The sequence below is a fragment of the Aristolochia californica genome, unplaced genomic scaffold (genome assembly GCF_029961685.1).
Source record: "Aristolochia californica isolate CCGP_79_NKW_82.1479 unplaced genomic scaffold, dmAriCali1.0.hap1 SCAF_1, whole genome shotgun sequence".
NCBI classification, from domain to species: Eukaryota; Viridiplantae; Streptophyta; class Magnoliopsida; order Piperales; family Aristolochiaceae; genus Aristolochia; species Aristolochia californica.
The window spans coordinates 8,687,778-8,831,235 of record NW_027181770.1 but is presented as its reverse complement, the minus strand read 5'-3'; the positions used below and the strand labels follow the sequence as shown (position 1 = coordinate 8,831,235).

Sequence of the window (143,458 nt, the reverse complement as noted above, 5' to 3'; positions counted from 1 at the left end):
GGTGATTACCAATAGATAACATCGAGAACAAAAAATATTTTCTCTCTCATCGTGCATGCTTTTATTATTTGTTTATTTTAATTTTTGAATTTGTAACTTAGAATCTCAATCTGCCAACCCTCCCCTAAAGTGGGATAAATTATGGATATTAAAAGGTGTGAATTGTTATCACACTTACTCTACATTTTTATTTTAAAAATATTTATCCAGAAAAATATATTCCCACATTTATAGAGATATATTCCAAACATGCCATTAACCCCTCTAAATGTTAGGAAGTCTGCGAATAGTGCCTCGGATCAAAGAGGCCGACTGTCCTGTGTTTCTCGCTGTCTTCGTCTTGGTAAAGCCGTTAACAGTTCTTGTTTCTCATCATAGTCTCAGATCTCTTACTTGATCCAGCTCAGAAGGATAAGCTTCGACGATCTTGCTCTTTCCTCGCTTTCATTTCTCCAAGTTTTTTGTTTACTTTTTTTTTCTTCAAAATTTTGCTATTAGGATGAACTCTAGTCTGTCTTATCTGTAGGATTTGTGAATTTTTTTTCCCGTGCGATCTGCCTATGACCATTTTTTTAGAGATTGTTAAACGTTATTTGATAAATGAAAATTTGTTCTCTTCATGAGTAGCTGAGCCCTCTAATCATCCGAGAAGAATATTCTGGTGCCGGCTGTTACAATTTGCACTATTTTGAAGTAACAAGGGCGCACAAAATTCCTTTCTTTTAGAAAATGTAATTCATGTCGCGTGGAATTTTTTTTATTAGTGATTATGAACTGTTTCCGTTGATCTATAATAATTTTTATCTGATCCTTTTTCTCAAAGCAGAGCAACAAATGAGTATGTATGTGTTGGTTTTTCCTTCTTAAAAAATAGTGTTGCCGCAGTTTGTCTTGATTATCTTACAGATTGTTATTAGACTTTTTATCTCATTTTTGCATTCTCTTTAATAAATAATCAGTTTGACTCGTTATTTTGATAAAGAGGTTGTCATTATCATCATAATTTTTTCAGAACTAGGTTGATGTCTGCTTTTGTTTTTTAAAAACCATCTCATCTCATTTATTTACAGGACAAAACGACACCATACCATCTTCTACCATAAGGAGGTTTAGAGAAGAAACAGTGAAGGAAAATGTTACTTGCGGTTCTCTTCTCCAATTCCGAGGGCAATATACTCATTGAACGGTATATGATGTTCATAGTTTGCATGCCTTATATATTTGTTTTCTCTAAAGAGAGATCTCAGCCTGAACAGCAACTACGTATTTCTGCCAATACCTCATCTTGTTATCTCTCAGGCTCACTTAGAATTAGGGGTTTACCTTTGAAAGTGGGACTAAGTTTGGTATTATAAAATCAAATTTTAAACTTTCAATTGAATCAGCACCCATGATCTTTCTGATTTATCTTTATTTTTGCAACTCAAACTCAGAGGTTAGTTTGATGCCTGATCTAGCGGTATAATTCGAGGAACTCGTCTATTGTAAGTAGAACCTAGCTGATTGATTTTGGTTCTGCTCAGATATTTATCTGAATCATATTTATATCTTTTGTTCGATGGATTAATGTGCTGCGATAACAGTTGCAAGTTATAGGCTATCTTGTTTTATAGTTTTATTGTGCCAGTACAAAACTAGATTGGAGATACTTTAAAATAAATATCAGGGCCACATACACTAAAAGGTAATCAGGGGATGTGCTAAAAATGTTGTCTTACAAATGATAACATCACATTGGCACATTCTTGGAAGGTTGAAGTGCCTTTTCATCAATGTCATTAAGCAGGTAGATTCATTTTTTTTTCAAGAGTTGAAAATGTAGAACGTTGCTTGACTGTGAGGTAATATAGAAACTTTAACTATTCTGACTTAAAAAGTTAGAATTGTAACATATGCATATAGGAAGTTATGAACTATATATGTGAGTTCTGGAGCATTTGTTTGACTGATAGCCTGATGTGTATCAAATGAAGCTCTTAAGTTTAAAAAACAATGTGAATCTCTAATAACAGTGCAATTTAATTTTTTTTATTTTTAATAATATTTATTGTGAATTATAACGTTTTCTTAAAGAGAGAAAGATTAATAAGGATGTTAAGTTTAAATAAATAACAATAAGTGATAGCATTTGTTAACTAATTAATGGTGATTTTTTTTTAACTCATGTGAAGTCTTTTAAGGGAATGTTCCAATGGTCTGGCGAACTTAAATTTTTTGTAACTGGCAATGGTTGATCTGAACCTTAGGTTCTTTGACCAACTCTGATCACTTGGACTGTTGTCTTTTTTTCTTTTTCCTTTTAAACCTGCTTTTATTTTGCAGAAATCTCTAATTTGTATGAGAGTCGTCACATCTTTGGTGTGTTAGGCAGATTCTTCGTGGATCTTCCTGTGAGTAACCAATTTGAGTTATTTGGATGTACTTAATTCCAGTAATTGTATTATCTTTGTTTGTTTGCAGCTTTCATGGTGTACCAGCTGAGGAGCGATTGCATTGGAGATCTTTCCTGGTGAAGCTTGGAGCTGATAATCTCAAAGGTGCCAAAAATGAAGAGCTATTCGTCGCTTCACACAAGTATATAAAAGCTTCTACATTTGACCAATTATGCTTTTTATTATTGTGTATATATTTCCTGTTTTGCACTAGGACTTTGTAGTATCAGGGATTCATGATTTTGCCAGTTAGGCATCACATTCACTATGACTGCATCGAAATATGGCCTCAGCTTATACATAACAGTCCTTAGCTAGTAAGACAGCCTTTTCTATTAAATATTTATGAGCATCTATTTCAGGTCGGTCTATATTGTTTACACCATGCTAGGAGATGTTTGCATCTATCTTGTTGGCAAGGATGAGTATGATGAGCTGGCCTGTAAGTCCCCACTGCGACTTACTGTCCCTTTTCTTTTCTTGCCTTTTTGTCCTCCATTTATCCTAACTAATGGTATTCCAGTGGCAGAAGTGATGTTTGTGATAACATCATCAGTAAAAGATGCATGTGGTAAACCACCAACCGAGCGGCTTTTCTTGGACAAGTATGGAAAGATCTGCTTGTGTCTGGATGAAATTGTTTGGAAGGTAAAATCAGAGTCTGACTTTCAAATGAGATTATAGACTGCACTTTTGCCCCAAATATGTTGTCATTTACTTCCTTGTCTTGATGCACGCAAATGATTTCTCCATGTTGATCAGCTTCTCGAACATAGCTAGAAGTTTGCTCAGTTATTTCAATTTTTTTATTCTTTGTCTTATATAAAAATATTGAAAGAAAATTCTTTTTAGGATTTTCTTTTTTATACGAGTGTTATTTCCATAGTTGCTTTCACTCCCTTTTTTTTTCCCTCTTGCTTACTGGTCTCAAATACCTCTTCATCCCATACTGTGTCATTCGTTTTCTTGTTGCCTAATGAAGGGTATGCTGGAGAACACTGACAAAGACAGAATCAGAAGACTGATACGGTTAAAACCTCCCACTGATGTCTGAACCAGAAGCCTTCCTGTTATGGCAGATCTATTCCAGGTCCATGAATTTGTTTGCAGCTTATTATCTACACTCCATTTGGTCATATTTGTATTATGAAGTTGGTATTCTCGGTAACCCTTTAAACTGTCACTGAGAGGTTCAGGATGTTTTAGTTTTCTTTTTTATAAATCTTTTGAGACTAGAATGTCTTAAATAACATAAATAATAGATGCGTTATTCTTATGGATTAAATAACATATGTTATAAACATTTATAATTGATATAAATTAAATTCATTGTGTTGTTTAATAAAATAAATATTTTATCTATGAATTAATGAATAGACGAGACAAGAAATAAATGTAAAATAAGAAAAAAAATCATATTTCAATCAAATTTGATGGATAAATTAAAATTCTGGTTCATCTAGTTTGGATAGACTTAGGACTATAGTCTTTTTTGTTTTTATTTATACAAATAAGTTAAAAATGATAGAAGTAGTTAGACAATCAAAACGAGGAGGGGCCCCTTTGCTTTGTAGGAGTCAGAAAGAGGGAGGGAAAAATTTGCCATTCCAGTAGAGAAATTCAGCATTTCCTTCCCATGGAGAAAGGGAGGATGGATATTACTTTCTATCTATTTCGTTAGAGGGGAACAAATTGTCATAGGAGAAGAAAAGCCGCAGGACCAGCGTTGCTTCCCATCTCGCAAAGGGGGGAATAGAAGCCCCTGGCTTCCCTCCTGCCTCCTTTTTGTCTCCCTTCAAATGAGATGGAGAAAGGCTTCGCGGCTGAGCTTGCATTGGATAAAAAGCAAGTAGAGATGGTAGCAGCATTAGATTTGAAGAGATGAATGAACGATAAAAAAACAATCAAGAGTTCAACCCAAAATCTCCCTATCAAATTGCTTTTCAGCATTGAACCGTACTATGATCACATCCAATGTGAGTCAGAAAACTCTAATTTCCAATTAGGGAAAAAGGTTGACTGGGCTCACTGGGCTGCTTTCTAATAGATACAGATAAATGGGCTTATATTCCTCATAGGGCCTATTTTCAATACGATAAAATGCTACAAAAGCCATTCAGAAACGTGTTGGGTGGGCCAGGGTCTTATCAGACTGAGATAGCCAGATCGGGGGCGAGATACTGGTTGTAAATGGTCGGAACTCGGAACGGCGAAACCCCTGCGGCTATCCCTTAGGTGCAATTGTGCAAAGAAAGCCATACGATCTTGACTTCTTCGCATTGAATTAAGTTAAAAGAGTACAGCTAGTTTCGGTTCAATTTCCGGTCGTCTTCTTTTTCCGTCTCGCAAGTCAAAAGTGGGGCTGCTCTGGAAATGGCACTCGAAGCCCCTATCCGTGGGTTGAGCTTAGCAGCTTCGCCGTCGTCGTCTGTCCACCAGGCTCCTACTAATAGGATTGGTTTCGCTCCAAAGCTCCTCACCACGTCTTTCTTAAATGGTGGAGGTACGCTGTCAAAATCTTATCCTGGTTATTTGCTGCTTTAGTTTGCTAAGAACTAGAATTACAAATTTGTTATCGTCCTGTTTGTTTTTTTGCTTCCTTGTTCTGAGGAGTTGCTTCCGTCCGGCAATTGACACTATTCCTTTATGCGAGCTATTGTAGTGACCTTTGAGATAGATCATTTTCATAATTTATTTGGAAAATAGGCTTTGATGATTACCTGATTGCATTTTGTCGATGATATAAGGATTCCGGCAACTATTGGCTTTAGTAATTAAAGACCAGATTTTCGTGAATGAAAACGAGTACGAACGGGCATTGTTGGACTATGCATCCTACTCTCACCTTCCTGTGTTGTGTGTTCAATGAATATGTGGGACTTTCTAATTTGGTCTCATATACTTTTTCTGAAGTGGGAGCTCTAAAAGCCACGGGAATACAAAAGGCTATTGCCTACAAACCGAAGTCTGGGAAACATGGCGGGGGCGCTCTTGGTGCCCAAATGAACCTCTTTGATCGGTTCGCTAGAGTTATTAAGGTTAGAACTCCAAAATGTTTTTGGATTGCTCAAATACGGTGGTTTCTGGCCTCTCTATTAGTTTCTTGTTCTAACGTCATGATTTAGTGTTGCTTTCCCAAGTGTAGTCATATGCAGGTGCACTTCTGAGTTCTGTAGAAGATCCTGAAAAGATATTGGAGCAAACGGTACTTGAAATGAATGATGACTTGATCAAGATGCGTCAAGCCACAGCACAGGTTCATCTTTTTTACCTTTCTTCACTCTGCTCTAAAACATCAGTATTTCTCCTTTGCCATTTAGTGTGCTTGTGCATTATTTTCTGTATTTTCTTTTATGGTTAGGTTTTAGCATCTCAGAAGCAATTGGGAAACAAATATAAAGCAGCACAACTAGCTTCTGATGATTGGTAATGTCTCTGCTGTAAGAGTTTCTCTGAACTATTTGAAGTAACAGAGGTGCAAACTGACCCTAGGCTTTGCTTTACCACAAGTATAGGTACAAAAGGGCGCAACTTGCTCTTACAAAGGGTGAGGAGGATCTTGCTCGTGAAGCATTGAAGCGGCGTAAATCCTATTCTGTAAGTATGTCTGATGAGGAAGACAGAGCCATTGTTGTCTAAATTTATTCCTTGATGTGTGTGAATAAGATAAGAGTCTTGACTTGGGGTGGTGATGACAAATACATGGCCTCACTTTGGGTTCTCATACAGATTTAACTTATTTCTGGGATATCTTTCTAGAACTAGACATAGTTTGCCATAACAGAAAATAATTATCCCTGTGCCAAGAGATATGCTAAGATATGGCCAGTACAAGCAGTTTGAATCTTTATTTTTAACTAATGATATGCTATGCCAGTCTGTGCACAGCACTTCCTGTCTGGTTATAGTGGTCCAAGTTCAGTTTTGGGAGGAGCACTTAGACAAACCTCAATACAGGAAACTGTGGTTTCAGATGCGTGATTGATGCATAGATATACCGTCAAACAATAATATAAAGCCATGCCATTGCATTCAGATAAGGTAATGAACCAAGGGCAGTATTTCTCTGAGTGGTACAGTTTATGCATTTTAATCTGTTCAGTCTATAAGATCACATGGTACATTGAGGAACCCACCATTTAATAGTGATGCCACTTCAACTAGCAGGTTACCTTGCTTAGAAGCAATTGTGCAACTCCTAAAGGCATTTATCTCCTTTGCTCACAACTCACATCATTATCTTTGTCTGTGTGAAATCTAAACCAGAGAGAGAGAAGAAGAATGGTTTCAGATTGTTGACAACAATGAAAGAAATCATCTTTAAGGAAATGAAATTCACTACAGACAGTCAGGCTAATGCCTATAAAGTGTACTTCATCACCTCTGAGTCTAACTTAAATAGAAGACAATTTCCTCTTTTAATTTTTTAAAACAATTTGTAAATGTAGGTTGGAAAAGAAACATCCGGTTCTCAAATGTGTTACTGGAAAGGAATATGAACTAATTTTATCAAGTATCAGCAGAAATTTTGTTTGACTTAGCTGGTCTATCCCTCTCTTATTCTTTCAAAAATAAAACAGGTGAATAATTTTAGTTAAAAAAGGTTCTTCTGAGCTCACATCCAGGGGACGATTTCTTAGTGAGGCTTATTTTCTTTTTGGAGAAGAAAAATGGCAACATTGCTGAAGCATGTTACAATTTCTGATGTTTTCTGGGGTTATGGTTTATGATTTTATAATGTTTCATCATTTTTAATGTCTTAAATTTGATGATATTTTGTAACCACACCTACATTATCAGATTCACTAATATTAATACAACACAAATAACAAGGTGGGGGCATTTCATAGTTGTGTATATTCTCAATTAGAGGAATTTTTTGTTTCCCCCTCTTGGTCAAACATGAGTGTTTTGGGTTCGTGTTGCTGTATAATTATCACACGACCTTTTTCCCCTTTCTGTAGAAGTAAAGAAACTGCAGTACCTGTAGATTGCTTGGATGGAATCTCGGTTATTGTCCTGTATATCTGCTTTTTCTGGGTTCTAATCACTTCCATTTTTCTTCTTTCTCCGTGGCAGGATAATGCAAATGCCCTCAAAGCACAACTTGATCAGCAGAAAAGTATTGTTGATAACCTTGTGTCTAATACACGGGTGAGGTCTTCAGAATCATGTTCCACTAGCTGCAGTAGTTACATATTTATTTTTTGAGATATATGGTATATATATTCTTCTTATTGGAGTGAATGCCCGTAACAAAGTCTGTTGTCAATTTACTTAGTTGAGTATGTTGTCAGATGGGGAGGCACAGATTTCCCTATATAATTTCTTTGTAGATTCAAACTCCACTCACATTAAAACAACTATTAACGTCTCACTAGGCTTTGGAGGCAAGTCGTTTAATGGACTTTGTTGCTTTGTTTAAAATCCGTCCTCTGGAGGCTGACAAGCTCATTTGGTGGCCGGATAAAAAGGGTTCTTTCACGGTCTCATCCGCATACGGCTTCTGAAACGGCAGTAATTCGGCTTGGAGGGAGAATGAGATCAATTTTGTATGACGTTTATGTGCCCCTCCAAAGGTAAAATTCTTCATGTGGGGTGCCTGTCAAGGCAAAATTCTCTCGGCAGCCGTATTGAGAAGAAGAGGACACCCCTCCATTGATCCCTTGTGTCCATTCTGCAACTCTGACACTGAAACTACTAGCCACATTCTACTCCCTTGCAGTTTCTCTTGGAAGGTGTGGATCAGTATTCTTGGAAAGTTTGGGCTACATTTTTGCATGGTGGTTGATCTACTCTTGTTCAGTAAAACCCTCATGGATACCCCTATGCCGAGCCTTGGAAAGATGATGCTCTCTGCCTGTGCTAGTTTCATTCCGTGGGGGCTTTGGAATGAGTGCAATAGAAGACGATTTGATGCAAAAAGCGAATCTTCAGACCGGGTTAAGGACTGAGTGGTAGGACATATATCAACTTGACTTTTAACAAAGAAAGCATTCTTCTCCTATCTGGGCTCCTCCATTCGTGAAAACTAGAGAAACTTGACTTTGATGCACATTGGTAAAAAGCATCCGGTCATGCAAGAATGGACGCATCCTAATCCTGATTATCTCAAGTTAAATTTTGATGGCTCGTCTCTTGGTAACCCTGGGATTTCTGGTTTCGGAGGAGTTATTTCATATCATTCCAGAAATCAGCTCTTCACTTATGCCGGCCCCTTTGGTATATCTGACTCATGGTCTCCTCTCCGGTCTTCTCGTCTTCAAAGATAAATGCAGGGGACCCCTTCATATTGAAGGTGACTCAAAAGTGGTGATAGGCTGGTGTGAGAACACATCCTCTCCTCTGTGGAGGCATTGAGATACTTTTAGGGAAATTTTAGAAATTATCTCAATTGCTTCTTGTACTTGGACTCAGATTCCGAGATCCGCAAATTTGGCGGCAGATGTGCTTGCCAGGCAGGGAGCTATTCTACAATTGCTGGTTGTAAGGGACATGCTCCCCCAATTTTTGTTATTTCTCCTGTTTTATTAATACATCTTTTTCTTCTTCTTTTTCTTCTTCTTCTTCTTCTTCAAAAAAAAAAAAAAAAAAGAAATCTCACTGTATACTTGATTTCTTGTTATTTGTTTTACTGATATTTCCAATCTCTCTCTCTCTCCCTCTCTCTTTCTCTTTCTCTCTCTTTTCTTCTAGTTGTGTGACTTGTCTTCTATCTTCTACTTACGGTTTTCCTCTCTTACTATTTGTTTATTTAGTTGAGCACCTAACTTACTTTACTTTTTTGTTCATTTTGTGATCCTCTTATATCATGCATCATTAGGTCTCCAGAGTTACCTTACAGTGTACTCTCAAAGGTGCCATTTTGGATTGTGAGTTCCATGTAGAAATAAGCCAAAGTGGTGTATCCATCCTAAGCATGGGAAATGCCATACATTCATGATTAAATAGATGAGACGCAACAAACAATGGAGCTTGCTCTACTTACCTTATGCTGTAAGCATAATAGGGCATATGAGCTGGTCTATTTACCTGAGAATTGTTTGGAAGGATCCTGGATTGAGATAGAAATTATGAAATAATAAGATGAAAAGCTGATATAATTGACTGGAGAAACACACTGAATGTAAAAAGTTGACCATTTCATTGCATCTCTTAAACAACAATCATGAGGATTTACTGGAGTTCTTCCAGTGATTTACTTAGTCTAAATTTACAGGAATAAAATTCCATTTAAAGGAGACGAGTATGTGCTGAGCTGCCTTTCAGATTTTGGTACTTGAAATTTAAATCTGTTCATGAGATCGAATAAAATGTATAAAGGATTTTGACATCTGGAGATTGGAATCTGGGAAAGCTAAAATAAGAAGATTGAACTTGCCTTTACTTTTTTTGGATCTAAGGATATTATTCTCCGAAATATGTAAGGCCATTTCTATTTTTAAATCTCTTATTGATTATATAGCAATCTCTATTTGGTGCTTTGGAGGACTCCAATGTATTAATGGCTCAGACCTAAATTTAATTGAATTTTTTCTAATGGTTGTAGCTTTTGGAGAGCAAGATACAGGAGGCCAAGTCAAAGAAAGATACACTCAAGGCCCGTGCCCAGTCTGCAAAGTTTGTTCCCATTTCTTTTATTATTATTTTTTTGTCATTATTGAATTTTTGGATCGTTGGCATCTGGTCAGCTGTGATACTGATGTTTTGCTTGTGGCTTTAAAAGAACTAAATTTAGTTGCTGAAACGTTGATGGTGCTATTGTTTTATTAGGACTGCAACAAAAGTGAATGAGATGTTGGGTAATGTCAATACAAGCAGTGCTCTCTCTGCTTTTGAGAAAATGGAGGAAAAAGGTTAGAACATATTTGAAGCTCCATTCTTTAATGTCAGGCTAATGATTGAATGATGTTTGCATCAACAGAACCATCTCCTAAGATCACTGATTATCACTTTTAAAAAAACAACAACTTATGCTGTAGATTTAAACAAAAACTTAAAACTATTCATTTTAGCTGAGCAGCAACTTAAGCAGGTCTATGAGCAGTGGAATTATAGTTCAGTGTGTGGAGACCAACAGCTCCTACTTGTTAACTGGTAATTAGATGTAATGTCCTGAGAGATGCTACACGCATAGCTGAGCATGGCCTCTATTAAGGCAGTCACCTCTGGGTGTTGGCATCTGGAATTTTCACCCAGAAACTAAAGTTTGCTAAATTGTGCTCTTCAGACTAAGGATAAGGGTGTGAACCCTTGTTCAAGAACTGAGCTCATTTCTTTAATGTGCTGTTAGCTTAGCACATTCGTTTTAGTCATTGAAGTAATTTTCGAATTTGGATCTTTGCGTTGTCTCACACACTTAATTTGGGGGGTGGGGTACTGGGAACTAATTTTGGGTGAGCCCGTGAGGTTCACTTGTATTGTGTAATGAAGTGGGATGCTTCAATATGTTTGTTGCACAGGCCGTTAGTTTTATTGATAGAGATGTGGTGTAGGCTGCATCTGTCGGATAATACATGTACATGTAAGACTATTATCAGAATCCAAATGCCTGTATGAACACTATTTGGCTTGTACAGTTTTGACTATGGAGTCTCAAGCAGAAGCCCTCAATCAGTTAACATCTGACGATCTTGAAGGAAAGGTGGTTCATCCCGCATTACTTCTCATTAGCTTGTCCTTGTCTTCTGGTATAAAAACTAATCCCGAACTTCTCTGTGGCTATTGTGCAGTTTGCTTTGCTTGAGACTTCTTCAGTAGACGATGATCTTGCACAATTGAAGAAGGAAATATCAGGGAGTGCACCGGTATTCTCTTCATCTAGCAGATAAATTTTCGATCAAGTTACTGATTCTCATACTTCCCGCTGAATATATGGCTGAAATTGCTTGTGTTCAACAGAAGGGTGAACTTCCTGCAGGAAGAAGTAAGGTTAGTAGTTCCAGCACTCCATTTCCATACCAAGATTCGGAAATTGAGAGGGAGCTGAATGAACTAAGACGAAAGGCAAAAGACTGAGGAGCCCCGGAATTGTTTCATCTGGTTGGTAACTTCGTGCTAAAGAGGTGAGGGGGTGGATTAGACAGAATGTATATATGCTTAACGCTGTATACTTTTTCCATTAATTCAATTATGAGACAATCAAATTAGTGTACATGTATTATGTATAACGTCTTTCTGTAGAAAGTAACCATTTTTTAATGCTGGTCCGGATTAGGGTTTTTCTTGGGCAACAAAGCCAAAGTGGACCTACCATAGAGATCCTTGAGCTAATAGCCTCTACACCTAATATTATACATTAATTTTACTATTAATTACTTAATTTTTCATAAATATAATAGGGTTTAATTCTAAGGTAGTTGCCACATTTAGCATAAATATTAATTTATTTCTGCAATTTCAATGTCAAAGATCGTTGCGTGGCTCGATTCCAGGTTTTAAAATTAAACGTGGCTGCTTTCTCCTTCCTGGAAAATTTCCCACACCGTTTTATTGGACTGACGACCGTAATACGAAATATGTGAAGTGAGACTAAAACGTGCTCCAACTGAAGCCCTTGTTTGATTTCTGAAACAATGTGGGACTACTCGCTGCTCTTTCGTCCAACTGGGAGTGCTGCCTGAGCCGCGGGTAAACCCCGGGTCACTCCTTCGATCAATTAGTTGATACTTGTCTTAATTATCGTTGTTCATGGCAGAAAAATAAACTAAATCATTCCTTTTTGTGTTTTTCCCGATTTGGACTGAACTAAACGCAATACTTTAATATGGAAAGCCGTGTTTTTCGTGAGTTTTGCTCTTCTCTCTCTTCACCGTTGGTTTTTTTGTTCTTATTTCTGTCTTTTCGTCGAGACAATTCCTGTATGCTGGTGCACGGTCGTAGAAATCTAAGCATTTGGACATGAATTTAATGACCGAGTCAGAAAATCTTTTAATTTAGCCACTTAGGAAGTAATGAAGGAAGGTCTGGTTTGTTAATTCGTTTGACGAATTCAGTCGGTAAAATCGTTGAAAGAGCAGCCACAGTAGTTCTCGCGATCCAATGCAGACAGACTTTTACTGTTCTCAGTCACAGTTGCAGTCATTATGGGAATGGTGCCAAGAAGCCACACCTGCTGCCATTGGTCAAAGGGTGATTTCGTCATCCCCTGCGTTTCAATTCCCGCCATCTCGGTTGTTTCGGCAACTCCTCTCTCTCTCTCTCTCTCTCCGATTAGATTTCAGTCCATGCGGAAGACCAGGCGCCTTCTTGGTCAATTCAAAGTTTTAAACATTGGACTCGGCTACTCCGGTTATCGCCTTCGTTAATTCTAATCTGGTTCGTTGCTTGTTTCCCTGTTAAATGTCCATAATGCGGTTCGCTTCTCATCGACTTTCTCTATTTTCTGTTCACGTTGGCTATTCTATATTGGTAATTGAAGCCATGACAGTGTATTCGTGGGTGCATATTCAAACCACGAGATTCGTTAATTCTGAAAATAAAAAACCATTCCATGTTCGTGATTCAACCTGCATGACCCTTTCAAAAGCTGCATCCATGGCCGTGGTCAACAAGAAACGCACGAATCCTCCAAACACCCTCATTTACAACGCAAGCAGACAAGTAGATATGGAGGGAGTTAAAGCGCATCGGCACCCTATAAATACCCTCGAGTGTACACATACCAACCACTCACCTCAACCCGGCGACAGATATTCCTTGCAAGAAGTCGTGGACCCAGAAAAGCTTTGGCACAGAGAAGGTTGCGAGAGGAATCAGGTTTGCGGAGATGAATTACAGGCGGGTGTGCGCTGTTGTGATGGTTTTGTTCGTCTGCTTTGCGATCATGGAGAGGGAAAGGGCGGAGGCGGCCAGGGTGTTGTGTAATGACTTCGCGAAAGAGAATCATCTCGCTGCGTATCCTCTTGTTTACGAGAAGGCGAAATCGTTCGTCGATGCTTGGATCGGTCGACTGGCTGCGGGACCGAGCCCTAAGGGCCCCGGCCATTGAATTTTCTTCGGGGACGATCCAAAGTACTGGAGACTGAAGGAATTACGTAAAGAAATCCCCCCTAGGGATGTTCACACAGGAAGCGTATATTCAAGAAGCTGTACATGAAAAAATAAAATTCTTTCTTTTGTTTGATCACATTTTTTACTTTTATATACAAGGAGATGACATGATTTTTACTTCCCAACGCCACTGGAGAAAGCAAATCCATGCTTCTACGATCGCCATGATGAAGATGACAATACTTAGAAACGCCTACTGATCTATTGGAAAGAAATTTAAGTTAAACCCTAGCTGCTTAATTGAAAGAAAAGATGGCACGTAAAATATGTTAGATATCAATGAAATATGTGAATGCCCACTATTATGTTTCCTGATAGGGCTCCTGTCTGGTTTGGAACTAGAATTCTAGATTTAACCCTTGTAGAATTCTAGAGTTAAAAAAGACACATAATCTATTACAACCATGGTTTAACAATGCCATGCAATCTGCATACGTGCTACAAACTACTAATCAAATTCCACTAGAAAATTGAAGTCCAAAAGAGCTGCTTCTTATGTTCAAAAGTATGTTTGACTAGCTTCCTCTTCTAAAGAGCTTATTTTCCGAAAAGGAGAAAACCCACCACTTTTGTAAACTACAAAACCAAGATCTCCAAAGAGGAGACTTGTTTTCATAAATATAGCATAATAATATTACACAATTTCATAGATATACTTCATATAAATGGGGTTGTCATAATGAAAACTCACTTCAATTAACATGAGTCATACACTCTTACGTGGGACCTACTAACATATCCTATACAAAATAACTAATATATATCGGGCTAGATATGTGACATGGACCCACCAATACTACAAATTTGAGGGGCCACCTTGAAATTGGTTATTTTCTTTACTTTATGATTTTTATTATGAAGCTTAAGATACAAGAAGAGAATTGAGTCAGCCATGGGTGGGTTGTTACCCACCTCCTCCTTGACAATTATATGTTGGGAGTTTTGACTTTTGTTAGTCTGAAAGTGCTTCAACGAGTCATTGTGAGGTGACCAGCCAAGACCCATGAGTTTTGTGATATGAAATTGAATTTTAATTCTTAACAAAAGAAAATTCAAATTCAAATTCAAATTCTTAAGAAATCAAAGTATTCATTTAACGAGTGTATAGTGGAATTGGGTAAGAGAACGCATGGACTGAGCAACTATGTTAACAAAGTAAGCTATATCAGGACGAGTTAAGGTAAGGTATTGACGAGCCTGTACAAGGAGGTATGTTTGACTTAGGGTATGCAATTTAGTTTTAGGGGTCAATGGTGTAACAACCGGGGTACATGATTCCATTCTAGATTGATGGAGAATATTAGCTGGATATTTGCGTTGATGAAGAAAAAGACCATTGGGTGTTCGTAAAACCTGAACTCCAAGAAAGAGGTCGACAAGTCCTCGACACTAAATGTCTCATGTAGAGCTTGTTCAAAATGATTGAGTAATGAAACATTATTTCCAGTGAGAATAATGTTATCGACATATAATAGTAAATAAAGTCAATCATGACCAAAGAAGTAACCAAAAAGTGATAAAAATAAATAAATTAAAAAAGTACAAAAGCGAGAAAACCAAGCTCGTGGAGCTTGTTTGAGACCATATAGAGCTTTATGAATCCAACAAAATGGTGGAGGTAGAAGCAACCTTCAAACCTGGGTGACATATAAACTTCTTCTTGTAGGAAACCATGAAAAAATATGTTGTTAATATCAAATTGATGTAATTAAGAACCAATTGTTGTACAAAACAATGGTAATTAGAAGAGCTTTATATTTATTTATATTTCCATTAGGGACAAGTTCCCACGTTTGATTTTTAGTAAGGGCATCTTTCCAATGAGGAATGGAGAGTGCAACTTTGTAAGAATATGGTGCACAGGCATGTGTGACTAAATGAACAGGAGTAGGAGCAAGAGCCTTACTCTTCGCTTGAGTTATCACAACATGGTTATTGGTATAAAGAAGAGAAAGGGAAGTTGGATAAAAAGGTAGAACTATCTGTAGACATCCTTCTTGAGAAAGTGGAGAAGTTGTTGGAGAAGGGGAGGAAGACAAGAGGGAGAAGGGAAAGTAGATGAGTTAGGTTAGGAGACTGCTTTCAAATAAGGAGGTGGATTGGGCACCAGAATTGGAGGAGGACAAGAGGAAAGTTTTTCTAAAGAAGGGAGTGATGGATTTGGCGAAGAAGAAGAAATTTGGTGAAAACTGATTGTAATATAGTTGGTGGATTTGGCGAAGAAGAAGAAATTTGGTGAAAACTGATTGTAATATAGTCGGTGGATTTGGTGAAGAAGAAGAAATTAAAGTAGGGCCCTTTAAAATCACTAGGCATAATTTCTAAAGTTTGCTTTGCTTTATCGGTACTAAGTGTTAGACTTGATGTCTAATAATAATAAAATAAACATCATAGAAATAAATATTAAATCCTCCATAATTTTTCTTATCATGAGAGCCATACATATATCACAGAATTAAAATAATAAGAATAAAGAGAACGTACCTTTCATCTTGAAGAATATAAATAGAACTTGAAGTGCACAAGATAATCTTTGATAATTCGTTTACAAGTGATAAGCTTGCTCCCGTTCAGCCAGACTGGTGTGCAAATAGCCTTAGCCTCACTTGTAAGACCATGGAGGAATTTATAGATTTTCAAAGGGTATGACACTAATGACTATTCATAAGGACACATCCTCTTAGAAGATATACATCCTCTCAGGAGAGATATATCCCCTCAAGAGAGACACATTTCCTTATTCGCAAGGGATGTGTCCACTAAGTCAATGCACCCATTTAATCTACCTCTACAGGGGGATGTGCTGGCCATTATTCCCTGTACTGAACATCTAATGACAAAGCATCTAGAAGTGGGCTCCACGCCATATGAATCATGGTAATTTTATTTTATAAATAATATATTTGAAACCATAATTCCAACAAACTCCCACTTGGTTTCAAATCCATTTCAAATTCCGATTTTCAAAAAAACATAAAAAATCAATCTTGACACATAAAATTATACCATGACCATATGCATTACCTTAAACACTTTAATATACATGTGTAGTTAACCCGGGCCAACACAATATATATCTTAGATATCCAAGGCTGGGGAATAAACCAAATCCATACTTGTCAAATTTGCCAATTCAGCGGTCTCCATTCATAGCATACTCAGACCTGAACTTAGGGTAAAGCTCTATACCAGTTCGAGTATTAGCCACTAAGGTAACTGTGCCTAATCAGTACCATACGCCTGAATAATTTAGACATTCAACCCAACCTTCCTATTGTGACCCTTCCGTATATATATACAAGTATATACCTAATAAAAAAGTTGGACATCAAAGCATCTCACCGTCCATAGCATACTCAATACTTGAGGAGCTCAGGGTAAAGCTCTATACCAGCATGAGTATTAGCCGTAAAGGAAATTGTGCCTATGCAGTCCCATTGGCCTGGACAATTTAGAGACTCAACCGTCATTCCCTATTGAGACCCTCACATATACACGTACAAGTGCATACCTAATAGGGAAGCTGAATCTCAAGGTATACACTGAGTACTCATATTATCTCACAAAAGCATATGCATTCTTTCAAAATCATTCCATGGAATATAAATTACAATGTCATGACATACATAGTATTACAAATCATTGAGACCACAATGCATACAAAACAATGTTCTCCCGCTTGGTCTCATCAATTATAAACAAATCAAACCCATGTTCCCCACATGGAAAGTGAAACTGGTCACGGGAAGACACTTGGTTAGTGGATCAGCTAAGTTATCCGGAGAAGATATCTTATAAAGAACAACTTCCTCCTTCCTCAGCATGTCTCGTATGTAGTGGTATTTCCTTTCGATATGTTTAGCCTTGGAGTGAAACTGGTCGCGACACAGTCTTGCTTCTTGCTTTTCCAAGAAATGGCACCTCCTCCAAACATAAAGATAAAACCAGAAGTAGATTTTCGGGTATCAACACATCCTTGATAATCTGAGTCGGAATAACCAACCAATTCCAACTTGTCCGCTTGATAAGTCAAAGCATATGACTTTGTTCTTTTTAGATAGCGCATTACCCATTTTACCCCTTCCCAGTGAGTGAAACCTGGATTAGCCTGAAACCGGGTAAGAATCCCAACAACATAAGCAAGATCAGGTATTGTACATATAAGAGCATACATAAAACTCCCCACAGCAGAAGCGTATGGATACTTAGATTCGTCCAACTTATCTTTGAGGCGAGAAGGACAATCCACATGGCTTATCTTTTTAGTGCTATCATAAGGTATTTTACCTTGTATACAGTTAGACATGTGAAACCGATCCAGAAGAGTGTCAATATACTTCTCTTGAGACAAACTCAATTTTCGCAAAGATCTATCCCATAGAATTTTAATGCCAAGAATATAAGAAGCTTCCCCAAGGTCTTTCATATCAAATGTCTGAAACAACCATGTCTTTATACCTTGGAGTAACTGAATATCATTCCCGGATAATGAAATATCATCTACGTATAAAGTAAGAAAAGCAATGCGATCTCCCACTGTTTTTATATAAACACAGTGATCTTCTGGATTCTGAGTAAAACCAGACGCTGTAATTGCTTTATTGAACTTGATATTCCATAATCTTGAGGCTTGTTTTAAACCGTAAATAGACTTGTCCAACTTACACACTTTTGCTTTAGTTCCATATTTAACAAATCCACGTGGTTGTTCCATATAAATCTTCTCATCCAAATTTCCATTTAGAAAAACGGTTTTAACATCCATTTGGAACAACTCATAGTCATAATATGCTACCAATACCAGGAGAGCTCGAATAGACTGTATTCTTACAACAGGAGAGAATGTTTCATCATAACCAATCCCGTATTGTTGAGTAAAACCCTTGGCAACAAGACGAGCTTTGAATCTTTCAACTTTACCTTCAACATTTCTCTTCCTTGTAAAAATCCACTTGCACTTAATGGGCTTAACCGATGTAGGAGGATCAACAAGTCTCCAAACTTCATTTTTATACATAGAGTCCATCTCTTCTTCCATTGCAGACTTCCACTTGTCGGAATCCACATCAAGGAGTGCTTCCTCGTAAGTGTCAGGATTAGTAACATCTTCATTCAACCTTGTTCTTTCATAAGTTTCTCCAGCATAGGTATAAAAATATGAAGATGATAAGAGTTGACTAGGTTTTCTTTCTCTAGTCCCTCTTCGAATATCCATTTGGGTGAAATTCTCTATATTAGAAGGAGATTCAGAAGAAGACATTTCAACACATTCTTCCAAGTGAGACTTCATACCTACTTGATGTCTAATAATATTAAAATAAACATCATAGAAATAAATATTAAATCCTCCATAATTTTTCTTATCATGAGAGCCATACATATATCATAGAATTAAAATAATAAGAATAAAGAGAGCGCACCTTTCATCTTGAAGAATATAAATAGAACTTGAAGTGCACAAGATAATCTTTGATAATTCGTTTACAAGTGATAAGCTTGCTCCCGTTCAGCCAGACTGGGTGTGAAAATAGCCTTAGCCTCACTTGTAAGACCATGGAGGAATTTATAGATTTTCAAAGGGTATGGCATTAATGACTATTCATAAGGACACATCCTCTTAGAAGAGATACATCCTCTCAGGAGAGATACATCCCCTCAAGAGAGACACATCTCCTTATTCGCAAGGGATGTGTCCACTAAGTCAATGCACCCATTTAATCTACCTCTACAGGGGGATGTGCTGGCCATTATTCCCTGTACTGAACATCCAATGACAAAGCATCTAGAAGTGGGCCCTAGGACATTTGAATCATGGTAATTTTATTTTATAAACAATATATTTGAAACCATAATTCCAACACTAAGAACAAAAAGATGTTTTGCTTGTTTAGCCATATGACAAGACACACAAGCTTTAGACATTTTAATCGAAAATGTAGGAAGAAGATTCTTGGCAATTAAACGGGAGATGGAACTGGTGGATGAATGACAAAGGCACTCATGCCAAAGAGAAGACAGGATATCTATGGTAGTAACAATGACATACTTGTCTTTTAGAAACAAATACAATTCTTTATGCATTCTCCTACTGGTTTTGATATGCCCATTCTGTGGATTCTTCACTTGAAAGCAATTGGTGTGAAATTCTACAACACAATAGTTACCTTTTGTGAACTCAGAAACAAATAAAAGATTTTTGATGATTTGTGGAACTCAAAGTTTATTCTTGAGAGTAAAGTTATCTATAGGGTACGGCAATCTTATCTATCCTTTAGCAGTAATTGGGAGAAGACTACCATCCCCTACACAGACATTTTTTGAACCTTCATAAGGTGATAAAAGAAGAAAACATACTTGGATCTACAGTCATGTGGGTAGTAGTACCAGTGTCAAGAAACCAATGTTCCTCCTTAGGTTTTTAGGGAGTGTAGTAGGAATTTGTTCAGAGTGATAATAAAGGTTGAACCTATGCCAACAAATATCAACAAAAAGATTTAGTTTATGAACATATCTGATAGTCTCATTGGTAATTATCGAAGATTGAGAGAAGCCGCCAATGAATCCTTGAAAGCGTTGAGAACGGAGAACTGAAATCGTTGGCTATTCCACAACACGAAGTTATTGGAGTATAATATTACATAGATGAGAGTAGTTATATTACTTACATCGGTTGTGTGGAATTTGGAAAAAAAAGTTAGAGCTATTCATTGCCATTTGGATGAAGAAGATGAGAGAGGTAGGTAGGCTGAAGGTTCTGTAAGGAGTAGGAGAGAAAGAGAAACGAGGTTTGGAATAATGAGAGATTTTCTCTTATTCTTCAAGAGTGTAGGAGATGAGTCTCGAATTTTTAGGAATAATTGAACTTTAAAACTGACTTGAATCGTGCCATAAGCTTTGATACCATGAGAGAAAATTGAATTCAAAATTTTGACAAAAGAAACTGAAATTCAAATTCCTTGACGAGATCGAATCTCTTAATTGATTGAATCTTTCTTAGAGTTACATACATGTGACTCAACGTTAGGATGTTTTACATGGAAAAGTTTGACTCACGCGGATTTAGTTTTGGCAATGTTTTGAATTCCCTTCCTTTCATTCTCCTTTATTCTAGGCAAAAAATGAGAGTCCTTTCTTGGTTGAGGAGATATTTTCTCAATGGGTCCTGGATTCTCTCCTTGAATCACTTCTTTCTGTGCTAGCTATACGTTGCCTTATTGAAAGGAATTCTTGTCGACATTGTTATTTTGTTGAGGCAGTTCTTGAACGTCCGGAAGAGAGAGTTGTCGCACCAGATGACTGGTCTTGATGATGAGGAAATCTTGAGTTCTCTTTGATTGAGAATAATGTGCTTGTTACGGAGGAGGTGAGAGAGCAAACACGTAATGCTAGAATGGATGCTAAGAGGATAATGGAGAAGCTTTGATAGAAGATATAGATATTTGGATGGAAGAATGAGATATAGCAATGACAGAAGAGTGCAATGATAGAGCGCGTGGGAGCTCCACTACTTGTTGAAGCACTGACTCCTATCATAGAAGAGTTAGAGATTGATGATTTAGTCTATGAAGAGTCCCTTGGCTCCTCTTTGCTCCTACATTCTAGTAGACTTCATTCCTTCCATGTTTTTGGATGGGAAAGACCTATTTTTTGTTGTTGTCTTCCCATTTTTTATACCCATCTCGTGTTGTTATCTTTTCATAGTGACTTTTTGAGTCATTAGCTTGGGTCCAAGGCCCATTCCAAAGTGACTAACCAAGTTAGAGAGCTTCTTCCCTAATTAATAGACTCATGATCTTTGTACTCACTAATCTATGTGAGACTATTATTTAACGTTCCCCTTCACGTGTAGACCCTTTTTTGTGGTTCCCACGTAGACAATTTGGGTGGAGGCTCGTGAACGACCATCTGCTCTAATACCATGTAAAGTTGGGTCCAAGGCCCACACATATAACCACCTGCTCTAATACCACGTGAAGTTGGGTCCAAAACCTATCCTAAAATGCCAAAGCCAAGTTTGAAGCTTCTTTCTTAGTTAATAAACCCAAGATTTTTTTACTCACTAATCTATGTGAGACTATTCTTTTAACATGATGTTCATATGAATTTTTGACTACATATGGAAGTACTCCTTATAAACACATATTTTAAATTGAAATGAACCCATTTGTGCATTTTTATGCTTCTTTCTATTTTGAAGATACCTAAAGGGGGAGAAGTAGGCATGAAATTCAATTTAAAAGTGTGAATAAATTAGGGGTAGTGAAACTTCAAAACTCTTAGGATTTTGAAATTAAATTTATACATCTAAGCTTGGGGGGAGGTTATAAGGTGCTCTTTTAAAATCAAAACTATTCATTACGCCACACTTCACCATTCGTTGTTCCTTAAGATTTAATGTTCTAAATATGTTTGTCATCATAAATATGGGGGAGTGTTAGATATGCTTGTCATCACGCATTCAGTGAATTCCCATGGATTAGGTCTCTTCTTATTGAATTGGGATTCTATAAAGGAGGTTCTATGGGTCTATATTGTGATCAAACAGTTATTCATATAACTTTGAATCCAGTCTTCCATGAAAGGGCAAAACATATTGAGGTGGACTACCATTTTATACAAGAGAAATTTTAAGCTGGTGTAATATCTCTCAAACAAGGTTCCTCACAAGAGCAAGTAGCATATATTCTTACAAAACTAGTTACATGTAAAATCCTATCTTTTATATGTGTCAAATTGGGTATTTATGATGTTTTCTCACCTTTAGCTTGAGGGGGAGTATTAAAAGATGGGATCAAGTCCACATGTCCAAGGAAGAAAACCCACATGTCCAAGAGGTGGCATATTGATAAATAAGAAGACTTCTAGTAAAGATGATATGAAACTGTAATTAGTTGAAGAGATACATGTCTATTTATGTCTTTTTCTTTTTAAAGCTTGTGGCCCTAAAGGCATTATAGTCCTTGTAACACACTCTCTAAAACTATAAATAGAAGCCCTTGGCTAAGTGGAAAAGCATCAAGTTCTCCCATCTCAAAATCGTCCAAGCTCTCTCTTTCTCTCTCTCTTTGGTAGCCAAGCTCTCCTCTCTCTTCCCTTCTCCTTTTTCTTCCTCTTCTTTTCTTCTTCTTCTTACTTGGTCGAGGTTCTTATCATGGGATCCTACATTTTACATGTATTATAAAAAAAACGAGCATATGAATGCCGTGTATGAGCTATAGAAGAGAAAACTCAATGGCTGAAGATGAAACTTCACTTTAGTGCTCCTTTGATGTCCACAAAAATTTTGGGATTTGAATTGGGGTTTAAACAGTTGGAATCAAACTACTTATTCAGCCAATAGCTTCAAACCCTAATTTAGGATTTACCAACTTAAAGAAGATGAAACTCCTTCAAATTTTACCACTTGTGATTAAAAATAGAGGAATTTTTGACATTTAAAAGGTGAATTTCTTGGCATCATTAACACTAATTTTTTAAGCCGAATAACCATAAAAAAACTCACTTACAACCCTCTTATATGTATCAAAAAATGATTTTTTTTTAGGAATTTCAACACTTGACTTGGAAGATCAACAAGAGGACTTAAATTGATGACTTTGAGAATAACAAAACACATAAAAAGGAGTAACTTAACAACTTGGGTTAATAACAAGGTTTTGCTAAAAATATTTCAGCATACGGCTGCTTCAAACATTGATGGAGAATGTCCTCCTTTCGTGCTCAGTCACAGTTGCAGTCATTATGCGAATGGTGCCAAGAAGCCATACCTGCTGGCATTGGTCAAAGGGTGATTTCGTCATCCCCTGCGTTTCAATTCCCGCCATCTCGGTTGTTTCGGCAACTCCTCTCTCTCTCTCTCTCCGATTAGATTTCAGTCCATGCGGAAGACCAGGCATGAGCGCCTTCTTGGTCAATTCAAAGTTTCAAACTTTGGACTCGGCTACTCCGGTTATCGCCTTCGTTAATTCTAATCTGGTTCGTTGCTTGTTTCCCTGTTAAATGTCCATAATGCGCTTCGCTTCTCATCGACTTCCTCTATTTTCTGTTCATGTTAGCTATTCTATATTGGTAATTGAAGCCATGACAGTGTATTCGTGGGTGCATATTCAAACCACGAGATTCGTTAATTCTGAAAATAAAAAACCATTCCATGTTCGTGATTCAACCTGCATGACCCTTTCAAAAGCTGCATCAATGGCCGTGGTCAACAAGAAACGCACGAATCCTCCAAACACCCTCATTTACTACGCAAGCAGACAAGTTGATATGGAGGGAGTTAAAGCGCATCGGCACCCTATAAATACCCTCGAGTGTACACATACCAACCACTCACCACAACCCGGCGACAGATATTCCTTGCAAGAAGTTGCGGACCCAGAAAAGCTTTGGCACAGAGAAGGTTGCGAGAGGAATCAGGTTTGCGGAGATGAATTACAGGCGGGTGTGCGCTGTTGTGATGGTTTTGTTCGTCTGCTTTGCGATCATGGAGAGGGAAAGGGCGGAGGCGGCCAGGGTGTTGTGTAATGACTTCGCGAAAGAGAATCATCTCGCTGCGTATCCTCTTGTTTACGAGAAGGCGAAGTCGTTCGTCGATGCTTGGATCGGTCGACTGGCTGCGGGACCGAGCCCTAAGGGCCCCGGCCATTGAATTTTCTTCGGGGACGATCCAAAGTACTGGAGACTAAAGGAATTACGTAAAGAAATCCCCTCTAGGGATGTTCACACAGGAAGCGTATATTCAAGAAGCTGTACATGAAAAAATAAAATTCTTTCTTTTGTTTGATCACATTTTTTACTTTTATATACAAGGAGATGACATGATTTTTACTTCCCAACGCCACTGGAGAAAGCAAATCCATGCTTCTACGATCGCCATGATGAAGATGAAAATAGTTAGAAACGCCTACTGATCTATAGGAAACAAATTTAAGTTAACCCTAGCTGCTTAATTGAAAGAAAAGATGGGACGTAAAATATGTTAGATATCAATGAAATATGTGAATGCCCACTATTATGTTTCCTGATAGGGCTCCTGTCTGGTTTGGAACTAGAATTCTAGAGTTAACCCTTGTGGAACAACTATGGTTTTTTATTGGTATAAAACACCCCAAGGTTCCTCTAATATCAAATATATAATCTATTACAACCATGGTTTAACAATGCCATGCAATCTGCATACGTGCTACAAACTACTAATCAAATTCCACTAGAAAATTGAAGTCCAAAAGTGCTGCTTCTTATGTTCAAAAGTATGTTTGACTATAGCTTCCTCTTCTAAAGAGCTTATTTTCCAAAAAGGAGAAAACCCACCACTTTTGTAAACTACAAAACGAAGATCTCCAAAGAGGAGACTTGTTTTCAGAATTGAGTCAGCCATTGACAATGATATGTTGGGAGAAACGAGGTTTGGAATGATGAGAGATTTTCTCTTATTCTTCAAGAGTGTAGGAGATGAGTCTCGAATTTTTAGGAATAATTGAACTTTAAAACTGACTTGAATCGTGCCATAAGGTTTGATACCGTGATAGAAAATTGAATTCAAATTCTTGACAAAAAAAACTGAAATTCAAAATCCTAGACGAGATCGAATCTCTTAAATGATTGAATCTTTCTTAGAGTTACATATATGTGACTCAACGTTAGGATGTTTTACATGGAAAAGCTTGACTCACGCAGATTTAGTTTTGGCAATGTTTTGAATTCCCTTCCCTTCATTCTCCTTTATTCTAGGCAAAAAATGAGAGTCCTTTCTTGGTTGAGGAGATATTTTCTCAATGGGTCCTGGATTCTCTTCTTGAATCACTTCTTTCTGTGCTAGCTATACGTTGCCTTATTGAAAGGAATTCTTGTCGACATTGTTTATTTGTTGAGGCAGTTCTTGAACGTCCGGAAGAGAGAGTTGTCGCACCAGATGACTTGTCTTGATGATGAGGAAATCTTGAGTTCTCTTTGATTGAGAATAATGTGCATGTTGATGTGAAATTTTTATTACTTTGGTTTTTATACCTCGCAAGCGTACGAATCGTTCATGTAATCTAGCGGTAAGCGAGGGTCATATCCACAGGGAGGAATGAATTTTGTGTATTCTTAAGTCAACTAGCCTAACCAAATATGATGAATTAATCTGAACTAAACACTAATTATATCCTAAATTATCAATCAATAATCTAATTAACTACTTGCACAATAGGAAACGTCAACTCTGGATTTTACCGTGATTCGTGCCTCTATCTTGCGCCACGTAATCACGAATCCGGTTACCCAATCCTTGCGTCTAGCCCCTCTCAGGCGCCTAGAGTTAATGACAGAAATCAGATTAAAATACCAAAATCCAACCTAAATTACAATCCTACCCTAACTAGCTAATTTAATCAAATATTCGGAAAACAAATATTCGATAAACATTAATTCTCAAATTAAATTTAATAAAAATTCAAAACCTAAGTTCAAATTATAGGAAAATTAAATTATAAAATGACGGATTACTCCCCTTCTCCTTCCTCTCGCTCGGTCAGCAAAGGCTCGTTCTCACGGGTGCTGCAATTTCCAGAAATTGATGGCTATGGGTTGCAAGACAAGTGGCCGGAGGTAGAGACGACGCCGGCGAAGAAGGATAGAAACCCACAGATGGAGGTGGTGCGGCGGACGATGGAATGGAGCCGAAGTCCTCTGACCGGCTCTCTCAAGTCTCGGTCGGAGTCAGAATAGCTCCGAAAATAGTCGAAAATGCGGAATCGGCGCCAGAGGAGCCCTCTTGGGCCACCTCTCGGCCTGACGAGCAGAAAATGGCAGCGTCAAATTCGCCGCGACGGAGACTCTCTCAAGCTCTCCTCGGGTCTATTCTCGGTTGCCGGATGGTGGTGGGCGACGGTGACGAACGGCGTTCGGAGACTGGAGGGAGACTCTCTTGAGCTCACCTCTCCTTTTGGTCGGTGGCTCCTGCCCCCCTCTGTCGAGCTGTCCTCCTCCCTTTTCAATAGGATTTTGCCCTAAAAATCACATCCCCCACTAATGGCATTTCTGTAAATATCTTCCTCCACACAAAATTCTTCTGAAATTCCATAATAATATCCATAAAAATCATTTCAGGAAGAAATAAACCCTAAAAGCAATGAAATATCATTCAAGAGAGAAAAATATGCAATATAATTAGTGATTAATGCCAAATTCAATAAATACACGTTTCATGTGAAAACCGATAAATAACCACCTATAACACAATTATAAGGGTTATTCAATTATAATTAACTTAGTTCTCATGTTAGAATCTGACATCTATCACACCCCCAAACTTAACTCTTTGCTAGTCCCTAGCAAAACAACAACATAACCAAAATTAAGCCTAGGAAAACAAAATGCCACTTTCGTAGGGAACATGTTTGCATTTAGCACATGCAACAAGCCGTTAAACCCCTACTTTACAGTAGTGGACGAGTTGTGTCTCGTGAGGGTTTGCTTGGAATTTACCCACAAAATTCATCTAAATCAACAATATAAAAAGAAAACTGAAGAAAATTTACTCCTCAGTAGCATATGACTAACACTTAGTATTGTAAAATATATGAAAATCATTTGAAACCCTGATCAATTTGAAAACCTGTGTAAAATATAGCACATTATCAATCCAAATACACTCATTGTTACTTCACCCGAACCAATGTGACCCATAAGCAATTACTTCAACAGAACAAAGAGGCAACAAATAACAATAAAATCTTGGTCACATCACAATTAAGAGAAAATAGTAGAGTAAGCCTGTTGTCTGACAATCTCACAAAAGAAGTATACAAATTTCAATTTTGACCTGCAACTTCTTTCAACTTACAATTCATCATCAAAGTTAAGGAAACTCATTGCTTCTAGATTTAAACCCATTTTTCGCTATTACCAGCGCATTTTTGCCATTACCAGCGTAATTTTTGTTTCACTGAATACTTTTGGTATTACCACCATTTTGTATTCGTCTTCACTGCATATGCACTTATGTTTAAGTAACCGACTGTTCCGGTGCATGTCCCTGGGTTTGCCCAGGCTGTTTCTGAGGGTATCTGTCTTTTGCAAGCAAGAGCATTTCCATTTGCATTCATACATTACAACAAGGAATTTCACTGAGATATAAAAAAGAATGAATTCAAATTGGCATACAAGACTATTCAGACTAATATAGATTAACACTAGATTTACATGTTCTCTTTTGCAACTAAGTTTCAAGTCTAATGCAATAGTAAGTTATCCCACTGAATTATCATGGATCACAACAAATGATATCAGATTTCTAATAGGCAATCTACACAATTTTACAAAAAAATTTGAAACACATTTGAGCAACTTATTTTAACTCTACTAAAGTTAACCACATACTAAGAGGAGTAATTTGAAAACCACGAACAAAAATCAAAAGAAAATCATTGCTAAGACATAAAAGAGTCGTTCCCTCCCCCCCCCCGCCCCCAAAACCTAAGCCTGACATTATCCTCAATGGGGAAAAGTTAAAACACCAGAACGACTAAAAAAAGGAATAACAGCTAAAGTATATAAAACTCATGGAAACCACATGCTCCATTGGCACACAAGAAGTAAAGCAAAGCCAAAATAGTGCAAGGAAAAGAGATATCAGCAAACACCCCCAAACCTAGAGCATGACACATCATCAAACAAACCAACTAACAATCACTAAAATATCTGATTTACTAGACGATTTATTGCTGGCCTTAACGTCGGTTCGGGTGCCAGTCTTCTCGTCTAGTAGCTACTACTCTAGTTGACTCACAGCTTAGCTAGTTATACTCCAGCAGAGTAAAGGTTAAGCTCCCTTAGGGCTCCTAAATCCATAGGTGGGACCATATGTGTTTGGTCATCAACAATAATACCAAAGAGTCAATAAAGAACCCCAGGAATGATACATAGTCTCCCTCGAAGAAGGTTTACTCATATCAGTCGTACCCGTAGGTAATCATCTGTAGATAAAACCGCTATCCCACATCACACTTTGAAGAAATCTCCATGTGACTGGCCACTGAAGGCAGTAGGAATCACGCGCTGAACACAAGTCCTTGAGTTACTCACCATAAGGTTTTCATTCAATACTTCAAGTTTGAACTGGTCAATCCCAGGACGGTTGTTTGAGTACAGACCTCTCAAACTAGGGACCAAATGTCTGGTCATTGACTACCGGAACCATTTACGCTCTCAACCGGCAAGAGAGTACCGCAAGTCCATGACGGGGCCAGCATCGCCAGGGGACCTCCAATCAATCAAGACCAGAGTACACTAAAGGTTATCCCAATGAATAATTGAAGAGTATCCTCAAGTGAAGGTTTTTGTGGAATAAATGGTTGTTGAGTGAAGTATGGGCACGGAGATTGGGGTTGAGTAAACCCTGGAGGACCCCCAACCTGTGGGCCCTTGGACCATGAGAATTTTGGGTGCCTAACACAACCCGGATTATATGTTTCCGAAAAAGGATCGTTCCAGTTTGGTCTATGAAAATTCTGGACTGCATTCAAGTCCTCAATGAGCTCCGGGTAGGATGAACTAGATGGACACATTTGTGTGGGATGAGATGAACTAGAACATATGGCACAGACAGTAAATGGGTTAGGAGTAGGTGAACTCTTGGACACCATAAGGGCTTTCTAGTCAACCCCTCAATCTTGGCCATGAGCATGGGTGTTTCACTAACCTCGTAAAGACCCCTTCTTTTGGCTTTGTGGGATCTCCTATCAACATTAAATGACGAACCCCATTGATGAGATTGATCACTCAACGTTTCAAAGAAGTCCCACGCCTCATTAGCACTCTTACCCATCAAACTCCCACCACTCATTGCATCTACCACGGATCTAACCTGGGGTATAAGACCTTGATAAAAGTACTGCACTAAATGCCATTTCTCAAACTCATGATGCGGACACCTATGGATCAAATCCTTCCATTTCTCCCATGCCTCATAAAAATGTTCACCCTCCTGCTGCATAAAGTTGGAGATTCTCTCCTAAGGGTTGTAGTTCTCTAAATGGGAAAGTACTTGGACAAAACTTTTGTGACTAATGTGTCCCATGAAGTAATGCTGCCCACCTTCAAGGAATTAAACCACGACTTGGCCTTATCCTTAAGTGAAAATGGAAAAGGTCTTAACCGGATAGAGTCATCTGAGAAATTCTGGAATTTGAAAGTCGCACAGATATCTAAGAATTCCATGATGTAGAAATAAGGGTCCTCCTTCTCCAACCCATAGAATGTAGGGAGGAGTTGGATCATACCTGATTTCAACTCATAACTGGCGGCAGTAGTGGGTGGCAATATAATGCAAGAAGGTGATGTGAAGTGGGATGGGATAGAATAATCCCTCAGGGCTCTACGGTCACCTGTTGCAGGTAATTGTAATGGTTCACCTAGGGAGTGGCGCCCGTGCATAAAAACACAAAAAGAAACAAAACTAACTATCAAATTATGCTAACAAATTGACTACTAAAAATATGAACTAACTAGAAGAAATAAAAATAACTCCATATAAAATCATCAAGATAAAACAAAAACATAAAATTATGAAAGCAGAAAAATAAATCTAACCTAAGACCATGGAGAACAAAGAAATACACTTAATACGTGCCTCCCCGGCAACAGCGCAAAAAACATGATGTGAAATTTTTATTACATCGACTTTTATACCTCGCAAGCGTATGAATCATTCATGTAATCTAGCGGTAAGCGAGGGTCATATCCACAAGGAGGACTGAATTTTGTGTATTCTTTAGTCAACTAGCCTAACCAAATATGATAAATTAATATGAACTAAACACTAATTATATCCTAAATTATCAAGCAATAATCTAATTAACTACTTGCACAACAGGAAATGTCAACTCTGGATTTTACCGTGATTCTCGAGCGCCACGTAATCACGAATCCGCATCTATCACTTGTTATGGAGGAGGTGAGAGAGCAGACACATAATGCTAGTATGGATGTTAAGAGGATAATAGAGAAGCTTTGATAGAAGATATAGATGTTTGGATGGAAGAATGAGATATAGCAATGACAGAAGAGTGCAATGATAGAGCGCGTGGGAGCTCCACTACTTGTTGAAGCGCTGACTCCTATCATAGAAGAGTCAGAGATTGATGATGTAGTCTATGAAGAGTCCCTTGGCTCCTCTTTGCTCCTACATTCTAGTATACTTCATTCCTTCCATGTTTTTGGATGGGAAAGACCTATTTTTTGTTGTTGTCTTCCCATTTTTTATACCCATCTGGTGTTGTTATCTTTTCATAATGACTTTTTGAGTCATGAGGTTGTGTCCAAGGCCCATTCCAAAGTGACTAACCAAGTTAGAGAGCTTCTTCCCTAATTAATAAACTCATGATCTTTGTACTCACTAATCTATGTGAGACTATTCTTTAACGCTCCCCTTCACATGTAGACCCTTTTTTGTGGTTCCCACTTAGACAATTTGGGTGGAGGCTCGTGAACGACCATCTGCTCTAATACCATGTAAATTTGGGTCCAAGGCCCACACATATAACCACCTGCTCTAATACCACATGAAGTTGGGTCCAAAACCTATCCTAAAATGCCAAAGCTAAGTTAGAAGCTTCTTTCTTAGTTAATAAACCCAAGATTTTTTTACTCACTAATCGATGTGAGACTATTCTTTTAACATGATGTTCATATGAATTTTTGACTACATATGGATGTACTCCTTATAAACACATATTTTAAATTGAAATAAACCCATTTGTGCATTTTTATGCTTCTTTCAAGATACCTAAAGGGGGAGAAATAGGCATGAAATTCAATTTAAAAGTGTGAATAAATTAGGGGTAGTGAAACTTCAAAACTCTTAGGATTTTGAAATTAAATTTATACATCTAAGCTTGGGGGGAGGTTATAAGGTGCTCTTTTAAAATCAAAACTATTCATTACGCCACACTTCACCATTCGTTGTTCCTTAAGATTTAATGTTCTAAATATGTTTGTCATCATAAAAATGGGGGAGTGTTAGATATGCTTGTCATCATGCATTCAGTGAATTCCTATGGATTAGGTCTCTTCTTATTGAATTGGGATTCTATAAAGGAGGTTCTATGTTGTGATCAAACAGTTATTCATATAACTTTGAATCCAGTCTTCCATGAAAGGGCAAAACATATTGAGGTGGACTACCATTTTATACAAGAGAAATTTTAAGCTGGTGTAATATCTCTCAAACAAGGTTTCCTCACAAGAGCAAGTAGCATATATTCTTACAAAACTAGTTACATGTAAAATCCTATCTTTTATATGTGTCAAATTGGGTATTTATGATGTTTTCTCACCTTTAGCTTGAGGGGGAGTATTAAAAGATGGGATCAAGTCCACATGTCCAAGGAAGAAAGCCCTCATGTCCAAGAGGTGGCATATTGATAAATAAGAAGACTTCTAGTAAATATGATATGAAATTGTAATTAGTTGAAGAGATACATGTCTATTTATGTCTTTTTCTTTGTAAAGCTTGTGGCCCTAAAGACATTATAGTCCTTGTAACACACTCTCTAAAACTATAAATAGAAGCCCTTGGCTAAGAGGAAAAACATCAAGTTCTCCCATCTCAAAATCGTCCAAGCTCTCTCTTTCTCTCTCTCTTTGGTAGCCAAGCTCTCCTCTCTCTTCCCTTCTCCTTTTACTTCCTCTTCTTTTCTTCTTCTTCTTACTTGGTCGAGGTTCTTATCATGGGATCCTACATTTTACATATATTATAAAAAAAACGAGCATATGAATGCCGTATATGAGCTATAGAAGAGAAAACTCAATGGCTGAAGATGAAACTTCACTTTAGTGCTCCTTTGATGTCCACAAAAATTTTGGGATTTGAATTGGGGTTTAAACAGTTGGAATCAAACTACTTATTCAGCCAATAGCTTCAAACCCTAATTTAGGATTTACCAACTTAAAGAAGATGAAACTCCTCCAAATTCTACCACTTGTGATTAAAAATAGAGGAATTTTTGACATTTAAAAGGTGAATTTCTTGGCATCATTAACACTAATTTTTTAAGCCGAATAACCACAAAAAAACTCCCTTACAACCCTCTTATATGTATCAAAAAAATTTTTTTTTTTTTAGGAATTTCAACACTTGACTTGGAAGATCAACAAGAGGACTTCAATTGATGATTTTGAGAATAACAAAACACATAAAAAGGAGTAACTTAACAACTTGGGTTAATAACAAGGTTTTGCTAAAAATATTTCAGCATATGGCTGCTTCAAACATTGATGGAGAATGTCCTCCTTTCATGCTCAGTCACAGTTGCAGTCATTATGGGAATGGTGCCAAGAAGCCATACCTGCTGCCATTGGTCAAAGGGTGATTTCGTCATCCCCTGCGTTTCGCCACCTCTGTTGTTTCGGCAACTCGTCTCTCTCTCTCTCTCTCTCTCTCTCCGATTAGATTTCAGTCCATGCGGAAGACCAGGCATGAGCGCCTTCTTGGTCAATTCAAAGTTTCAAACATTGGACTCGGCTACTCCGGTTATCGCCTTCGTTAATTCTAATCTGGTTCGTTGCTTGTTTCCCTGTTAAATGTCCATAATGCGCTTCGCTTCTCATCCACTTCCTTTATTTTCTGTTCATATTGGCTATTCTATATTGGTATTTGAAGCCATGACAGTGTATTCATGGGTGCATATTCAAACCACGAGATTCGTTAATTCTGAAAATAAAAAACCATTCCATGTTCGTGATTCAACCTGCATGACCCTTTCAAAATCTGCATCAATGGCCGTGGTCAACAAGAAACGCACGAATCCTCCAGACAAGTTGATATGGAGGGAGTTAAAGCGCATCGGCACCCTATAAATACCCTCGAGTGTACACATACCAACCACTCACCTCAACCCGGCGACAGATATTCCTTGCAAGAAGTCGCGGACCCAGAAAAGTTTTGGCACAGAGAAGGTTGCGAGAGGAATCAGGTTTGCGGAGATGAATTACAGGCGGGTGTGCGCTGTTGTGATGGTTTTGTTCGTCTGCTTTGCGATCATGGAGAGGGAAAGGGCGGAGGCGGCCAGGGTGTTGTGTAATGACTTCGCGAAAGAGAATCATCTCGCTGCGTATCCTCTTGTTTACGAGAAGGCGAAGTCGTTCGTCGATGCTTGGATCGGTCGACTGGCTGCGGGACCGAGCCCTAAGGGCCCCGGCCATTGAATTTTCTTCGGGGACGATCCAAAGTACTGGAGACTAAAGGAATTACGTAAAGAAATCCCCTCTAGGGATGTTCACACAGGAAGCGTATATTCAAGAAGCTGTACATGAAAAAATAAAATTCTTTCTTTTGTTTGATCACATTTTTTACTTTTATATACAAGGAGATGACATGATTTTTACTTCCCAACGCCACTGGAGAAAGCAAATCCATGCTTCTACGATCGCCATGATGAAGATGAAAATAGTTAGAAACGCCTACTGATCTATAGGAAACAAATTTAAGTTAACCCTAGCTGCTTAATTGAAAGAAAAGATGGGACGTAAAATATGTTAGATATCAATGAAATATGTGAATGCCCACTATTATGTTTCCTGATAGGGCTCCTGTCTGGTTTGGAACTAGAATTCTAGAGTTAACCCTTGTGGAACAACTATGGTTTTTTATTGGTATAAAACACCCCAAGGTTCCTCTAATATCAAATATATAGTCTATTACAACCATGGTTGAACAATGCCATGCAATCTGCATACGTGCTACAAACTACTAATGAAATTCCACTAGTAGCAATAGAAAATTGAAGTCCAAAGAGCTGCTTCTTATGTTCAAAAGAATGCATGGTAAGGAGTAGGGGGTAAAAAATTATTTTTATTGCAATCACGCAAACATGGAAAGCATAATGTCCCAAAGATACATATATGTGAATAAAATGGTGGAGAATCAAACAAAAGTGAATAGGGAATATTACCTTGAAGAGAGTTAGTGGACAAACGATTTATAACATATTGCCGTAGCAAAAGCTTCAACCCAAAACTCAATAGGTACTTTGCTTTGAATATGGCGGCTTGAATGGTGCTTTCATTCAGCCACCCGATTTTGTTGAGGGGTGTGTGGACAAGAAACACTTCGAACATTACCATGTTGCTGTAAATAGGAAAAATAGTCACCTCCTCCATCTTATTTGAGGATCTTAATCTTGTGAGAGAACTAATTTTCAGCCATAGTTTTTAATCTAACAAATGTACTAAAAGCTTCATTTTTATATTGTAGAGGATAAAACCATATAAAATCACTAAAATCATCTAAAACAACATATAATATTTAAAACTCAAATTTAGATGTCATTCAAGTAGGGCCCTTTAAATCACTATGCATGATTTCTAAAGTTTGCTTTGCTTTATCAGTACTAAGAAAAAAAAGATGTTTTGCTTGTTTAGCCATATGACAAGACACACAAGCTTTAGACATTTTAATCGAAAATGTAGGAAGAAGATTCTTGGCAATTAAATGGGAGATGGAACTGTTGGATGAATGACAAAGGCACTCATGCCAAAGAGAAGACAGGGTATCTATGGTAGTAACAATGACATACTTGTCTTTTAGAAACAAATATAATTCTTTATGCATTCTCCTGCTGGTTTTGATTTGCCCATTCTGTGGATCCTTCACTTGAAAGCAATTGGTGTGAAATTCTACAACACAATTGTTATCTGTTGTGAACTCAAAAACATATTAGAAATTTTTGGTGATTTGTGGAACTCAAAGTTTATTCTTGAGAGTAAAGTTATCTATAGGGTAAGGCAATCTTATCTATCCTTTAGCAGTAATTGGGAGAAGACTACCATCCCCTACACAGACATTTTTTGAACCTTCATAAGGTGATAAAAGAAGAAAACATACTTGGATCTACAGTCATGTGGGTAGTAGTACCAGTGTCAAGAAACCAATGTTCCTCCTTAGGTTTTTAGGGAGTGTAGTGGGAACTTGTTCAGAGTGATAATTATGGTTGAACCTATGCCAACAGATATCAACAAAAAGATTTGGTTTATGAACATGTCTGGCGACACACCTAGTCTCATTGGTTTCTTTGGTAATTATCGAAGACTGAGAGAATCCACCAATGAATCCTTGGAAACGTTGAGAACGGAGAACTGAAATCGTTGGCTTTGCCACAACACGAAGTTATTGAAGGATAATATTACATAGACGAGAGTAGTTATATTACTTATGTCGGTTGTGTGGAATTTGGAAAAAAAGTTAGAGCTATTCATTGCCATTTGGATGAAGAAGATGAGAGAGGTAGGTAGGCTGGCTGAAGGTTTTGTAAGAAAGGAGTTGGAGAGAAGGAGAAACGAGGTTTGGAATGATGAGAGATTTTCTCTTATTCTTCAAGAGTGTAGGAGATGAGTCTCGAATTTTTAGGAATAATTGAACTTTAAAACTGACTTGAATCGTGCCATAAGGTTTGATACCGTGAGAGAAAATTGAATTCAAATTCTTGACAAAAGAAACTGAAATTCAAAATCCTAGATGAGATCGAATCTCTTAAATGATTGAATCTTTCTTGAGTTACATATATGTGACTCAACGTTAGGATGTTTTACATGGAAAAGCTTGACTCACGCGGATTTAGTTTTGGCAATGTTTTGAATTCCCTTCCCTTCATTCTCCTTTATTCTAGGCAAAAAATGAGAGTCCTTTCTTGGTTGAGGAGATATTTTCTCAATGGGTCCTGGATTCTCTCCTTGAATCACTTCTTTCTGTGCTAGCTATACGTTGCCTTATTGAAAGGAATTCTTGTCGACATTGTTCATTTGTTGAGGCAGTTCTTGAACGTCCGGAAGAGAGAGTTGTCGCACCAGATGACTTGTCTTGATGATGAGGAAATCTTGAGTTCTCTTTGATTGAGAATAATGTGCTCGTTACAGAGTGATAGAAGAAAAGAAGAATGATAGAATACCAAAATCAATTGTGGATAGTTTTTCCCTCCTTGTTGAATCTGTTTACATGATGAGATATTTATACATTGCAGAGTGTATTCTAGACCCTTCTGGAATACATGGCAGAGAATATAGTATTCTAGACTTTTCTAGGAATACATTACCCATTGACACCTTCTGGATTCTTCTGGAGGTGCTGCTGAGGTGTGGAAGTCTCTTTACTACTGATACCCCCCGGCGAGCCCAGCAGGCCTGGCAGGACTGTGAGGCTCGATCTAAGTGTGCAAAACCTGGTGATGGATAGGGGCTTGGTGAAGACATCGGCGATCTGATCTTTACTGGAAAGGAAGGAAACTTGAAGAGTCTTGTTATGGACACGATCGCGAACAAAATGATAATCAATGTCGACATGTTTGGTTCGAGAATGCATCACAGGATTCACAGATAAGTAAGTGGCCCCCAGATTATCACAATAGAGAATGGGTGGCTGAGATAAGTAGATTCCCAATTCAGACAATAAGGATTGGACCCAAACTAGCTCACACGTAGCATGAGCCAAGGCCTTGTATTCAGCCTCCGTGCTGGACCGAGCGATAGTAGTTTGTTTTTTTGAACTCCAGCAGATGAGATTTGTGTCATAGAATAAACAATAGCCACTGGTAGATTTTTGGTCGTCGGGGCATCCTGCCCAGTCGGCATCAGAGAAGGCAGCCAGAACAAGGGCCGGAGAAGAAGTGAGAGTCAGACCATAATCCAGAGTCTGTTTCAAATACCGTAAGATCCGTTTCACAGATTGCCAATGAGAAAGACAAGGAACATGCATAAATTGACAGACACGATTGATTGAGAAGGCTAAATCAGGTCGAGTGAAGAGAAGATATAGGAGGCTGCCCACCACACTCCTGTACAGAGAAGGATCTTCCATAGATGTAGAATCAAAAGCAGAAAGTTTAGTGGAGGGAGACATAGGAGTGCCAACAGGATTACAATTAGTCATATTGGTCTCGTGCAGTAAATCAAGGATATATTTTCGTTGGGACAGAAAAATCCCATTCGGAGTTCTATGACACTCAATACCCAGGAAATAATGAAGATCACCAAGATCTTTGACGGGAAAATCAACACTGAGCAATTGAACAAGTTGAGTAATGGTAAAGCTATCGGAGCCAATAAGGAGAATGTCATCAACATAAACTAAAAGATACAAGACAATAGACTGATGGCGGTAGATGAATAAAGAAGTGTCAGATTTGGAGATGACAAAGCCAAATTCAAGGATTTTGCTGCTCAGACGAGCATACCACGCACGAGGGGCCTGTTTAAGGCCGTAGAGAGCACGATTGAGCTTGCAGACATAAGTGGGAAATTGAGGGTGAACAAAGCCACTTGGCTGAGACATAAAGACCGTTTCATCCAACGTGCCATGAAGAAAAGCATTTTGAATATCTAATTGATGAATCGACCAACTGTTAGAGAGGGCAATGGAAAGAACTAACCTGATGGTTGTCGGTTTGACAACTGGACTGAAAGTCTCGGAATAGTCCAAACCCTCGAGCTGACTGTATCCCTTGGCAACAAGTCGCGCTTTCCGCCGCTCGACCGAGCCATTTGAGAGGTATTTTTTTTTAAGATCCAGCGGCAGCCCACAACATACTGAGAGGGGGAGGGAGGAACTAAGGTCCAGGTATTGTTGGAGAGAAGGGCTTCAAATTCGAGTTGCATCGCACGACGCCATTCTGGGTATTTTGAGGCTTCAGTGACAGAGCAGGGTTCGTCGAGAGTGACACGGGATGTGAGGAGGGCTTGAGGGGGTGGCCAGGCAACGGTACCGTCGGTCCGGATTTTTGGAAAATGGAGGTTGGATTTGGATCGGGTTTGCATAGGATGAGGACGGGAAATGGGGGAAGAGGAGATGACGGAAGACTCGGGAAGTACAGGCTCATGAGGGGGAGATGAGGGCAATGGTAATAGTGGGGAAGAGGGTCTAGTGGGTGGGGTCAAAGGCGGAGGGGAAGGTGCAGTGGAGCCAGGGGAGGAAGGAGGAGTAATGGGACTGGGGATGGTAGTGGTAGAGGGTTGTAGAGGGAGAGACGAGGAGGGCAGAGGAGTAGTTAATGGAGAAGAGGGGAGGGATGGGGAGGATTGAAAGGGAAAAACAGTTTCATCAAACAGAACATCACGGGAGACATACATACGAGAGGTAGGGATATGATAGCATAAGTAGCCATGATGATTAGGGCTGTAACCAAGGAAGACACAAGGAAGAGACCGATAATCCATTTTATGCCGATTATAAGGACGAAGATTAGGCCAACAGAGACAACCAAAAGTTTTCAAGAAATTGTAATCGGGCTGACGGTTCCACAAATTTTCAAACAGAGATTTGTGGTCAAACACCAAAGTGGGTAAGCGATTAATTAGGTAGGCAGCAGTAAGGAAGGCATCAGACCAACATTTCTGAGGGGCGAAGGAATGGGCAAGAAGAGCAAGACCGGTTTCGACAATGTGTCGATGCTTCCTCTCAATAGAACCATTTTGAGAGTGGGCATAAGGACAAACCAAGTGATGAGAAATTCCAAGAGACTGTAGCACAATATGAAGGGAACGAAATTCGCCACCCCAATCAGATTGGAGAGCACGTATTTTGGTATGAAATGAATTTTTGACTTGAGACTTGAAGGACAAAAATACATTAACAACATCAGATTTACACGACTGGTAGGAATGATCAAACCGGTGGTAGCATTGAAGGGCCATATGGCCGGAACGGTGACAAATTTGACAAGGAGGGCGATTTGGGGAAAAAGGGGAAGAAGGGGCTCGACCGCCGAAGCGACCACGCCCACGACTACGGGTGCCCCCTCTGCCGCGATACCCTTGCCTATCGAAACCCTTGCCTCTGGTGTTGGGGTTCGATGGGAGAGAGGCAGTGGAGTTTGCCGAAAATTCGGGGGAGGCCGGGAGGAGGGTTTGGTGATGGAGGAGTCGGAATTCGTGGCTGAGGAGGTGGTTGTAGACCTGGGAGGGCGAAAGAGGAGCTATACAGGTGGTGAGGGAGGTCACGACCGAATCGAAATCGGTTCCGAGACCAGCGAGCAGGTAGGCGATGAAATCCGAGGAAGAGAGGACCTTGCCTGCCGTCGCGAGCGTATCGCGAAGGATTTTAGCTTTTTGATAATAGTCGGTGATGGAATCTGACCCTTTTTTCAGGGTCGTGAGTTGGTATTGCAGCTGCATCACGCGAGCTTGGGATTTGGAGGCAAAAAGGCTTTCGAGGATGAGCCAGATTTCTCTGGAGGTCGAGGCTTCAACGACATGGGCGATGAGAGGCTCGGTGAGGGAAGAAATGAGGACGGACATGAGGGCTTGATCGTGTTGTTTCCAGATGGAATAGGGGGAAAGGTGATCGGTGGGGGTGTCGGCGAGAGGTTTGGGGGCAACGATGGAACCGTCGTTGTAACCGAAAGCATTCTGACTGTGGAGGTAAGGCAAGAGTTGAGCCTTCCACAGCAGATAGTTTTCGTGATTGAGTCTGACAGTGAGGAAATGGGAGGGAGATGGGAGGGAGAATGTGGGGAGGTTTGAGGATTCAGCCATTGGTGAAGATGGACGTGAGTCCTTACACGGCTCTGGATACCATGATAGAAGAAAAGAAGAATGATAGAATACCAAAATCAATTGTGGATAGTTTTTCCCTCCTTGTTGAATCTGTTTACATGATGAGGTATTTATACATTGCAGAGTGTATTCTAGACCCTTCTGGAATACATGGCAGAGAATACAGTATTCTAGACTTTTCTAGGAATACATTACCCATTGACACCTTCAGGATTCTTCTGGAGGTGCTGCTGAGGTGTGGAAGTCTCTTTACTGCTGATACGGAGGAGGTGAGAGAGAAGACACATAATGCTAGAATGGATGCTAAGAGGATAATAGAGAAGCTTTGATAGAAGATATAGATGTTTGGATGGAAGAATGAGATATAGCAATGACAGAAGAGTGCAATGATAGAGCGCGTGGGAGCTCCACTACTTGTTGAAGCACTGACTCCTATCATAGAAGAGTCAGAGATTGATGATGTAGTCTATGAAGAGTCCCTTGGCTCCTCTTTGCTCTTACATTCTAGTAGACTTCATTCCTTCCATGTTTTTGGATGGGAAAGACCTATATTTTGTTGTTGTCTTCCCATTTTTTATACCCATCTTCTGTTGTTATCTTTTCATAATGACTTTTTGAGTCATGAGGTTGGGTCCAAGGCCCATTCCAAAGTGACTAACCAAGTTAGAGAGCTTCTTCCCTAATTAATAAATTCATGATCTTTGTACTCACTAATCTATGTGAGACTATTCTTTTACGTTCCCCTTCTCGGGTAGATCCTTTTTTGTGGTTCCCACATAGACAATTTGGGTGGAGGCTCGTGAATGACCATCTGCTCTAATACCATGTAAAGTTGGGTCTAAGGCCCACACATATAACCACCTGCTCTAATACCACGTGAAGTTGGGTCCAAAACCTATCCTAAAATGCCAAAGCCAAGTTAGAAGCTTCTTTCTTAGTTAATCAACCCAAGATTTTTTTACTCACTAATCTATGTGAGACTATTCTTTTAACATGATGTTCATATGAATTTTTGACTACATATGGATGTACTTCTTATAAACACATATTTTAAATTGAAATGAACCCATTTGTGCATTTTTATGCTTCTTTCTATTTTGAAGATACCTAAAGGGGGAGAAATAGGCATGAAATTCAATTTAAAAGTGTGAATAAATTAGGGGTAGTGAAACTTCAAAACTCTTAGGATTTTGAAATTAAATTTATACATCTAAGCTTGGGGGGAGGTTATAAGGTGCTCTTTTAAAATCAAAACTATTCATTACACCACACTTCACCATGCGTTGTTCCTTAAGATTTAATGTTCTAAATATGTTTGTCATCATAAATATGGGGGAGTGTTAGATATGCTTGTCATCACGCATTCAGTGAATTCCTATGGATCAGGTCTCTTCTTATTGAATTGGGATTCTATAAAGGAGGTTCTATTGATCTATATTGTGATCAAGCAGCTATTCATATAACTTCGAATCCAGTCTTCCATGAAAGGGCAAAACATATTGAGGTGGACTGCCATTTTATACGAGAGAAATTTTAAGCTGGTGTAATATCTCTCAAACACGTTTCATCACAAGAGCAAGTAGCATATATATTCTTACAAAACTAGTTACATGTAAAATCCTATCTTTTATATGTGACAAATTGGGTATTGATGATGCTTTCTCACCTCTAGCTTGAGGGGGAGTATTAAAAGATGGGATCAAGCCCACATGTCCAAGAGGTGGCATCTTGATAAATAAGAAGACTTCTAGTAAAGATGATATGAAACTGTAATTAGTTGAAGAGATACATGTCTATTTATGTCTTTTTCTTTGTAAAGCTTGTGGCCCTAAAGGCATTATAGTCCTTGTAACACACTTTCTAAAACTGTAAATAGAAGCTCTTGGCTAAGAGGAAAAACATCAAGTTCTCCCATCTCAAAATCGTCCAAGCTCTCTCTCTTTCTCTCTCTCTTTGGTAGCCAAACTCTCCTCTCTCTTCCCTTCTCCTTTTTCTTCCTCTTCTTTTCTTCTTCTTCTTACTTGGTTGAGGTTCTTATCATGGGATCCTACATTTTACATGTATTATAAAAAAAAACTTCCATATATGAGCTATAGAAGAGAAAATTCAATGGCTGAAGATGAAACTTCACTTTAGTGCTCCTTTGATGTCCACAAAAATTTTGGGATTTGAATTGGGGTTTAAACAGTTGGAATCAAACTACTTATTCAGCCAATAGCTTCAAACCCTAATTTAGGATTTACCAACTTAAAGAAAATGAAACTCCTTCAAATTCTACCACTTGTGATTAAAAATAGAGGAATTTTTTAGATTTAAAAGGTGAATTTCTTGGCATCAATAACACTAATTTTTTAAGCCGAATAACCACAAAAAAACTCACTTACAACCCTCTTATATGTATCAAAAAAAGATTTTTTTTTAGGAATTTCAACACTTGACTTGGAAGATCAACAAGAGGACTTAAATTGATGACTTTGAGAATAACAAAACAAATAAAAAGAAGTAACTTAACAACTTGGTTGAATAACAAGGTTTTGCTAAAAATATTTCAGCATATGGCTGCTTCAAACATTGATGGCGAATGTCCTCCTTTCATACTCTTTTGTATAACTTTAGAGGAGATTAACAAAACTCTAGAATCCCTACTATGATACCATGTTAGATTCTAGGGTTTTATACTTGCGGGGGGGGGGGGGGGGGGGGGGGGGGGTAGTCGACTATGAACTAGAAATGAAGTTAAGATTTTAATTCATCTTAAATGAATTTATTCAATTTCAACTCATCTTTGGGTTTTAGTGTAGACGAGTTCAAGTGTACTAGAAAATAAATTCTAGTGTTAGTTCCCCAAAATGAAAAATATGATATAAACAAGAGAATGAGTAACTTTTTATATTATACTTAAATAGAATGTATACCTAAACAAATAGTTAACCAAAATAAACATGGTTACTACACTTATAAATGATTTAATGTGTAATATTAAAATATATTAATAAACTAATTAATGAAAGACTATATTATATTACTTAATGATTATAGTTTATTATAAATTAATATAATAATTATGTGTGACTAGAATAAACTATAAAAAAAAATAAAAATAAAAAGTTAAAAATAATAGAAGAAAATATAGTAAATTAATTAATTAATTTTTAATAATATAAGATATATTTTAACAATAAAATCACTAATTTAATAGAGTAATAAATATATATATATATATATATATATATATATATATATTTATTTATTTATTTATTAATAACATGATATATATTTTTTCATATTATTAATTAATAATATATTGCTACAAAATTTAAGACCATTGGTTTAAGTAATTATAACAATGGGATAATTAAACCAAAATAATTATGTTATAAATAATAAAATATGGATAATGAAGTTATGATGTGGTTTAATTTTTCTGAACTTAGGAAAAATTAAACCAGCGTCGTCTTCATCACGGGGCCGACAACGGCGGGCCTAGCAATGGCGACGGAGGCGAAGCTCTGATGGTACACCGAGAGGAAGAAGAGAGGGAGACCGAGAGGCTCTGCGATGGAGCGGCGGCACGGCTTTGCGATGGCAGCTCTACAACAGAGGCCAAGAGAAAGAAGAGAGGGAGAAGATAGAGGGAAAAAATTCAAGGGAGGAAGGCCGAGAAGGGAGCGAAGACAAGAGGAAGATGAGAGGGGGCGAAAAAATTTTTTGGGAGAGCAAGGCCGAGGGAGAGGGAGAACAGAGGCAAATGAGGGAATTTTTTTTCCTTTAGGGGGAGGGAGAAACGCATTCTACGCATGATTCATGTGGATGATTCACAAAATAGGTATGAAAATGAAAGTGAAAAAGAACTTGAAACACTTAGTAATTATAATGTATGCCACTTTATCCTTTAATACAAGATGTGTCATTGGAGCTTCTTCAACATCACTATGTATAACCAAACAACACCTACAAATTAAAATCACATAGGTCTAATTACAAGACTTATGGTCAGCAAAATCTGAGTACAATACTTAGAACAACACTTGCCCACATAGGAACTTACAATAACACCTGTCAACACAGGGACTTATGGCAACAATAACACCTACCCGCATAGGAACTTACAGTAGACCGAGGAATAGCAACACAAGAAATAGAGGCAAGAGACTGACAACAAGATGGTAATAACCAATGAGTAGATAAAAAATGAGCAATGCGGTGAGAGGTAGAAGATCGATTGCAGGCCGTAGGTTCTCTCCAAAGATCAATTGGTTGGGTATCAAAATGGAGGACCAAAAATAGGAGGTGGAGAAGGAGAACTTACCTTAAAGGAATTTGGAGATTCCACAAGTGTAGTGTCAACCAATGCTTCAAAGGGCGGAGTAGGTACATCAATACGACCATGAGTGGCTGAGTCATCAATTGGCATAATAGGTTTAGGAAACTCATTGGCTATAGAAAAACCAGGTGGGGCACCAGTGGATGGATAAAAGGGCTGGTCCTTCAAGAATTTAACATCACTAGAAATAGATAGTTTCCGGAGAAATGAATTGTAACATACGTATCCTTTCTGAGTACGAGAGTACCCCAAAAATATGCATTTAGTTGCCCTGGGATCCAATTTAGTAGTATGGGAGAAAATATTATGAACAAAATAGGTATACCCAAAAACTCTCAAAGGAAGAGAGAACAACTTATCACCAGGAAAAAAATGAGAATATGGTGTCTGGTTCCCAAGCACTAAAGAAGGTAACCTTTTGGTAACATAACAGGTCATGAAGATGGCATGAGGCCAAAAGAAATGAAACACATGCATATGATGGAGGAAAGCACAAGCAACCTCAAGAAGGTGTCTATTTTTTCTTTTGTTGAAAGACATAAATAAGCTAGAATGGTATTAATGTAATATTCTTAGGGTGAATGACATACTTGTAATTTGTGTATCTTTTACATCTATAAATAAGGGTTGAGGGGGAGGGTTGAGGTAGCTTCCGCAACCCTTATTCTTCCCTCTCTTTTCTCCTCTACGTATTCATCTCTCTATATCTCTCTCATCCGACCTCACTTCTCTTTTCCTTCTTCTCTTCTCTCTTACACTCTCGTTGAAGATCTTAATAGTATGGAATCTTGAAATCAACATGGTATCAGAGGAGTGATTTTAGGATTCCAATTTTTGTTTTGGTACTCGAATAATGATTCATGAAGGAACTATTCGGCATGGTAGATATGCATGACAAAGATAAGTTTTTATCTTATTCTTGGATCTGAAGCAATTGATATTTCATGCTTCCCTTCAATACTATTTATTGCAACTAATTTGCGTCTTTTAATGATGATTTGTTACTGCTAATCTATTCGAATGCTATGCTCGGTATACTTGTTGGTATACTGCTGGAATGTTATGCTTGGAGAAGTCATTTTTTCCTCTTGAGTTGCTAGATGAAACCGACCTCTCTGCAATACCTTGGAGAAATTGATTCGTCGGTTTTTCTTATACATTGATACAAGGAAAACAATTTCCATCCAAGAAAGGAAAATTGATGCAAGAAATGAAAATGAAGATTGGTATATTGATTCCCTGTTCATCAATGTGAACGTAAACTCACAACACTGTCAATGGTATATTCGGATTGGTGAATATTGTTGGTTCACAGCACTGTAAATAAGCTAATGAGACTTTTGATTGACGTTGAGGTAAGCATCTATTGATTCTTACTCTATTGTTGTCGTCTAATGAGCTCCCGAGCACAGAATTACTGCTACAGATAATCATCATAGCAAGGCATAAACAATACTTTGCAGAGATTACACAACTCACAAATTCAATCCGCTTTATGTGAAAGTAGAAATTCCAACAAAAAGTAAGTCAAATCGACTAATATGCACCGGACCAGGGGCTCTTCTCCCATTCGGGCACTTCAGACTTCCTCAAATAGGACTCAGGAGCTCCCTTCGCGTCCATCATGGTGATCAGAGGAAAAGGATTCTTGAGAAAAATCTTTTTGTTGCAGACCGATTGACAAACTCGACAAAGCCATAGCCTCCTAGTGGTATTATGCTGATTCAGGTGGTATTTTGTTGGAAATTTTTGATAGGCATATCTCATGCTACATATTATCCGGTCGATTGGCATATACAACTATCGATTCCATACAACAAGGATTTTTTTCAGCTATTTATACCATGGATTGCATTAATTGGCTCGTCTCCACCCCACTATTTTCCGTTGATTGAAAGATAGCCTTCTGAACCGATTTTTTCTTTTCGTTTATGTTTCTGGCGTGAGAAATCAGCTGGCATATTCCCATAATTGATTGTTGCTGTTAAACCATGTTGTTGGCATAGATTGCTGGAAGATTGAACCGACTGCCTGCTCGACGATCTTATTTTGGATTGATATAGAATCGTCTGTAGGAATACTTTAAATAGAATTTGGAAACCATATATGAAATTCATAAACCAAAATTGTACCTCCTGACATGGCATCAACTTCTCGCGAACAGACCTTCTCGGCTAGTGTCTCCGGCGAACAGACCTTCTCGGCTAGTGTCTCTGGCGAACAGAACGTCTTGTCTATCACAGAGGTTTATCGATGGCAACGTTCAGGCATACCTCTGCTAGACCAGACCCTCTTTTATAGGCTCCTCTCCATCAAATGAGACCACTAAACGACCGGAAACCAAAAGGTCATAACCGCCGACCACCATCAGTGGAAAATCGTCTGACGAATGGGTCACTTAAGTGACGGTTCGTGAACCGTCTAGGTGACGGTTCGTGAACCGTCTTGCATCGTTGACATTGGGCTATCCACGAGATTGGCCTCGACAACAGAACCCAACCTCCGATTTATTTCTACATGGTTTATTTACGGAAGATTAGCTTAAAACACCTTGGAAAGCAGCTGGGTTGGTATCTATTACTCGATGTTTAGCTTGGAAAGTTTAGTTGGGATTCCTCTAGCTTGTCGTTCCACTGGCATCTATCCTCTCCGGCTTATTTCACTCTCAATACATCAAGATGACTCTGCCATGGGATTCATTTTTTGGAAGTTGCTGAGCTACGTGATTATCATTGACATAGATTTCTTGAAGAATTGCCACGCTATATGCTTGACATGTATCAAGATAGAGAAATAGAATTTTATTCCTCTACTGTTTTCAGAGTATCTCTCTGATATCTGAGATGCACAACCAGGGCATAACTTGGGTTGAGTTCAGTCGACATAACTCAAAGGTCTGCTTCAGGCCCGATCAACTTGATCAACTTGATCAACTCAGACTCACGAGTCAACTCAGTCACTTGGCTTCTTTACTCAGGCTTGATTGGTACCCTGAGATATTTTAGTTTTCATTAAAATGAAGCTCATTTCTACCAAAGAATTTGAACTATTTCAGATGATAAAGCATTTGATAAACAGACAGACCATTGTCAACAAGAATTCTCCTATTGTTGCTACTACTATACAAGGTATGGTCCCAACTACTTCTTGATTCTGGATTATTGATTTTGGTGCTTTTGAGCACTTGACAGGTAATGGTACTTCCCTAAATTCTATATCTCCTTGTTTACCTGAAATATTTGTTTCTATAGCTGATGGATACATGAGGTGGGGTCCATATTTGCTACACATACTCTTCATTTCAAGATGCCTTCTTTGTACTTGAGTTTCCCTTATATCTCTTATCTATTAGTCAACTTGCAAAAAAGGTTTAATTATTTCATTTCTCCTACGTCCTGTGTGCTTCAGATTTGAAGACAAAGCAGGTTATTGGTGGAGGCCATGAAAAAGGGGGGTTATACTTTATTGATTCACCAGCATTAATAACTACCACCAGTGCTCAACATACAACTCTTTGGTGGCACAATAGGCTAGGACGTCCATCTCTTTAGTCTCTCAAACAGATTATTTCTACCTTACAGTCTGTTTCAAGTCTCAATTGTGAAGACTGTCAAATGAGTAAACACTTGTGAAGTACTTATTCTCCTCATAGTGAAACCAAAAGTTTTGCCCCATTTTCTTTAGTTCACACTGATATATGGGGCCCTATGAACATTTCCAATGTTTCCCAGTCAAAGTACTTTGTTACATTTGTGGATGACTTATCTCGAGCAATGTAGTTGTTCCTCTTAAAAGATAGATCAGAAGTCTTACCTCTTTTTAAGTCCTTTTGTGCCATGGTGTCTACTCAATTCAATACTGCCCTAAAGATTATTTATTATGATAATGCCAAAGAACATCTGTCTATAGACTTCTAATCTTTTTTTAAAAAAAATGCATAATTCAACAAACCTCATGTGTCTATTCACCATAACAAAATGGTATTGCTGAAAGAAAAGGTAGACACCTTCTTGAGGTTACCCAAGCCTTACTTCATCATATGCATGTGCCTCACTTCTATTGGCCTCATGCCATCTTCACTGCCTGTTACCTTATTAACAGGTTACCCTCTTCTGTGTTGGGTAACAAGACTCCATATTCCCAGGGCAATTAAATGTATTTTTTTTGGGTACTCTCGGTCTTCAAAAGGTTATGTATGTTATAATCCATTTCTTAAAAAAATGTTCATTTCTAGTGATGTCACATTCTTTGAGGACCAACCTTTTTATCCCTCCACTGGTGCCCCACCTAGTTTTTTGCAGTTAATGATTTCCAAAAACCTATTGTGCCCATTGATGACTCTACACTTGATGGTTGTCTTGACACCCCCCCCTGATGCACTGGCCAACACTATACCTATGGAGTTTCCAATTCTTATGAGGTAAACTCTCTTTCTCCACCTCCTATATTTGGTCCTTCATTTGATAACCAACCCATTGCCTTTCAGAAAGAACCTCGGGCTTGCACCCAAGCTTCTACCTCTCACCCCATTGCTCAATTTTTATCTACCCATCGGTTGTCCCCATCTTGCTGTCAGTTTCTTGCCTCCATTTCTTCTGTTGCTATTCTTCACTCTTATTAGGAGGCCCTTTAGAATCTATGATGGAAATTAGCCATGGATGAAGAAATGATAACTCTTTACGAGAATCAAACATGGCCTTTTGTTTTGTTACCAACTAGAAAGAAGCTAGTAGGCTGTAAATAAGTCTTCAGTGTCAAACAAAATTTGGATGACACACTGGCCCACCTTAAAACCCGACTTGTGGCTAAAGGTTATACCTTGTGTTATAGGATTGATTATGAGGAAACTTTTTTCCCTATGGCCAAGCTCAACTCAATGCGTCTCTTATTATCTCTAGTTGCTAATTCTCGATGGTCTGTATTTCAGCTAGATATAAAAAATGTCTTCCTCAATGCTAATATTAGATAGGAAATTTATATGCAACAACCACCTGGATATGTGGTTAAAGGGGAGTTGGTGTGTCGTCTTACAAAATAATTATATGGTCTGAAACAATCTCCACAAGCCTGGTTTGACCAGTTTAGTCAAGATATGATTCATTTTGGATTCACAAGATGCTTTGTGGTCCATTATGTGTTTGTCAAGCATACTGACAAAGGAGTTGTGCTACTAACTGTATATGTGGAGGATATTAATTTAACAGGTTGTGACTTTGATAGCATCTATCAAGTAAAAAACATGATATGGAATGAGTTGAAGACGAAAGATTTGGAACTTCTGAAGTATTTTCTTGGTATTGAGGTTCTTCAGTCCAAATATGGTATTGTATTATCCCAACGATAATATATCCTTGCCTTGCTTGAAGAAACGGGAATGATAAGATGTCGTCCTACGATCACTCCCATGGAGACAAATACAGACTATGTGCTGGCTCGAGAGAAGAAGTTGATATTAGCAAGTACAAGAGGCTACTTGGCAAACTTATCTATCTCACTGTCACTAGACCAGATATTTCTTTGCTATTAGTATGGTTAGTCAATATATGCATAAACATTAGATGTCTAATTGGCAGGCATCAGACTGGATTCTTAGGTACATAAAAAAGGCACCAGGACAAAGGCTATTATATAAGTATCATGGCTATTTCAAAATTGAAAGCTTTGCCAATGCAGATTGGGCTAGATCACCAGATGATAAAAAATCTACTTCAAGATAGTATACTCTAGTTGGAGGCAACCTTGTTACATGGTGGAGTAAAAAATAAAATATGGTTGCAAGGTATAGTACAAAACCAGAATACAGAGCCATGACACATACAATAAGTGAGTTTCTACAGATTAAATCCCTTCTAGCCGAAGTAGGATTCCACAAAGAATGCCCTATAGAACTCTATTGTGATAATCAAGAAGTAATCCACTTTGCCACCAACCCAATGTTTCATGAGAGAACTAAGCATATCGAGTTGGACTGTCACTTTATGAAAGAAAAGCAAAAAGCATGAATAATAAGCCTCAAACATGGATCAACTCGTGGACAACTTGCTGATATGTTCACAAAGTCAATCAATTCCAGAATTCTCTCCACTACATGTACCAAGCTAGGATTATATGATGTTTTCTCAACACCAACTTGAGGGTGATTGTTGAAAGACATAAACAAGTTTGAGTGTCATTATTGCAATATTCTTAGGGTGAAGGGCATACTTATAATTTATGTATTTTTTTCATCTATAAATAAAAGTTAAGGGGGAGGGTTAAGGTAACTTCCACAACCCTTATTTTTCCTTCTCTTTTCTCCTCTACGTATTCATCTCTCTTTCTCTCTCATCTGACCTTACTTCTCTTTTCATTTTCTCTTATCTCCTACACTCTTGTTGAAGAACTTAACAGTATGCAATCCTGAAATCAATATTTTTTCAGCCACAAGATGTTTGGTGAATGATGCCTTTGTCCTAGAAAAAAGATTGAAAGTTTATAGACAGATATTTCTTGACATTATTGGAGTGAAGAATCTTTAAGGTAGTATTGAACTGGGTAGACAACATGTCAAAAAAAGACTTAAAAAGATGTAAGACTTTTGATTTCTCTTTTAATAAAAATAACCATGTAGACCAAGAGAAATCATTTACAAATATAATGAAATATTTTGACTGAGAAATATTTGAGATGTTCATAAGGTCCCATATATTAGTATGAACTAAAGAAAATGGGACAACACTTTTGGGTTCACTACGAGGAGAGTAGTACTCTGCTGGTATTTACTCACTTAATAATCTTCACAGTTGAGACTGGAAATGGAATGTAATGTGACAATAATCTATTTGAGAGACTAAAGAGATGAATGTCCTAATCTATTGTGCCATTGAAGAGTCGTATGTTGAACACTAGTGGTGGTTGTTAGTGCTGTTGAATCAAGATAGTAGAGCCCCCCCTCTATCATGGCCTCCACCAATAACTTACTTGGTCTCCAGATCCTGAATAACACAAGAAGTGGAAGAAAATGTGATGGAATAGTTAAATATTTTTGTGAGTTGACTAACCGATAAAAAGTTTAATGGAAACTCAAGAACAAGTAGGACATCTTTTAAATTAAGAGTAAGTGTAGCAAATGTGGACTTCACCACGTACCTTGGTTTGGGATCCATCCTCTATAGAAACAAATTTGTCAGGTAAACAAAGAGATATAGAAGTTAGGAGGATACCATTACCTACCAAGTGCTCAGAGGACCCAAAGTCAATGATCCAGGATGGAGAAGTAGTTGAAACCATACCAGTTATAGGAGTAGGAATAGGAGAAATCTTGTTGGCCAAGTTTTTTTGTATAAGCCATTCGACACTTTATCTTCTGAAGTAGTGCAAATTCATCTGTAGAGACAGTCTTCTAGCCTCTGGTGTTCTTAAGAGCTATCGTTGTGCAAACTGACAACAGTCAATGAGTAATAATTCAGGATAATCAATTTGAGGAATTTTGTCTTCAACACAAATGTCTCGATTAAAGAGACCCAATATGCAGCAACAAGGGTATGAGACACAATTACAACTTCGATAAGGAGTGAGTCAAGCCAAGTTAAGATCCCAAGTTAGCCTAGTCGAGGGACCGAGTTGAGAATGAGTCAGCCCAAGCTAAAAGACTTGAGTCACACGAGTTAAGCCAAAAATCTTGTAATTGGCAAACCAGGCAGATATGGAATTATTTTGACAAGCCAGTACCGTCAAGACAGACTGCTAAAATGTCTACTACTAAAAAAAAGATACTGAGATACCCAGACAGTAAGCCACTGGCAATGAAGGCAACTTACAGAAAATTATCAAAATGTTGTCAAGATTACAGCAGATTACAAAAAATACGAAACAAAGGCAACTTACAACAGATTATCAAAATGTTGTCAAGATTACAACAGGTATCACACCCCCTGCCGAGAGTGAAGAAGAAACAAAAACATAAGATATTTACAATAATGCCACTTAAACATGTCTATGTCTTTCAACATAGATCATGGGGTTGAGTCCTTTACTCTGGGGTCAAATGCCTTTACTCCAACAACTCTTTTCAGGCTCGATTTCACCTTTTGTTTCACTATAGGGGTCAATTACTGTGTGTCCCTATGCCTTGGTTCCTCCTGTAAGAGTTGACTCCTTAATTAAATCCAAACTTCTTGTAAATCGGATTCGACTCCTTGTAGCTTGCACTTTAGTGTATGGATTTTGGCTCCTATTGGAAGATGGGCCCAAACCCACATGACCAAGGAAGACCCACACATCCAAGTATGTTAGAAGATGGGTTCAAGCCCATAAGACCAAGGAAGGCCCACACATCCAATGGATGTGGAAGATGGGCTCAAAGCCCACATATCAAGGAGAAGGTCCATAGGCCCACCTAGTGGCATGATGGTAAATAAAGAGTCATCTCATAGAGATGACATTGATGTAATTAGTTTAAGTTCCATGGGTATTATTATAATATTATAATATTATAATTTTATCAATCTATAAATTGAGTTTCAGGGGGAGGGTTAGGACACAAGTCTATAACTTCTTCTTCCTCCTGTTTTCTCCCAATGGGTGTTTTTTTTTCTCCATGAGCTAAATCCATGGAGTCTTGAAAATCAACAACTCCTTCTAATGTGTAACTTGAGACATTCTTTGGAGATTCAAATACCCTGAGCTTGTGTATTTGGCTACTTGTGTATGTGCTTGACTCTATATGGGTGTGTACGACTCCATATGACTATGTACTCCACTCCTCTTCTTTTCAGTTGTTGCTTGTAGAGACCTTTTGAGCTTCCTTTTCAATAGTTGCTAACTATATTTAGCTCCAAAGACATGTGATCGAGTCCATTCATTATGTGCTTGACTCCATCAACTTTTTAGTTGTTGCTTGTAATGACTTTTAAACATCTTTTTGAATAGTTTCTTACTGAGGGATATGTGTTCGACTCTATTCATCATGTACTTAACTCCATCAACTTTTCAACCATACTTGTAACAAAATTTTGATCTTCTTTTTATCAATTGCTAACTGTGTTTAGCTCCAGGGACATGTGCTCAACTCCATCAACTTTTGATCGAGTTAGACAATGCAATTTTAAATGTTGTGACATTGTAAAGCTTACTCCATACGAATATGTTCTTGACTCCTCTTCTTTTTAGTTGTTGCTTGTAGTGACCTTTTGAACTTCTTTTTCAATAGCTGCTAACTGTATGTACCTCCAAGGACATGTGATCAAGTGCTTGACTCCATCAACTTTATAGTTGTTGCTTGTAACAACTTTTGAACTTCTTTTTCAACAATTGCTTACTATATTCAGCTCCAAGGACATGTGTTTGACTATGTTCATCATGTGTTCAACTCCATTAACTTTTCAACCATACATGTAACAATATTTTGAACTTCTTGTTATTAGTTGTTGACTTTGTTCAACTCCAGGGACATGTGCTCGACTCCATCAAATTTTAATCGAGTTAGACAATGTAATTTTGAATGTTGTGACATTCTAAAGTTTCATGTACTTGACTACTTTCTTGTGGAGTTGACTCCTTTTGAGGAATTCAAACTTTGTGCATACTTAGAACTAAAAACATTAATAGCTTATGTTTGTTATCATCAAAATATTGGTTTATGGAGAAGGCTTTGAGACTCTTATGATGTATTTCAGGTCATGTATTCTACAAAGCATGGAGACAATCTAAATGACTATTTTGCTCGGTTCAGGGGATTCTTGCAAGCATGGAAGTTAGTTCAGATACTCTAGTCATGAGAGATAGAGAGTGGAGATGGTTGGGCTATATTCCCTAGTCAATTTACATCCATACCTCAATGTAGCTAAGACATAAATCTTGAATATAGATGGGCTTCATACCCCTCTTTCTCATTATTGAAAGAACCAATGTACATGGACTAACAAATTTGAAAGAAAACAACATATAAGGAGGTGATTCAATTAAAATAAGTACTTTTTTTTCTTCTAGTTATTGAGTAATGTTGATCAGTAGTTCAAACTTCCCACGTGAGTCGGCATTAAGTCCAAATAGTGAGGACCTCCGAATAGAGAGAGGAAAATCACCTTTGTAGGTGATATTTTCATGCTCCCCCCTCTTGTACAAAGGTTCAAAGTGTACGGACCTGAACCGACTCGAGTCTAAATCACATCCAAATAACTTGATGGCCAAGGCTCGTGACTCTTTATACATTTATAAGAGGCCTGCGTGTTAACACAACCATGTATCAATTCTTCCCTTCTTCCCCGTCAAGAGTTTAAGATCTGAAGCAAATTTTTCGACTGAGCTCCCTCTCCAAGTGCACGACTAATTAGAAGTGCTGCTTCTCATTGAAGGCGCCCATATGTCTGCGCCATTGTTGTGACCTAATTTCACCATCCCTTCGACAGGCACCAAGCACAAGCCTCTGCTCCTCAAGCTGTAGCAGACCGCTTCCTGCAAAAATGCAATGACAGTTTAAGAATTTGTTAGCCCAAACAGAGGTGAGGTCAGGATTTGTTGTCACCTGCAACTTCCCGGTCGTCCTGCTTTGCTGCAGATAAGGAGCACTCAGTGCCTAACACGGTGAGAAGGTCAGATTCAATCGGTTCATGAGGGAAATGGAGGAAGCTTCGAAGTTGACAGTAAAGTAAAAAGCGACAGCAGTGCGATATTGGAAATTGGGAGATTCTGACCTGAACTTGATCTTGAAGGAATTTGATGTATCCTGCTGCTTCCTGAAGAACGGAGGCTGTGTCTGTCTGCAATAGATCTCTTCGTTTCAGAGGAGAATGAAATTTGAAAAAATAAAATAAAATGCGATATTGACGTTGAATCTAAAGACCGGTGCTGCTAACTACCTTTCCAAATGGTGAAACAAGCTGTTGGAGTGCTGCGACTTTTTCGCCAATCTTCTCCTTCCTCTCCTGCATCAGTTAGAACTCAGAACGGAACAAGACGTGCGGATTTTCAGTTCATCTTGCTAATGAAAAAAAAAAAAAAAAAAAGATAAAAGTAAATTGAGGCCCTCCATGGTGATCATGGCTTCATACGAGATTAGACGAAACTTTAAGCGTTTGAGAGAGTTGAAAAAGTGAGCAAAAGGTGCGGCATACTGGATGGGACGAATCGTTGGGCGTTCGAGTGAAAGAGAGTTGAAAAGTGAGACTCACCCTGGCGGAGATGGAACCGTCGGCCTTGTGTCTCTTCACAGAAGCTGCGCAAAAGGGAGTGCCCAGATCGATGGTTCCGAGTCTTCTCTTCAATTCCGTCATCTCCCACCTACCGCTCTTCCCTGCGTTCACAGACCAGAGCAACTAAAGTTCCGTTGCAACATTTGCAGAAAACAGATACGGATTGGCCCACATCCAGAACGATAAATGCATGCCCCTGGATCGCCTACTTCCTACACCAAAAGAATCCTAAGAAATCTTGACAGCGGACCCATTTGGGCCTTTCGTCGTATAGCAAACGTAATGAGAATTGACTGCTGCGAATTCTCTCAGAAGATTTGTCACCAAAAACAGCTACAGTATGTACTTCTGCAATTCCGTGAGTAATTCACATTTTTCACAGTAACTTGTCCCAAATCCCAAGACCGAACAGTTTTCACTTTGAACGAATCTGAAACTACCCCGAGTAACTAGTAGTCATTCAAATAAAGCCTTCCATTCATGATCACGGACGCTCCGTTTCATTTTCGCGTCCAATCATCTGAAAATTCCATGTACTGGAATAGAACAAGACAAACAATTGGCAGAACGATTGGACGAGGTGAAGCTTCTACGCAAGTTCATGATTCATCATCCGGCAAGCAATCCAAAGTCCAAAGTAGCTCCAATCCGACATAACAAAAATACTCTAACTGAAAAACATGAAATTTTCAAAGCAATAACGATTTATTCGATTCTACACTCACCGGAAAACTCCCCTCCGCATTGCACGACAATTACTCCCTGTACGGGAACTGCCGCCGCAGTACTACGACTCTGCAACAACGAATACAACTCAGTGGAAGCTGCGATAACTGAGCTCAAATTTCTGGAACTGAAAAAATGACATTCAGGACAGTTTCTGCATTAAAAGAGTCCTCCGCTGCAGTCCAACCGCGATCAACGGGAAATCTGTCTGAAAGATTAGGAAAACACAGGACCAGCTTGAGAAAGAGAGAGGTCGAGCGGTTTTTTTAAAAGACTCTCTTGACAGCTCATGTCCAGCCGTGACCTAACTTTTGTTAAACTAACCTAACCGCGGTTACCCACGTCACTCCCCTTCGCCCCGGCTTGGATCGGCTAATGACACAATTACCATATCACCCTCGTACGACTATTTTGTTCACATCGAAGATAACAAAACTACGGCGGCGGCTTCCCGTGCCACGTGTACGACCGCGTGGCTGATTAGGCGAGACATCGCTGTCGAGTAGTTTGGGCGTTCAGGTAAGCAGCTTCTGAAAGTGGGCCCAACCTTGTCTGCAACTGGCCCCCACATAGTATAGTCTCGTAGGACCCACTTCTGTGCCAAAGTCCACGAGAGAGCTATGTGGACCCCACGCGCTTCTTGTTGTCAGCACCTAGCGTCGTACTTACTCCCTAATACCAAATCACCCATGAACATACTATAAAAGGACATCTAAGTCCCCCATTCTAAGATTGAGACTTTTCTGTAGTCTCATCGATGTCAAAATGGATCACGGAGTGATTGGGTGGAGGCTAATTGCGAATAGACTTGGACGCGGCGGACATCACGGCGGGGAAAACGGGCGGGTGTCTCGACCTCAACGAGAAGACTAAGTTCCGCAAATCTCGTGACTTGCGGACCAAACCCATCCGTGGGCCAATAAATAACTCGCGACATCCGGCGTCGATCATGGTCCACCCAATGTTCGACATTCTTCACGCGATTAATTTCTAAAAAAAAAAAAAAAATTCTTGTGCCGTGACAATGACAAGATTCATGTATGTTGTTTCGTTAGTGTGAAGCTTCTTATGAAATTGAAAATATAGCTTGATTAAATATGAAAATGATCATGATTCATGACACGAATCTTCCTACCTTGTCTTTTAGGAACTGCGTTACGTTAATGCAGCCAAGATGGTATAGCTTGCTTTATTCATTAGTTTTTTCAGTTTGAGACAACTTAATGTTCCCACTTATTATAACCTGCTTTTCTTTCCTCCCTTTCTTCTTGAGTTTTTTAACATATTTATAAAACTAAAATAGCTATTCATTACTTCTTTGCTTGTAGTTTTACAAATAATTTACACATAATGCATGCTTCTTCTATATTTAATTGAAGTGTGACCACTTGTAGTAGGTCCCAACCCCCACTAGAGTCCTACTTGGATCCTAATCTGGAAAGGAGTCCCAATATGGGAAAGAGTTCTAATTAGGAAGGAGTTCTATTCTTGGAAGAGTAATAAATTGGGGGAAGTCTTCTAATTGGGTATCCCCCGCTAAATATAACTCTTTAGGCTATTTAATGCCCTTGGCCATTTTATCATCACTTATTCATCCTGTAATCACCTTAGTGATAGTGAAACTGGTGTGATCCCTTGGCGGTTCAATCCCCAATAATTGGTATTAGAGCGGGGTTCTGCGTTGTAGAAGTGATCGTACGTGACAGGAGAGAAGCCAAGAGGTGTGTCACTGGGTTCTACGCATGTTGTCGAAACTGTAGGAGTACACAAGATTTTGTCACCAAAAAATGGAACGACACCAGAATTCGTTGTAGAAGACATTTCAGACGACGAAAGATTCAAAGTTCAAAAGTTTATGGGCTAGAATTGTGGATTTTGGTGAATGCAAATTGAAGATTGTTTTTATTAGAAGGATTTGCATCTTCCTATTTTTGGTGAGCAACCAAATGAGATGTCAACGGAATAGTATAACTTGCACTATACTATTCAACCCCCAATAATTGGTATCAAAGCGGGGTTCTGCACCGTGGAAGTGATCGTACATGACAAGAGAGGAGCCAAGAGGTGTGTCACTAGGCTCTACGCATGTCGTCGAAACTATAGGAGTACACAAGATTTTGTTACCGAAAATTGGAACGACACCAGAATTCGTTGTCAAAGACATTTCAGATGACAAAAGATTCAAAGTTCAGAAGTTTATGGGCTAGAATTGTGGATTTTAGTGAATGCAAATTGAATATTGTTTGTACTAGAAGGATTTGCATCTTCTTATTTTTGGTGAGCAACCAAATGAGATGTCAACGGAATTGTGGAACTTGCACTATACAATCCAATTCCCAACAATTAGTATCAGAGCGGGGTTCTGCACCGTGGAAGTGATGGTATGTGACAAGAGATGAGCCAAGAGGTGTGTCACTGGGTTCTGCGCATGTCGCTGAAACTGTAGGAGTTCACAAGATTCCGTCACCAAAAATTGGAACGACGCCAAAATTCATAGTCGAAGACATTTCAGACGACGAAAAATTCAAAGTTCAGAAGTTTATGGGCTAGAATTGTGGATTTTGGTGAATGCAGATTGAAGATTGTTTGTACTAGAAGGATTTCCATCTTCTTATTTTTGGTGAGCAACCAAATGAAATGTCAGGTGCAAACTTGATGCTTCTAGATCAAAAGGCATTATGGGTAGTTTAACTTTCTATCTCCTCATCAATTACTTCAAATTGTACAAAAGCAAAGACTACAATGGAATGCTTTGATCTACTAGAATCGATGCATGCAAACCCCTCTTCTACAAATAAGGTACATCTCGTCACTCAATTGTTTGATTTAAAGGTGGCAAAAGGTAGTAGTGTTTCTAACCACATGAATTCCTTCCATGATTTATTAAATCAATTAGAGGTTGTTGACGTTAAATTCGATGAGGATATTCAATCAATTGCCTCATTGGGGAAGTTTTCAAGATAACGGTACATAGCTCACACTCGATAGGGCAGTTTGTATTGAATGAGGTATGTGGTTTGTTGTTGCCTAAGGAAACTCATCATAAAAATAGAGCATCCTCATCAAGTTCATCTCTAACTTTGGATGCTAGGGGTCGAGGGTCACTTTGGGGTAAATGTGGAAATAGAGGGCAGTCCCAAAAGGGATGTTCCAAGTCTAAGGGAAGGAAGAAAAATATTACATATTATAATTGTGGATAGAAGGGTCACATCAAATGTAATTGTAAAAATCGGGGTGATAAAAAGAATATTGACATTGTTAATGTTGTCGATAGTGAGGAATTCATGATTTTGTCATTAGAAAATAAATGTGATTCTTGGATTGTAGATAGTGGTGCCTCTTTTCATGCTACAACTAGAGAGGATCTATTTGAAAACTATGTTTTCAGGGATTTGGGTAGAGTTTATTTAGGGAATGACATGGCATGTGAATTTATTAGCAAAGGTGATATTAGACTACTGTAGGAGAATGGTTAAGTGTTCTTGTTAAAAGATGTTAGACTTGTACCTCGTCTAACTAAGAACATTATATCCGTTGGCCAATTGGCTATGGGCAGTATAGCCACACAATTTTTGAGTGATAGCTAGAAAATGAGCAAAGAAGCTATGGTTGTCGCTAAGGGGAAAAGATTGGTACTTTGTACGTGTTGGCTGGTAGAGTTAGAAGTTTTATCACATTGGCATCAAAAGGAGTAGACCTACAAATGTGGCATAAACACCTTGGTCATATGTCAAAGAAGGGTATGAAGGTGTTACAAACAAAGAGAAAGGTACCGGACTTGAAGAGTGAAGATTTAGAGTTCGGTGAAGACTGTCTTCGAAAAACAAAAAAAAGGCGACATTTTCAAAGATGACCCCAACGAGAAAATCTGAAGGCCTTGAATTGGTTCATACTGATGTTTGCAGACCCACCGAAATTCCTTCTCTAGGAATTTGTTTGTAAAAATAAATCTGTTGTATTTTCTTTGTTTATCAAATGGAAAACTCTTGTTGTTAATGAGACATGACTGAAATTAAGTACCTGAAATTTGATAATGGTGGTGAGTATTGTGGAAAAGAATTTCAATCCTACTGTGACAAACATGGAATCAGAAGATTACTTACTACTCCTAGATAGCCAAGGCAAAATGGAGTTGTTGAGCGGATAAATAGAACTATACATGAGTAAGCGAGGAGCATGAGACTCCATTGTGGTCTACCATGATCATTCTGGACCTATGTTGTGGACACAACCGTTTATCTGGTCAATCGATTTCTTTCTTATGCCCTAGAAGGTAGGCCACCTGAGGAGGGATGGACTCAAAAAGAGGTACGCTTTGATCACTTGCACGTGTTTGGTTCAGTAGGATATGTACATGTTGAGTAAAAAATTGGGAAGTTAAGATTCTAAATCCAACAAGTGTTATTTCATTGGATGTGGGGGTGACAATTTTGGGTATATACTGTGTGACCCAGTGCTCAAGAAGACGACTAGAAGTTTAGATGTAGTATTCCATGAGACGGAATCCTACAAGCACTGCAAAGTTCTCCAAAAGGGGAAGGAAATGTAGATCCTGAATTTATAGAACTTGATATTGAAGACACTTCAAGCTAAAAATCACAGATAGATGTGCACAGATAAATAAGCAATAGCTAGATCTAGTCATGATATTTCTGAAAGTGTGCAAGAAGATGTATCGGCGGTTCCCCTAGAAACACCGCTTGGGTGGACAACTACTAGACAAAGAAAACCAACGAACATTTATGATTCCTCTGAGACCAACAAGAAAACAGATTTTTATCCCAGCTTGAATTATTTGTTGTTGACTAATGATGGTGAACTTGAAAGCTATGAAGAGGCACGCAAAATAGATACTTCAATTGAGTGGGCATGGATGATGAGATGGACTCGTTGGCGTCCAACCACACTTGGGAGTTAGTGGAACTACCCAAAGGTAAAAAGGTCTTTCATAACAAGTGGGTCTATTGATTGAAATAAGAATCCGATGGAAGCAAGAGGTTTAAAGCAAAACTAGTTGTCAAGGGCTTTGAACAGAAGTATGAAATTGATTACACAAGGATTTTTGCTTCAATAGTCAGAATTGCAACCATCAGGATGGTGTTGTCCCTTGTAGCAGTGGAAGATCTTTATCTAGGGCAACTAGATGTGAAGACAACATTCCTACGTGGTGATTTGGATGACGAGATCTATATACACCTACCCCAAGGTTATGATGACAAAGGCAAAAAGAACTTGGTGTGTAGAATGTCAAAAGGTTTGGATGGCATGAAGCAAGCTCCAAGACAGTGGTATCGTAAGTTCGACAATTTTATGTTGGAAATTGGCTTCTACAAGTGTCATTAAGACCATTGTTGTTATTTCAAAAGGTTTGCATCTTCTTACAGTTTTTTTGTTGTTTTATGTTGATGACATGTTTATATTCAAAATCTCAAGAAACGGTTGTCTTAGAAATTTGTTATGAAGGATCTTGGCCCATCCAAGCAAATCCTTGGCATGAAAATTTCTAGGGACAGCAAGGCGAGAGTGTTGAAGTTGTCATAGGCAGACTATGCCGAGAAGGTGTTAATGAAGTTCAACATGTTTGGCACAAAACCTGTTGCTACACCTTTGGCATCTCACTCCAAACTTTCTTAGGAGCAGTCTCCTAAGACTTTAGAGGAGAAGGCACAGATGGACAAAGTTTCATATGCTTCAACAATGGGAACCTTGATGTATGTTGCCACCAATACACGGTCAAATATCTCGTATGTAATCAATCAGGTGGCTAGATTTATTGCAAACCCAGGATGGACTCATTGGAAGTGGTGAAGTAGATATTCAAGTACTTGAAGGGTTCCTCAAGTATGTCTCTCACCGTGGTGGAAACTTTGACATCAGGTTGGTTGTATATGTGGATTCAGACTATGGTGGTACCTTAGACAACTGGTGGAGTACTATTGGATTTGTGTTTACAATTGGTAGTGTAGCAGTGGCTTGGCAGTCTTAGTTACAAAAATTAGTGAAAATTTCTTCTTCGGAGGTCGAATACGTTGCAATGGCCGAAACTTATAACATGATTTTGTGGTTGAAAGCTTTCTTAAAGAAATTGGATGTGACACATGAAAATTGTAATATTGTACAGTGACAATAGAAGTGCTATTGAAATGTCAAAGCATAGTGTGTTCCATGCAAGGACGATGGACATCAACATCAAATATCACATTGTTCGAGAACCTGTAGAGGAGAAGAAATAGTTATTGCAAAAGATCCACACAAGTGATAATCCAATGAACATGTTCACCTAGACAGTGATAGTTGAAAAGTTGAACCTTTGATCAAATTCTATTGGCTTTCTATAGTAGGACGCTTATGAAGATCACACAACTCACGGTATTACTCAACTAGTAGCACTTGTAGACAAAAGTTTCAAATGGGAGAGTTACACGTTGAAGAATAGAGTTCGAAGTAGTCTTCAAGTGGGAGATTATTGAAGTGAAGACCACTTATAGTAGGTCCCACCCTACTAGAGTCCTATGAGGACAGAGATCCTAATTTGGAAAGGAGTTCCAATCTTAGAAAGAGTTCTAATTAGGAAGGAGTTTTATTTTGAGAAGAGTCCTAAACTTGGAAGTCTTCTAATTGGGTATCCCATACTGAATGTAATTCTTAGGCTATTTAAAGGGGAATGCCCCTGATCATTCTATCATCACTAATGCGTCTTTTAATCACTTGAGTAATAGTGAAGCTAGTGTGATCCCATGGAGTAGGCACATTATTGAACCATGTAAAATTCCTTTTTTGTCTCTCTTTAAACTTTTCGTTACGATCTCGTATAGTGCAAGATCCCATATTCTATTGTAGGTAGATTGATTTTCCATGTTCTAGCAGGCAATTTGATCCCCAACAATAGTTATTGTTTATGTTCACATTGTTCTTCTTTTCCTGTCCACGTTGGAGACACATACAAAGAGATTTTCAGTTCTATGCGAAGACGATGATCTTCAATTCTTGTATGAAGGGGATTGTTGGGCATATGTGAATTGAAAATGATAATCCAAATATATTAAATGTAGATTGACTAATCCAATTACTGATTATTACTACTCCAGACAACAACATGATTACTCGTCATCATTATCTTCTGTGCAACAAATGAAAAAAGAGGGAAGGGAGGAGGATCACTAGCCATCCCCTTTTCTTCAGAACAAGAGATCCCCCACCCATACCGATGGCAAAGGGGTGTGTTCAAGATGGGCTTTTAGATATCCAACCCCACCTTGTAACCTCATCCCAACTTCGCCCCACCTGCCCCATAGCAATATTGGTTTTTCAACCTCATTTTCGCTTTGCCCTTCAATGATCTTGGTTTTTCAATTATGTCTCATCGTCCAACTCCGCCCCACCTCACAATAAGGTTCAATTTCAGCGTTTTCTTTCCCTTCCCTCATTTAGTGGTTTACATATAAAATTAAAACTAAAAAAAATAAACTCAAAATATTCAATTTAAAATATTTAAAGGTATATATTCCAAAACATGGTGGGGAAATATGGAAATACCAGTCTCCACTCCAAGATCACATGAGAGTTTGGATTTCACCCTCCTTGCCAAAATGGGCCAAATAGCAACCTCCTCACTTTTAGCCGTGTATGGCAATGCATGCTCCCTATGAAACCCTCCCTATTTCCATCCTTACTAACCCACCCACCATCATGTAGAGAATGTGGGATCTTTCTGTTAAGTTGTGGAGCTTAATTAATGCCTTAGGTTGAGTCAGTACGCGGATCCATGATATATTGATTGTTGTTTCATTAAGGGCAGTTCAAGAATTTTACTCTTGTATTGTAGTTGCCCTTGTTTTCTCTTTATATTTGGGGCGCTGCTATTAGGGTTTTATTATTCGAACGAGCATTATCAATTGCTACTGTGAGAGGTTAGAGAAAAATACTTTTAAGTGTGCGATTTCTCTTATAAACTATTTCATCTTCATAGTAAATTACTGCAGTGGTGGAAGACGGGACGTAATCTCACCTTGAGGCGAATAAATCTTGTGTGTTTTTCCGTGCTTGCTTTTCCTTTTTCTGCGATTATTATTATTTCTCTTGTCAATTTTGAATTAGGACATTTAATTCCTAACACTTTTCCCTATCACGTACCCATAAACAAGGTTGGTGGTACAACCCAACCCCTCTCGTCTTCCTTGTTAGTAGAAGGGAGAGGAGCATGCTCAACCATCCCTCCTCCTCCTTCCTCAATACAAGGGGAGACTTCTCCCTTGATTCGAAGTTCTATTTTTAGTTTTATTAATGTGATATCATAATAATGTCATATCAAATCAAGTAACAATAAAACCCAATTGAGTTGAGTTGAAATGGAATTGGTTGCCTCTCTAGGTCCATGATCAGTGTAGGTCCTGCAGAGAACAAACCTAGAAGGTGTGGGGAAATGAATAAGTTTGTTAACTATGGCACCAAATTTTAAATTTCATTTACTTGGGTTTTGTGTGTTCTCATCTTTTATGAGAATTATAATTTAAAAAATAATTTTTAATTAAAGTTCAATGTGAACTAAATGACTCATATAATGAACACACTAGATTTATAGTGGTTCACAAGTCAATTTGAGGTTACTAGGTCCAATCCAAAGTGTCTCCACACTTTTGAATTGAATCCACTATTTAATAATCCCAATGACATTTAAAAACCTAAAGCCTCAAGACCAATTACAACTTTAGCCAAAAAAGGACTTTACAACAACACAAACTAACCTACCTAAGACTAGACCCTCTAAGGAATTTTACAACAATTTATCATGCCTAGACCCACATAAGGATTTTAAAACCTCAACTTCAGCCACAAAGCCTTTCTCAAGTGAATGAGTTGAGGTACGTTCTTGCACACATATGGCTTGCCCTAGTACATGCAAGACTTACTTTTAATTCATCACATAGCACAATGTCTCTTAATAAGAAAATTTTAGAGTTACATGCACAATTGAAAACTCACCACCAATCCAATGTGCCCACTATTCAATGTCAGAGTAACTCAAATAGTCCTTAATTGACTTGATTTTAAGATTCAAAGCTCATCAAATAAAAAGAGAGGGAGAGGAGGATGGTAAGGACCCGTCCCCTTTTCTTCTAAACAACAAGGATCCCCCATCCATAGGAATGGTAAAGGGGTGAGTTCAGGCAGGTTTTAAGAAACCCAACCCCACCTTGTGATCACACCCCAACTCTACCCCACCTCCCCCATAACAAAGTTATAATAAAGCTTCCACCCATTTAGAGAATACAATAATACCATTTTTGACAATAAGTTATCCATCGAATAAAATATTTTGTTATGGATAAATTCTTTGGATGCAATGAAAAAGCTTTTACATTTTTTTTCATCCATTAAATCAGATAAATGGATAATTAATTCTCCACAAGTAGGGTAATGTAGGTTTTCTATCCTTTGTTTCAAAGTTCTATTTTTTAATTTTTATTAATATGATATCATAATGATGTCATATCGAGTCAACTAGAAATAAAACCTAGCTGGGTCAAGTTGAAATGATTTGGTTACATTTGGGTCAAAGAATAGTTTAGGTCCCATAAAGAAAAAACCTAGAGGGTGTGAGGAGGTGAATATGTTTGTTACCTGTATCACCAAATTTTAAATTTGTTTTCTCACCTTTTATGTGAATTATAATTTGAAAAATAATTAAAATAAAGTTCAATGTAAATTAAGTTACTCCTATGATGAATACACTTGATTTATAATGGTTTATATTAAATTTTAGGGTTTAACCCATGGATAACTTATTGGTTTATGAAGAAAGAAAAAAAAAGAAAGAAGATAAGCGGAGATGAGAAGGAGAAGGCAAGAGCACAAGTAGAGGGGAGAGAAAATTTAGGGGTTAAGAGAGAGCACGAGTTTTTGCTTCTCATCCTCTTACTCTTATTTATAGGGGTGGAGGCATGAATGCCCTAATACATAAGAATCAAAAAGAATATTTAAACTAACCACTAATTATAGCTTATATCACTCACTCTCATAATTACATAGAATACCACTCAACAAAGTGTCTTCAACAGTTCACAACCCAAACTTAGGTTATTACGTCGACTCCCAAAGTGTCTCCATACTTTGGAGTTAAATCCACTAAGTAAATAAATCTAACAACATTTACAAACTTAAAGCTTCAAGGCCAATTACAACTTTAGTTGGAAAGGGACTTTTACAATAGCACAAAACTTGGCTAATCAAGTCTAGATCCTCTCAGGAAATTTACAACCTCTTTCGTAGGCTATAAAGTTTAGACCCACACAGGGATTGGCTTGACCTTGTACATGCAAGAGTTACTTATAATTCAAAACATACATACAATGTCTCTCAATAATGAAATTTTAAAGTTACGTGCACAATTGAAAAAATACAATCAATCCTATGTGCCCAATATTCAACGTTGGAGCAACTCAAATAGTCCTCAATTGACATGATTTGAATATGCAAAGTTCATGATGAATTTGGGATTGGTTTTTCAAATCAGGGGGTAATATTAAAACATGTCAATATTGAAATGATGTGCAATTCTCATGACACAAGTGATAGACCAAACTTTGCAATATATTTGAAACTAAATGGATTTCGCTTTAGCAACACTTGACCATTTACACTTAATAGATTCTAAAATAAATGCTTGTAAGTATTTTACGGTTTGAATCTCAACCCAACCTATGCAACATTCTCCCTCTTTTTTTATGGTGACAAATATTGTCAAGTATATAAATAAAAATGCTAGTGCATGTGTCCATACCTCATAATGAAAATGGATGAAGTGAATGAATCTATCCTCGTTTTTTGTCATTTGACATCATGTTCATGTTTATAAATTTGTATACTCCCTCTCAATTTAATACTTCTTTTTCTCCCATTCACTTTAATGACTCTTATCTCTCTTTTTATCTTTTCACTTCACTTTTCTTTTTCTCCCCCCTTTTCACATCATCAAACAAGGCATATGTTTGAAAGAGATGTAGTCCATTGGACACACATGAGTGGAAAGAGAACATTAGGGTTGCTTTCTCACATACTTTAATTATAATGTCTTTTACATATAAAATCATACTTAAAACTAGAATATTTATGTCCTGATTATACCATTTTGAAGAACAAATATGGTGTAATTCTCTTGGAAAAGAGTCACGTGAAGAAGAGTTTTAGTATTATCAAATTTCTATTTTTTTAGGCACAAGTGAGGTTGGAGTTCTATTCCCATCACTTCAATTTTTCCTTGATTAAGATCATCTACAATATTACATATTTGTCTCTTAAATTTGAAATTCAACTTTTTCTTCTTTTTGAAATTAAGGCATCAAGCTAAACATATTTAGAAATAAAACATCTAATAAAACTGTATTTTCTCAAATCGGTGCTCAGAAACAGTTTCCCATTTTGTGATCTGGTGATCATGCAACGGTTCTCAGTATCCTTTTCTTCTTCCTCAGCATACGTCTGGATCACCATGAACGAGGAGCACCAAATGCGTAGACACGGTAGGCAACTGGCACGAACGTCGAGGAGGAGGATGTCGGACGTAACCGCGAGTAACTTCATGGTGGCCGTTGAGGATCTCGATGCCAGTGGCTCAATGAAGGAGGGCCATGCAACGTCGACGTGGCGCTGAACGGTGCGGACGTTGATGTCAGAGTGTAACGCCGGGAGCAGTTGTGCCCCCAACGGACAGCGGCCAGGGGTGCTTCGAACCAGCGACGAAGGCGGAACTGCCAGGACGAAGACTATGTTGACAACCTGGAAGCACCTTGCGGTTGCAATGGCACACTGAAGTTCTCTCACATATTATTTTCCCATATCTCACGTCTTTTTCCCCATTTGCATGTTCTGAGTTTGCATTGTGATCCTGCATTTTCCGGTTTCCATCACATCATGAACTTCAATATATATTCTGTATTCGAGTTTAAATATATAGATTGCACAGCAAGAAAACCCAAGGAACAAAAAAAAACGAAGATTCTGCAACACTAACTTGGATTCTGCAACAAATGTGGCAACATGAGACACGGTTGTCTTAGAAGGCTCAATTGCAGCCACACCAGCCTAAGAATCAACAAAAACAAAAATAGATTACGAGTGTTGAACATGTGAAATTGACCAAAAAAGAGTCTAAGCTACAGGACGTCATGGGTAAACAAGGTTGTGAATATACCATGTCGTTTTTGTCATATTTTTCTGGAACTGTTGGTAGACTGTAGCACCGACAATACATTCCACAATGTGATGTCCTTCTCCTGTAGAGTTCAAAGCTTCGAGAGTGTCTGGAGATATGTTCCGAATGGGCTTGAACAGACGAATTTGAAAGGACTTGATTTCTGTTCGAATTGTGGCTATCATAAATACTGATGGTGGAATCAACTTTCATCACCAAAGGACTGGAGCCGTTTTCGCAGAACTCTGTACATGTGCAAGAAACTCGCAGAGTTTAACAACGGGTTGGCCATTTTGAAGGCAAACCCCCACTTTAGCAAGAGAATTAGCTTAAACGATTTACTGTTCTCGGAACATAACTCCAATTATAAACAAAAAAATCAACAAGTCAACTTATTTACAAAAACTAATTCACAACAACTGTTCCCAAAAGCTTCTATGGAGGCATTGGAATTCCTTCTATAAAATTTGTAGATCGGTTTAGTGTTTGTATCTGGTTATGTAAGAAGATCTACCAATAGTTAGGCAGGTTTGGCCAAAAAGGGTGTTGATCACCAATATCTCATTGTAATCATTAACCCCTCCTAGCCTCTTGTTTTTTTTTTTTTTTTGGCTGTGTCTTTGTATCTTAATTCAATTCTGCCATTTTAAAAAAGAAATAGTAATAATAAAATACAACAATGGCATTATCACTAGTTTATTTTCAAAAATGGCAAAAATAAGAAAACAGATCTAAGATGAACATCAACCATGGGAAAAGAAATAAAGGTAGAATGAGAAGAATTAAATTTTAAGTCATTCAGTTCAAAGTGGATGGCCCTTCGCTCAGGGCAGATCGACGCAACCTTTGCCAGATATTCAGTTTGTTATTGACAGATGGCCCTCCCTGTGGATTATCTTGGTGACTCCAATGTTATTCACTATCGTGGGAGAAGTTGCCCCCGGCTCAATACATCACCTCTTCTATGACAAATTTAAATTGAAGTTTATTGACAAAAATAGCCTTCAAATAATCAAAGGCCCCAATTCTGTCTAAACTGGACAGAGCTCTTGACTCACAGGACTAGCTAGACCTTTTCCCAAGTGTCACCAGACTTGCCATGCCTTGTCCCGCTTGGAATCATTGCCCAATCACTGTAACCTGAAAGTCTAGCTGTATCCCCTTCAAATTTGACTATCATTGATTTCAATCTGAGGAACTTTTACCCAAGCACGAGAATGGCTGAATGATGTTGTTGCCAAAGGCTTGGCTGCTTCTAAATTCACAAGAAGCTCAAAATGCCTCAAGGGACATAAAGATATGGGCCAAGGACACTTTTGGCGAAATGGCCACTTTTCAATCCTCTCTCCTAGCCCAAATTTAGGATCCTGATCAAATTACCAAGGTGCAGCCTCCTGGCCTAGATGAGGTCAGCTCACTCTCCTTCCTAAATCTAAGTATGACTTGCTAGTTAATTGTGAATGTGCCTACAAGAAGCAATAGGCACACTTTAAATGGTTATGAGAGGGAGCCAGCTCACCAAATTCTCTCATTCCATTGCCTCTACCCTTTGATCATTTAATAGGCTAACCTCCCTTCTCATGAGAGATGGTTCTAGACTAGAGAAGTCATTGTTGACGAATTTGCAAGTTTTTTTCCCAAATCTTCACAAGGAAGAGCCAATAACCAGGCCATTTCCCAGTCTATTTGCTTTAATCAGCCCTTGACTAGCCCTATATCGAGCATTGAAGCCCCTTTATTCCTTAAATAAATCGAGCAAGGGCTGTTTTCTCTCCCCCTTGACCAGGCTCTGGGAACCCGAATGGCTTCAATGCTAAGTTCTACTGCACGTGGTGGCATTTCCTACAAGACAACATCCATACTTTTTCAATGAATTCTACAAGAAAGGCTTACTGAGCAAAGACCTCGTCTCCTCTTTCATAGCATTAATCCTAAAGAAAGCCCAAGGGAAATCACCCATTAACTTCTGTTCAATAAGCTTCACTTCTAGCACATTCAAAATAACTGCAAAGGTTTTAGCTAATCGTCACCACATTTGTTCTCCTTGACATAATTCGTTCCCTAGCCAGTGTGCTTTCACTCAGGGTAGGGCAGATCTTGACGTGGCCCTCTGCACGCATAAGCTAACCATTGTCATGAGAGGAAGCTTCAAAGGGTTGCTATCAAGTTGGATTTTGAGAAGGCCTTTGATTGGGTAAGCTGGAACTTAATTTTATCATACCTAAAATGCTTTGGCCATAGGTAGGGAATTCAGATCTTGAGTGGCATCCATCCGCATCCTTCTTGTTCTTGGTCAAGGGTGAGGCATATAGATATTTCAAAAACTCCTGCAGAATTCAGCAAGGAGACGCTTTCTTGCCAATGCTCTTTACAATGGTGGGTCAGGCACTTCTTAGGCTTCTCCACTCTCCATTACCCAGCCAAACAAGAATAAATGAGCTCCAATTATTGAAAAATTTGACAAGAGGCACTGGGAAGGATAAAATGCTTCCTAAAGCAAGAAGATTCCCACTTGTGAAGTCTAATTTGGCTGCATTGCAACTTTATTTCACTCTCTTCTCAAATACCTGGAGAGTATAGCCTTAAAGATTGAAGCCATTGCGAGGATCCTCCAACAACTTTAAGTACCACAGTAAGTTGAGCAGAAGTTTTCACTCCTAATGTCTCGGGGGAACTTAGGGAAAAGTTATTGCAGCCAAGTACACTTACATGGACCAACATTAGCTTACTCCTTGCCCCGCTTCTTGGTAGACTTCACCACTTTGGAAAAGAGTCTTTCACCATAGGGAGGTTATTGCTTCTTGTGTCAAATTCAGAGTTAGGTCTGTAATTAATTCTATTTTTTGTTTTTTGTGCCCTCTTGTTGGGGGCTTGCTGTTGTCTTTGGGTTTTTTCGCATCTCTCTCCTTTAATAAAACTTTCACTTTGTCAAAAAAATAAAAAATAAAAAGTTCAGGCTCTGGAGTAAAATTTTAAAAAGACTTAGATTGGGGCAAAATTTCTTGAAGTGGAATTCCTAGAGCTCTTTTCATTGGTAGGGACCATGATATTCTAGTCACCGATGCTTGAACTGAGTTTGGATGGGACCTTCAATCTTAGGAGGATTCTAAATCACATGGAAGCCTTAAACTTATGCCTTGCTCGTCAATACATTAGAAGAAATGTCAAAGACATTATCAATTGGACTGCTGAGTCTAATGGCAATTTCTTGGTGTCCTCCTTCAAGTAGAACTCACCCAATACTGCTCATAATTTCCGGGCCAGCCCAAGATCCTATTTTTCAAATGATAACCTTCATAACAGGGAGAGCATGATTGTAAACAAGATGTGCAAACTATGCACAGATATTAACGTAGATCACATTCATCTCCACTGCCATTTGCCATGTATTTAACCGTTCAATATCAACACTTGCTTCTAGCTATCTTTTGCTGATTGGATCGTCTATAATTTTCGGACTCTGCTCCCTTCACTGGTAAGATGATGAGGCATACTATGCTAGTTGTCCCTTGGTGCTTATGGACCAAAAGGGAAAATAGAATTTTTCAAGGAATGAAGCAGTAAGCAATGCATACAACAGGGAGAACTGGCTGCAGATTGCTTCTCTGAGAGAATGAGACCTGAAATGCATAGAAGAAATATTCCATGGACTCCTCCTCGCATTTTTAAACTCAATTTTTATGATAGTGCCCAATGTTGCCTGGGACCTACTTGTTTTGTGTGTGTGTGTGTGTGTGTGGAGAGGGGAAGGGCGGGGGGGGGGGGGGGGGGGCGGGGGCGGCGCGGGGGGCTTCTTAGCCGACCTGACTCTTCTCTATTGAAACTCATGATCTTCTCCATGGAATCAGGATTGTCACAAGACAACTCCAGATGTCTTATGGAGGTAGAAGGAGACTCATCTGCATTAGTTGAGGCAACAACAACTGTACATCACCATGGAAAAGGTGTTTCACCTTACAGCTAAGATGGACATCACTTGGTCCCATCTCCATAGATCTGCCAATGCTGCTATGGATGAGCTTGCTAAGGAGGGCACACATCTTATTGATGTTTTAAACTTTAACACCTGGTGACTTAGGCCTTTGACTTGGTGGTTGCAAGGGGAGTTCAAGTCTCATCGGGGATAAAAGGGAGGGTGTGTGTGTATTTTCAACATTCAGGAAAAAAATAATAATAATTAACCACCCTTTTTCTCATACTTTTCATGTAATTTGAGTGTGATTGTGCTGCTTTTGGTCTCCCTCTGCTTAGAGTAAGGAACCTCTGTACTCTCTTCCACTCAACAAAATATCTCTCATTTCCACGTTTAATAAAATTCAAATTTGTTGGTTAAACAAAAATTTGGGAGCACCTAATTTAGATAGTCCATACTCCTTTTCCCATATATATAATTATTAATAGTGAAATGTTTGCACAAAAATTATGAGCTTATTAACTTCCACTGCTCTAAAGGTAAAAACTAAGTTTAAAATGTTCTAAAGAAACTTGAAATTGCTTTCATCTGTTTTAGTGTAGCACACGTTTCACCTGTTTTTTGGCACCTCTCACATAAAGTCCACTTAACATAATCAAGTAATAACGACAGTCTACTCATTCTCATCAGTAAAATATTTAAAAATTTTACAGCTCAATGACCCGATTCTGAACTCATTACACCAGTGTCTCCTGGTGTTTTAGAAAACAATGCAATTTCATGTAGCACTTCAAATACTTTTTCTTATGGATAGAAGATCCAGCCAGATAGGTGGAGCATGTTCATCTGTATAAGGTTTAACTGAATGCCATGCATTTCAAAAATGAATAAACAGGATGGCGGTTACAACTTTAAAGTAACGAACTAAAATTGTTATAAAGTTAGCCTCTAGGTTGGTCTGCTGGTTATTTTCATATGCTCCTTTTCTTTCTATCGTTTCCTGAATCCTTAAGTTCTTTCTTCACATTATTTATGTTAGGAGTTTCATATATTATTTAAAATTGGTTGCTCACTGATGTTTATGGCTCCTTTAACATACATATTATTTTTTTCTTTCAAACAGGGAGATATATTGGTGCCACATTTCTTCCTTGAAGTTACATATTACTTATTTCCAGTATTTTAAAAAAAGAAGTATGTACAAAGCTGACATAAGAGAGTTTTGAGGGGAATCCGATGTAATAACACTAGCAAAAGCTAAGTCCAGTTAGGCTATGCCAAAAGATATAAGCTTGCAGTCGCATTAATAAGAGGAAAAATTCAAAAAAATGACGATTGAGAACAAACAAAAAAAAATTCTGTACTGAAAATCCAATTATGCTGAGATCAAACGATCACGCAACAATTTCACATTGAATATAACAAAACAAATACAACCAATTTCTGGGAACGATGGCTTACCCGTTTGTATAGTTTCTGGCAGAAACTTAGTAGAAATGCCCAAATTTCTCTGCTTCATAGAAGTTGAGAACCAGGGATGGAGTCCACAGCGAAAATAGCTTGGGTCAGCTGCAGTCTAAGTGGAAAATCAAGAAACATGACAGTGGTGTTCCATGAGAAGCCCTTGAGATCTCAGAAGATTCGACGGGCCAATCTGCATCATACTCGTTCACGTGTCACGTTTGCTGGAAAATGCGAAGCAGAGTCACTGGAAAGGAATTTGAATCTCCCACTCTCTAACCCTCATCAATCATCATATCTCATAAGAGAAGGTTAAAAAAAACTCCGAAGAAATTAAGAGTAAGTTGTCGGTTTTTGCATGAAGTAATTTGTAGGCAATGTTATTTATATCGCATTGATAAACATAATTAACACCTAATGGATAAATTTTTATCAAAACATTAGTGAAAAAAGTAAATTATCCATGAATAACAAAGTGAAATATCATTTTAAATTATTCATTTTCTCTAAAAGACAAAATTATAAGTTTTTGTGTTCATTAAGAATAATTGTTTTGCCCAGTTAATTATACTACTTTTTTACCTATTAATTTAGAGATGGAAGTGGAGCAAATTTCTTACAATTAAAATTTTGGGTAAGAACACTTTTTTACTCACACATGATTTTTTCAATGAAATATGTTTGTGCTTAATGGATTGCTTGTAGTCCTCTCCCTTATTAAGGCGGGATGGCAATATGAACTAAAATATAAAAATTAATTAATGTATTGTTAGTGCCTTTTCCAGGAAAGGTTGAAAAGGCATTTCTAGTATAAATATGTTTTTAGGGACCATTAGTGTGTCATGTTTCCTAGAAATGTTTTTCTAGTTGAAAACAATTAAGAAGGAAAATAATATAATTTTCCAACTAAGATTTTTCAGACAAGATGGGTTGGAAAACCATATGAAATATTTTTAAATAAGTATTTGACAATTAATGTTGTAATACTTTCTACAGAAAGACAATTTTTCATGACCAATTTGTATTTGATATTTTATTTTACACCCTTCCTAAGTTCCTATATAATAATTGAGTTAATTTTAATGAATCTTTCGTCAATGATGGCGTAATACATTCTTACTTAATATTTTCACACTTATTATTTTACATTAAAATTTAAACACTTAATTTATCCAATGTATTCAAGGTTAACTTCCATATCATGAAATGGATAATCGAGTAATGAAACAATCCTCATCCATTTTTTAATCCTCGTAGAAGAGTTTGTAAAGGGAAAACAAAAAGAAGATGAAGGATCCAATAGACAAATGAAACTTCACCATTAATAAGAACTAATTTAGGCATTTGATGTTTAGTACAAATCTCACAAAATTTCAACATCCAAGGGAATCAACTAGATGGTTGATTCTGTTATGTAAAAAATATGAAGGGTGGCATCTGAGTTATGGCCTACGAATCATTCATGGATAATGCTAGGTCATAGCAATCAACAATTTTCATAACAGTTATGAAGATATATAAGTAACAGACATTCGGAGCAGTAATCAAAATCGCATATACAATTTGTAAAGAAAACTCAAGAAATTAGTAGTGAAGAATAATTAAACAGTTCCTATTGGGACTAGAAACCGTGTTTGAATTAGAAAGAGTATTTAACGGAATCGTTTCCAATAAATATTGTTTGATCCGTTCTGGATAGTAACTTTTTCCTTTTCATTCGATAAATCGTCAAACAAAAACAGAGAAAAGCTCAAGAACAAGGGCTCTTACCGAGGAATAACTAAAATAAGAACTCGAGTGTGTTCCCTTCTGACCCATTAAACCCAGCTGCAGTCGTCGTCGACGGAGTTTCAGATTTCAGAGGCGACGACCGACTGCTTCGCTTCCCACTACTGCAACTGACCGAGTTCATCGTATCGCCCCCACCCTCCCTTTTCTCACCATTGCTCACTCACACCTTCATGCCAAATGTCGATTTCGTCCTTCCAAGTTTCACACCCAACCAGACGTGCCCTCACCAGACCGTAACGGCAGCGCCGTGGCGTTCCCCGCGTTCATGGCTGACACATCACCACAAGCGCTGGACGCCCTTTAGCCGTAGATTATAACCAAAGGCCGAGATCGATTTAATCGGGCGGTGGTCGGCGCAACAGATCGCCTACCCGCAGAATTTATGGTGGGGACAAGGACAAAATCCATTTCCACAGGTAGGCTCCACGTCTCGGGAGAGGCCTGGAAAACGATAGAAGTTCTCCGCCTGCGTGCCCTTTGAAAGCCCGGTTGGTGAGAGTCGATTAAAGTGCGCTCCATGCGTTTTGGATTTAGCTCCAGGGTATTCCCGGTATTATAAAAAAAGAATGTGACATCAGTGGGCCCTGTCATTGATCTTGTCTCCTCGTACAGGGAATCAATATGTTTCAATTTATCCATCTTGTCCCCTGAACACAAATAATATCACGACTCATCTCACGTCCAAAGGCCCTTCGAATTATCACTATTTACCTGAATGCCAAGCCCCACATTGCAATTCAACTTTTTTTTTTTTTTTTTGGTGGTTTTGTGTTTATGGTTCTTAGCTCACATTGATTCAAAAAATGCTTAACCTATAAGACATTTATCCAGACTTCAATTGGAAATTAGTAAGAATGCTTGTCGTATATATGACATTTGTTAATTTTTGTCATTTATTATGTTTCTTCTGAGTTTTTTATCGTTACCATGTTTAGATTGTCGTTTTCGAACTTGGTTAATAGTTGAAGAATCAAATAACGGTTTCTTGTCTTTTTTTGTCGATTATATACTCAATAAACTCGTAACATATATGGATGTTGTATAACAAACTATTAATAATTGGCAAGTTTTTGAACGAGGAAAAATCTTATTTTGTCGCACTGTGTTCGATTCCATAATTAAATTGAACAAAAAAATATCCAATTACAAGGGTGCATTTGCCGGTACAAGTAATTGAAGATTAGACTCCTATAGCCTATATATCATGCACCAAATAAGTGTCCAATTTAAGAACGATGGCTATACTAGGAAGTGGCATATCTGTTATTTATTTAAAAATTATGGTTATTTTATTGATTTTATGCTTTCAATTTTTTTTCTTTCTATTTTACTCAAATAAGTGTTATTTATTTATCTATTTCCTTTTTTTTCTTAATTTCATTTTTTTTAAAATAGATAAATAAATTAAAATCTTGAACCGGGAAAAAATTGATCCGGTGAAAGCTGAAATTTATCTACGTCAAATCTCATCTTCAGGAGGGATAATTTTGTCAAATCAGTGCTAAGGAATAGTTACCTTTTTGTAACCTGGTGATCATGCAGGGGCTTCATTTCGTTTCCTTTCTCCTTCCTCCGCCTACAAATACGTGGATCATTGTAGACGAGGAGCACCAAATGCGCAGACACGGGAGGCAGCTGCGACAATCGGCGACGAGGATGTCGGACGTCACTGCGAGTGACTTCATGGTGGCCGTGGAGGATCTCGTTGATAGTGGGCTCAATGAAGGAGGGCCCGGCGGGACGCCTGGCAAAGCTGCCGACGTCGATCTCGAGTGGAACGCCGGCAGCAGCAGTGCGCACTCAGCGGGCAGCAGCGAGGGTTGCTCAGAACCTGCGATGAAAGCGGAGTGCAGAATTTGCCAGGACGAAGACTATGTTGAAAACCTGGAAGCCCCCTGCGGTTGTAATGGCACGCTGAAGGTCCAATGTTTGCCCGTATTCTATGTTTTGGGTTTTTCCTCATTTGCTGTCTGGTTGGCGTTGTGATCCCGCATTTTCCGGTTTCCATTGCTCGTTTTGTTTATAATTTATATCAGGCATTTTAATATATAGTTTTTATTTGATGTGGTGCTTTGTATATATTTTTTTTTGGTCGAGCTTCAAGCTTTTCCTTGTTTCAGTTCGATTCGAGGATTTCAGAGCTACCTATTTTTGCTTTTCGATATCCCGCCATCAATTTGCATGCAATGGCTTTTCTTTATTACTGTTCAGGAGGTCATCCATTGGCGTTTCCGTACTGTTTAGTGTGAGCTTTGACTGTTTGGTATCCGCAATCATGGCTTTTACTTTCAGTTTCTTCTCCTGCAGAGTAGTCGGCATTGCAGAATGGTACCTCTGAACGGTTCTTCTGTTCACATTTTATGATTATTTCCAGAGGTCAACTGTTTTTCTTTGTTTTCTTTTGTAATTATCCTTCCATAGTTCCCATCCATGTCCTCGTTCTCCTGGTTCCTGTTTCAGGTTTTGGGCTGTCCGAACTCGACCAAAGAGGGAGAAAGCGACTTCAATTTATTTGCTCACATGCATCTTTTCCATAGTTGTTTGGGTTTTTTGTTTGACATTGAGACGATGAGTTTTTTATTTCCATGAATTTGAGCAATTGCTGAATTTTCTTTGATCTGTTGCACTGCAGTATGCGCATCGTGACTGCGTCCAGAAGTGGTGTTCCAAGAAAGGCAGCACAAGATGCGAGATCTGTCACCAGGTTCAGTCGAGCTTCTCAAAATTTCAGTATTTGCTTATGTTCATGTCCATCTTTCTTTGAATCCTAGTTACGGTGAGAAAGGGATCACTGGCAGTATTTACTGAAAAAGCATCTCAGGCCAGCATGATCAGAACAGTATTAATGTTTACGGACCAGCTTCTTATCTGTTTAGAATTCCAGATGGGGTTGGTGGCTCCATTGATCTCTTCGCAGTGGCAGCATGAGTACTGATCACAACATCTAACATCTGTTTTATCTTTCTTCCATGTTTTAATTTTTAACAGATATATACCCCTGGCTACACAGCTCCGCCGAGAGCCGCTGAGTTTTTCGCCATTGAAATTCGGTAATTCTGCTCTTGATTTGGAACGTACTTTGCCTTCTAACCATCTAAGATTTGGTGCTGTGTTTTGATTTTGTTTTCGTTTTTTAAAAAGCCAAAGCTGGGCGGCTCACGTGGGGAGAAACGGAGCGTTTGACCGCGACTTTGAGGAGGAGGAAGACCCTGAGGACGACGACGAAGGCAGAGATTTCGGTCCGACATTCGCTGGCATATCTTGCTGCCGCGCTGCTGCAGTTGCCGTAAGTTCTTCCCTAGCACAACTGAGTCAGAAGAGAAAGCCTACGAGGGTCTGACTAAACTCTGTATTTTGCATGCAGCTGATGCTGATCTTGTTCATTCACCATCTTTTCATGGTCTTGTCCAACACCTCCCTGCTGCAAGACCCGGAAACTTACTTGAACGTAAGTGACAATGTGAACATGCTGGATTTATTGGATGAATGGGTAAGGGGCCGTCTCCAATGTACTCCTTCAAGAGACGTAAACGAACAATCTGATTCTCTGTTTCTCTTTGCAGTTCGCTGGGTTCCTCCTCCCACTGTATTGCATGGGGAAGTTTGCTCGCTTGCTCTATCGCAGGAGGGTCAGAAGAAACAGACAGGTAAGTGGCTTCAGTATGATCTTCACCACTTGAATACTTCCTGAAGGCTTCTCGGCCAGAAGTGTTTCTGATACATTCATAACCTCGTGTACTCTCTTCTGGCCAGGCTGCTGCAGCTGCCGCTGCCGCTGCTGAACAACGTTCACAGGAGTGAAGGAAAGCCGGATCGAAGAATACTTCCCAGTGATCGCGTCTACAACGAACTAGTCGCCTCTACTATGCCCTGCTATAGCACTATCGATATAAATGTGTAGTTTGTGAGAGTTGTTGCCTCTGTCGTTTGAGTGTTTGTCAGTGAAGTGGTCTGAGATCGAGTCGGGAAGAAAGATCAGATGATGTAAATACTGGTGTTTGTTGGTATGTTATGTGTGGTGATTTAGAGAGAGGAAGAAAATATTTTTCACTATCATACTTCATTGATGAGGTATGAAGGTATTTGTTGTTTACAACGATACATATTACAATTTGGGTTTATCCTTATCTCTATCAGCCAGAAACTAATTATAATTTGGGCTTCTCATTTATCTCTATCATGCCCTTGCAAGATGGAGCTTTGAGAGGAGAGTCCTATCTTGGTCTTCAAGAAGAGGAAGGGTGTTTGCGAAAGCGGTTTGGTGAGAGCATCAACCAATTGATCAACAGAGGAGACATGAGTAACCCAAAGAACGCCACTCTAAACTTGTTCGTGAATGAAGTGGTTGAGAAGATTTAATTAATCTTCTAAATCACCACAATTATAACTAAGATTACAAGATTATTTATACATAGAAATGGAAACAGAAAAGGTTATTTCTTGCTTTGTGCTCCTTCGGTTTCAGTAATGGAAGCTCGGTCTGTAGCTTTTGTTACAGCAACATATTGATAACCCGCCTCCCACGAGTTAAGCATCAGATTGGAACATACATGAAGTTTGGAATTAAAAAATTCAAAGAGAGGGCATAAAATACTTTTAGTGAAAATATCGACATGTTTCATATATGCATATCCATATTTAAAACATGTTATGATCAATTAGAAATCTCTTTCTTATAAAATTTCATGCTATTAGGAGATTTACTACTCGAATTTCCCAAACAGGCGTACCAATACTTTGGTGTTCATTTGGTGTGTGTGAATAAATTTTCTTTACTTACATTTATTGTTGTTTTTATTTTTTTCATAAATAAACTCTAAAATTTTCATTTTGTTGTGACTTATTCGCCTTATCTTTTTGTTTATGAGAAAAAAATGGAGAGTGAAAACTCAAGTTTTGATTTGAAAAAATAATTTAACATCTAAAATGAAAATGTACAAATGAAGAGAGGGATAATTCCAAAAAGTCTCTGCAATTTTTAGGGATTGTAAACTCTTTTAGTTTTTATATATTAGGTTTTGCAGTCATTGAAAAATGGGGGGCTAGGGATTTTTAACTGAGTGTTGACTCCCAAACCATAAGTCACTTCTTACAAAAACTATAGTCGTTACGCATGATTGATCGATCAATCACTTTACAATGATCTATGACTGTTAGGTCGGATTTTAGGAAATGGGCAAAAAGTGGTTTTTTGGCTCGGGTAAATATCTCACCCCACGTTCACTTGAGAATTTAATGAGTATTGTTGTACTCCTAGAAAATTTTGGATCTTTAGGTCATTCTTCAACATGTTTCATGCATGCATATCCATATTTAAAACATGTTAGGATCAATTAGAAATATCTTTTTTATAAATTTATAAGCAATTAAGGATTGTACTAGTGGAATTTCCCAAACATAGATAACAAAAATTTGGTGTGTGTGAATGAATTTTTTACTTACATTTATTGTTGTATTTAATTTTTTCCATACATAAACTCTAAAATTTTCATTTTGTTGTGATCTATATGCTTTACCTTTTTGTTTATGAGAAAAAAAAAGGAGAGTGAAAACTAAAGTTTTGATTTGAAAAAAAAATTAACATTTAAAATGGAATGCACAAATGCAGAAAGAGATAATTCCAAAAACTCACTATAATTTTTAGGGATTATAAACTCTTTATTTTTTATATATTGGTCTTGCAATCATCGAAAAGGGCGGGGGGGGGGGGGGGGGGGGGGGGGGGGGTGTTTAACTGAGTGTTGACTCTGAAACCATAAGTCATTTCTTACAAACAATATAGTCATTGCGCATGATTGATCTATGATAGTTAGGTCTGCTTTTAGTAAATTGGCAAAAAGTGGCTTGTTTGGCTCGGGTAAATATCCCATCGCACGTTCACTTGAAAATTTAATGAACATTGGTAGTTCTCCATGAAAGTATTGGATCATTGGGTCATTTGTATCTTCAACATGTTTCATGCATGCATATCCATATTTAAAACATGTTAGAATCAATTAGAAATCTTTGTAAAATTCCAAGCAATTAGGGGATGTACTACTGGAATTTCCAAAAATGGATACCAAAACTTCGGGGTTCAATTGTGTTGTGTGAATAATTTTTTTTACTAACATTTATTGTTGTTTTTTATTTTTTTGCACAAATAAACTCTAAATTTTTTATCTTGTTGTGAATTATTTGCTTTTTCATTTTGTTGTGATTTATTTGCTTTATCTTTTTGTTGTGATTGATCGATCAATCACTCTACAATGATCTATGATTGTTAGGTCAACTTTTAGTAAATAGGCAAAAAGTGGTTTGTTTGGCTCGGGTAAATATCCCACCGCAGGTTCACTTGAGAATTTAATGAGCATTAGTTGTACTCGTTGAAATTTTTTTATCTTTAGGTCATTTGCATCTTCAACATGTTTCATGCATGCATATCCATATTTAAAACATGCTTGGATCAATTAGAAATCTCTTTCTTATAAAATTTGATGCTATTAGATGTTGTGTTAGTAGAATTTCCCAATCATGGATATCAAAACTTTGGTGTTCATTTGTAGTGTGTGAATAAATTTTCTTTACTTACATTTATTTTTGTTTTTAATTTTTTGCATACATAAACTCTAGAATTTTCATTTTGTTGTGATCTATTCGCCTTATCTTTTTGTTTATGAGGAAAAAAATGAGAGTGAAAACTCAAGTTTGGATTCAAAAAAAAAAATTATCATCTAAAATGGAAACACAAATGCAGAGAGAGATAATTCCAAAAAGTCTATATAATTTTTAGGGATTGTAAAGGTTTTGAAATCATCGGAAGGGGGAGGGGTTGGATTTTTACTGAGTGTTGACTCCCAAATCATAAAAAAATATAGCCGTTACGTATGATTGATCGATCAATTCCTTTACAATGATCTATGACTATTACGTCAGTTCTTAGTAAATGGGAAAAAATAGCTTGTTTGGCTCGGATAAATAGCCCACCACACGTTCCCTTGAGAATTTAATGGGCATTTTTTGTACTCCTTGAAAGTTTTGGATCCTTTTGTCATTTGCATCTTCAACATGTTTCATGAGTGTATATCCATATTTAAAACATGATTGGATCAATTAGAAATCTCTTTCTAATAAAATTTCATGCTATTAGGAGTTGTCCTAGTGGAATTTCCTAATCATGGATACCAAAACATTGGTCTTCATTTGGCGTGTGTGAATAAATTTTCTTTACTTACATTTATTGTTGTTTTCAATTTTTTGCGTAAAAAACTCTTAAATTTTCATTTTGTTGTAATCTATTTGCCTTACCTTTTTGTTTAGGAGAAAAAAAGGAGAGTGAAAACTTAAGTTTGGATTTGAAAAATAAAATTTAACATCTAAAATGCAAACTCACAAGTGCAGAGAGAGATAATTCAAAAAAGTCTTTGTAATTTTTAGGGATTGTAAAATCATTATTTTTTTATTTATTCAGTTTTGCAATCATCAGAAATGGGGGGCGCTTTTGATTTTTAACTTAGTGTTGACACTTAAACCATAAGTCATTTCTTACCAAAAATGTAGTCGTTACGCATGATTGATCGATCAATCAATTACTTTACAATGATGTATGACTATTAGGTCAACTTTTATTAAATGGGCAAAAAGTGGCTTGTTTGGCTCAGGAAAATATCCCAACGCACATTCACTTGAGAATTTAATGACATCTCTCGACCTCATGGTGGGTCCCACCAACTATTTTAGCCATGGTGGATCCCACATTGTAACAATTGGAACTAGAGATCTCGGAGTAGCAGTGGGGAAAAATTTTCTGAATGTTGGCTGTCAAATAGAGCAAATATATTCTCGACAATCAGAATAAATATAGAATGTTGATCAATTACAAAGATCCAAAGATACCACAAGATTAATCAAGATGTTTGTACAAGCGAAGCCAGCCCATCATTTTGAAGATTAATGGCATGGACAACAACACCAAATCAACAACATTAATGGCAGATAATTTTTCAGAAATTAGAAATAGCTTCGGAAACAGTGGTGGTGCCTGATACTTCGGTTGATTCTGGAGAAGATGACTATACAGTTTGAGGCTCCAAGGCGTCGGATCACAACAACGATGGAATTGCTCGCGCCGCTTGCTGATGACTGTAGGAGCTCATTCAAGCCAACGGTGGTGGACCACTGAAGTTGTTCCTTCTTGTTTTATTGAACGAAGATCAGATTCCGATAGATGGGCTTATGCTAAATGCTTGTTTCTTGCAAGTGACTAAATCAAGCTTCGAGGATTTCAAAATCTCATAGACGGACAATTTTCGATGCATCCGTCATTAGGAGCTGTAGTTTGTCCAACCCAGGCTCTTCTCTCCTTTTCGTATAACCTGTAGCCTAACTGTCTCTAGGTGGTTGGCTAACATGGCATCATGGTCTTTGAGGATCTCTTTGGCAAGAGAGACGGAGTTCACCACAACACAGAGCTTAGAGCTCAGACGAGTACTCACGATGGGTCGTAAGTTCCAGCCAACTCAATGAAAAAGCGATTGAGTTGAGGGTCGAGGAAGGGAAGGCCTCTTGGCCCTGGTGGTATTATGTTATGGTCCTAGGTTAAGTACTTGGCTTTCCGCTACCCACTAGGTCTGTTTTTTGGGTAGTATTGGTTAGGTGCTTAACATTTGGTATCCGAGCGGGCGCCCATGTCGTGAGTTCGAATCTTGGTGTGAGCAAACTTAGCGGAGGGGGTGACCTAGAGGTTAGATTGTAGGGTCACAAAAGGTGGGTCGGGCCAGTGTCGCTAGAGTGGGCCGTCGTGGACGTCGGCTCGTGAAGGTGAGTGTGACGTTATGGTCCTAGGTTAAGTACTTGGCTTTCCGCTACCTACCAGGCCAGTTTTTTGGGTAGTGTTGGCTAGGTGCTTAACACATTAGCCGAGATTTTACGATCTAGAAATTCTGCCAAGTTGTTATTGAAGGTGCCATCTGGTCTATAGAGGAGATCATATACAAGCTTGAAGTTGGAGTTCCCTTGTGCCAAAAAGGAATTTGGATAATTTTTTTTTTTTTCAAAAACTTGTTTAAGGGGGGTGGAAGTAAAAGAATAGTAATTGGAAGAAGTAAGACAAAAATAATATGGGTAGGCCAACTCTGAATCATCAGTCAAGATGATTTTCTAGGACTCCATGAGTTTAGTTCATGGAGAAGAGAGACTCATTAGGAGAAACAAGGAGTAAGAAGAGGTTACAGACTTGTGTTAGAACCCTTCTCCTGAATTCAATTGATAGATTAATAATCCTATAATATTATAATTATACCCTTAAAATTTAAACTAATTACATCAATATTATCTTTATGAGATAACTATTATTTACCATAATACCATCACTTGTGTGGGCCTTCTCCTTGGTCTATGGACCTTGAACCCATCTTCTACCTCTCTTGAATATATGGGTCTTCCTTGGTCTTGTGGTTTGAACATATCATCTAACATACTTAGACTTGTAGACCTTCCCTTCGTCATGTGGACTTTAGGCCAATCTTCCAACACAATTATTATTAATTGATTAAAAAACATATGATGTGGAGACAAAGAGGGCTCACTTTCTTATTCATGGGTAATTTACTTTCTTTGAATTCTGATATTGTTTTGAGAAATATTTATTCATTAGATTGTAATTATGTCTAGCAAGGACAAGTAAAATTTTACGTTATTTAAAAACCCATACTCATAATTTTGTTTTGTGAACCCTGTCTTGTAAGGCAAGACGAATGGATGAAGCTTTAGCAAGCGAGAGATTCGGATTTATTTATGGTCGAACGTTTGGCTCGTGTCGGTACCGTGCAGTGGTTCGGAATTTCCAGCAAACGCGAGCGACTATGACGGAGATGGGGCCGCCGAATTTTCCGAGATCTCAGGGGCTTCTCACGGAGCAACACTCTCATGTGTTTCTGTAATTTCCACAAATTACACAGCAGCCAGACCCGAGCCCACCGTCGCTACGGACTGTATACCTGTTACTCAACTTCTACAAAGCAGAAATCTGGGCATTTTCACTGTAAGTTTCTGCCAGAAACTCTACAAACGAGTAAGCCATCGTTCCCAGCAAAATGGCCGTGTTTATTTTAATATAATCACTCTGGAATTGTTGGTATGATTGTTTGCTCTCGGCATTATTGGATTTTGGCTCCTCTTTGCGAGAACACTGCAAGCAACATTTTTTGTTCCGGATTCTCGTTTTTTATTTATTTTTATTTGTGCTACTGCAAGCTTTTATTTTGGGCATAACCTAACTGGCCTTAGCTTTTGCCAGTCTTATTACATCGGATTCCTCAAAAATCTGGTACTTCAGTTTCTTCTTTGTATATCAGTTATTTAAATATTCTTTGTTGATACTTCATTATTGGAAATGATAGAAATAAATAAAATTCCTCCGTGGATCCTGTCACCAAAATGTCTCACTAACGAGAGAGTTCGTGTGAAAAATAATATATGTTAAAGGAGCCATAAACATCAGTTAGCAACCAATTTTGCATAAATATATGAAATTCTTAATAGAATTAATGTGAAGAAAGAACTTAAGCATTCAGCAAACAATGTAGAGACAAGTAGCATACGAAAATAAGCAGCAGACCAACCCAGGGTTCAACTTTATAACAATTTTAGTTCATAGCTTTGCATTTATAACCACCATTATGTTTATTCTTCTTTGGAATGCATGACAATCAATTTTATTTTTTTTGAAAATGGCCAGTTAAACCTTGCTGAACATGCTGCACTTATGTGGCTGGATACTTCTCTGTATGGAAAACGATTTGGTATGCTACACTGATTTTTGCATTGCTTTCTAAAATACCAGGATATCTGATCGAATGAGTTTAGAATGGGCCATTCAGGTGCAAAAATTGTCAAGAATCTTTCTGATCAGAATGCGCAAACCATTTTTATTGCTTGATTATGTTGAATGGACTTTATGTGATAGGCACCAAAAAGCAAGTGAAAAGTGAGCTACACTGAAACAGATGAAAGCAATTTCAAGTTTTCTTTGAAACTTTTAAACTTATATATATATATATATATATATAGAGTGAGAGAGAGAGATGGGAAAAAGAGTATGGACTCAAGTCCATCTAAGTTAGGTGTACCCTATATTTAGTTTAGCCATCAAACTTAAATGGCTTAAATCTTAATTCTTCATTTATATTTATCTCTTATCTCATGATTAGATTTTTTTTTTAATGTTTACCAATATGTGATGATAAGCTTGTGATGATGTTGTTGTTGTATGTTATTATTATTGTTTTTTGGAAAATAGCAGAACTATCTTAAGCCAAGAAGGCGGGGAAAAAAAAACACAAAGAGGCTTGGGGGGGGGGTTGATTATCACAATGGGAGATTGGTAAATGACATCCTCTTTAGCCAAATTATCTGTCAAAACATTGGCAGATCTGCTTACATGCGACCAGCTACAGATACTGTCACTAGCCAATCTATGAATTTCCAAAAAGGAATTCCACTGCCTCTATGGAAGCGTACATGTGTTTGACATCCCCTGCATTCACTGTCAGTTTATATTTTAATGTGCCACCTACAATGTTAAATTACCCATTTTCATGTTTCTGTTTTATTGTTTTATCTATCAGTTTTAGGCTTACTGATCTCTTCACAAGGGAAGTAAACTTGTAATGTCAACTATGGGCTCTTTACCATCTTTGGAAATTCTAGGTGTGTGATGCCTCTTTCTCTCTCTCTCTCTGTCTCTCTTGTCTTTCTCTCTTTCTCTAAAAATTGTCATTTTTTCCACCAGCTCGGGAGCCTGAGGGGTTCTCCATTTGGAGTGGGCCTCCGTTCCAAAATGGTCAACCCAGTGCCAAACTGGAGCGAGTTTCTTGTACATCTGCAAAGTTCTGCGAAAATGGCTTAAGACTCTTAGTGGTGAAAAATGATTCCACCATTAGTATTTATGATAGCCACAACTCAACAGAAATCAAGTCCTTTCAAATTCCATCTGTTCAAGCTGCCACGTTATCCCCACTTGGAACATATCTCCAGACGTTCCAGAAGTCTTCAACTCCACAGGAGAAGAACATAACATTGTGGAATGTATTGTCAGGTGCTGCAGTTTACCAACAGTTTCAGAAGAATATGACAAAAACGACATGGTATCTGCACAATCTTGTTTATTTAAGGCTCTTTTTTGTCATTTCTCCCCTGTACTTGTAATCTGTTTATTTCTTGTTGATTCTTAGGCCCTCAGTCCAGTTCAGTTCTGATGAAGCTGTTGCCTGTCGTTTGGCGACAAACGAGATACATTTTTTTGATGCTGCGGATTTCTCCAAAGGAGTTGTGTATAAGCTTAGAGTTCCTGGTGTAGCTGCAATTGAGCTTTCTAAGACACCAGGGTCTCATGTTGGCGCATTTGTTGCAGAGTCTAAAGTTAGGGTTACCAAAATAAGCTTTTGATATCTAAAAAAAAAATCATCAACCAAGATGAGCTTGCTTGTCACCTTATTTTTATTATTTGTGTAGGGAATTCCGGCTAGTGTCCAGATATTTGCTTCTGCTAAGGAGCTGCAGGCTCAGCCACTTGCTCGAAGGAGTTTTTTCCGGTGTTCTAGTGTACAACTTCACTGGAACAGTGGTGCATCTGGTCTTCTAGCTGTAGCACAATCTGATGTGGATAAAACCAACCAGAGCTACTATGGGGAGTCAAAGCTAAATTACTTGACCACTGATGGAACTCATGAAGGACTTGTACCTCTACGTAGGTTTTGAGCATAATTTTGCATGGATGATACTTTTCTACATCTTGCTTTATGAAGATTGGAAGAAGTTTCTGATATGACTGTCTAGCAGGTAAAGATGGGCCGGTCCACGATGTTCAATGGTCTTCCTCTGGTTCTGAATTTGCTGTTGTTTATGGCTGTATCCTTGTTTTTTCAGCTCTAATTCTTCTTATGGATTCTCCTCCTAACAAAGAAAAAGTTATTTTAAGGATAACTATCTGACTTATTATGTTTTCGTGTTGTTGCTGCTTCTTAACTCTAACTCATCTCAGTTATGCCTGCTAAAGCAACAGTTTTTGACAAGAAGTGCAATCCACTACTTGAACTTGGAACTGGTCCGTACAATACAGTCAGATGGAATCCCAAAGGAAAATGTATCCTTCATAATGTTTGAAGTGATATTTTGGTACACCATTGCTCATTTTTTTTTAACATTAGGCATCCCAATTTGTGCAGTTATGATTATCGATCTCGCAATAATGTAATTGGGTTAAACACCTATGTTTTTTTGTTTTCAAATTAATGGCTTTGAACTAAAGAAAACCTTAATGGTGTTGGATGTGATGCTTCTAAACAATTACGTGATGATGTAGTACATGGCTCTCAATTGTGGAAGAAAAAGATGAAGAATATGAAGTCAGTGAGAAAGTTTAGTCCTAGGAAAGTTCTATTCTGGTAATATTACTCATTTTGGCAATTTCATAGTTGTTTTAGAGTCTATATTTAGGGTGATCTGCCGTAACATTGAATCAGTGTTTTTTGAAGAATTAATGCAAGTTTTCTTTTAGTTGTTAGAATCACTTTGTTTGTCTTTCTCTTTGCTAAGAATAATTTCTTAATCTTTTATTTTATTTTATAATCTTGTATTACTATTGTTAGTTACAAAGCAAAAATTATAGATTCGAGTTTTTCTCTTTGAACATGAAACCAAGAATTCCTTTACTTTATTTTTGTTGTTTTGTAACTTTCCAAGGTCACCACACAATTTAAATTTTGGGCTTCTATGTCAAAAACCTTTTTTGCAAACAGGATGATAATATGAGAGGAGTTCTTTTTAACAATCAAAATGACCTATATAGGATGAATTACTGTATCTTGTAGTGCGTGTGCATACTATCAGACTCAACTGTTTGATACCTTTTCCTGGTAGCAACACTGTTTGCGTCCTATATCAACACTTTGTGATTGGGCCTGTAACTTATCCAAAAAGGAAAAAACTAAACTAAGAAACAGTTTCTGTCACACCCTTATGGTTTTCAAATTTGAGAAACTTAGTTTTCTCATACTCATACAAATTCCTTTTTATGGATTAAATTCTGAACTTATAAGAGAAAAGCAGCGAGAGAGAAAGATCCATGTATTTGCTTTCTTTCAGCACAAGCTAAAAAGTCTAAAGAAGTTCCAAATAATGAGGACATGGTCTCCTTGTCATCATTATTAACACCTTGTCTGATTGGTATATGTCCTCCAACTCTATTTATAGAGAGGCATTCTTCAATACTTTTTTCACAATCTGTCCAAGTTATTTTTGACTTTTTAGATTTTGTCTCTCAGGCAACAAACATGATAAGGCCCTTCTCAGAGGTGTATCTTAGATTTACTTTAAATGGCTTTATATAACAAAGCAAACTTGGCAAAATCTGGTTATATATATTTGCTTAGAAACGATTATCTGTTGAAACCTAGCTTTGCATGCAGGTGAAATCTTGTTGACAAATGTACTCAACATAAAAACACTTGATTTGATGGATGTTCATTTTTTCTTTTATTCATTGTGCTTGTATCCTTAACTCTTTGATGACAGTTCTGTGTTTGGCTGGTTTTGGTAACTTGCCCGGTGACATGGTATGTTGAAGGGGGTTTTCAGTTGTTGTAACAGTAGTGTTGTCTGGAATTTCAATATCATTGTCATATTTATCTTGCTGGGCATGAACTGTTATCTTTGTTTATTTTTAACTTGCCACTTTCATTTTTGCATGAGCTTTGAATGGTGCTTGCTTGACTGAACCACAAAGTGATAGAACCAATAGCTTTTTGTCACTTGCTCTCTAATTAATACCATTAAAAAGGGTTTATGAGACCATTTATCTGATGGGGCCACATGGAAGTGGGCCATATAAGGGTAATCCGACCATTATAGTTGTTTCTCCAATAGTAGTGATATTGATCAGCTGAATGGTCACATGGGGAGGTTTCTAGTGCTAGATCTTAGGTTCAAGTCTTACTAGGTGGAAAGAGGAGTAGTGTGTGTGTTGAATCAACATTTAAAAAAAAAAGGTATTTTTTTGGAGGGTGTCTCAATATCTGCGATTTTTAGTGTGGATTTGGGAAAATCCATGAAATTATACTATCCGTGACATGTTACTATCTTATTCTCTTTTTTTGATGTGCTTATCATTTCCAAGGTTGACAAAGTCCAATATAGTTTTGGATTGCACAAATAAAGTTTTGGCAGTTGAACTATGAATGACTCAAAAATTCTTAAAACTATGAATCACTAAATTACAGACGAAGTGAGGTCCTATAATTTAATGTAATAACAGTGACTATAAAATTATAGTTAGTCGTTTTTTTCCTTGGGGAAAAGATTTTTGGTGATGAAGTACATTTTTGAGATACTAGAAGATTTGTTATCTATCAGACATTAGACTAAAAAAAAACTACCAAGCTTTTAGTGATTTTTTTTTTTTGAAGAAGGATGTATGTACTATTTTTTTATTTTTTTTGAAAATGTGTGTATAACTATAAAAAGAAGAGAGAAGTACAATCAAACTTAGGGCAGAGGGCTTTCCTCCACAACAAGGTGCTGGAATGAAATACCCGCCTTAGCCTTGATGTTTGCCAAATGGTTGGTAGAGCGAGAAATGTGCTTCCAGGTACAATTCAAAAGGGAAATTAAATTACATATTTTCGAGTACATGTCCCAGTGACGCCACAGAAGCCTGATGGATTTTGCACACCAGTTAATGAAGACCTTTGAGTTGCCTTCAATGCAAAGTGGGCCCGTGAGCTGACTTGAGAAAATTTGAGTTCCGTTTAGCAATCCCGAAAGTTCTGCTATTGTGGAGTCGGAGTTACCAAGAGGGCCTGTGAAAGAGAAGAGTAGATCGCCATTAGCATCATGGATAACTCCTTCGTTGGCCTATAATGTGATTAGTCAGAATTTCGGTGGGGGAAGATTTGAATTTGAATTTGCTCCTATTTCTTTCTTTCCATAGTCCCCATAGGATATGTCCATTGCAACACGATAGAATCAACTTTCCTAGCTTTGGGAGTTTGGTGTCAATGAGTGAGAGGATAGTGGATCACAACTTTGATGTAGCACAGTATTGGAGCCCGATTTTACTTAAAAGGAAGGTCTAGATAGAGTGGGCATAATGGTATGATAGGAGAATGTGATTGGCTGTTTTTGGAGCATTTTTGTTGAAAGGACACAAAGGGTTCGGAACTTTGGTACCCTTCCGGATTAAAGAATCAGAGGTGAGGATTTTATTCCTGTAGGCGGTCCAAATGAAAAATTTTGCACGTGGCGTGGCAAGGAGGTTCCAAGCAGTGGCCATAGGGTGATTTGATTGGGCTGTGCATGTGTTACAGAGGAAGTTGTATGTTGAGGCAGTGGAGAAGGACCCTTTTGAGCAAGGTGTCCACATCAAAGTATCATGTGTGTTACTGGGCTTGACCGCGGGTAGGCTGGATAGGAGTTTGGAGGCCAGAATGGCTTCAGAATCCGAAAAATGTCTTCTGAGATTTAAATTCCATTCCCCAATTTCAGACCATATCTCTGAGATAAAGGCATTAGTATTTCCGGAAAGGCTAGAGATTGATGCATGGCTGATTTTGAGGCTGGAATGGCTGGTCCACCAATCGGCCCAAAATTTAGTCGAGGTTCCATTGCTGACATAGCATTTGACTACTTTTTTGAAATTTGGGAGAAGTAGGACGATTTTTTTCCAAGCAGGGGAGCGAGAAGAGTACTTTCCCTCTTCCGTCCACCAGCCCGAATGCTTGTTAGCTTTTGCCGCTACTAAAGCTTTCCAAATTAAGTCAGGGTAGAGGTTGAATTTCCAGATCCATTTAAGGAGAGGAGCAGAATTTGTAGTGGTAGTATCGCGAATACCCAATCCTCCAAGGAATTTTGGTTTGCAGACCTCTTCCCATTTTACTAAATGATATTTTTTTTCTCCATTTGGACCTCCCCATAGAAATCTTCTTTTAAGTAGTTTGATTCTGTTTCTGATAGAAACAGGACATCGGGACATGGACAAATAGTAGCTGGGAATTCCATGCAAGCAGGATTTAATTAGAACCAGTTTACCCGCTTTGGAAAGGAATTTCCCTCTTTAGGAAGCCAAACACCTTTCCAATCTCTCAATGATCAGGTGCCAAGAAGCCTTGGAAGGTAATCAAGGGGTCATAGGGAGCCCAAGATAGGTGCATGCAGACATCTCAATTTTACATCCAAGATAGCTTGCTATTGAGCTAAGTACATTTGGTTCAATGTTAAAATCAGTAATAGATGATTTTGGCCAATTGACTTTCTGGCCCGATGAGATTTCAAATAGCTTAAGCAGGGCTTTGATGTTGTGAATTTGGTTTAAAGAGCATTCACAGAAGAAGATGGTGTCATCCGCATATTGAAGGAGGGCAATGAGCAGGATCTGGGGAGATGGGGCTGAGCCATCCTGACCTTTTAGCCAGTCGGACCATGGCAGACAAGTGCTCCCCAATAAGGGTGAAGATGAAAGGAGAGAGCGAATCTCCTTGCCTGATACCCCTTGTACCTTTGAAGTACCCACGTGGCTTACCGTTGACAAGAACGGAATATTTAGCACTGGATATGCAACTTCTCATCCAGAATCTCCAACGGGTGGTGAAGCCCATTTCACTGAAGAGGCGGTCAATCGGCTTCCAGTTAACCTGGTCAAAGACTTTCTCGAAGTCTAATTTGATGACAACTCTTAGTTGATTGGATTTTTTGGAGTGAAGAAGTTCATGAGCTGCCATCCAAGATATTGCGGCCTCAGATAAAGGTACTTTGACATGGACTAATAACACGGGGGAGGATGGCCTTTAGACTGTTGGAAAGAATTCAGCCTAAAATTTTGTGTGAGCTGGTGGTTAGGCTGATAGGTCTGAAGTCTTGAGGGAGTGTTGAGTTGGCTTTTTTTGGGATAAGGGCAATGAAAGAGGCACCAATGGATTTGTGAGTGATTCCTACTTGATGAAAGTTTTTTTACAAAGGCATGAACATCATTTTTGATTACTCCCCAAACTTTTTTGTAAAATTCACCATTGAACCCGTCTGGCCTTGGGGCTCGATCCTTCGGCAGACCAAGTGCAGCCACATCAATTTCCTCTGAAGAGACGGGGTGCTCCAGTAGAGCAGCTTCTGAGGCAGAGATACGATTGAACTCGATTTGATCAAGAGTAGGACGATTGAAACACTCCTCTGTGTAGAGATCTATAAAAAATATAACAAGGACATTAGCAATGGAGATGCTATCCGTAATCTCGTCTGCATGAAGAATAGAGGATATATGGTTAGTTTTTCAACGAGCTGATGCAACGGCATGAAAGAATTTTGTATTTCCATCTCTGTTGGTCAGCCAACGAAATCTAGCCCGCTACTGCCAGTGAGTGGTTTCATTCTTAAGAAAATTTGAAAGATCAGAATTTAAATGATTTCGAAGAATGAGTTCTGAAGAAGAGAGTGACCTTTGCTCTTTGAGGAGATCAAGCTCAGAGAGACGGCGTTGAATAGAATTTTTCCCAAATGCAGCAGTAGTAGAGAGGCCTCGAGCCCAGGGCCTGATCTTTAGCTTAAGAGCTTTGAGCTTCAGGGGAAATGGCCAACCAGGGTTTGGGTGGTGACTGAATTCTTCCCACCATTCTTTCAGTTGGGGCACAAAAGAATCATTGAGAAGCCAAGAGTTTTCGAAACGGAATGGAGGGTGTCCCCAGGTTGGGGGGTGAGTATTTATTTGGATTGGCCAGTGGTCAGATCCAATTTTATTGAGGACTGGGCTGGAGGTGTTGGGGAAGAGATGCAGGTAGTCATTATTTGCCAAAAAACAGTATAATTTGGAGAGTATAGTGGTGCTTTGTCCATTGGATTAATTAATTTTTTCCTAGATAGTGGTATTTCAAGAAGTTCTAGATTGCAAATTAGATCCGAAAAAGCTTTCATAGTGGGGGAGATTTTTTTTTGCGGGGGGCTTTTTTCGGAGCATCAGAGGGTGGTATTGAAGTCCCCGACAAGAAGTCAGGGTAAGTCCCATTGTTGAACTTGCATCAGTAAATCATCCCAAAAAATGGCTCGGTCGCCATGTCAAGACGGGCCATATATGCCCGCAATGGCCCCTTGAGTGCCCAAAGTTCTATCTCGGAGCCGAATATAGAGGGAGAAAAGACCAGGATTAGAGGATACGACTTCGACCGAGTTGGCATTCCAAATGACGAGAATGCCACCGGAGTGGCTAACCACATCAATCGTTGCCCATTCAGAGTTCGAGCTGTACTAGAGACTCCGGGCAACAAAATATTCAAAACCTTGCAGCTTAATTTCCGTGAGGATTACAATATTTGGTTTACAGTAAAAAATAGCTGCTTTGATGATGTCGCGCTTGGAGTGCGAGCTGATTCCTTGGATGTTCCAAGAGAGTACTATCATTGCATCATGATGTTGAGAATATCCTCTTTTGTATAACAGAAGAGGCCATGATACTACTTAGAGAACTCCCAAGTTAGCTCCAACATTTTCTCTAGCTGATGTGGAGGGATGCCATCCGAATGGGCAAGTATATGCTGTTGCATATTTGCGACTCGCTCCCTGCAGGAGATGATGGGGGGGGGGGGAGTTGGGCAGTTTTGTTTGAAGGCGGTGTTCTTCTCCTTATTTTTGTTTCTTCTTCTGGAGTAAGTGAGAGAGAAGGATCAGAAGGGCATTTTTTTTTTTTAAGTTTTTCTGGAGTAGGTAAGGGGTAAGTGGAAATGGGGTGACAGAGTCTCTGTTGGAGGACTCTCCGTCAGTGTTCGCTAGAGGTTTGCTAGAGTTGGGATCCATTGAAGCCAAGGGTGTTGGGCACAAGAATGATGGGGTATGGGTTGAAGTAAGAAGGTGTTAGGCTGTTCGGGGAGGTATTGTGCCATTTTATAAGATTTGGAAGCTCTGTGAGAGGGGTTGATGATCCTCGGGAACTAATAGATATATCATCATATTGGGAGTCAAGAGTCAGAGCCAGAGGGTGGTGGGCTTGAGGTGGAGGGGTTGAAAGGACAAATGATTTGTTGAAAATTTTCCTGGGGTCTCAGTCTTAGGGGGAGCTGTGGAGAGGGCTCTAGAAGGTCCAGATTGATAGGGACAGACGGGGGATTTGAAGTTTTGAGATTTGTCAGAGGGTTTGGATAGAGATGATTGTTTTCGGAAATTTGGGGGAGTGAGTTTGGGTTTCCCAAGGGATAGAGAAATCATTGGGATTATAGTCAGAGTATTTGAGGGGTGGTTCCGATGGATCATTTTCCGATGAAACAAAAAGCTTGAATCCTCGGGATTGGGTTTCTGACGGTTGTAGGGGGGGGGGGGGGGGGGGGGGGGGGGGGCGCGGGGGGCATAGAGGAGCAAAAGGGTTTTTGTTGGATTTAGGGGAGGGGATGGTAAGGAGGCGATAGGTGTCAAAGAGGAGACGTGTGGTGTGGGACTGGGCGGGATGTGCTGTTGGGTGCTGAGAGGGACAAAGAAAGTCTCAAGGTGTGGGGTTTCGGGGTAGATTTTTTTCGGGGTTTGTGTATGGGTTGACGAAAGGTTAGTGGGCGGGCAAGAGATGAGTGGGCTCATGTCAGTCTGGGGTACAATCGGCGAAAGGACGGGAGATTAATGTGTGGTGGGGGAGACAAAAGGGAGGAAGGATTATTTTGACATGAGGATGGGCGGGGAAGGGGCACATGGCGAGCAGATGGCTGGGTTGAGGTGTCAGGCACGGGGCTCCAGGTATGAAAGGCTTGAAAGGATATCGGAAAGGGAGGTGTCATGATGAGTAGTTTTTAAAATTTGGGCAGAAAAGCCAAGTGTTGGGCAAAAAGGAGTTTGTGAGGTAAGACGGAGCTTTTCAGTCTGGGGATCTGACAAGCCCGGATTGATGGGGGTCTGGATCATATTGGGTTTGGTGATAGGCGGAGAGGGGACATTTGGGGAAAGATTTTTCTGGATTTCAGATTTTGCAAAATTTGAATTTTTTTTTGGGAAGGAACCTTGGATGGGTTTCGAGACCATTTTTTGTTGAGTTGGGCTAACTCTCCATCCTTAACTCAGGTTGGCTCGGTCCCAATTTGATTCAGCACTCTTCGGGTCCGAGCTAAGCTGAGTTAAACTCAGAGCAGGAGCTTGCGAGCCGAGAGTCATGGAGGGGAGAACGATCATCTCCTCGAACTCCAAGATGATCCAGGCAGAGAATTCACCGGAGATAAGCTCAATGAGATGAGAACCACTTATCGGGGATTTAGGCTTGAGGAAGAATCTTTCCCAGAGCACGTTTGTCGGTTTTTCTTCGGCCTAGGTGAGCTCTCCGAAGATGTTCGCACGGCTTTCCAGGGTATGGCGACATCGGAGCTCCGCGGGGATGTCACGAGCATTCACCCAATGTCTAGTAATTGTGAGGTCAGGGGCCCAATTTTCTATGTACTGGATTGGGGAATCAGCTTCATTTATGAGGCGTTGCATAACATCTCAATCATCTTGCGATCTGAAGATAAGGAGCCATTGTCTATCCTAGATGTGCATGATGTCCATTGGCCAGGGGGCTTTGGTGTTTTTCAAGATCCAGTCTCTGATCTGCTTAGCTGAGTTGTAATCGGGGTGGACTGATATGACTGTAGCCGTCGATAAACCTAACTAAGTGGGCCTTCCTCCACAACAAGGTGTTGGAGTGAAACACCCAACTTAGCTTGAGTGTCTGCGAAATGATTGGCAAACCTACGGATGTGGTTCCAATTACAATTCAACAGAGAAATTAAATTACATATTTCAAAATACATATCCCAATGCCGCCAGGGAGGAGGGGTTGACTTTGCACACTAGTCAATGACAATCTTGGAGTCGCCTCTAATAAGGAGAGGGCCCATGAGATGGCCCCGGAAGATCTGAAGTCCATTGAGCAATCCAGAGAGTTCTGCAGTGGTCGAGTCAGAGACTCCTAGTGGCCCGACGACGGAGAAAAGGAGACTGACAATTTTCATCATGGATTACTCCGCCAAATCCAGCAGGACCGGGACAACCAAAAGTGCTGCCATCAAAGCTTTTAGTGATTTAATCATGTTGATAGAAGTTCTGCTATTTTAGAGTTTCGTTTCTTATCCCTGTTCCCTATCCATGTGCATACCAGTGTTATAATATCTCCAGTAACATGAAGTGTATATGTTTCAGAAAATTTTAAGGTTATATAGATTCAAGGCCTATCCACATGAATAGGATGGACTTAAGGCCAAGCCCTAAATACATTGTGTTGAGCCCCCATTCTGGTTTAATTTTAAAATCAAACATTACAAGCTGGTTTCTGTTGAATATACTGTTACGAATATGATTGTCATTCATAATTCATTTTCCTAAAAAATTAACTATTCCATTTATTGTTATATTTTTCTAATATTGCTTTCCGTTTTGCTTCTTTCCTTCATTGCCTATTTATATTGCTTTTCTTCTCAGGCTTTCTGGGATTACTCAGAAAAAAAATTACTTGGGACAGCAAAGGCAGAATGTTCCGTGACAAGTGAATGGTCTCCAAATGGTCTCTTTTTCATGACTGCCACTACGGCTCCAAGACTTCAAGTAGACAATGGGTATTTATATCTTGATCTGCTGATTACTTATGACTTATATGATTGGTCCATATGTAATACAATTATGTTCTCCTTGAAAGGATAAAGATATTCCACTATAATGGATCCTTGTACTTCAAAAAAATGTTCAACAAACTCTACCAGGTTAGTTCCTTATGTCATTCTTTTATTTCTCTTTTTGTGAAGTAAAACAAAACGGATATTTTAACTTTATAATTTTCTCTTCCCACCATTCTTGTAGGCTGATTGGAAACCAGCAGCATCTGAAATATTTGGTGATATAAATGAACTAATTAAGTCAGTTGGCACGCTAAAGATTCAGGACTCAAAACAAGGTGTGTACTTGTTCTATATCTAATTTATGCAGTGGATTTGGATATCAACGATTTTTTTTTTTATTGATTAGTGGTCTTGTCTGCTTCATTACAAGCTTCTAAGCCATCACAACCATCCACGAAGACTGCCTCCACACATGTGCAAAAGCCAGCTGCATACCGGCCACCACAAGTTAAGCAGGCAGTTTCAGTTCAACAAGAAGTATGCATGCATTAACACTTGAAGCTTTAAAATTAATGAATTATAACGTCTCTTTTTTACTTCCAATGTATCTCTTTTTTACTTTCATATTTCTAAATGTAGAACACTTAGAACCCGGTCAATTAGGGGACTGGTGCAGCACAGTGTTTTAGACTAAAGGGATAACAAAGTTAAATGTTTCCTCTTGAGTGTCGGTAACCTAGAACTGAGCAACAACTTAGAAAGCTGCAATTTGAATTCAAGTTTATTGAGTAAAGCTCGAAGGACAGAAAATAAGGTTTCTATGGCTATTAAGAAAAATACTGAAAAAAAAAAGTATTAATTTATCCAAGAGAGAACTAAAACCAGAACTTTGTTCAATAACAAAAGAGTGAATTCTTGTTACATGTGAAGGCCTTGTTATTGCTTTGTGTCATGTGAAGGCCTTGTTATTTCTTTGTTACATGTGAAGGCCTTTTATAAAACATATAAATCAAACAAAATAGGAAACTTCTATCTTGTCCACTATAGGAAATAAACTTCAATTAAGACTAGTAAATCTATTTTTACTTGCTGGAAAAGAAATCTAAAAACAAGAACAATTTCTAATCTATAGAGTTGCTAACTTTTAATCTTTCCTAGTTTGGAAATAAATACCCATACTTAAAACAGCTACTACTACTTAAAAATGACTTTCTACTTTAAGATCTTAATCAAAAAGTTGCTATTTAAGTGATATTTCCTATAAAAAAATTAGCAAGTTACTTGTCCCATAAAACTTCTTATTTCATCAAGCTTAAAATAGAAAAATACTACTTAGAAAGACTATATTCTTGGAACTTCAGCCCTCTTTAAACTGAGCCTTCTCCTTTCTTCTTCTTTCATAAAACATGAGAGATTTTGGGGTGATCTCTTGTCCTTAGATATTCAGCTAGATCTTCCACATTATGATATACTGCATTATTCTTTCCTTCCTTAAAAACTCATCATTAAAGTCTCACTCTCATGTTCTCAGTCTCTTATTCCCAATAATAAGAAAAAAGCTGTTTCACATTAAAGACATCACTAGTTTGCAAATTGGCAGGTAGCTTCACCATGTAAGCGTTATCCTTCATCTTGGCAAGTATATTCCAAGGTTCACGATTCTTTGCTTTCAGCTTTTGATATTCACCGCTAGGGTTTTGTTCCTTACAAAGATAAACCTAACAACCAAAATTCTTCTCCAACTTCAAAAACAAGTTGTCATCAATGCTTGTCAGTTTTTTTTTTTTTTTTTTTTTTTTGTGTTTTGTATAACTAGTTTCAATATTTGGGCAGGCTTAAGTTGGGTGGGTTTTGAGATAGAATTTTAGCTGTTTGGTCTATATGATAGCAAGGGATTCTTTGCTGGATCTCTGGGTTTGGATGAGATTACAGGCACATTAAAAGCTCAGGTATTGTTTGGGTCCTTCAAGGTTTGGAAGAATGTAACTATACCACTTGTCAAGAAACTTGGCTTTTTGGATGGCATCAAAAGCATTCATGACAGTTTGGACACAATTGTTTGTCTCTATAAGGTTTTAGGCTTCTAACATATCTTACCAGTAAGTGCTCTTGATTTTCAGCAATTAACTTATGAAATTCTTTGGTATGTTCACAAACACAACAATTAAATTACTTGGACGATGATAAAAGAAATTAACTTAAAATTCGGGGAGTTTGAACATACCTCTTGTCTACCATTCAATTCAGAAATCTCCACTTTTAAAACCAGAATCCCATTTGATATTTGAAGTATTTTGGGCCTCCTTTTTCAGAAAAATTATCATAGCTTTGCTCAGAAAACAACTTACTTGGATGCAAGCCCTTCATTGGTGATGGATAGCTTGGATCAAGTGACTGGGGGTTTACTAACTCCACTAGTTTATCTCCAACTGGAGAACTTCCAGCTCCATAAAGCTTTCAAAATTGTTAAAGAATCAAATCAAACTTGCTGGCCATATCCGCTCTTAACTCTTCTTAAGCTTTTTGGAACTCTTCACAAGTGATTATGCTTTGACATGCCATCATGTTTACAGTGCAACTTATTTGACTGGTATGAAGGATGCCTTGAATCTGACCTGAAATACAAGCTGTGGCTCTAATACCAATTGATGCAGTATGGTGGTTTAGATTTAAAGGATAACAAACTTGAATGCTTCTTTTAGAGTGTGGGTTACCTAGAATTCAATAACAACTATGAAAACTACAATCTGAGTTCAAGTTTAATTGGTAAAACTTGAAGGACAGAAAGTAGGGTTTCTGTCGTTGTTAAGAAAATTAGGAAAAAAGACAAAAAACAATTGATAAGTTTATCCAAGAGAAAAAAAAAACAAAACTTTATTCAATGATAAAAGAGTGATTTCATTGTTACATATGAAGGCTTTTTATAGGCATACAAATGAACAAAATAGGAAAATCCTATGTTTTCCACTTGTTGGAAGATTAGGCCCAAGCCCACACGACCAAGGAAGGCCCACATATCGAAGAGTATTATAAGATGGGCCACACAACCAAGGAAGGTCTACAAGATGGGCCCAAACCCATAAGTAGGACCCACCAAGATTACCATGAGCTGGCATCCTTATCACATAAGTTGAACGATCAAGAAGGACTCACAAAGGCATCTTTATCTTATGGTCACGTCCTAGAAGAGTTCTAGTTTGAGTTATGTTTGACTTTTATCAATATTGAGTTATTTAATTATGCTAGGACTTATCTTTAAGTGTTAGAGTTTGGGTGTAATTGGGACAAATGTAGTTTTATTGTAATTGGACTCTCCTACCTTCCTCTATTATAAATAGAGGTTCATGTACTCTGATTATAATAAGTTTTATGAAGTCAATGAAGTATTTTTCTTTTCCATAAATTCAACACCACTAAAAGAAATAGAGTCTAATTAGGACTTTCTAAATAAAGTTCTATTTCCAGTATTTTTTTTTAAAAACATGAACAATTTCTAATCTATAGAGTTGCTTACTTTAGAATTCCCTTGTTAAGAAAAAAAAGCCCGCATTTAATACAGGAAACTACTACTAGAAAGAAGGCTTTCTTATTGAAGTTTTTAACCAATATAGGAAGTTTTTATTTCAGTGATGCTTCCCATAAAAAAACAGTTAGTTATTTGTTCCATAAAACTTCTAATTCCAGCAAGCTTGAAATAGGAAATTGCAAGTTATAGAGACTTTCTTATTTAGGATTTTCTATTCTTGGAATCTAAGCCCCAAATAGGAATTTCAAGCTTCTTTAAATTGAGTCTCCTTCCTTATTCTTCTTCCGTAAACATGAGAGATTTTGGGGAAATTCGTCTAGATCTTCCACTTTATTATGTCGAGCATCAAGGACTCACTAAGGTGTGAGTTAGCTAGATGTGACAGTAATTAACTTCTTTTTTTCTTTCTATTTTTTTTCTCTCTTAAGAAAAAGGAATCAATAACATGCAACACAATTTTTTTGGTCATTAACTGGAACTAGTCACATATAGAGACTGAGATTTTGGCTATCCTCCTATCTTATTCTGCTAGTGAAGGAAATTGTCAGTTGGATTCACTGTATAACCAGTGGTTTTGAGAACTGGTCGATGGCTGTTTTTTTTTTTTTTTTTCTGCTTACTAACAGATTCATTAAAGTAAAGTAGGTACTCAAATGCATATCTATCCGTATGGCTAACATTCAGAGTGGAGCAAGCTAAGGATTGATTGAGTTTGAACATGATTGGATGCAAGGGTTGTGTCTGGATCTACCCAGATTTGAGATTTCTAAGCCATCTAGGTGGTTCTACTAATGCATTTGAGGTGTTTGCTTTCTTAGAACCCACCACCATAATTAAAGTTGTATAGAATCAGATTAAAGATTCTCTGATGACATTTGGTTACTCAAAATTCAGTCAAGAAATTCATCTGAACTATGTGCACTATATTAATGCCTTATTATTTTCATGGGTGGCAGCTATTGGGTGGAAGCGGGCCTTCAGAGTATGAACACAAAACCTTGTTTTTTCTCTTTCTTTTCTTTGGTGGCTCTGCAAACCCAAAATTTTCCATCTTATTGAAAATTGATGGCCCTGGTCACATCCAGGGAAACGAGCAAAAACGCATCGAGAAACAAAAAGCGCAGAGAAAAGCAGAAGGAGAAAAAAGCAGCCGAAGCTGCTAGTGCTGCCCTACCAGGTAACTGATCTTGATATGCCAGTATTTTTCCAAAGGTCCTGTGTTGTGGGGTGGTTTTTGGGCGCAGATTACTCCGAGGAGTCTACAGGTTCGGAGCCTGCCCAGTGCCTTAATTTGGTGTAGTCAGTTTTCATATTTATGTCATCGTTGTAAGAGACGATACAGATGGTTGGCAGGGTTTTGTTTCTTTTAATTCTTGTTTCACTAATTTACAGGAGTAAAATATTCTTTGAGAGTTTTTTCTTCCTTAATGACGGAACATGTATTCGCTAGACAACTCATAGTAAAAAAAATAAAAAATAAAAAAAGACGCTTGAACCTTTTGCAATGCTGCTGCTTCTTATATGTGATAATTAATTACGGATAAGCGAAGGGTTTATTAGTAATTTGTTTTAAACGAAGGGTTTGTTAGTAAATGTAATGCATACTTCTTCTTTTAAAGAGGTACTCGCATAGAAGAAATCTTTGATAGAGACTTTCGAGCTTTTCCAGAACGGAAAAAAGGTGACATAAAATTTTATTTAATAAATATACCGTTATAATATTACAAAATTTTATACATATATTTTATTATAAATGATGGGTCCTTAAATTACTTATGCAATATTTTATTTATTTTTGTACAAATAAGAGTATTTTATTATTATTATTATTATTTTTTTATAAATTAAGGTTCTAATGGTATGTTACTAATTCAATTTTAAAAATAATATCATTTATTGTAATAAATAAATATAAGACAGTTTTTTTGCGTAATGCAATAATTGTACACGCAGCTACTCTTTTATTTACGGATAATTTTACAATAAATAATAGGGTAATGGAAGGGCCCTTGTCTTCACACAGACGGCTCACGGTCTTTTATAGCTTGTTTTTGGCGGGCAAGGGCAAAAGCCAATATTCTCAGTCATCGAATGTTTGCCAATGCGCAATCCAGGCTCTTCTTCGCTTTAGCTCTCTGTCCTACGAACTAATGCTATTTTTGCTGGCTAACTGCGAAATCGGGATGATGTGACTATGGCTTGCTACTTTTCCCTTCATCACCATGTTCACTTCTTGTGGAAGAATCTCGGTCGGTTTGGAGGAGATTTCTCGATACGTCCGAGGACTGGTTACAACAAGCCACGTCTCCGTTCACGCACTTGTTCAGTGGAATTTAATCGGGTAATGCTTAAATATGTCTGGTTCCATTATACGCTTTTGCATTGAAGTTCTCTATTCCTTTGCTAGCATTTTTATGTAATGTATTACTGGAAGAACGCAGCAAACCAACACTTTTTAGGACTTCTTCAAAAACTTGAAACCAAAGCTATATCTTGGTGAATGGTTAGAGATGGATTTAATTTTTACATTTTATTTGTCTTTAAAATCTGAACCATAATTTGCATCGTTGTCGGAGTTGTTGGATCATTTTCTGATGGAGTTGGAGTGTGATCAGGGCTTCTCCAAATTAAACACTGAGTTGGAGTGTGATTTATCGAGAGTTAGTCTTTCATCAAATTCTTCAGGGGTCTCTTCTCAAATTGACAAACCACCTACCCATGGTAACGTTTTTGAGTCTCTGAAATTTAAAGAGAGAGATGCAAATTTGAATTCTTCGGAGGGCAGAGTTATCCTTGTCGATGGAACAGCTATTATCTACAGAGCTTATTACAAGCTATTATGTATGCTTCTGACCTTTTCCATTGACTCTTCATTTTATCGAACATTTTCCATTGTACTGTCTATTTTCATTTTATTTATTTTCACTTATCTAATCACACGAAGTTAAGGACAATCATAAAAAAGGAAGGGAATCTGAAGAATATAGCACATGATGTTTCCAAATGATTAAAATGGATATTGAATTCTAAAATGCTATGTCATATGTGCATAAAAGCGTCGAGAAGACAGCTGTTAGCCAGGTATAGTTTATGGAGTGAACTGTTGGGAAGCAAATAAAGGCATGGACAGAAGATGGATGCTGCAGAGATGAGTGAAAACTAGTAACATCTGGATGGGAGAAAATTCATGAGAAACTGAATAAACAAGAAAATAAGAGCTTGTTGTTTAAGATGGTTTGAGCAGCATGGAAGTTATAAAGAAAGACTTGTTCTCTAATATGAGAGTTAGCAAATAATAGAGCGAAGTGGAGGGGGAGACTTCATGTTTGGACTATGGCATTGATGACAATGATGAAGATGCACTTGCTTAGCAGGTTCCAGTTTGGTACTCTGTGAAGATCTTACTCGTATTTTTTAGCTTTGCCAGCAAGCGGCAGATCACTTTAAATTCAGTTTGTTTTGGTCAATAAAGTTGCTGATTTTTTGCTGTATGCAGCAAAATTGAATCATGGTTATCTGGAGCATGCTGACGGCAATGGTGATTGGGTTTACACCATTTTTACTGCTTTATCTAATGTAAGCCATGTTTTTGCTTCACCGATTTAAATTGGCTGAATCAAATTCCTCATATTTAATGATCCCGTCTCTCATAAAAAACTTATTTTTGATGCATTTTACACATTTTATTTTATGCTTTGGACTACTGTTAAGTCAAGTGTATAAAGTCTATTTGTAGGGTTTTGTGTTTTTATTTGGAGCTTTTTCAGTAATAACTTGGAACTTCTTCTGTGGGTTTACCTTTAAATTTTGAACCATCTAAGTCTGTCAGGCAGTAGCTTATTATGGTACTTACAGGTTGCCTTTGCCTCATTACTTATTTCATTTGTTGTTTCTATCATCTCTTCCTAGTTAACACATGTGATCTCTCTAATTTTCCATTTATCATCACATGAACATTTAATTCTATTTTTTATTTCCTGGAATTTCATGTTTTAAATGATTTTGACCCATTGCTTTGCAGCTGATTGACATATTGGAATTCATTCCTTCACATGTTGCAGTACGTCTTCTTCTCATATTTTCTATTAGATTTCATTGTTTTTTTATGATCATCTAAATTTCTCCATGCTTGCCAACTATGTGTTTTTCCATTTATGCCCACTACTACATCATTGTCAGACTGCTGATTGTCTTTTCTTTTGAAATAGCAATCAAGGTTGGCCTAGGACATAAGGAAGGCTCCTTAATAATTTTTCAATACAGGAAAATATGAAGCATTTCAAGATGAACAACAACAATTATAGTATTATCATTAGTATTTTAAATGGATTTAATATTAAAAGTTTTATTATTTTTCTGTTCTCAAAGGCATCTTGAATTGGTTACACTAAATTATGCTGGGCCACATTGTGATACCCACCCAACTACTGATGCAAGTTATAATCTGCAAATTATTCATCTTGGTATACCCTTTATATGGAACCATTGCTTCTCATTAAAGTTGGGTGTAAGTCCATCCTAAAATGCCTAACTGAAGTTAGAAGACTCTTTTTCCAATTAATAATTAAAGCATTTTTCCTGATACTAAAATTTGTAGGTTATCCCTCTGCCACACTTTTATGGTCGAAAAAACAGACAATGGGTTTGACACGTGGACCACATTAGTGGGTACAAACTAAATAGTACACTGGATCCAACATAACAGATTCCTGTTGTGATATTATGTTAAAGTTGGATCCAAGTCCATTCCAACATGACTAGTCAAAGTTGGGATGCCGTTTCCCAACTTATGACCAACAAATTTTTCTTGACTTAATTGTACTTCATTTACTGTACAAGTTTTATGGAAATTTATTTGAGTATATTTATTGTTTATTAGTAGTAAGCAATTTTTTTCTTTTAAATTGTTCCTTTCTTGGTCCATGGTCTTTTTCTATTTTTTATTTTAAAATTTTGCAAGGGTCTCATAGAATGCAAAATAACAATGTTCTATGTGATAAACATGAAGTGAAATTGTTACCCCTCTGTTTCCTCTTTTTAATTGTTATGACTAATATGTGAATGTCTATATCTATTTATTTATGTTTTATTTTCTAATGCAGGTGGTGTTTGATCATGATGGTGAGAAGTCAGTGATATCCTTCACATAGAAACTTTTTCTGGTTTTTCTTGTCCTTGAACTCTTTATTACTTCCATAGCCCTTTTGTGTGCCAGCCTCTTATAAATTACACCAAGTTCTAAAAAGACTAGATTTGATCCAAGTCACTCTACAAGTGGCTCTTTTCATCAGTAGACAGGAAGATATTTTAGTTAATCAAACTTTTTGTATCATGTGAAGCACTGAAATGCTAGGAAGAGTTCAGGATTAGAAAAAAATTGATCTTTTAATCTGGAAAAGTGGCTCAACATAATGTTGATGTATCTGGATCTGATAATTTGATTTAGACACGAAGCTTGCCTTAAAAACAATGCCTGTTCATAAGGAAACAAAATGAGTATCTGACTTGCTTTCAGTTATATTAAGTCATCATAAATGGAATATCTGGATAGATTTCATGTTGGTGAAGCTGTAAAATTTAGTTTAAAGAATTGTAAGCAAAAGGAAGGGGACTTATTTACATTTAGATTTAGGTAGTTTCTATTCATTGTTTTAGTTCTATTTGATCTTTGTACTGCTTGGATTTTTTACTATTTTCTGGCGAAAGCATGAGATGATTTAGCTGTATAAAAGAACAAGGTTTTACAGTTCTTCACTGCTCATAGGTGCTGCCATACATCAGTGGCAATTGCGACTGTTGATCTTGTGGACCATCATGAGACTTAAAATTTCTCTTTAACCATGTTGTGAAGGGCTCTGGTCTTCTTGATCAATGCTTGTTAGTACAAAACTGCTAATTCTTGGTGAAAAGCTATCAACACTCTTTTTTAATGAAACATTAAGGGGCAGGCTGGGATTGAAAATATGATATAGTCTCCTGGTGGTCCACAAGATCAACAATCCCAATTGCCACACTCATGTGCTCGTGTTTGAGTGGCCACAGAGCAGTGTCATTTGGTGAATGTGATCTGTGCCAATGTTCTTTAAGCTGGTGTGTGATTGTGGTTGATGAAATTTAGCATGAGATGCCTTTCAGGTAACATTTTGGGGGCCAAATTTTTACTTTTTCAGGAATTCCATTTGGTAACTCTACTGCTAATTCATCACAAGAATCTTACATGGCAAAAGGTATGTTTTATTATCTATGTACTGTTAGCATCTAATCGAACAGCTAAACTGGTCAAAGCTACATGTAACTAGTTGATTTCAAACATGTGTTTGTCCTCATACTTCTCTTTTTGTAATAGATTGATAAATAGACTGACGTAAATCTCTTGCTTTGTATGGAGGGTTTATAGTTTCATGTAGTGTCATATGCCTGTACGAAATTAATATATTGCTATTGTCAATTTAGGTTCTTGGGCATATTGTCCTAAGAAGTGAGTTCCATTTTTTGTTTCATGCATATATCCTACTTATATATTTTGCTCATTTGTGTTTTGTACATGAGCTCTTTGATATTCTTTTTTCAATTTTGGTCTCTCTTCTAACTGAATCAAACTGTAACATGCTTGAAGGTTTAACATTTCGTCACACTTTGTACCCATCATACAAGAGTCAACGAGTCCCCACACCTGACACTGTTGTTCAGGGTCGCCAATATTTTAAAGCGTCCATTAAGGCGATGTCTATCAAAGTGATTGAGGTAAATGACAAGGCTGATTTATGATAAACAAACCCACCATAAATTGGTTGCTTACTAAGCTCTAATAATGCATTTAATGTCAGGTTCCTGGTGTTGAAGCTGATGATGTTATTGGGACACTGGCTGCAAAAAGTGTTGCTGCAGGTTTCAAGGTATTTATAGTTGGAGTTGTTGTGTAGTATCTATTGTTACAAAGTAGGTAACTGCTAGAGCATAAATGCTAAAAAGGAAACGTGTCAACGGGAAAAACTGTGGCATCAAAAAGCCATTTACCTGTAGCCTGTCAATATTGTATTATATATTTAAGGAGTGTTGTGTTGAATGTTGAAACTCCTGTGATTGGTTGAAACAGTGGTCGCATTGGTGACTCTTCTGTTTGCTGTCTGAATCCATTGCTCCTGTATGAAAGTGAGAAAAGAAGATAAAGGAGGCAGAGAAAGTGGTCAAACTGATCTATTGTGCCTAGTGATCTGCATAGATTCCCATTAGATAGACAGAAAAGGAATTCAAACCTTTGCAGCACAGAACTCCTTGTTAGACACAGAAAGGAGCCCAAACCTATGCAGCAACTCCTTTCTAATGATCGTTGAACTTCCTAATTCTATGCTTCTAATTACACTTTCAAATAAGGTTTCCATCATAAACTCCCTGTAATTGTCTACTCAAACTTCTAAAAATGTGGTTGAATTTCCTGTGCTGATGATACCATATGACACTAATGCTAGAGCACATGTCCCAATGTCTTACAGTCCTTTACAGTAGTCAGCAAGTTTTCAAGCTCCTGTTGCTTCTTTTGAACACCAGATATGGCTTGGTCATATTCAACCACTATAACACTCACGTCTGAGGACCTTGACCATTATGGAATCCTTAGTCCGAGGAATCCTTTAGGAAGGAGAAACTTACTTGCCTTGGGTAATCTTTGGCAAAAACATTACCTTAAAAGGGTATCCTTTGCCATACAACTCCTGTTAAATTGAATCGATTGATCTCATAAAAAAGGTGGAGAATGGGGAAGAGAGGAGTGACTGCTTCATATAAAGATTATCATTGTATTTAGGTTTTTTGACTTTAAGATTATTAATTTCCTTCTGTGGCACAGGTTCGAATTGCTTCCCCGGACAAAGACTTCTTTCAGGTTCTATCTCCTTCATTACGTCTCCTGCGAATAGCTCCCCGTGGACCACAGTTAGTATTCCAAAAGATGTTCATGGTTGTCAATGTCTAAGATAATCAATGAGAAGCATTTGTTTAAAGGAATAGTCATCATCATCTGCATGCTCTATATGTTATTTAGTGCAGTAGCGACTTTTTAAACTTATAGCATTCTCTTTGAATGTTACTTTTGGTGAGTATTAGTATTGTTTATTGTACAATGATCATCGAGTAGTTATGTTTCATGGAAGTAAAGGGACACCTGGCAGATCCTTTCTTTCATTGCGTGTCTACTTTTATTTATCCACAAGCTTGAGTGGAAATATGTCTGGAGGAAAAGCAACATCTGTTACTCCTCTTTGGCAACTTTCACGTTACATCAAGCTTTTTCTAAGGTATTAAGTAAAAGAGTTTCAGGGGAAATATCTGTTGTTTGTTATATCAGCAATTTTCTGGGATCTTAATAAGAGTCTCAGATACGTCAGTTGCTTGGAAATGGGTCTGATGCTGGTAGAGTAAAGCATGAAAAGCAGGATAATAAGATGCATGTTCCTCTTTGTGAATCATATACTTCAAAATAATGAACCAGTGTTTCTCATTGTTTGATTGGATGAATTCCTCTAGTTATAGCTGTAAGTGGCACTGTTAGCATTGGATGTAAATTTATCGTCAAAATGTTTAAACTACCCTTACTTTGTCTAATTACCTTAATAAAAATGTATGCTTTTCGTGATGTTGATGTTATTTGCTTTTTAAGGTTGGTTTCATTTGGAGTAGAGGACTTTGCTGAAAAATATGGAGGTTTGGAGCCCTCTCAGTTTATTGATTTGATGGCTCTTATGGGTGACAAATCCGATAACATTCCAGGTTTTAGAATCTTGTGATCTTATTCTAGATCTTTTTTTCTTGATTGAAAGTGTGCTATATTTTGGGCCGCCTTTGCTGAGATATGTTTTATCCTCTAGTCCTGGTTTTCTTCCCCATAATGCCACAAATTGAACATACATCCTTTAGCAGTATTGCAAAAAAAAAAAAAAGCAGGTTCCCCTGAGTTTCCAGTTTCTTATCACTAAAAAATCAAGTTGAATTTATTATTATTATATAGACAGTCTGCTACTTAAATCTTTTAGTTATTTTTCTTGGCTTTTTTCTAAATGCAGGAGTAGAGGGTATTGGGCTTGTCAATGCGCTCAAACTGATCACTAGGTTTGGTATGATTACAAATACATTTTGTCTTTTGTTATGATGTGTACTTGTCTTTTGTAATGAGGTCCTAACTTGATGCATTCCTTCAAAGGAGGGATTTTTGAGTCTCTGTACGACGAAATGTTGACCTTGGCAGTAGTCTTTTTCATGAAGTGAGATTGATACCTATTAAGGGTACAATGCGTCCATAGCTCATTTCAAATGCGATGTCTCTGAAAATGACAGGAGTCCCTGATGCTCATTGCTATTTTGGTCAATGAACTAAAAGGGAGGTTGTCCAATGCAGCGCATTGGTCTCCATCTGTATTTTGAATGAGCTTGAAGTTATCATGAGTTCATCTATCATCACCCCAGCAGATACTGTTGAATATGCATGATTTATTGCCTTTATGCTGGTTAGGCACTTTGGAGAACTTGTTGCACTGTATTGATCAAGTTGAAGAAGAACGCATCAGAGAGGTAAAGCCTATGTCAACAATGAGAAAAAACATATAAACTCCTTTGGGAAGGATGAAAAACATTAAAGCCTTCTTTGCTTGTCTCCATACAGATTGTGATGGCTCATCACTAGTTTAATGTAACATTTTACCTTCTTTTTTCTTCCCTTACAGATCATGATATCAAATGCCGAGCAAGCTATCTTAAGCAAGAATCTGGTACTCAGCTTTTTTTTTTTTTTTTTCTTAGGATTTGTCAGTTTATATTATACGGGTTTGTCATGGAAAGCAGAGAATCTGTTTCTGGGGATGAAGCCCCTTCCTAAAGTCTCAAGGTGGCCGGGGTCTTTTTTTCTGAATAATGCTCTAAGATCTCTTTTAGCTATTCTTTTATTTCAGCTCCGTAATGTGGGGATGACTAAATCATGTTTGAATGATGAACTCACTCCTGTTTCTCTATTACAGATTTAAGGTTCCCCTAATAACATCAATTTTTTGCATGGTGGTGAGACTGCTTGGGAAAGTCCCATTCTATGTCCTTCTGTCATGGGAAAGTACTCATTTGAGGACCTGTCCTCAAATCTGTAGTAGCACATTAGCTAGACAGAGAACTCAGGGACTAATACTGAATAATCCCTTTTTTTTATGCTCGGCAACTAGCCAAAGGAATTTCTTCCTAATATTCCCAACGTTGCCTTAGTTACATGTAGATTTGTTCATTGCATTATCTGCTCTTTATTTTTTCTCAATTTTGAGTTCTTTTACTAACCAGTAAATAATTCTTAAGACCTTTGATATGATGTGGTTTTTTACCTTATTTTTAACTGTGGAAACCCCTATCACTCTGTGGCAGGCAACAGTTCGGTGTGACCTACCATTCTACATGGTGCCTTTCAATACATCTGACCTTGTGTTTGAGAAACCAAAGGTAATTTTAACCTGTTCTAAACAATAAGTATTCTACGTTTGCTTTCACTGCTCTCAAGGTTTTTTCCCCATTTGATGCAGGACAATGGTGATAAGTTCATCAGTCTCTTAAGAGCTATTGGTGCTTATGCGGAAGGCTTTTCTGCAGATCCCATCATTAGAAGAGCATTTTATTTGTGGAACAAGCTTTAAATATGACTTCCTGTTAATTTATACATTCAAATGTTACTTCACAAGTATTAAAGTTATTAAATAATTCATTTTTTTACTTTTTAATTATGTCTCTTTTGCTCAAAGTGCGCCTCCTGATTTGGGTCTTGTAATCGACACATTCATCTCTCTTTCGCAATTGAAAATTCAGCGGAAGATATTGAGATGCGGAGTAGCCCTCTTTAAGGATTTGCAGAGAATTCATGGTCGTCCTCGTCCTGGACTGCAAAAACAATCGGTCTCTACCAAATATGGACAAAGTTGTGACATATCCAATAGCCCTCTTTAAGGATTTGCAGTGGATCTTTTCTTCTTCGAAGAATTTCTTGCAGACCGAAAGCCACGGTTTAAATCTGTCAATTATACCAGGAGACACTAAGGCAGATGGAGCCAGCAGAAACTCTTAACTCAATACTTTCGATCATACATCCTAGTTAAGGATACTATTTCTTTCTTTTTGCTTGAAAATGAAAAAAAAAAAAAAACAGACAGCTTTCAACAAAATGCATGTCAGTAGTGTACATTTTTCATTCTCCAGTAACTGAAACACTGGGTTCAGTTTCAGATTCTCCGGACTGAACTTCAGAGTCTGGCATTTCAAACTCCAATGTCACATTGAACCCAAACTCGTTTCCAGGAACAAAAGCTGATTCAAGTTCTTCTGTAGGCTGGGTTGTCTGAAATGTCTTCTTCACTTTCAAATTCTCCTACACCATCATAAAATTTAGCACTACCTCAAGCAAAAAAATGACTACTGCAATAGTCATGATAGTAATGCATTACTTGCCTGCTCAACGTAGTTACCCATGGTTGAGCTGAGTAGTTCTTGGATAACAAACTTGGTGACTCTGTCTCGACCAAGGACCTGCAAAAGAAAGCTCTTTGGAACCTGGGAAGATGCAGACAATCATGAGGTTGAACTTGTTGTAAGTGGTGCAAAATATTCTGAAAAAAACTTACATTTGATGTTTTCCCTGGAAAATTCCCCATCATCAAGAAACACAGTAAATTGGTCAGTTTCCGGGCCAAGGTATGTCACCAAGCTTACTATAAATGAATGAAATACGAATAACAAATTTTCTATGTCGAATTTGGAGAAACAGTGCAGAATCAGAGGCAGGATAAGATTGTGTGATCCAAAACTATACCTCCTTTCTGTCTGCGGAACCCTGGAATTGGTGGTGCTGTTCGAGCCAAATTTGTCAAAACATCATCAAAAACTTTTTCTGTCTGTTCTGCAGTCAAGTCCACTCTTACCTGAGAATCAAATACCACAAGAAATTGTGAATTCTGTCAACAGCATTACCATGGGACTTCACCAAATCAAGAGAATTACATGGATCTTATCTTCATCGCGTGATTCAACGTTGATTTTAACATCTGTTAATGTGATATCTTTCAACTTGGGACCAGAGACAGATGATTCTGAACCTATAAAAACAGAGAGGCACACTTCAGTTTGTGATCAAGAATGAGTCCATATTTTCTACTCAAGTAAGAGATGAGTAGGACATACTCATCATAGACAAGAGCTAAGTTCACCTGAACGAGCTGCAGATATTGGCCACAAGAGACGTCTGAAGTGTTCCCCGTGAGGGTAAAGGAAGCTGAAAAGCAACATAAGTGTATAACATTAGATCCACAATCATATGATGTTGCAGTAGGATGAAGTATGGGAAAAGGAATTTGCAAAATAATATCTGTGGTCACTTGTTTCACTATCCGAATGAAATGTCAACTGCACTTCAGTGAATATAGCTCAAAACTTTTTGCTCCTGGACCTTATGGTCTACTGGATTATATCAGAAAAAAAAGACAGGAAGAATTACAGAAACTAGAGGTGAAAATGTGCATAAAAGTTTAATGTGTACCTCCTAAACAAACCTTGCTGGGGACCATAGAAACGTTGCAAGCTTGCAAAGCACCCTTGAGTATGGTACTTGCCAGGGACATTTCTAAGAACTGCTTCCTGTAAAACGAAACCTCATAACGATCATCAATTTTTCAACAGAGAGGGCTGTCTTCAAATGACACGAAGAGAGTGCAAATCCTCTGAGTAAAAACTACAGACAGCTTCCAGACAAGCTTAGCCAGCGATAGATATCAAAAAACTTGACAAAAATATCGCCCGAGATAGAATAATTTGCATGTCAGCAGCGTAAGAAGCCATTTTAACGGGATATGTTAACAAACGAATCACGCCCTGTTATTTCCCGAAACTTTTAAGCAAGGCGGCAAGTTTCAGTTTTGATTAATTACGATAACCAGAAAGAGCATCACTGTTCTGAAGAACTCTAAACATAATAAGGAAAAAAATTCATGTGTTAGAAACTGCCAAATTGTCATATTTCCGAAATTGGGATGAGTTTGTTAAGTAAGTGACAGACCTTCAGTAAGTAAAACATATAATGTCATGATTAATCCCATATCTGTTCGGAACCACGGTGAATTCAAAGTTTAAAACAACAAAAGATCCAAAATTTTCGGTCAAAGGAACATTTCTCTACCAATCTTTGTCCCTAACTCCTGAATCTACGCAGTTCAGTAAGTAAGGGCATCTGAAAGCAAAAACAATTGAAATATTGCAGCAAGTGGCAGATGAAAGCAACTATAATTGCAATAGTGGAGCAAGTTTTCGAAGGCATATCCCACTAATATACCAGACAACAAAAAAAAAAAAAAAAAAAAAAGGAGAAGAAGAAGAAGAAGAAAGAGTCGAGGAAATGCTATCTTACTTCAGGAAGAAGCCGTCCCTTGAAATGAAAACCGCAGCTCATAGCAATTGGCATCGTTGCCATGAAAAACTTGCTGATATCGAAGCTCGCGCACGCTGGGTCCTCGAGTAAAATAGCTCGTAATAATTGGATAAACTATGAACCAATAAACAACCTTTACTATGACTGAAATTACGTTGCGAGCCTCTGCTACTTTGCCTTTTAAGACCCTTAAATAATAAATGCTTAACGGTAAATACTTGCCTAGGGCATGTTACATGCACTCTCCTATTATTGCGCAGCTTATGTGAAGTCTATTTCACTTACGCTGGAGAAAGTGGGCCGAAACCCGTTAGTGTGCCCAGTAAGATATAGGAAAAAATGATAGGGAAAAATGAAATACAACTTTAGGCATAAAATGATGGTAAATGAAATCCGAGGGTCGAGCTCGGATTTCACTTACCATGTTCAAATACATCTCGTTGTCAGGGAGAATCAGGGAGGAACCTCTATCGAATGAGGTTTTAGAGAATTTTTTTTTCTCTCTCGTGACCTTCGGCTTCTCTTCTCTCTCGGCCTCCCTCTCCTCTCCCTCTCGACTTCCATCGCATAGCACGGGAGGCCAAGCCTCTGCCATAGAGCTTCTCGGCCTCCCTCTCTTCTCCTTCTCTGTGTACCATTGGAGCGCCGCCTCCGTCGACGTAGTCTCTCGCCGCTGAGGAAGACGACGCGCGTAGGAAGGCGATGGGAAAAATTAAACCGTCGTAAAAATAATAATTTATATTTTTTATTTATAAAATAATTATTTTTATTTATTTAATATATTTATTTTATAATTACTATATTAAATTAGTGATTTATTAATAGTCATAATTAAAATATTGTTAAAATAAAAATTTGATAAATTTTTTTGGTTTAATTATCCCATTGTTATAATTAATTAAACCAATGGTTTTAAATTTTGTGACAATATATTATTAATTAATAATACGTAAAAATATATTATGTTATTGATACATATATATATATATTTATTATATTATATTAGTGGTTTTTAATGTTAAAACATATCTTATGTTATTAAAAAATAATTTATTTATTTATTATATTCACTTAAGTTTTTTTTATTTAATAATTTATTTTAGTCGTAGGTACTCAGAGGAAGTCTGTAGTACAATCTGCAAGAACATCATATTATCGAGATGTTTTAGCAATTCAGATGTGGCAAAATTATTTACTATTATGTTTTAATGCCACTAAATATTTTTTATGTTATACTTTTGTATAAACAAATATAATTTTTTATATTAAAAAGGTGATTGAGTTATATTTGTATTATTTTTATTTTTATTATTACGATATTTGTGATGTACTTTACACCACACTTTCCATTGTGCACACTAACACAAACAAGTACTTTATACTGCACTTTCCATTGTGCACACTAACACAAACAAGTAACTTACACTGCATTTTCCATTGCGCACACTAACACAAACAAATACTTTACATTCCCTCTCACTTTCACAGGGAAAGTACTTTTATTGTATTTCATTTCCCTCTGCACTTACATTGTGCACTAACCCCCCTAACTTAAAGAGAATTTACATTCCCCGGGGAAGTAGCACAAGTAGCCCAAAAAGCCTTGCCTGTTAGTGCCGAGTGTAAGTGAAATGTATGTCACTTACGTTGGGTAAAAAGAGCCAAAATCCGTTAGTGCTTAGCGTAACTGCAGGGGGAAAGTAAAATACAAATGTATTTCACTTTTTCCCGTTTTCGGCATAATGGGAGGGAAAGTGAATTCAGAGGGGTCGAGCTTTGAATTCACTTTCCCACCCTCAATTACATCGGGCTTGGGTTGTTTGGAAGGAAGGCTTTGTCGAACGATGGCTTCTGAGTAAAAAAAATTTCTCTCTCGCTCACGACCGATCTTTGGCGATTTCTATCGCCCTTTGTGCGACCTGTCTCCAATGATCGACTCCCTTTTTCTCGCCATCCCCAGTATCGACGACCTTCGGCGATATCTCTCCCCTCTATGCGACCTGTCTCCGGCGCTCGACTCCCTTCTTCTCGCGGTCCCCAACATTGAAGACCTTCGGCGACATCTCTCCCCTCTCTGCAACCTCTACGGCTCCTCCCTCGCTTGCGACCGTTGGCAATTTCAATCACCCCCTTTGCGACCTCTCCCCGATGCTTGACTCTCCCTCTCGTCGTCCCTAGCACTAACGACTTCTCTCCCCTCTCTGCAACCTCCGTTATTTGTTCTACTCGTTGCAACCTCCGTTATTCGTTCTACTCGTTGAGCGAGGATACGAGCTACAGTAACTCAAGGCAATGTATGCCATAATTACTATTATTAATTTTTCCTTTTAAATAACCATTGTTATTATTTATGTTCTATTTTTTTTTATAATATCGTTTTTTTGTTTTTGATTTTATATTCATATTTTGGACTTTTTCATTATGCAATACTTAGTATTTAATTACTTTCCAATTTTATTTTTAAATTATAAAGTATAATTAAAACTAATAATTTATTTTTATTTTCTTTCGTTCCTTTTAAAACAATTTTAGCTTTGTTTAATGTTTGGGTCAAGTGGAGTTTCTAAACACTCAACCTAACCTCGAGCCATATTTTTAAGAACTCAACTCTACCCCAAACTTTTAACCTTAAACCCCAACTTCTAATTTAACAAAAAAAGGCTAAAAAATGGACCTAGATCTACCTTGTTTCCCCATCCTAATTTGACAAATATTTTTTTTGTTTTATTTGTGTATGTACAATTGTAATTTTTTTTTATTAAATAGGTGATTAAGTTATATTTGTATTAATTTTATTTTTATTATTACAATGTTTGTGTAGTACGATGTTTGTATAATTATTTCATATTTAGATATTACAAAATTATAATTTGATTACAATTTTAATAATATAAAAGTAAGTATTTATTTAATTGTTATATTTAATATATTTGATTTATTAACTAATATTAATTTAATTTTCTGAAAGTCAAATATATCAAAATATTTTATTTAATTAATAATCTATCTGCACTTTACACCACACTTTCTATTATACACACTAACACAAACAAGTACTTTACACTATACTTTACATTATGCACACTAACACAAACAAGTACTTTACACTGCACTTTTCATTGCGCACACTAATACAAACAAGTAATTTACTTTTCATCTCACTTTCCTTAGGGAAAGTACTTCACTTTCTCTCCTACTTTCCCCCGTACTTACATTGTGCACTAACCCCCGCTTAGTGCACAAAATGAATTACATTTTTCATTTTCGTGAAACATGAGTGAAAGTAAATTCATTGAAGTTAACTCCATGAGACCATTGACTTTACTTTCACTCGATTTTTCGTCAACCTCTCACCCGTTTCATGGAAATGACGTTCCCTCCTCTTCGTTCACCGTCCATCTACCTGCACTCCATCTTCTTCGCTCTCCTCTACCTATGCTCCCTCTTCTTCGCTTTCCACTACATGCGCTCCCTCTTATTCGCTTGCTCTTCCTCTATGCAACTCTCTCTTCCTCTTTCCCAAACTGCTGTCTATTTCTCTCGCCTTCTCTTTTCTTCTCATTCTTCACAGCATCTATCTACCGTGAACGACGTCTCTTTCTTCCACTAGATTCGAAGGTGGTTGCTACTTCTTATTCCTGAAATCGTGAACGACGTCTCTTTCTTCCACTAGATTTTTGGGGGGATCTGACCTTCAAACAATGGTGTCATGTTCTGTTTCGATGCTTATAATTAATGGTGATTAGGAGCCGAGGCACCAGTCTAGCACCCTGAACCATATAACCTTCATGTGATGTCTTTCCTAAACAAAAGAAATGGTCAGATGTAAATATGAAAACATAGGGAAGATGATATTCGAGGGCACCTCATTCAAAAAACAAATCCGGATAAAAATATGCAGAAATTAGCTTACATAAAGCACATAAAATCCCTGACAGGGTTTTTAAATTTTTGTGCTCCACCTTTCTAAACGTCTTGCAATCATTTCAGTCTTGCCTTTTCTCTATTTATAATGAATTGTTTAGAGCTCAGTTTTTCCTTATCAGATGTGACATCCACCTGCTTTCGCCCAAAGATCTTGGGAAAGATCTTTTCTGTTGATTCTCCATCATGTTGACCTTTTACTATCAGCTAGGTAGCTCTCACTAATTCAAATAGTGGCAGTTTGGAAACACAATCTGCTCTGTCATCTAGAAAAAAAATGACAGATTATATGAAGTAATGCAAAAACTTCATCAATGTCACTTACGAGGACAAACTCTTTCTCGTGCGTGAACAAAATGGTGCATTTATGCTCCGATGGATCTTGATGGATCTTTCATGTTTGTATAATATGATTGAAGGCTTCTAAGTCATAATTCAAGTTTGATCGATGCCACTTTCGCCGCTTGTTTGCCGACCCGTAGTAGGGGCCACTTGGCTCCCATGGGCCCGTGTCATTGGCGAAGCCCCCCGTGACGGATGAGCCGTAGGGTGCTATCATGAATCGCAGTTTCGAACGAGCGACGACTTAAATCCTTTGCAGATGACATAACTACACAACGGGAGGTTCACGCGTTGTGCACCGTCTTACAAGATTCTCTTGTCTCTTAGGATCGACTAACCCATGTGCAAGTGTCGTTCACATGGAACATTTTTCCTCTTTGGCCTTCAAAGTTCTCATTTGAATATTTGCTATAACCACCAAGATTTGCATCGACAACTGCTTTGCCCAGGCTCGCACTTGAGGTTTTGTGGTGGCCACCGTGCCTTACTACTCATCGGGGTGTGGCAGTTGCCCGGCCACTTCGCCAAGGCTCGTGCCTGAGTTTTTGTGGCCGTCACCTCACCCTCCTACTCATCGGGGTGTGGCAAGTTGCCACGAAGGCCGGGTATAGGTCACATGCTTAAGTGCTATCCATTTTTGGGGCTAGTTGATTCGGCAGGTGAGTTGTTCCACACTAAACATATTTTCGACTTTCATGACCATCATCCTGTTGTCTTAATTGCTATTAGTCGGTTTCGATTCATCCCACATCTAGTTATTGCTATTAGTTTTCCATTTAGTTTTTGAAAGTTGCTGATTTAGGGGAAAGTCAACAACTTTCTACATTTAGTGGTTGCTTATTATTAGAAAAACTTAAAAGTTAGTAAGTCTATACTTGGTGGTTTCCATCTATGTTAGTAGCTGGAAATTCCTCCCCTACTCATTATTTTTAACTTAGGAGGTCCCAAACCAAAATGAAAGAAAGTTTTGTCCTAGGAGAGTTCCATATGGTGGTGTAACTTATGTTAGCAAGTCAATGGCTGGTTTAGAGGCTAATAATAGGGAGATTTGTTGTAACCTAGATCATTTTTGAAAGAATTAATACAAATCTTCAGCTTTGTTTTTTTTTCTCTTTACTAAGAATGATTTCGTAGCTTTTTTCTTACCTCAAGTTAGTTACTGCTAATTACAAAACAAAACCCTTATATGTTCTTCTCTTTGAACTCGAAAACTACGAATATCTTAGAATTGAAGATAATAGTGATTGGGTCATATTCCAGCCTTGTCCTTCAAACTTAAGTTCTATAATTTTGTTGCATTATCTCGTCTAGGCTTGAACTGTGGGTAGTAAATATTCTTTTTATTGTTATATTTGTTTGTTTAATGTTGTAAATTCTGGTTTATTTCATACATCTCTTGAAATTCTATTGACTGCAGTTTCCACTAAACCCCTAATCCAACTACCCCACTTTGTAGCAGGTTAGTATGATCTTCTTGATAGTACCTATGGAGCATCCAAACTATGCACAAGTTAAATTGTGTCCTTAAATGAGACATATTGTATTATTTGAACATGTTTTTCCCCGGTGGCAGAATCTGAGGGTTATTTCACTACTTGATTTGAGCATCTTATTATTTTTTTGAGGGATGATTAAGTTCTTTAGTTGATAAACATGTATGATGATTTCTATCTTGTTAAATTTTAAATGAAAGAAAAGAATAAACTCCTACTATGTGTTTCCTTTGGTCTTATAAGTACTTGTTACAAACTCCTTGTTTATCGTTTCTTTCAAGTTGGTTGAACTGGTTTTTTGCCATGGCACTAAAGAACTGCACTTCATTTGAGGCAAGAGGGAGGGGGATTCCGTCTTCCTTTTTTTCTTATCCCCTTTCCATTTTCTCAAAAACAAAAGAGGGTGTGATCTTGACTACGGTGGTTTAAATTTTGAAATTTTATATACCCTTTAAAATTATGCTTGATTTATTGGGTAATTTTTATGAGTTTTAGATGGCTGGAAGGAGGAAAGGTCAGGGCATAATGGATGAAGCTTCCAAGAAAACATATGACTCATAGAATTTTAAGGAAGATAGTAAAATGCTTTATTTGCTCATTGAGCAAGTCAATTTGGGTAACAAATTGCGACATGGAGTCTGGAAATATGAAGTTTTTAATGAGTGTGTCAATAAGTTTAATGAGGACACATTGAACAAAAAGACAAATGAACAATTGAAAAACCGCACGAGGACTAGGAAAAAAACCTATCAAATTGTGTCAACTTGCCTCAACACTAGTAGCTTTGGGTGAGATCTAACAATAAAGAGAAACACTACAAGTAACATAGTGTGGCAAGAATACATCAAGGTTAGTAAAATATAACATAGAAGGTTATTTTTGTTGCATTATTAATCAGGATTTTAAGTTTTCAAGGAGATAATGTTTCTTGTAGGAGCACAGAGAAGCCGACAAATATAGGCGGGAAGGTTGTCCACTATATGAAAAGTTGGCTTTAGTTGTTGGAAATTCTATTGACATGGGGTGAACAAGTCAAACATGTGTTGAGTTAGAAGAAAACCTCCCTCATATTGCAGAAGGAGCAATGATTGAGGAGATAGATGAAGATGACGCAATTAGGGAGATCCCTGAGGCATTGCCTGGCAGTACAAAGTCTATAAATGAGTCTAGTAGAAGAGGCAAAACATCATCAAATATATTAAATTTATGTTTGTATTAATGAAATTTATGTCAGTAGGATCATATTGGTGCCATTGATGGTACTCATACTAAAGTACATTTCTCATTTAATCAACAAGCAAGATTTTGGAACAGGAAGGGTTTCCTCTCATAGAATGTAATGGTAACATGTACATTTGACATGTAATTCACTTATATATTTGTTGGATGAGAGGGATCAGTAGCTAATTCACGTATTGAAGTCAACATTAACAAGACAAGATAAACTTTGGGTACCTGACGTTAAATGTCACTTCTTCTCTAGTCTATTTTCATGTATTATTATTTTTAATTTATGATTAATATATCTTTTATTGTAGGCAAATATTATTTGGTAGATATTGGATATGCAAACTTCAAGAATTTTTTGCTCCCTATCAGGGGACTCGTTATCATTTGCAAGAATTCAGAGATAATGCTCCAACAAATGAAAGAGAACTATTCAATCGAAGACACTCATCTTTACGGACTACTATTGAGTGTACTTTTGGGGCCTTAAAAACTCGTTTCAAGATATTAAAAGATACTCCTCCTTTTGATTTTCATGACCAGGTAAAAATTTTGATTACTTGTTGTATATTGCATAATTATATATGTATGGAGGATTACATGAATTTATTTGAATATGAAGATGATGATTCAAGTGATGTTTCTAGTGGAGAATATTATCAAAGTAATAATGCAAATAAAGATGAAGATCGTGATTATGATGATGATATTGAGGATGACGAGGACAAGCAAAGAAGTACTAAGAGGGTGTGTGCAATACAATCTGCAAGAGCATCATATTTTCGAGATATATTAACAATTTAGATGTGACATAATTATTGACTATTATATTTTAATAAATTTGATTTTTTTAGGTTGTATTTTACATGTACAACTGTACGTTTTTTATATTCAATATTTGAATGAGTTATACTTGTGTTATTTTTATTTTTATTATTATGCTATTTACATAGCACGTTGGATAATGATTCCATTATATTTGATGACTAGTCTAAGAGTAAGAATTTAAACACTATAAAATTAACAATTTGATTAACTATTTGGATATAATAAAAGTAAGCATTTGTTTAATTATTTTATTTTATATATTTAATTAATATTAATTCAAATTTTAGTTATTTATTAATTCATCACAAGTTAAAATCTATCTTAATTTGTCAATAAAAAATAAGGTACAACCATCTTATAAGAGTTAATAGGCTAATTTTATATAATAAAATATTATTTTGTATAATAAAATATAATTTTGTATAGATTAATGATGGTTAATATTATATCTAATCAATAGTTTAGGAGTGAGAATTTAACCACTGTAAAAATTATAATTTGATTAACTATTTTGATATTATAAAATTTGAATATTTGTTTAATTATTTTATTTTTATATATTTAATTAGTTAAATCATCTTAATTCAATTTTTAATTAATTATTTATTCATTTCAAGTTAAAATCTATCTTAGTTTATCAATAAAAAAATTAATTATAAAATCTTAAAAGAGTTAATAGACTAATTTTATATAATAAAATATTTTTTGTATAAATGAATGATGGTTAACATTATATTTATTTACTAGTTTAAGAGTGAGAATTTGAACACTGTAAAAATAATAATTTTATTGATTATTTTTTATTAAAAATTAAGTCTTTATTTATTTATTTTATATATAAAATTAACTAAATAATCTTAATTCAATTTTAAATTATTTATTAATTTATCACAATTTAAAATATATCTTTTAGTTTATTAATAAAAATATAAGTTAAAGTTGTGAAAGTTAAAACCTATTTGAATGTTTAATTAATAAAAATTCTTTTTGCACTTTACACTACACTTTCCATTGTGCATACTAACACAAAAAAATAATTTATACTGTACTTTCCATTGCACACACTAACACATAAATTAATTCACTTTTACTTTCACTTTCACTAGGTAATTCAATTTCACTTTCACTTTCACTTTCCACTACACTTTCAAAGTGCACTAACCTCCCTCTAGTTCCCGAGAGCTTTTGAACTTGGAATACTTTCCCTCGGCACTTCATCCCTCTCTTTTAGTGTGTGGTTAAGATAAGCAATGGTGATTGTTGTCAAGACCATTTTTATGAATATGAATCCAAAGGTAAGACCAACATCTTTACTGGATGTCGTTCCACCAAGGTATATGCTCTAATGACCTCTTTATGCTCGATTATTTTGTCGTGTTTGTTTTTTCTGTTCATTTTTAAATATGCGCTAATTGTTTTGGTGAAATCATTGCAGACTTCTGAGGGATGTCGATGTCTTTTAGTTCCATGCTAATTCGACCCTTTTTCGTGTTTTTTTTCTCTCTTCAACTATCTCTTGAAAGAATATATTAGTTGTATTATTTGATTTTAGCATGAATCCCTAGTGTGAGATGAAAATTGGTCTTGCTCTTTTTCTTGTTTAGGTGAATGACATATCATGTGATAGAGATAATGGATAATACTTATCTGTAAACTCAAAGATAATCCTTATCTTATAGATAACCTATAACTCTTATCATGTAATCTTATCTATCAGTAAACTGTAAATACATGTCATTCATGAATGTAAAGCACGACGAAATATCTTCCTCATTCTGATTTTCTATATGGTATAAGAGTTTTCGATCAACAATTCTCCTTCTTGCCGCTGAAAACCCATTGCCGTAGTGTCACTCATCTTTGAGACCCCTCTAGAAATTCTTCTCCATCACCGTCAGTCATTGTCGAAAAAAGTCGACATAAACCAACGTCATTGTCAACATAAACCAGGTAAATCGTCCAACCCATTCCCTCTTTCACTTGTCTAATGCTTGTCACCAATGTCAGCAGACATTTTTTGTTGACCACTCCACCGTCGATCCGCCATCCGTGACACCCACGAGCCACTGTTGACACTCCAGATCTTCTCTGTTGTCATCAAGCAAAGGAAAGCCACCACAACCGTAGTTGCAGACTCGTCGCCACCGTGGCCGAACCTTGAGAGTCGTTTGCCATCGTTGTTGTTGCCTCCTTCCTTCCCGTTGCAGACCTCTAGTCTGTGCTTCAATTAATCAGAACTCTAATTAATCAAAGTAGAAGAGGCTGACACATGTTGTCTTTGTTAGACCCGCGAGTGAATCTCACACGTGCGAGAAAAAAAATCTACTTCTCGAAACCTCATCTGACTTTGTGCCCATGGCTTCTGAAGAGACTCAAACCATCATTCCCAATGCCCATGACCCAACGAAACCTCTTGCAGTAATCAACTTCCACAATTTTGTCAAACTTACCTCCACCAATTATTTTTGCTAGAAGCTTCAAATGGAAGTTATTCTTATTGGTTTTGATCTCTACAGGTTCCTTGATGGTTCTTATTTTTTGCCCTCAACCACAAAGATAGAATAATCTCGCCATTCCCAGTTAGGGGTGGCTTCGAACTGAGCCGGCTCGAGCTCGACTCGATTTCGGCTCAGTTCGATTCGGTATACTGAATCTCGAGCCGAGTTCGAGATCCGGGATCGGCTGGTTTAAAATAACGAGCCGAGCTTGACCGAATCAAGGTTTGGCTCGAAAGCTCGAGAGTTGGCTCGTTATTTTAACGAGCGGTGTAGGATTCGGGAGATTTGGGGGAGTCGGGACCGGGGAGCGAGACCGGAACACCAGGCGGAGCGGGAGCAAGAGCGAGGGGGGAAGAATTCTTCCTTCTCTCGTCACCGCGGAGCCCCTTCGACCGCTACTGTGGCCGCCTCTGTCTCCATCGACAGTTGATTCGCCAGTCAACTTTTGCCTTTCTATCGCCGTCGATTCTATGGCCGTCGCTCGATTTCTTCCCCCTCATCTGCCTTCACCTTTGTTTCCATCGCCACCACTTCTATCACCGTTGCTTTTGTCACTTCCGCCGCCTCTGTTGCAACCGTAATCCTCAACGATCATCAGCACCGTTGGAAGCTTTTCCCTCGGCGTCGTTCCTCGTCTCGGCAGAAAACCAGTTGCCTCTTGAAGAAATTGAAAATACATTTTAATAGAAATAAGTTTCTAGGGACTATTATTGTCATGTTTTTTGTAAACATTTTTCTAATTGAAAATTCTTATTAAAAAATCATATAAGTTTCTAAGTAAGATTTTCCTGCTAAGATGGGCTATTAAAACATATAGAATTTTTTTGAATAAGTATTTGACAGTTGATGCTGTAATACTTTTATCATGAGGCAATTTTCATACCAATTTTGTGTTTGACATTTTATTTGATTAAAAATTTATCGATAAGTATAGTAATATATTAGATTGATTATTAATTTTTATTTATTTCCCTAAAGAGGCAATAAGAGGTCTATTTAACTTTCCTAAGAAAATTTTAAAATATTTTTTGTAATTTTCTAATAAGTCACTAATAGTAATAGGATTCTATTTAAAGGTTTTGTTTGGAAATATGTATCATAGGAAAAATATTTTTAGTTTTTCCTAGAATTTAAATTTTCAACTAGGGGCACTGAGGAGGCCATAGTAAATTTATGGTCTGATTCAAAAATTACAAAATACTTTAGACAACATTTGGAGTAAAAAAATTATTATTGGTGTGTTCTAATTCATTATTGAAATTCAATCCTGAACCACCCCTATCATTCTTTTTTAAAATGTATGCATAATTTTATATATAATTTATTTGACATAGATTTTATATAGAGTATTAAATGTAGGTTAGGCTAACTCAGCTAGAGCTCGAGCTCGAACTAGGTTAAAATTATTAGGCTTGAGTTCGATTACAAATTTAGGTTCGAGGCTAGGGTCGGTCGAGGTCAATTTCAAAATATTTAAATCAAACTCTGCTTGAACAAGGTTTGGACGCAGCTGGATTCGATGCCACCCTTATGCCCAATTTTAAGTGGAGGTCATTCCCAATTTTATGTAAAATGTATGCATAATTTTATATACAATTTGACATGTATTTTTTGAAAAGTTTTAAATGTATGTTGGGGCACGAACTCGAGACTTGTATTTTTTGAAAAGTTTTAAATGAATGTTGAAGCTCGAGTTCAGCTCAAACTCGGTTAAAATTATTAGGCTTGAGCTCAATAACAATTTTGCGGCTCGAGCTCGAGTTCGAAATATTTAAATCACGCTCGGCTCGAACATGAACAGGTTCGGGCTCGACTCGGCTCGATGCCACCCCTACTCCTAGTCCTGGATACCATACATGGGTTCATTAGGACATGCTGATTTTTGGTGTTCTTGTTGGCTCTCTCATACCATCTCTCATTCCACTTATCACTCAATCAAGGACCTCTCATGAAGCCTGAAATACTCTGACCCGTATATATGTCTTGCCTTTGTACGGTCACATCAAGCAGATCAAGGAACAACTCAAACATTCCACTAAGGGATCACAATTTTTTTTTGAGTATATGCAGTTTATTAAAACACGTGCTGGTGAACTTGCGGGCCTAGGAAAACCTATGGATGCAGAGGGTCTCATTCAGAAAATTTTGGATGGACTAGATGATAATTACAAACCACTTATTGATATTATCAATGACCATGAACCAACAACCGTGACTGAAGATCTCATCTCAAATAGAGTCAAGCTACGTCTGATGAGTATGATGCTCTTATTTGGAATGGGACATGGGAACTTGTTCCCTTGGATCCCTTAGCAAATGGATTTTTCACACTAAATATTTATCTAATGGCTCTATTGACAAATACAAGGCTCACTTAGTTGCCAAAGGGTTTCACCAACATCATGAAATCTTTAGTCCCATCATAAGGCCTACCACTATATGCATTGTTCTTAGCCTTGTCATAATTCGTGGCTGGTCGCTTCAGTAACTTGATATCAATAATGCGTTTCTCTAAGGTACCATGTCTAAAGATATTTTTATGGCACAACCACTAGGATTCACTGATCGTGATCATCCCCACTATGTCTATAAACTTTGCAAGGCTATATATGGTCTCAAGCAAGTTGCACATGCTTGGTATCATGAGCTGCTCTGGTTTCTTATCACCACTGGTTTCATCAACTCTCATACAGACTCCTCTCTATTAATCTCTCACACAAGTATTATTGTGTTGTATATTATGGTCTATGTGGATGACATCATCATTATAGGAGACAATGATTAAGCTATGACAATGTTCTTCCACCTTCTTGCTCAACGATTTTCACTCAAGGATCTTGGCTCCTTGACTTATTTCCTTGGAATTGAAGTTATTTCTCAATTCTCAAGGATTACTTCTGTCTCAACGCCGATATATTTTTTATCTCCTTGCTCTAACACATGATAAATACAAAGCCTGTAACTACGTCTCTTGCCACGACATCTACACTCACACTTCAATTTGGCATGACACTCTCTGATCCATCTAAATATACATACTGTTGTTGGTAGTCTCCAATACTTGTCTCTTACTCGCCATGACATTGCTTATGTGGAGAATAAGTTGTCTTAGTTTATGCATTGCCCTATTACTAACCATTGGGATTCTATGAAGCGATTGTTGCACTATCTTTGTGGAACTCTAGATCATGGTATTGTACTACATTGACAATCTTTTTTGTCTCTCCATGCATTCTCTGACGTTGACTAGGCAGGAAACACGAATGATTTCATTTCCACATGTGTCTATCTTGTTTACCTAAGTCAAAATCCTATATCTTGGAGTTCTAAGAAGCAACAGACTGTGGCTCGATCCTCTACTGAGGCAGAATATTGCTTTGTTGCAAGCACCTTAGCTGATATCTGTTGGACCTACTCTCTTTTCACTGAACATGGTGTTTTTCTTCCACAAAAATGATGCTTTATTGTGACAATATCGATGCTATAAATTTGTGCTCCAATTCGGTATTTTACTCTCGCATGAAATATGTTGCTTTAGAGTGGCGCTTTTCGGGTTACTCATGTCTCCTCTATTGATCAGTTAGCAGAGGCTCTCACCAACTGCTTCCGTGAATATGCTTCATCCTTTTCAAGACCAAGATTAGAAACTCCTCTCAGAGCTCCATCTTACGGGGGCATGATAGAGATAACGGATAATACTTATTTGTAATCTCAAAGATAATTATTATCTTGTAGATAACTGATAACTCTTATCATGTAATCTTATCTACCTATAACCTATAAATACCTATGATTCATGTGTTGTTTTTCAGGACTCCATGAATTTAGCTCATGGAGAAAAGGAGAGATGACATGTTGGGAGAAAACATGAGGAAGAAAGAGGTTATGGACTTGTGTACTAACCCTCCTAAAGCTCAATTTATAGATTAAAAAAATAAAATATTATAATTATGCCCCTAAAACTTAAACTAATTATATCAATGTTATCTTTATGAGATGACTATTTATTTACCATCATGCCATCACTGTGTTGTTACCATACTTTGAAATATATATAAGTTAGGATTTATATTAACATTTGTTGTATTGATACTTACATGTATATAGGTTAATTAGAAAGGGATTAGTTGGGCTAGGTTGTATGGTATTTAGCCCATGGGTTGTCTTGTACTTGACCTAACCCTATGTTTAAATAGAAAAGAATGAGAGGGAAGCAACACTCCCGTTTTTCCAGTCTCTCTCTTGTCTTGCTGTTCACGGGAAACTTAGAGCTTGGAGCTCTCTGCCTTGGCTGTTCCGTCAGCCTTCTTTGGTGGCAGTGTTGTTCATGAAAACCTTAGAGCTATGAGCTCTCGTTATTGGCTATTCCATCAGCCTTCTTTGGTGGTCATTGTTGCTCTCTCTAGCAACTCAGTTTGATTTTTCTCAGCCGCCTCTATTCGGCTTGAAAACTTTGACATGGCATCACAACTTGGAGCTCAGGGTTCTGTTCGTGGAGCTGTTCTCAAATGTTTTTGGGTGCGGTTCAGTTGTTCTGTGCTGAACGTATTCTGGTTCAGATGCTCTGTGTTGAATGTGCTTTGCTGCTCTGTTGTTCAGTAGGTTGGCGACCTTGGGTCTGGTCACTTTAGTCGTGGTTGTTCTGGGTGTGGCTGCTCTGGTGGATGTGGTGGTGGTAATTCTGGAATTTTCAGCAAAGGTTTCTGCTATTTTCAGCAACGGTTTCTGAAATTTTTAGCAAGAGTTTCAGTATTTTTTTTTGCCTTCGTAAAACATCTTTGTGGGGCTTGCATTTCAGCAACTCTTGCTCTCATCTTGCTATCTTTCATCATGTCAACGGAAAAGTTAGATTTTTTACCTATTCGTTTCACAGGTAAAAACTACACTACCTGGGCATTTCAGTTTCGTTTATTTGTCATGGGAAAAGAATTATGGGGTCATAGATGGGTGTGATCCAGGACCTCGCGAGGCCGAAGCTTTGTCAAAATGGATAACCATGGATGCTAGGGTCATGACTTGGATACTTGGCTCTGTTGAGCCTCACCTAGTTCTTAATATGAGGCATTATAGAACTGCAACGGATATGTGGAATTACTTCCACAAGGTTTATCATCAAAACAACATGGCTCGACATTTTCAACTGGAGTATAAAATGGCTAATTTCACACATGGAAGCCTCTCCATTGAAGAATACTTTTTGGGTTTTCAAAACCTTTGGGCTGACTATGCTGACATTGTTTATGAGAATGTTCCAATTACTGCTCTCTCTGTTGTTCAAGCCGTGCATGAGACCAGCAAGAGAGATCAATCCTTGATGAAGCTCCATTATGAGTTTGAGATTGCCTCTTCTCATATGATGAATCGTTATCTTGTGTCATCTCTAGATGCATGTTTGAGTAAACTTCTTAGGGAGGAGCATCATATTGCTACTCAAGTTGGCATGGAACATTAGGCCTATGTTGATGCCTCTGCTATTGTGGCCTATGCAGTACAATGGAAAAATAAGGGTCGGGGCATGAGTTCTATCCAGTGCTTTCACTATAAAGATTTTGGTCATTTTGCTCAGGAATGCATAAAGAAGTTTTGTAATTATTGCAAGAAACCAGGTCATTTCATCACTGCTTGTCCTACTCGCCCTGAAAGGAAGAAGAGTATTGCTTATCATGCCTCCACTGGTGCTTCTAGTTCTGCTGCATTGCCTATTGGCTTCCCAGTTACTCCATGTTGAATTTAGGACCCCATGAATAATACCTTGAGCAAGGGGAGAGAGAAAGAAAAAAAGAAAAAAGAGAAGAGCTCTTGGGTAGAGAGAGAAGAGGAAAAATAAAAGAGAGTAGACAGAGAACACTTCACATGAGAGAGAAGAAAAAAATAAGAAACTTGCTTGATGAATTTCGAGTCACAATCACCTCTATTTATAGTTGAGGAGGTGATAGAGTCCATGTACAAGTAATTTTAGGACTCCTAATTACATTCCAACTAGAACTCTCCAAGATAAGCCTATTATGATAAGATTACATTATCTATTTAAGAGACTAATTTAACTCAACTACAACCACCTTCTTAAAGGACGTGAATCAAGCTAGAGAGCCAACTTTTGATCTTATCTTGTGGGTCCCACATGATCTTTCAGCTCATGTAGATAGAGATACCAACTCGTGGTATCTTTGTGTGTCCCACTTGATCTTCAAATCTTCTACGTAATTCCAACACATGTTCCTTATCTCTTAGCTAGATCCATTTTGTATGAGGACTCTTGTTGACACCTCTCGAGCTCATGGTGGGTCTCACATTGTAACACTCCTCCTTAAGCAATCGTAGATGCCCAACTTGTTGCAAATGTTAGACAAAATTTTGTGAGTGACTGGTTTGGTGAGAATGTCTGCAACCTGGTTCTGTGAAGATATATGATGGAAAGATAAGATGCCGACAGTGAATTTTTCTCGTATGAAGTGGCAATCTATTTCTATATGCTTTGTTCTCTCATGGAAGACTGAATTTGATGTCATGTGAATTGTAGCCTGATTATCACAATATAGAGTCATAGGAGCTTCTTTGTAAACACCCAGTTCAATTAGGAGAGATATGATCCATAGGAGTTCACTGAATGTGTATGTCATGACTTTGTACTCTGCTTCTGCACTAGACCTTGAAACTACATTCTATTTCTAGCTCTTCCATTTAACCAAGTTTCCTCCAACCATCATACAATATCCCGAAGTAGATTTTTTGTCATTCGGGGATCTGGCCCAGTCTGCATCTGAGAATCCTTCGATGTTGAAGTGTCCATGATTTTTATAGAGGAGCCCTCTTCCTGGTGCTCCTTTCAGATGTTGTAATATCCGTTCTAGTGCTTGCCAATGATTGAGTTGCGGTTTGTGCATATATTGACTTACCACGTTGACTGCATATAAAATATCCGGCCTCGTTACATAGAGTTAAATAAGCCTTCCCACCAATCATTGATATTTTCCGACATCTACTTCTTCTCCATTGCCTGCACATAATTTTGTATTTGAGTCCATAGGAGTTTTTGTGGGACTACATCCTAGCATTCCGGTCTCCTCCAGTAGGTCAAGGACATACTTCCTTTGAGATAATATAATTCCATGTCTAGATTGTAGTACTTCAATACCCAAAAAATATTTGAGCAATTCGAGATCCTTTGTCTTGAATTTAGTACATATCCTTTCTTTTGTCTTTTGGATGCCTTTGGGATCACTACCAGTTATAATAATGTCATCAACATATACGGCTAGAATTACTTTGCCCTTCGGTGTGTCTTGAATAAAGACAGAGTGATCTCCAGAGCATCTAGAAAATCTGGCCCGTATGAGTGCTTGGATAAAATTTTCAAACCATGCACGAGGTGACTGTTTGAGACCATAAGTAGATTTTTGTAGTCGACATACGGACTCCCCCTCAACCACATACCCAGGTGGTTGATGCATATAAATTTCCTCCTTTATATCCCCATTCAGAAAAGCAATTTTTACATTAAGTTGATATACCTGCCAGGAAGAGTTAGCTGCCAGAGATAATAACAAACGTACAGAGTTATTTAAGCCACTAGAGAGAAGGTTTCTTCATAATCAATGTCATAACATTGTGTAGAGCCTTTAGTGACAAGGCGAGCTTTCAACCAAGTCAAGGACCCATCCGGATTGTGTTTCACTGTAAATACCCATTTGCAACCGACGGGTTTCTTATCTGAAGGAAGGGGGACTAGAGCCTATGTTTGATTTTCATAAAGAGCCTGCATTTCTTCATCCATAGCCGCTTTCCACCCTGGATGTTTGAGAGCCTCCTGATAGGACTGTGGTATAGGTACAAAGGAAATACCCGACTGAAATTGACAACAAACAAGGGATAGACGATGATGAGACACAAAGTTTGTTATGGGATGAGAAGTAGAAGGCATGGTGCATGATCTGGACTCTTTCATAATAGCAATAGGATGAGTATCATATTTTGGGCCAAAAATAATCGAAGAAGATGTACTTACCTCTGTAGGATCCGACAACTCAACAGTTGTGGTGTCAGTCAGTGTTTTTAGGGACTGAGTAGTTTCTGTAGCACGGGGCACTACCGGTCGAGGATAACCTGGTAAGGAAGATAAACATAGAGGAGTATTATCAGAATAATATGGAGAGTCTTAAAAAAATGTGATATCCCGAGACTCAAGTAAACGTTGAAGAGAGGGTTTATAGCAAACATGACCCTTTTGTGTGCGAGAGTATCCTAAGAAGATACACTTCTTAGATTTGGGATCAAGTTTACTGTGTTTTGGGGAGGAAATATGAACAAAACATTGATAGCCGAAGACTCTCAAACGCAATGAAAAAGGTTCATCATCAGGTAATAATAGAGAGCATGGAGATTTTTTACTAAGAATGGAAGAAGGTAACCGGTTTATAAGAAAACATGCAGTAAGAACTGCATGCGGCCAATAAAAATAAGGAACTTTCATTGCATATAGTAAATCGCGAGCTACCTCAAGAATATGACGGTTCTTCCGTTCGGCAACTCCATTTTGTTGAGGGGTGTAAGCACATGATGTTTGATGAATAATGTCATTTTCTTGATAAAACGAGTCAAGATCTTTGGATGTGTATTCTTTGGCATTATCTGACCGAAGGACTTTAATTTTCTACCCAAACTGAATGGGTACCATTGCATGAAAAGATTTAAATATCAATGGTATTTCAGAACGCACTTTGAAAAATAATAACCAAGTGGTACAAGTCAAGTCATCAATGAATGTAATAAAATATTTCACGTGAGAAATGTTGGAGACACTCAAGGGTCCCCATACATTAGTATGAATTAACGAAAAAGGAGAGACACTTTTAATTTCAAGACGAGGTGAGTATGTAGACCTATGATGTTTACTCATTTGACATGTTTCACAATGAAGGTCCGACCGCGCTTGAGGAAAAAAATGATGAAGAGATTGGGTGGACGGATGTCCCAACCAGTTGTGCCATAACGTGGTTTCAGTGTCACAGGTGGATGCAATGTTTATTTGTGGCACATCTTGGTAGTAGAGCCTCCCTTGTTCACGGCCTCCACCAATCACCTGCTTCGTTGTAAGATCCTGAAACACACATGAAGTGGGAGAGAAAGTGATAGAACAATTAAAATGTTTGGTGAGCTAACTAATCGATAAAAGATTCAAAAGGAAAGTAGGAACAAAAAGGATATCAGTGAGCGGAAGTGATGGTGTAACAGAAGTGGATCATTTCCCTTGAACTTTAGTTTGTGAACCATCAGTAATGGTAACAAATTTATGTGAAAGACATGGAGAAACTGAGTATAGTAGATGTCTGTTACCTGTAAGATGCTCGGAGACTCATGAGTCAATTATCCAGGATGAAGAGGAGGCAGAAAACATACCTGAAGGGGTGGTGGCAGTAGTGGGTGAAGAAGTACTTAGGGAGGACCCCATCATGGTCTTCATTTTCTGGAATAGTTCATAATCTTCATCAGTAAAAGTATGTGTTGGAATTGTTGTTGTAGACTACTCTACCTTTGTTTCACTCACTAAGGCTTGGTTAGACTTATTCTCATTAGCTTTATAACATCTTTCGCAAGAGTGAACCAATCTACCACATATAGAGCATTCTTTCGGGAGAATGCATGTGTCTCTAGTGTGGCCATATCCCTTGCAATGGGTGCATTCCTTCCCATCCGTTAAGTCAAAACCAGTCCTTCCTCCTCTTCCTCTTCCTCCTCTATAAAATCTGCCTCAACCTCGGCCTTGGTTAGATGGTGTTCCCCTATGTATAGAGTACATAGCAGATGGTATTTTAGTAGTAGAGAGAAAAATGTCTGAAATATAGAAAAGTGTAGCACATACATCATCAAAAGTTGGAACTGCAGAAGAGCTAAAAAGGTGAGTCTTAGCAACTTCAAGATGCGGTTTAATGTTAGCAAGGCATATGGTAGTTATCAAGGCTTCTTTATGTTTATCTTGGATAGAGATATCTGTAGAGGTTGGTTGGGCAAGTTTCCATTCTTGAAGAAAGCCTCGAAAGCAGGCCAAATATTCATGTATATTGTCTCCTTGTTTGGTAGTAAGCATCTGTTGTAAAATATCTTATGGCCTTTGTAAGTTGTTGGAGCTTGAATACAACTTAGCGCATGTCTCCCAAATTTGTTTAGTTGTCTCTAAATGAATGACATTATTGGAGACATGTTCTTCCATACTGTTTATAAGTTAACTAATAACCAATGTATCCTCCTTTAACCATTTGGTATAGAATATATCATCTTCATCAATATGTGGTCCATGGTTGGTGAGATGACCAACTAGGTCCTTCGTGATAAAAAAATCGACGAATCGATGTGTACCCCGTAAGAGTACAGTGGTGATTCTAAGTATGTCACTCTTGTGACTCATATTATCTTCAGCCATTGTAGGCAAATCAAGTAAAATAGTTCTCCAATCAAATAATCAAAATATGACCAAGTGGAAGGCTTTAACCAACTCGATTAATGGAGATGTTTAACATAAATGCTAAGTAATTAATTTTAATGGATAATGACTTATAAAAGACTTAACATCATCCTTCTTTATCTAGGAATCTTGTTCCCATAGATTTATAAAAACAATCCAATATGCACTGGTCTTGGTCAAAGATAATCCAAGATGCATATATTCTCATAATTTCATAAGATAAAAACATGCATAAGGACATCTCTAAACCACCTCTTAATATAAAAAACCAGTATCATAAAATTAATAATATCATAAATAAATACTTATCTCTTGAACTTCAATCTTGCTTCATAAGGAACCTTCTATGAGCAACTTTTAATCATATCTTCATAGAGCATAATGGGGATCCTAAATTGGTAGCTCTGATACCATGTTGAATTTAGGACCCCATGAATAATACTTAGAGCAAAGGGAGAGAGAAAGAAAAAAAGGAAAGAGAGAAGAGCTCTCGAGTAGAGAGAAAAAGAGAAGGAAAATAAAAGAGAGTAGAGAGAGAACACGTCACACGAGAGAGAAGAAAAAAAATAAGAAACTTAATTCCGAGTTGCAATCACCTCTATTTATAGTTGAGGAGGTGATAGAGTCCATGTACAAGTAATTTTAGGACTCCTAATTACATTCCAACTAAAACTCTCCAAGATAAGCCTATCATGATAAGAATACATTATCTATTTAAAAGACTAATTTAACTCAACTACAAACACCTTCTTTAGGATGTTAATCAAGCTAGATAGCTAGCTCTTGGTCCTTGTGGGTCCCACATGATCTTCCTGCTCATGTAGATAGAGATACTAGCTCGTGGTATCTTTGTGGATCCCACTTGATCTTCAAATCTTCTATTTAATTCCAGCACATGTTCCTTATCTCTTAGCTAGAACCACTTTGTTGAGCACTTTTGTTGACACCTCTCGAGCTCATGGTGGGTCCCATCAGCTTGTGGGGCCATGGTGGGTCCCACCTTGTAACACTCTGACTTCTGCTCCTACAACATCCACAAATCGGAACACACTTACCCCTGAAATTGTATAACAAATGATCATCTCTGCTTTTTCTACTTTTGGGCTCTCAGGTAAGCATAAAGTCTCTGCTCAGCCATGGTATTTTGACTCTGGAGCTTCTAACCATATGACCAACAATGTTGTGTCTCTTTCCAATGTCCGAAAGTATGATGGAAATTTGAAAATCAACACTGCCGATGGCAGCTCTCTGCCTATCAGTGTTGTTGGTGATCTTTCTCCTACCTTAGCTGATGTTTTTTGTGTCCCCTGACCTCTCCACAAATCTTCTTTCTGTTGGTCAATTGGTTGATAAAAATTGTAATGTTCTGTTCTCTCACTCTGGTTGTATTGTGTAGGATTAAGCGTCAGGAAAGATGATCGCGAAGGGGTCTAAAGTGGGATGACTATATCTACTTAAAGTCTTTCTCTCTACCATTATTCCTCGTGCTCCTTTACTTTTCCTTACATGTAATGTTGTTGGTTCTAACACTAAGATGTGGCATAGACGTTTAGGCCACCCAAACTCTGATGTTCTTCATACAATGTTTAATTCTGGTTTATTAGGAAGTACAACATGTTCTACTCTTAATCTTTCTTTTGATTGTTCATCATGCAAACTTGGAAAAAGTAAGGTTCTACCTTTTCCTCATCATGCATCTCATGCCTCACACTGTTTTGATATTATTCATAGTGATGTTTAGGGAATTGCTCTTGTTGCCTCTCATGCGCAATATAAGTATTTTGTTACTTTTATAGATAACTTCAGTCATTTTACTTGGGTCTACTTCCTACGGGCTAAGTCTAAAGTTTCATAGTATTTAATCACTTTCTTGCGCTTCTTGAGACTCAATTCTTTGCCCACATTAAGGTATTGCACTCTGATTCTGGAGGCGAGTACATGTCTAATGAGTTTCAAGACTTTCTTCAGAGCAAATGTATCATCTCTCAGTGTTCTTGTCCCTCAACACCGCAACAAAATGGAGTTGCTGAGCGAAAAAATCGTCATCTTCTTGATATGGTACAAACTCTTTTACTTGAATCATCTGTTCCTCCCCATTTTTTGTGTGAAGCACTTTCTACTTCGGTTCATTTAATCAACCACATGCCCTCTCCTACATTGCATCATGTTTCTCCATCTTTTAAGTTATTTGGTCATTCTCCGTCATATGATGATCTTCAGACATTCGGTTGTGTTTGTTTTGTGCATTTACCTACTCATGAACGACATAAATTTACATCCCAATCAATTACGTGTGCTTTTCTTGGTTATGTTATTTCTCAAAAAGGTTGTGTTTGCTATCATTTGCATGCTTGTCGTATATGAGTTTCTAGGAATGATGTTTTCTTTGAAAATCAATATTTCTTTCCATCTCATGTTGCGCTACCATCTGCATCTTTATCTATTATGCCTAGCTTTGATGAGTCCTGTTCCATTTCATCTGTGCCCCCTCATGATCCTGACCTGGCGCCTGCTCCTAATCCTCCCCTTGCTCCTGCTTCCACCACTCTTCGCGGGTCTACTCGCCCTTCTAGCCCCCCTGATAGGTATGGTTTCTCCTCCTCTATTTCTCTTGTGGCTATTTTATCATCTATTTCCATTCCCTCTTGCAACAAATAGGCAATGACACATAAGTATTGGAAAAAGGCAATGCAAATAGAACTTCAAGCTCTTTAAGAGAATCACACTTGGGATATTGTTACTTACCCCCCTACTATAAGGCCTCTTGGGAGTAAATGGGTTTTCTCTATAAAGTTGTGTTGGGATGGCTCTTTGGATCGGTATAAAGCTCGCCTCGTAGCCCTGGTGAACAAGCAGGAATATGAGATTGATTATGAGGATACAATTACTCCAGTTGCCAAGATGATCACGGTTCGAACTATATTAGCTATTGCAACTTCACAGTCATGGCAACTGCATCAGATGGATGGAAAGAATGCCTTTCTTCATGGTGATCTTCAAGAAGATATCTACATGAAGTTTCCCTCTGGTATGACTACTTCTTCTCCTGATGATGTCTGCAAGCTACGCCATCCTTTGTATGGGCTTAAGCAAGCTCCCCTGGCTTGGTTGGAGAAGTTTCACGGTACACTTCTTCTCCACAGTTTTACACAATGTCAGTATGATTCATCTCTCTTCTTTCACAAGTCTGCCTCGGGCATGGTCATTCTCTTGGTCTATGTGGATGATATTATCATTACTGGCACTAACTCTGGCCTGATTACTAAGCTTTAACAGCTGTTGCATGCAACTTTTCATATGAAAGTTCTGGGCCAACTCACACACTTCTTAGGGCTGAAAGTACATCATTGGGCCAACAATATTTACTTAAATTAGCATAAATATATTTAAGATATTATTACCTTAGGTAGTTTGGAGGACACTTCTTCTGTTGCAACTCCTATGGAGGTAAATGTCAAATACAGGAAAGATGAATGGGCCCTTCTTGATGATCCTACTATATGTCGGTACCTGGTTTGGAGTCTCATCTACTTGACACGACTCGCCCCGATATCTCCTATGCCGTTCATCAGGTCAGGCAGTTTATGTCCTCTCCTCGACATCTCCATCTTGCTACAGTTCAATGCATCATCCGCTATTTGTGAGGTTCTCCTACTTGTCGGTTATTCTTTTCTACATGATCCTCTCTTCAACTTATTGCCTATAGTGATGTTAATTGGGCTGGGTGCCTCGATACCCGTTGCTCTACTACAGGTTGGTGTATGTTTTTAGGGGATGCCTTGATTTCTTGGAAATGTAAGAAACAAGACCATGTGTCCAAGTCCTCTACTGAGGCCGAATATCTTGCTATGTCTACTGCATGTTCTGAAATTATATGGCTATGCGGTCTTCTTGTTGAGCTTCAATTTCCTCATACTAAACCTCTTCATGTGGAAACACGAGTACTATTCAGATTGCTACCAACCCTATTTTCCATTAGCGCATCAAGCACATTGAGGTTGATTGTCATTCTATCCGCGATACCTTGGAGCGTCGGGTGATATCTCTTCCTTACATCTCTTTGGATCTTCAAGTGGTTGATGTCTTTACTAAAACAATGTCTCAACCCCGACATAATTTTCTGGTTGGCAAATTGTTGTTGGTTGACTTCCCAACATCAATTTGAGGGGCGATGTTACCATGCTTTGGAATTTATATAAGTTAGGATTTATATTAACATTTGTTGTATAGATACTTACATGTATATAGGTTAATTAGAAATAGATTAGTTGGGCTGGGTTGTATGGTATTTAGCCCATGTGTTGTCTTGTACTTGACCTAACCCTATGTTTAAATAGAAAAGAATGAGAGGGAAGCAACACTCTCGTTTTTCCAACCTCTCTCTTGTCTTGCTGTTCACGGGAAACTCAGAGTTTGGAGTTCTATGCATTGGCTATTCCGTCAGCCTTCTTTGGTGGTGTTGCTGTTCACGGAAACCTCAGAGCTTGGAGCTTTCATTCTTGGCTGTTCTGTCAGCCTTCTTTGGTGGTCGTTGCTGATCTCTCCAGCAACTCAGTTTGGCTGTTCTCGGTAGCCTCTATTCGGCTAGAAAACATTAACATGTGTGGCCTTGTGGGTCTTCTCCTTGGTTTGTATGCTTGAGCCCATCTTCTACGTCTATTGGATGTGTAGGCCTTCCTTGATCTCATGGACTAGGCCCATCTTTCACACACTTGGATGTGAGACCTTCTTTGGTTATGTCGACTTGGGCCTACCTTCCTACACTCCCCCTCAAGCTGGGGGTGAGAGAACATCATAAATGCCTAATTCGCTGCAAATGGTGTATAAGATATTCAAGTATAAAATAGTAGTCTACCATATCTTCTAACACTCCCCCTCAAGCTAGTGGTCTCTTTGTTATTTTCCAATAGACTCAACTGGCATAATATAATAGAGAGTAAAATAAGATAAAGGTCTGTACTTCAGTAAAATGGTCATCGTCAGAAATATTCTTTGCTCAATTTCATAGGCGAAAAAGTAGCCCTATTGTGGGGCACAGAGTATACCCACTTTGTGAGGGTAGACTTGACTCACATTGGATGTTGGGCACACTTCAATCCTCTATAGGTAGTGGGTCTATAGGCATTGCTCAAAAGTGTAGTAATAAGCTCCTCTATCATGATGTCTCAACACAAGGCACTGACTCTTAAATTGTAGGAGTAAAATTGCCAAATAAGGAGGTAAAAGGTAATCATCAGAAGATAATATTTTGGGGCCACCGTGTACTTTCTTCTTCATTAGAATAACCAATGTTGACAATAATCAACAACCAAGAAGTCCTTCTTCAATAATATTTTTCAATCAGAGAGATACATTAGCAACAACTGAAATGGACTTAGGCCCAAATAACACATACCAAATAATAAAAATCCTTAAGAAGGACTCATAAAATAATCCGTTGCGAGTCCATCAGAAGGTTGTGCACCAAATAATATGGTGAGCAAGGAATAAGTTGTCAATTAATTCAAGACAATATCCAGCTGGAGACAAGGGACTAAGTCTAGATGAATCAGGTATTAGACCAATAGAGCCGAGTCGTGGAGGAATCGGTAGAGAACTCATGACCCGGATCCGTATAACTGAGGCAAGAAGCAAGTGAGCTGGGTCAGGTTGACCCGGACCGAGTTGACTCAGTCAAGCTGGTGCGACTCGACATCACTGAGAAGGGTAAAAAATCGAGCTGGGTTTGCTAAGTTTGGTCCAAATCTCGGGCTCTGGATTAAAATCAAGATCGACCTATCTTAGCGGGATTTTAATTTCGAAATAGTGTCGTCTTCTTCCTCGAATAGCGTGGGACAATAGAAAACTAGAGAGACTTCGAACGACAATCACAACAAGAGATCTTGGAGAAGCAGCGAGGAAGGGAAACACCAACGAAGCGACGACCAGAGATCACAGAGAAGTTTTCTCAAAGAAATAAATCTAGTAGAGACGTAGCAAGGTTAAAAAAAATAACAACATCATTGGAACCCAACACTGATACCATGTTGATTTTCAAGATTTCATGGATTTAGCTCATGGAGAAAAGGAGAGACGACATGTTGGGAGAAAACAGGTGATAGACTTGTGTCCTAAGCCTTTTCCTGAAGTTCAATTTATAGATTAATAAAATTATACTATTATAATTATGCCCCTAAAACTTAAAACTGATTATATCAATGTCATATTATGAGATGGCTCTTTATTACCATCATGTCATCACTGTGTGGGTATGTGAGCTTGGTCTATGGGGTTGAACCCATCTTCTACCTCTCTTGGATGTGTAAAGCTTCCTTGATCTAATGAGCTTGGGCCTGTCTTCCACACACTTGGACGTGTGAGCCTTCCTTGGTCATGTGCGTTTGGTCCCATTTTCCAACATCATGAATGTAAAGCACGGTGAAATACTTTTTTCATTTTGATTATTCCATATCATGTTCATTTTAAGTGGAAGAGAATAAATTTTATTTCTCATAATTTTCTTGATGTCTTATGATGGGTTTTTTCTTCTCTTGACCTGAGGTCTTTATTCACCAGTTTGTGGCTCATTTGTGTCGTGAGATCAACTCTGATGCGAGAATCACCTGTTGAAATGTTCTCAATTTGCTTTTCCAATTTGGCATAATTGAATTAGAAATTCATATAAATTTTTTTATCTGCTTTGTGTTCTGTTTGGAAGGTCAATTTTTAAGAATTTTTGCAACTAACAAGCAAGGAAGTTGTAGATTTTTTCTGTAAACTTGCATATAGTAAAAAAACATGCTTGTCACATAGCAGGAGTAGAGAAGCTTGTGAGATTTCAGCAATGTGAGACGAGTAGTGAAAAACAGCTCTGTATAAACCTTAGTGAGGAGAAATCATTTGTATATTTGGCAGCTTATTTCCCTTTTCCATACAAGCTTGTCATGCTTCCCAATAAGAGCAAAACTAGGATTTAGAGTGTGATTTCTCTTAAAGGTATCCCTGTGAATGCTCGACTTTTAGTCTATATTTTTTATTGTATGAAGCTTTCTCCTACTTTTTTATCACTTCTTTATCTAGGCTCCTAGCAAGGAGTCTCCCCTCCTCCGTCTCTCTCATCAACAAGGATGAAGGGGAGATTGTCTCTAGCTCTTCTACATTCAACAAGGGAGTCATTTTGTTGGTTTTTTTCTTCGTAAAAGATAGTTTCATTCTTTTTTTTCTTCTTACCACTTTGAGGCATGGTTGCCAGAAAATGGAGATAGAATCACTCTTTCCCTCATATCTTGCAAACGAGTTTGAGCCAGATTGGCAAAACATTCATCTATGAGTTGTTTCTTCTCCATCTTTTGGCCAAATGATGCCCTAAAACCGTGGTTGCTTTTTATGTATGTGTGGAAGAGGTCTAGATCTACAACATACTGAGAAATCTCATCAGGATTCTCTGAAAAATTCAAGATCTAAGTGTCACAAATTTTGGTTTCAAAATTGTAGGGGACCTTGGTCCATTGATTAGATTTGATAATTGGGCCTAACAAAAAAAACCACAATTTTCCTATGTGTTTTATTTTATTTTTTGCACCT

The 143,458-nt window shown here is 37.9% G+C and overlaps 8 protein-coding genes and 1 non-coding gene across 14 annotated transcripts; 6 read left to right on the top strand and 3 right to left on the bottom strand.

Moving 5' to 3' along the window:
• Nucleotides 1-267: 267 nt before the first annotated feature.
• LOC137958556 (uncharacterized) lies at nt 268-3,720 on the top strand. Of its 2 annotated transcripts, none has more exons than XM_068805620.1 (6): nt 268-343; nt 1,071-1,186; nt 2,461-2,574; nt 2,795-2,874; nt 2,956-3,080; nt 3,415-3,720. In XM_068805620.1, exons 2-6 carry the CDS (start codon nt 1,134-1,136, stop codon nt 3,484-3,486), a joined length of 444 nt encoding a protein of 147 aa, XP_068661721.1. In that variant the 5' UTR covers nt 268-343; nt 1,071-1,133; the 3' UTR covers nt 3,487-3,720. The 2 variants fall into 2 exon arrangements, with proteins under 2 accessions (XP_068661721.1, XP_068661730.1); XM_068805629.1 differs by lacking the exon at nt 268-343 and adding an exon at nt 400-731.
• An 842-nt stretch (nt 3,721-4,562) lies between these two features.
• On the top strand, nt 4,563-11,633 carry LOC137958545 (membrane-associated protein VIPP1, chloroplastic-like). Its single transcript, XM_068805609.1, has 11 exons — nt 4,563-4,935; nt 5,346-5,470; nt 5,578-5,688; nt 5,794-5,858; nt 5,948-6,029; nt 7,512-7,586; nt 9,982-10,052; nt 10,206-10,288; nt 11,012-11,076; nt 11,165-11,239; nt 11,334-11,633. The coding sequence occupies exons 1-11, from the start codon at nt 4,806-4,808 to the stop codon at nt 11,448-11,450; spliced, it is 999 nt and encodes a 332-aa protein (XP_068661710.1). The 5' UTR covers nt 4,563-4,805; the 3' UTR covers nt 11,451-11,633.
• Nucleotides 11,634-29,380: 17,747 nt separating this feature from the next.
• Nucleotides 29,381-29,486, top strand: LOC137965300 (small nucleolar RNA R71). The gene has a single exon (XR_011116050.1). It is a non-coding gene; the product is annotated as a small nucleolar RNA R71 (small nucleolar RNA).
• A 14,428-nt stretch (nt 29,487-43,914) lies between these two features.
• LOC137945776 (uncharacterized) lies at nt 43,915-56,469 on the bottom strand. The gene is made up of 9 exons (XM_068791799.1): nt 56,378-56,469; nt 56,228-56,297; nt 55,482-55,603; nt 55,170-55,235; nt 54,836-55,070; nt 54,696-54,765; nt 44,317-44,512; nt 44,102-44,159; nt 43,915-43,958 (listed from the first exon to the last, which is right to left on the bottom strand). The coding sequence occupies exons 3-9, from the start codon at nt 55,581-55,583 to the stop codon at nt 43,915-43,917; spliced, it is 771 nt and encodes a 256-aa protein (XP_068647900.1). The 5' UTR covers nt 55,584-55,603; nt 56,228-56,297; nt 56,378-56,469.
• A 10,925-nt stretch (nt 56,470-67,394) lies between these two features.
• LOC137958536 (uncharacterized) lies at nt 67,395-75,680 on the bottom strand. The gene is made up of 5 exons (XM_068805600.1): nt 75,563-75,680; nt 73,793-74,016; nt 68,419-68,663; nt 68,239-68,309; nt 67,395-68,112 (listed from the first exon to the last, which is right to left on the bottom strand). The coding sequence occupies exons 2-5, from the start codon at nt 73,848-73,850 to the stop codon at nt 68,067-68,069; spliced, it is 420 nt and encodes a 139-aa protein (XP_068661701.1). The 5' UTR covers nt 73,851-74,016; nt 75,563-75,680; the 3' UTR covers nt 67,395-68,066.
• Nucleotides 75,681-77,239: 1,559 nt separating this feature from the next.
• On the top strand, nt 77,240-79,384 carry LOC137945767 (uncharacterized). Its single transcript, XM_068791786.1, has 9 exons — nt 77,240-77,556; nt 77,795-77,911; nt 78,216-78,287; nt 78,460-78,472; nt 78,572-78,633; nt 78,725-78,869; nt 78,948-79,073; nt 79,147-79,230; nt 79,337-79,384. The coding sequence occupies exons 1-9, from the start codon at nt 77,240-77,242 to the stop codon at nt 79,382-79,384; spliced, it is 984 nt and encodes a 327-aa protein (XP_068647887.1).
• Nucleotides 79,385-85,491: 6,107 nt separating this feature from the next.
• On the top strand, nt 85,492-103,117 carry LOC137944704 (uncharacterized). 4 transcript variants are annotated; one of them, XM_068790444.1, is made up of 14 exons: nt 85,492-85,604; nt 87,190-87,271; nt 87,354-87,708; nt 87,796-87,982; nt 88,076-88,310; nt 88,403-88,471; nt 88,605-88,706; nt 90,137-90,177; nt 98,030-98,163; nt 98,244-98,307; nt 98,405-98,498; nt 98,594-98,700; nt 102,646-102,671; nt 102,775-103,117. In XM_068790444.1, exons 2-14 carry the CDS (start codon nt 87,232-87,234, stop codon nt 102,872-102,874), a joined length of 1,554 nt encoding a protein of 517 aa, XP_068646545.1. In that variant the 5' UTR covers nt 85,492-85,604; nt 87,190-87,231; the 3' UTR covers nt 102,875-103,117. The 4 variants fall into 4 exon arrangements, with proteins under 4 accessions (XP_068646545.1, XP_068646530.1, XP_068646537.1 ...); XM_068790429.1 differs by having other exon boundaries at nt 85,535-85,634; XM_068790436.1 differs by lacking the exon at nt 85,492-85,604 and adding an exon at nt 85,628-85,697.
• Nucleotides 103,118-103,773: 656 nt separating this feature from the next.
• On the top strand, nt 103,774-112,428 carry LOC137958521 (uncharacterized). Of its 2 annotated transcripts, XM_068805582.1 has the most exons (15): nt 103,774-104,030; nt 104,305-104,530; nt 105,186-105,265; nt 105,711-105,749; nt 106,792-106,810; nt 107,860-107,916; nt 108,306-108,433; nt 108,517-108,585; nt 109,536-109,621; nt 110,346-110,455; nt 110,749-110,799; nt 111,195-111,253; nt 111,406-111,450; nt 112,085-112,159; nt 112,240-112,428. In XM_068805582.1, exons 1-15 carry the CDS (start codon nt 103,884-103,886, stop codon nt 112,348-112,350), a joined length of 1,302 nt encoding a protein of 433 aa, XP_068661683.1. In that variant the 5' UTR covers nt 103,774-103,883; the 3' UTR covers nt 112,351-112,428. The 2 variants fall into 2 exon arrangements, with proteins under 2 accessions (XP_068661683.1, XP_068661691.1); XM_068805590.1 differs by lacking the exon at nt 107,860-107,916.
• A 325-nt stretch (nt 112,429-112,753) lies between these two features.
• On the bottom strand, nt 112,754-115,227 carry LOC137958834 (uncharacterized). Its single transcript, XM_068806007.1, has 8 exons — nt 115,104-115,227; nt 114,240-114,337; nt 113,911-113,975; nt 113,705-113,799; nt 113,517-113,625; nt 113,329-113,342; nt 113,156-113,257; nt 112,754-113,075 (listed from the first exon to the last, which is right to left on the bottom strand). Exons 1-8 carry the CDS (start codon nt 115,164-115,166, stop codon nt 112,896-112,898), a joined length of 726 nt encoding a protein of 241 aa, XP_068662108.1. The 5' UTR covers nt 115,167-115,227; the 3' UTR covers nt 112,754-112,895.
• Between the last annotated feature and the right edge of the window lie 28,231 nt (nt 115,228-143,458).

Excerpts from the sequence above, each read along its gene's own strand:
- LOC137945767 (XM_068791786.1), top strand. The coding sequence starts at position 77,240 with ATGTCGGACGTCACTGCGAGTGACTTCATGGTGGCCGTGGAGGATCTC. Across the intron at positions 78,870-78,947 it reads GCCGCGCTGCTGCAGTTGCC|CTGATGCTGATCTTGTTCAT; the intron begins GTAAGTTCTTCC and ends TTTTGCATGCAG. Across the intron at positions 79,074-79,146 it reads TGGATTTATTGGATGAATGG|TTCGCTGGGTTCCTCCTCCC; the intron begins GTAAGGGGCCGT and ends TTCTCTTTGCAG.
- LOC137944704 (XM_068790444.1), top strand. The coding sequence starts at position 87,232 with ATGTCAACTATGGGCTCTTTACCATCTTTGGAAATTCTAG. Across the intron at positions 90,178-98,029 it reads GTAACTTGCCCGGTGACATG|GCTTTCTGGGATTACTCAGA; the intron begins GTATGTTGAAGG and ends TTTTCTTCTCAG. Across the intron at positions 98,308-98,404 it reads TGTTCAACAAACTCTACCAG|GCTGATTGGAAACCAGCAGC; the intron begins GTTAGTTCCTTA and ends CCATTCTTGTAG.
- LOC137945776 (XM_068791799.1), bottom strand. The coding sequence starts at position 55,583 with ATGACGGAATTGAAGAGAAGACTCGGAACCATCGATCTGGGCACTCCC. Across the intron at positions 54,766-54,835 it reads GGACGACCGGGAAGTTGCAG|GAAGCGGTCTGCTACAGCTT; the intron begins GTGACAACAAAT and ends GCATTTTTGCAG. Across the intron at positions 43,959-44,101 it reads TACTGTAAGTTCCTATGCGG|GTGTTGTTTGGTTATACATA; the intron begins GTAGGTGTTATT and ends TTTAATTTGTAG.
- LOC137958521 (XM_068805582.1), top strand. The coding sequence starts at position 103,884 with ATGGCTTGCTACTTTTCCCTTCATCACCATGTTCACTTCTTGTGGAAG. Across the intron at positions 109,622-110,345 it reads ATAGCTCCCCGTGGACCACA|GTTGGTTTCATTTGGAGTAG; the intron begins GTTAGTATTCCA and ends TTGCTTTTTAAG. Across the intron at positions 112,160-112,239 it reads TTGTGTTTGAGAAACCAAAG|GACAATGGTGATAAGTTCAT; the intron begins GTAATTTTAACC and ends CATTTGATGCAG.
- LOC137958545 (XM_068805609.1), top strand. The coding sequence starts at position 4,806 with ATGGCACTCGAAGCCCCTATCCGTGGGTTGAGCTTAGCAGCTTCGCCG. Across the intron at positions 5,689-5,793 it reads TGCGTCAAGCCACAGCACAG|GTTTTAGCATCTCAGAAGCA; the intron begins GTTCATCTTTTT and ends TTTTATGGTTAG. Across the intron at positions 11,077-11,164 it reads CTGACGATCTTGAAGGAAAG|TTTGCTTTGCTTGAGACTTC; the intron begins GTGGTTCATCCC and ends GCTATTGTGCAG.
- LOC137958834 (XM_068806007.1), bottom strand. The coding sequence starts at position 115,166 with ATGGCAACGATGCCAATTGCTATGAGCTGCGGTTTTCATTTCAAGGGA. Across the intron at positions 113,976-114,239 it reads CAGCAAGGTTTGTTTAGGAG|CTTCCTTTACCCTCACGGGG; the intron begins GTACACATTAAA and ends GTTGCTTTTCAG. Across the intron at positions 113,076-113,155 it reads TGGGTAACTACGTTGAGCAG|GAGAATTTGAAAGTGAAGAA; the intron begins GCAAGTAATGCA and ends ATGATGGTGTAG.
- LOC137958556 (XM_068805620.1), top strand. The coding sequence starts at position 1,134 with ATGTTACTTGCGGTTCTCTTCTCCAATTCCGAGGGCAATATACTCATT. Across the intron at positions 2,875-2,955 it reads TGAGTATGATGAGCTGGCCT|TGGCAGAAGTGATGTTTGTG; the intron begins GTAAGTCCCCAC and ends ATGGTATTCCAG. Across the intron at positions 3,081-3,414 it reads TGGATGAAATTGTTTGGAAG|GGTATGCTGGAGAACACTGA; the intron begins GTAAAATCAGAG and ends TGCCTAATGAAG.
- LOC137958536 (XM_068805600.1), bottom strand. The coding sequence starts at position 73,850 with ATGAAGCAGAGAAATTTGGGCATTTCTACTAAGTTTCTGCCAGAAACT. Across the intron at positions 68,664-73,792 it reads GCCAGAAACTATACAAACGG|AGTTCTGCGAAAACGGCTCC; the intron begins GTAAGCCATCGT and ends GCACATGTACAG. Across the intron at positions 68,310-68,418 it reads AATATGACAAAAACGACATG|GCTGGTGTGGCTGCAATTGA; the intron begins GTATATTCACAA and ends GTTGATTCTTAG.